The sequence below is a fragment of the Lytechinus variegatus genome, chromosome 5 (assembly GCF_018143015.1).
Source record: "Lytechinus variegatus isolate NC3 chromosome 5, Lvar_3.0, whole genome shotgun sequence".
Classification (NCBI taxonomy): domain Eukaryota; kingdom Metazoa; phylum Echinodermata; class Echinoidea; order Temnopleuroida; family Toxopneustidae; genus Lytechinus; species Lytechinus variegatus.
In genome coordinates this window covers 35,166,479-35,290,307 of record NC_054744.1, presented here as the reverse complement: position 1 = coordinate 35,290,307, position 123,829 = coordinate 35,166,479, and the positions used below count along the sequence as shown (strand labels likewise).

At 36.0% G+C, this 123,829-nt stretch overlaps 5 protein-coding genes and 1 long non-coding RNA gene across 11 annotated transcripts in view; 2 read left to right on the top strand and 4 right to left on the bottom strand.

The window, feature by feature from the left end:
* The first annotated feature begins 3,385 nt into the window (after positions 1 to 3,385).
* LOC121416014 (serine incorporator 5-like) lies at positions 3,386 to 38,582 on the top strand. 4 transcript variants are annotated; one of them, XM_041609444.1, is made up of 13 exons: positions 3,386 to 3,537; positions 5,186 to 5,344; positions 7,397 to 7,575; positions 9,371 to 9,547; positions 10,358 to 10,398; positions 11,288 to 11,464; positions 28,830 to 28,925; positions 29,330 to 29,504; positions 32,393 to 32,435; positions 34,846 to 34,909; positions 35,470 to 35,596; positions 37,162 to 37,308; positions 38,236 to 38,582. In XM_041609444.1, the coding sequence occupies exons 1-13, from the start codon at positions 3,499 to 3,501 to the stop codon at positions 38,285 to 38,287; spliced, it is 1,476 nt and encodes a 491-aa protein (XP_041465378.1). In that variant the 5' UTR covers positions 3,386 to 3,498; the 3' UTR covers positions 38,288 to 38,582. The 4 variants fall into 4 exon arrangements, with proteins under 4 accessions (XP_041465378.1, XP_041465381.1, XP_041465379.1 ...); XM_041609447.1 differs by having other exon boundaries at positions 37,162 to 37,358; XM_041609445.1 differs by lacking the exon at positions 32,393 to 32,435 and adding an exon at positions 31,633 to 31,672.
* Positions 38,583 to 43,984: 5,402 nt separating this feature from the next.
* LOC121416013 (ADAMTS-like protein 5) lies at positions 43,985 to 87,946 on the bottom strand. Of its 3 annotated transcripts, none has more exons than XM_041609443.1 (13): positions 87,398 to 87,946; positions 57,764 to 57,869; positions 56,637 to 56,803; positions 54,677 to 54,752; positions 53,638 to 53,743; positions 50,295 to 50,422; positions 49,761 to 49,884; positions 49,239 to 49,325; positions 48,131 to 48,294; positions 47,270 to 47,438; positions 46,367 to 46,510; positions 45,843 to 45,905; positions 43,985 to 45,162 (listed from the first exon to the last, which is right to left on the bottom strand). In XM_041609443.1, exons 2-13 carry the CDS (start codon positions 57,863 to 57,865, stop codon positions 44,843 to 44,845), a joined length of 1,650 nt encoding a protein of 549 aa, XP_041465377.1. In that variant the 5' UTR covers positions 57,866 to 57,869; positions 87,398 to 87,946; the 3' UTR covers positions 43,985 to 44,842. The 3 variants fall into 3 exon arrangements, with proteins under 3 accessions (XP_041465377.1, XP_041465376.1, XP_041465375.1); XM_041609442.1 differs by lacking the exon at positions 87,398 to 87,946 and adding an exon at positions 69,935 to 70,085; XM_041609441.1 differs by lacking the exon at positions 87,398 to 87,946 and adding an exon at positions 67,847 to 68,077.
* Positions 87,947 to 105,890: 17,944 nt separating this feature from the next.
* On the bottom strand, positions 105,891 to 110,111 carry LOC121415431 (mucin-6-like). Its single transcript, XM_041608634.1, has 4 exons — positions 110,072 to 110,111; positions 109,557 to 109,682; positions 108,542 to 108,760; positions 105,891 to 107,179 (listed from the first exon to the last, which is right to left on the bottom strand). The coding sequence occupies exons 1-4, from the start codon at positions 110,109 to 110,111 to the stop codon at positions 105,891 to 105,893; spliced, it is 1,674 nt and encodes a 557-aa protein (XP_041464568.1).
* Positions 110,112 to 117,490: 7,379 nt separating this feature from the next.
* LOC121415009 lies at positions 117,491 to 118,719 on the bottom strand. Its single transcript, XR_005969940.1, has 3 exons — positions 118,651 to 118,719; positions 117,998 to 118,225; positions 117,491 to 117,689 (listed from the first exon to the last, which is right to left on the bottom strand). It is a non-coding gene; the product is annotated as an uncharacterized LOC121415009 (long non-coding RNA).
* Positions 118,720 to 118,744: 25 nt separating this feature from the next.
* LOC121415428 (calcium-activated chloride channel regulator 4A-like) lies at positions 118,745 to 121,326 on the bottom strand. Its single transcript, XM_041608632.1, has 4 exons — positions 121,101 to 121,326; positions 119,550 to 119,829; positions 118,794 to 118,931; positions 118,745 to 118,752 (listed from the first exon to the last, which is right to left on the bottom strand). Exons 1-4 carry the CDS (start codon positions 121,299 to 121,301, stop codon positions 118,745 to 118,747), a joined length of 627 nt encoding a protein of 208 aa, XP_041464566.1. The 5' UTR covers positions 121,302 to 121,326.
* A 1,095-nt stretch (positions 121,327 to 122,421) lies between these two features.
* LOC121416012 (calcium-activated chloride channel regulator 1-like) overlaps positions 122,422 to 123,829 on the top strand; it is a 19,943-nt gene continuing 18,535 nt past the window's right edge. The window contains exon 1 of the mRNA XM_041609440.1: positions 122,422 to 122,774. Coding sequence (XP_041465374.1) covers positions 122,604 to 122,774 — 171 coding nt within the window. The 5' untranslated portion in view covers positions 122,422 to 122,603. The remainder of the gene's footprint in view (positions 122,775 to 123,829) is intronic.

Here is a 123,829-nt window from a genome sequence, read left to right as displayed (position 1 = left end):
ATTAATTTTTCTGTCATTGAAAGAATAAGAAAAGAAGAATGAAAAACATCAAGGGAATATGGCAAAGCAATGATGAAATGATGAAATGTTTTTAACGCCTCGTCAACAACACACAAATAGCTAGCAAGAGTTTAATGGGAAACGTAACCAGAAGCATGATATACGAACCAGCACTGGCTGATCCGGAGGGGGGGGGGCACAGCCGGTCCGTGCCTCCCCCCTTGAGAGGAACAATTAAAAAAAATAGCAGCCGATCGGGCAAGATGAGGTTGAAAATATTTTCCAACCCTCTCTTCCAAGAATTTACACCTATTATGTAGTTAATATAAACAATTTTCACAGGCGTTTAATACAGATATTATTTTCTAAGAGCTCAGTTTTTTTGCTATTGACTAATTATCAAGAAATGTATAAATTGCCTCCAAATTAAGAGAAACAGAAATAAAATATAAAGATTTCAGAAAAGTACAGGCCTATATAATAGAATCAAATAAAATAGTGAATTTTGCATAAGATATCGCTGAGACGTCGTCTCTCTCCATGTTTTATCAGCTGTGTTGTGTAGCAGGGCATACACTCTAAATAAAAAAAAAATATTGGGTAAAGTGGGAACATGAATGTTGGTTGGGAAAAAAAGATATACCAAACATTTTTATAATTCATGTAGGTAATGGAGTAAGAAGGGAACATCTAGTGGACAGACCTTGGCGGATTCAATTTTTGTGGGGCCGCGAAAAAAAAAATCATCCACATTTTCCCGATCTGCCGTTCACAGTGCGATAGCTGTTTGGTTGTTGTTGTCGTTTTCCGTGTTTCCCGTGCAAGATGGACCCCATCATGGGGGTAATGCAATATAGTATGCGACCAAGAAGCAGGAACTTACTTTTTATTCCTCTGTGTTTAGACCTAAATAAAAGTGACTGTAAGTGAGAGGCGTATATAGACAGCCTGGGTGGGGATGCATCCCCCAACCCCCCAGGTTTCAATATGGAAAATGTATATATAATTTTGAAAATGTAATGATATTTCATACAAACTTTATAGGCCTTATTAAGTGTCATCCTCATCAATATTAATATTGTTATCGTGATCATCATTATATTTTGTACATTAAACAGGGGCGGCACAGTGCAACCTCCCCATTTTCGAAGCGCTGAAAAGGTGTCCTTTTTACGCAGGAAAAATGCTCCCTCACGAACTTGTACTGTCATCCTTCACCTGAGGAGGTGCCCTTTCTCGTATAAGTGCCATTTTTTAAAACGAAAAATGCTCACTCTCGAACGTGTTCTGCGCCCCTTTTACCTAGGAAGGACCCGTTTTATGTGTTAGCAAGGGCCATTTCTGCTATCAATGCCAATTTTTATCCAAAAATGCCCCCTCACGAACATGTTCTGCGCCTGGCTTTCACTTGAAAACATGTGGAGAATGACCCATGTTATTATGTTAGCAGGTATCTTCTTATATGGGTGCCCTTACTCGTATCAGTGCTCCTTTTTACGCAAGAAAGGTGCCCCTTATACGTGTTCTGTGGCCCTTTCAACGGAGAAGGACCCGTTTTATGTGTTAACGAGTGCCCCCTTGGCTTTCTATAATAGTGCCTGTTCTATATCAGTTATCCTTAAAAACATTCGTATCGTGTCCGATGAGCACTTTATTTAACGTGCATAATTCTGCAAGTGCATCATTTTCATCGCATAATCCCTTTCAAAATATGATTTTTCTCTTTCGCTAAGTTCTTTTTCTTATGATAATGAAACTCATCCCCTTTTAACCTCTAATTAAATGCCGTATTTCAATATGCCTTTATTTCCTTTTGTTAAATGTCCCTTTTCTTGTCTAGTTTCGTTGTTCAAATGTTTACTCTGTTAATGATGTAATGGCGTCCCCTTTCCTTTGGAAATTGTTCATATCAGATAATTGTGACAAAACAAATTTTGAATTGATGAATTCCACGTAAGACACAGCCATTGCCGAAATTGTTGACAGGAAGAGCCAACGTTAAAATTACTTTGGCAAATTCCCTTAAAGAAACTGCATTATTGGTAAGAAACAAGAAAACATTATTCTTATGTTTATGTGTCAACTTCGCTCCGCCGCACCTGGCCAAAAAGTTGATTTTTTTTCTTTTATTTTAGTGTAGAGGTGTTGTGGCTCAGTGGATGAATCCCCGGACTTTGCACCACAATGTTCGGGGTTCAAATCCCACCACTCTCATCCTTTGACAAAATTCTAATTATGTGGTATATTCAGCAAATAACACATTTGCATTGCGCCATTAATTTCATTTGTCTCCTGTAATTTCTTTTATTTCCTCTTGAGTGTGGAACCCCTGCGCCTGAACACCAGAGATTGAGCGTAAAGCTTAATGTAGGAAGGGTCCCTACGGGGGGGGGGGGTTATATAACAATGAAGTTTATAGATGAACAGCCCCATGGGTTCTGGGGCAAATCCCCTGTAGCTTATTTGCATAAAATTTAGCAAGTTTATTATAGCACAATGTTGTATACTGTCCTTCTTTCTTCCCGCTCTTTTTTACGTTCAATCCTCGGCAGCTCGGTCGTGATATTAAGTTTTCTTTTTCTTGTCCCTTTTCTGTGTTTTCCAATTTAGCTTTTGACTAATTCCATTTTACCTTCGTTTCCTGCTATTGTTTGCCACTTTTTCATCTTTTGATTTATTTCCCATCATGCTAATCCTTTACATAGGCTTATTTCGGAATGATTTGTTCTTCAAGCACAATTGTTCTTCTATCGTTCCTTTCCCGCTTTCCTAATTACTTTTTTCATTAAAAAAACAAAAATTCTTCGTTTTCTTTTCACCTTTCCCGTTCATTTTCCTCCTTTCCTCTTCGCCTTTCCTTCCCCTTTCCTTCTCCCTCCCTTTCCTCTTTTTTTCCCCGGTGAAATCCGCCGGGGGCCGGGGGAGGGACGGGCTGCCCCCGCCTTTTACGCTATAATCTCATCTCAGGACTCTCATTTTTTAATTTGTATAAATGTAATTTTGAAGCAAATTTAGGTAAAACATTTCTGTGAAAATCAAACAATTTTTTTCAACTATGAAAATGCATTATTTTTTTCCTTCTGATTGATTATATCAATTTGGGGGCGCGACGCGGAGCTCAATTTTGTACTGTTTTGTTTTGTATTTTTTTGGGGGGGTCTTTCTTTAATCTAGGGTCCTTTTTCCGTTTGGTATTTTGCCCCCCCCCCCTTTCCAGTCTAACTTTTTTTTGCGTCGATCATTGTTCATGAAATTGACAGGGGCCTGCGAGTTCGAGACTAACACATTGTTTTCATTCTCCAGCTGATGATGATGCTCCATTGTCATTGATATACGGAAACAAGGCCATCGAGCGAGCTAGCTAGCGACATATCGATGGGCACAGTGCAGTGTGCATGCTAAGCTACATTGTAGATTGTCGGAGCCTGACTTTGCGTCGATCATCGTTCTAGCATTGTTACAAAAAACGTACACTAGGATTGAGAAATGTGAACGAAAATGGACAGAAATAATCATCGAAACTGTTGTAGTAGCCAGGTAATGCTGATCTGTAGATTATTGACATCGACTTCGGTACGGTACCGGTACGGTAATGTTATTGTTAACGTTGGGACTGGGTAACTTTTACTTTAACCCAGGCCAGGAGCTAGGAGCGCCGGCCCGCTTCGCGGGCCGGCGCCCAGGAGCTCACCGTGTATTTATTTACCCATACTTGTCATTACTTAGCCTGGCCCGGAGGCATCTGGCGTCAGGGGACTGAAGTTTAATACTACCTACGTAGGGCCTATGTCACTCCAGAGATGCCAAGTTCAAAGACCAGCTATGCCTATGCGTGAGATTTTCTGTGAATCTGAGTGAGATCACAGACATTGTGTACAATGTATATGGGGATAGGCTGTGAAACTAGTTGCGTGAGACAGAGAAGATTTGAGGGGATGAACAAGAGTCCAAAATGCTTGAGTCTCACGCATAATGCGTGAGACTTGGTAGCTCTGTCACTCCCCTAATTGGGGATAAATAAATTATTCACTTACCTCGATATACCTCAAGTGATGTTCGTGCAGGCTCCACTCCACTTCACTACCGCTACACTACGCTTCACCTACCCGAACATCAAGGTAGTGAAATCGCTTGGGTACTCCGAGTAGCAAACATGGCAAAGGTGGGAAAAAATGCAGCAAATGCATACAAATCATTGTAAAAAAATTGCGAAGAAAAGGCATTAAAAAAAAGAATAAAAGCTCAATTTCTTTCTTTACGCCCTGATTTCACTCCATATCCATCCTACGGTTACCCTAAAAATTGGTGATTTAGGGCCAACATGGAGTTCCTCACACGTATAAATAATTTGCTGCCGATTACAAAACATCACATGCGCGAGGGTCCGAACTCAGACCCTTGTGCATGCGCATGCGATGTTTTGAAATCGGCAGCGAATATGGAGGAACTAGTAGATTTATTAATTTCATGTATTAATATCTAATATTACAACATGTATTTGATCAAAAGCAGAAACCAAAATTCTTCACAATAGTTTGAAGTATGATGCATCTTGTAAATATTCTTTGGGGAGCTCCTGGGGCAATCTTGGAGTGGAAAGAGGGCGGGGGGGGGGGGGGGAGAAGAAGGAATAAAATGGAAGAAAAATAGCAGCATGGGTATACCGTATCTTTTTTGAAGGATTGCAAATTTGATGATATACTTTTTTGGGTGGGGGTGGGGGTCAAATTGATGTTAAGCATGGGGGCACCAAATTATTCTCAGTCTTAGGGGCACCATATTGATCTTTCATACCAAAAACTGATAAAATTTGACCAAGTATAGTATGATCTACATGTATAAACTTAATTAGTGCGTTATCTACTTTGATGAATATTTCCTTACATAAAATGTGAAGGAATGTTTTCTTTTCCTTTATTTTATGCTCATGTCACCTTTTAGAACAGTTAGATTATCGCTCATGTAGGGGGGGGGGGATTTCATGTACATGTAACGTTGCTTAGGGGTTCCAGAATTTGGTCAGGCATTATTATTGGTCATAATGATATGAAATAAATCATGTAGTGCAAACTTGTATATTATTAAAAATGTATGAAATTGAGAGAATTTTTGCCAAGTGCAAGTAAAGATTTTTGTAATTATAAATATAATTGTTAAAGTTTGTTGTGATCTTTTATTACAACAGGTAGCATGTTGCTGTGGGAACTCATCATGTTCATCGCCATGTCTGCCACCTATCAAAGAATCTACCAGCACAAGACTGATGTATATATTGTATTATCTCATTGGAGCTATTCTTTCAGCAGTCATGGTTACAGAAACCATTAGAGAATCATTACATCGGGTAATTAAGATACATACTTTTACTACCCTTGTCCCTTGTCCCTTATAGAACCCAAATTAAAACTGTCCATCAAACAAACTTCCTTTATATTTGAATTTTATTTTCATTTGATTTTTGCAATTAAAATCATTACAGACCATTCAGTAACCAATTTACATGTAAATAAAAAGGATTTCATCTTCTCTTGAAATTGTAAACTGATAATGATATTGTTAACTTAAAGGGGGTACTCCGGACTGGAAATATTAATATCTAAATAAATGAAGTAAAATTCACAGAGCAAAATGCTGGAAATATCAAAATCTAATATAACAAACTAATTGAATTTTAAAGTTTAGCAATATTTTGTGAAAACAGTTATATGCATGCCTTCATGAATATTCGTTAGTTGGGCTTATGATGGATGTCACATCCCCAGTTTCCTTTTTTTTATGTTATGACATGAACTCATAATTTTTTTTATTTTCATATAATGTGTGAATGATATATGTCTCCCTTGTTATGAAATAAGTTTTAGCAATGAATTATCTAATGCACTTAATCATCTGTCAATCCGTATTGGTAGAAAAAAATTGAATAAACCTAATTTCAAATAATAAATACATATGTAATAACAAGTGGGGATTTGGCATCATCAGTTTGCTCATTGAATATTCATGAATATACATGTATGCCTAGAAATGTATCACTGGAATAATGCAAATCTTTAAGATGACATATATTCCTTGTCCGAATTTGATCGAATTTTCTTTGTTTTGTTTGTCTGATTTTTCTTTATCTGCTCAAATCATATTATTTTCATCCTCTAGTCCCCTTTAATAAAGTCTAAAAACTGAGCCAATTTTGGCATGACATTTTCTCAAGAAAAGTCATGGGATATCTCTTTGCTTATCCCATACATTGCGAATAAGGTCTCAAAAGTTGGACCGGACTTCAAATAAAAATGTGAATTTTATGTGGTATTTATGTGTTTCGGAATAGTGACTTGATATGTCAAAGGGTGATCACAGACCCCCAGCTGAACTCCCAAAGCTACATGTACCTATGTAGGACTGCTTATATGCATTACAAATGAGAAAAATTGACAAGAAATGTGAAATGTAGTCTTTGGAGCAAACATTGTGTTATTTGTCTCTACCTCTCTCTCCCTCTATGTATCTGTTCCTCTCTATAATACATGTATGTGTCACTCTCTCTCTCTCTCTATGACTTTCTATTGTCTTTGAATAAACAAACTCTTTGATTTGAGTCAGGAAATGTGCATACAGACCACAAGTCATTTAAAGGTCTCTATACATGTATGTACTTTGGATATTATTATTAACAGGGGAGTGATTTTACTGAAAGAGATCAAAGGTGTTTGCATCACCATCCCATTGCATGTGAAATTGCAAGGAAACGCATGAATACACTTGCTTTGGAGTGTATATTATTGCTGAAGTGTTGAACAGTAGGCAACAGACAAAAAACATTGTTGAGAACATTATGAAATACTGGGAATATGTGCAAACAAATTTGCAGTCATCCCATCATTAGACTATATATTTGCTAATAGTCTGCAATCTAAAACCATCTTTTAACATACTTTGTATGTCATTGACCACCCAAAACGACCAATTAGGCCAAAATTTATCTGTCCTTGATGTTGGAAAAGGAAAATGCAATGTACCGTATCCCAATGAAAAAATCCACCAGAAATAACACTGAGACTGTAACAAAGTTTGTCTGTTTTTACTAAATAGTATTCACACACACAAAGACACACAAAAAAATGTTGTTTCAAATGATTTATAGATAGCAATATATATTCCAGGTTATTTACAAAGTCATGCATTAATTTGAATCATAATTTATGTTGGAAATACCTTCATGTAATCAATGGTCTGTTGACATTCTTTGTTTGTTTAAAGTGCATGTCTTTGAGTGAATGGGTGTAGTCACATTTAGTAATGAGCCAAGTTGCACACAATTCACCCATAGACATATAAGAATGAAATCTGAATCATCAATGGAATATTGATCACGAATGACATCCTTCCCCTTTCCTTCCAGGCTCCATGGCTGGTAGATTTCTGTGAGAATGTTGGCGCTGGGACAAACTGCAGCAGTTTCATGGGATATGTTGCAGTATACCGTATAAACTATTCCCTTGCAGCATTCTTCCTTGTCTTAGCTGTATTGACCATCTGTGTCGGAAGTAGTTCATCCATCAGAGGACAAATACACAATGGGTAAATAATGTGACTTTAACTGTTTGTGATAAATCAATTTTACCAAAATTGTTCTTTTTTTAGCAACAATCCAATTAATATCTGCCTTAAATTTTAAAAGTTATCAGAAAGGATGTTTTTTCAAATGTTTAAATTCATCAAATAAAAGAGTTATAAGTGTTCTCTCTTCAGATCAGCCATAGAATACAATTAGGAAATGGATGTTTTAGTGTGTTTCTAAATGATATAAGGAGACTTTTTCAATTTAAGTTCAAGGAAGATGTGTTTGTTTAACATGGCTTGCAAAAGTGTAAAATGTCTAGCTTTCCTGAATGTTTGCAATACTATGTCAACAACATGTGGGGGTGTATATTCACATCTTTTTTCAAGAACACCATTAATCTTGGGCCTGTTTCATAGTGAGTTACAACTATTTTAACTTTGCCATTAATATGCAAACTTACTCTCAGGGTTTAGCAACCAATCACAATCAAGGCTCCCATTAAAGCTACAATAATGGCAAATGTACTTATTTAATGTGAAAAAAACTGATTTCTTTTCTTTGCCAGAGGGGTTACTTCTTAAAAATTATTTACATTTTGGCCCTGGTTACTTGTTTCCCTGTCTCAAGTAAAATTTTGAAATCTTTGAGCTGCCAGTTTGTTTACCAGGATAGATCAATCGTACAGATTAGATTTATCAATAGAAGGGAAACATTTGATGTTTATTTGTGAGAAAATCATCTATTAATAATTATAAAACATGTTGCTTTTAAATTATACATGTATATGACTCATTAGCATTCCAAGGATACCCAAAGTACGTGAAGGGTTCATGGCCAAGCTTCACTAATCAGCATTGTTCTAAAATAAAAGAACTACAAAATACATGAAGCTAGTGGTTTACTTCCATTGCACATTGAATCGGCATATTATGAGTGGGCCTTTCAAGAATGAAAATGTGAATTTGCTCTTTCAACATCACTTCAATAAAAAGTGTTCGGTGTACATAAAAATTGAAATTGAAGCAGAGTGCTCTCTATGATAAAAACAGATCTATGTACATAAGATGTGAAGAAGTGTCAAGATTACAGAATGTGTACTTATATATGTACTTATTCTATTTATATTTCATTGTCTAATTTGCCCACTTTTCTGAGCATATACAGGGCTCCCAGCCCATCAGGGAATTCAGGGAAAATTATTTTACTTTCTTCCAGTCACGTTAAAATCAGGGAATTTGATTAAAAACCTCAAATGAGAGAAAAATCAGGGAATTTTGATCAGCCCAAAAGTAGGGTAGTCAATCAGACTGTTATATTTTGTTGCGTATCAAAACAAAATCCATTGAACGACTGGTTATGGTCCGTAGTACTAATTATGTAGTTTTACATCATTGTTTTTATACTGAAAATGCTTGTAATTCACTGCAACAACTTCAAAACTTGGGAAACTGGGAATGGGTTTAAATAATTATTAGGGAATTTTTAAACTTCATCAGGGAATTTGTTTTCTTGAAAAGCTGGGAACCCTGATTAAGTGAAGCAAGTGCATCCTTGCACAATGTTTTGAAAACAAATGTGAGATTTGCGGTCCTAGAAATGTAATCAATGTACCATTTGAATACTTATCAGAGGCACTGTAAGAATGTGATCTCTGATGCCACTGTCTTCATATTCCTTTATTAAAGTAAAATACATTGAAGTGTGGTTTCCTTAAATTCATATATGCCCAATTTATACAATTATGTAACATTTTTTCTCCTATAGTCTCAATTTTTATTGAAAAGATTTTTTTTGTTATCTCCTTTGAAACAGGTTCTGGTTCTTTAAGTTCATTTTCTTGATATTGCTGTGGGTTGGTGCATTTTTCGTGCCCACACCTCCTGAGGTTCTGACAGCAGGACTGGTGGTGGGCTTCACAGGGGCTTGTCTGTTCATCATCATGCAGCTATGGCTTCTCATAGACTTTGCTTCCTCCTGGAACCGCAGTTGGTGAGTCCAAAGGATCTTAATGACCTTGGTTTTAGTGCAGACTGTACGAACTCCAGATGGGGGCACTTAAAAGAATGTCAATTTTATGAGGTGTTAATCGGCTTTGAAGGCGATCCCACATACATTGCTATGATAAGATGATTTTAGTATTGCTTTTGACCCTGGAAATGTGGAACCATACTGATCTTGTCTGTAGGCTCTGGCAAAACTAATCGAGTGAGAGAAATTAATACCATATCAAAAAAATAAATATAAACATGTACTTATGCCAGTCATTATCATTAGCCAAATAAAAATCAGGGAATATTGCTGAAAGTTGACAACTTAATTCATAAAGTCAATTCTATTATGACTGGATACCTGAAAAATCCCTGTTACATGTACAGGTAGGTATGGGAAGGCATGGGTAACATGTTTGATTGTTTTTCACTCCCAGGAAGTGTGAATGGGTGTAGGATTGTATTCATGACATGTGGCTCTCAAAATGAATTGACAGTTATGTCCAGATATCGCACAGTAAACCCCAAAACACTGATGTATACTATTATTCAGTGAAATATGGATTATTTGCAATTTTGTATCATCACACTTATGCCTTATACCATTGGATGGCACAGTTTAGTGACTTGTTTGCAACACAGCCTTGATGCTCTGCCCTCTTTTTTGTTAGCATATTTACATCATTTCTTTTACCCACTTTGAAATGAATGTATGAATGAGGCTCTAGAGGGGAAGTGATATGCTAATAACAGGAGTGGAAGTATTTGACTTCCTTTGATTCACGATAATCTTACATTGTTTGTCTGACAGGTCAAGGAAGTATGAAGGGGGATCGGTGTGTTGGTATATAGGTAAGCCGTTGTTTACAAACTTTCTATTGAGGTAGTGCATTATAATGAAACCTGCAGACATCATGAGATAAAAAGCAGGCTATTGTTAGAAAATATAATAGAAATGAGATAAGCAGTAGTAACTACATGTATACTGGAACATGTTCGTGCAAAGCCAGTGTAAAATGTTTTGACTGCAGGTCTCCTGATGACAAACCACTGAACTATGATATGATCTTATTATGATGTAGGTATACATGTAGATTACATGTAGGTGTTCTGGTTATGTTCTAGAACAGTCTGGTTAACCCTTGTAGAGCAAAGTTCTTTGGATATTTTGATGCATCTCAGAGTTGAGGGGGGGGAGTGCTACCCCTACTCCCCCCCAGATTTTGGTTAATGACAGCACATTCGCGACAAAAATCCGCTGGCTTGATCTACAAAAATCTACTTTTTACTGGGACCACACAATAAAAACGGTTGAGCAATAAAAATTAGGAAAATAAAGCCCGCCAAAGTACTCTCAGGTATTAAAAAAGATTAATTTTGCCATTAATTTTATATACCTTGGACTTAAAAATGCAGTCTGACTTTTCAGCTAGTTATAATTGTATTAAGGGTGGCTAAATCAGTATATGTATATCAAAACTTCTTAAATCAAGAACTACATATATATTGACATACATGTAATAACATGTCACCTTTGATGAAATACTTTCCTAAGAAATCTTTGATCATTGTGACTATTTAACTTTTGACTTTGAACTTGATTCATTTTTAAATGAAGTAAGTCAGTGCCAGCAGATTTGATTTCTTCTTGTTGACATATATGAGGCTTTTTTTGTATCCGTCAAATCATACATTGTTATTGAAAAGTAATGATCATATTTTCCAAATGTTCTCCTTTCAGGATTGATATTCTTCATCTTGATCTTCTACGCTGTATCCATCCTGATAACTGTTTTTACCATTGAGTTGTATGGCAAGCCATTCATCTCATGTCTCAGGAATACACTCTATGTCAGTTTTAGTGCCACAGCCTGTGCCATCATTACCATTCTTACCATCCTGCCATGTGTACCACGAAGTAAGTATGATATTAGTACAAAACTTATGATTCAATTCTTTATTTCATTTCCATTCAACACTTTAAATTGATATAAATTTAAAAAATTCTTTATATAACAAAGTGTGCATTTATATGTAAATGAGGGTGGGGGTTCACTTAAAGCAATGTTTTTAAGGTGTGGATATATAATAATAAAGAATAAGAAGAATTGAAAAGGTTTGAGATCAGACTATGGTTAACAGTATTTTGAAAGGGGTCCACCCGCCAGTCATAAGGACCACTGGTCATAATACCCGCTAGTTATAAGGACCGCTAGTCATAATAGTCATAAGGGTCGCTATTCATAAGGGGCTTTGTTCATAGAGGTCGCTAGTCATAATCAACGATGGGGGTCGCCATTCATAATCAAACATGAGGGTCGCTAGTCATAATAAAGGAAGAGGGTCGCCAGTCATAAGGAGGAAAAAGGTTCGTTGATCATAAGGGTCGCCATTCATAATAGTGGATGAGGGTCGCCAGTCATAATAGTAGAAGGGGTTCGCCAGTCATAATAATGGATGAGGGTCGCCAGTCATAATAGTAGAAGGGGTTCGCCAGTCATAATAATCGATGAGGGTCGCCAGTCATAATAGTAGAAGGGGTTCGCCAGTCATAATAATGGATGAGGGTCGCCAGTCATAATAATGGATGAGGGTCGCCAGTCATAATAGTGGATGAGGGTCGCCAGTCATAATAATGGATGAGGGTCGCCAGTCATAATAGTGGATGAGGGTCGCCAGTCATAATAGTAGAAAGGGTTCGCCAGTCATAATAATGAATGAGGGTTGCTATTCATAACAATGAATGAGGGTTGCTATTCATAATAATGGATGAGGGTCGCTATTCATAATAATGGATAGGGATCGCCAGTCATAATAGTGGATGAGGGTCGCCAGTCATAATAGTAGAAGGGGTTCGCCAGTCATAATAGTGGATGAGGGTCGCCAGTCATAATAGTAGAAGGGGTTCGCCAGTCATAATAATGGATGAGGGTCGCCAGTCATAATAGTAGAAGGGGTTCGCCAGTCATAATAATGGATGAGGGTCGCCAGTCATAATAGTAGAAGGGGTTCGCCAGTCATAATAATGGATGAGGGTCGCTATTCATAGTAATGGATGAGGGTCGCCAGTCATAATAGTAGAAGGGGTTCGCCAGTCATAATAATGGATGAGGGTCGCAAGTCATAATAGTAGACGGGGTTCGCCAGTCATAATAATGGATGAGGGTCGCGATTCATAGTAATGGATGGGGATCGCCAGTCATAATAGTGGATGAGGGTCGCCAGTCATAATAGTAGAAGGGGTTCGCCAGTCATAATAATGGATGAGGGTCGCCAATCATAATAGTAGAAGGGGTTCGCCAGTCATAATAATGGATGAGGGTCGCCAGTCATAATAGTAGAAGGGGTTCGCCAGTCATAATAATGGATGAGGGTCGCCAGTCATAATAATGGATGAGGGTCGCCAGTCATAATAATGGATGAGGGTCGCTATTCATAATAATGGATGGGGATCGCCAGTCATAATAGTGGATGAGGGTCACCAGTCATAATAGTAGAAGGGGTTCGCCAGTCATAATAATGGATGAGGGTCGCCAGTCATAATAGTAGAAGGGGTTCGCCAGTCATAATAATAGATGAGGGTCGCTATTCATAATAATGGATAAGGGTCGCCAGTCATAATAACGGATGAGGGTCGCTATTCATAATAATGGATGGGGATCGCCAGTCATAATAGTGGATGAGGGTCGCCAGTCATAATAGTAGAAGGGGTTCGCCAGTCATAATAATGGATGAGGGTCGCTATTCATAATAATGGATGAGGGTCGCCAGTCATAATAATGGATGAGGGTCGCTATTCATAATAATGGATGGGGATCGCCAGTCATAATAGTGGATGAGGGTCGCCAGTCATAATAGTAGAAGGGGTTCGCCAGTCATAATAATGGATGAGGGTCGCTATTCATAATAATGGATGAGGGTCGCCAGTCATAATAATGGATGAGGGTCGCTATTCATAATAATGGATGGGGATCGCCAGTCATAATAGTGGATGAGGGTCGCCAGTCATAATAATAGAAGGGGTTCGCCAGTCATAATAATGGATGAGGGTCGCCAGTCATAATAGTAGAAGGGGTTCGCCAGTCATAATAATGGATGAGGGTCGCCAGTCATAATAGTAGAAGGGGTTCGCCAGTCATAATAATGGATGAGGGTCGCCAGTCATAATAGTAGAAGGGGTTCGCCAGTCATAATAATGGATGAGGGTCGCCAGTCATAATAGTAGAAGGGGTTCGCCAGTCATAATAATGGATGAGGGTCGCCAGTCATAATAGTAGAAGGGGTTCGCCAGTCATAATAATGGATGAGGGTCGCCAGTCATAAAAGTAGAAGGGGTTCGCCAGTCATAATAATGGATGAGGGTCACCAGTCATAATAGTGGATGAGGGTCGCCAGTCATAATAGTAGAAAGGGTTCGCCAGTCATAATAATGGATGAGGGTCGCTATTCATAATAATGGATGAGGGTCGCTATTCATAATAATGGATGAGGGTCGCCAGTAATAATAATGGATGAGGGTCGCTATTCATAATAATGGATGGGGATCGCCAGTCATAATAGTAGAAGGGGTTCGCCAGTCATAATAATGGATGAGGGTCGCCAGACATAATAATGGATGAGGGTCGCTATTCATAATAATGGATGAGGGTCGCCAGTCATAATAATGGATGAGGGTCGCTATTCATAATAATGGATGGGGATCGCCAGTCATAATAGTGGATGAGGGTCACCAGTCATAATAGTAGAAGGGGTTCGCCAGTCATAATAATGGATGAGGGTCGCCAGTCATAATAGTAGAAGGGGTTCGCCAGTCATAATAATAGATGAGGGTCGCTATTCATAATAATGGATAAGGGTCGCCAGTCATAATAACGGATGAGGGTCGCTATTCATAATAATGGATGGGGATCGCCAGTCATAATAGTGGATGAGGGTCGCCAGTCATGATAGTAGAAGGGGTTCGCCAGTCATAATAATGGATGAGGGTCGCTATTCATAATAATGGATGAGGGTCGCCAGTCATAATAATGGATGAGGGTCGCTATTCATAATAATGGATGGGGATCGCCAGTCATAATAGTGGATGAGGGTCGCCAGTCATAATAGTAGAAGGGGTTCGCCAGTCATAATAATGGATGAGGGTCGCCAGTCATAATAGTAGAAGGGGTTCGCCAGTCATAATAATGGATGAGGGTCGCCAGTCATAATAATGGATGAGGGTCGCCAGTCATAATAGTAGAAGGGGTTCGCCAGTCATAATAATGGATGAGGGTCGCCAGTCATAATAGTAGAAGGGGTTCGCCAGTCATAATAATGGATGAGGGTCGCCAGTCATAATAGTAGAAGGGGTTCGCCAGTCATAATAATGGATGAGGGTCGCCAGTCATAATAGTAGAAGGGGTTCGCCAGTCATAATAATGGATGAGGGTCGCCAGTCATAATAGTAGAAAGGGTTCGCCAGTCATAATAATGGATGAGGGTCGCTATTCATAATAATGGATGAGGTTCGCCAGTCATAATAATGGATGAGTGTCGCTATTCATAATAATGGATGGGGATCGCCAGTCATAATAGTAGAAGGGATTCGCCAGTCATAATAATGGATGAGGGTCGCCAGTCATAATAGTAGAAGGGGTTCGCCAGTCATAATAATGGATGAGGGTCGCCAGTCATAATAGTAGAAGGGGTTCGCCAGTCATAATAATGGATGAGGGTCGCCAGTCATAATAGTAGAAGGGGTTCGCCAGTCATAATAATGGATGAGGGTCGCTATTCATAGTAATGGATGAGGGTCGCCAGTCATAATAGTAGAAAGGGTTCGCCAGTCATAATAATGGATGAGGGTCGCCATTCATAATAATGGATGAGGGTCGCCAGTCATAATAGTAGAAGGGGTTCGCCAGTCATAATAATGGATGAGGGTCGCTATTCATAATAATGGATGGGGATCGCCAGTCATAATAATGGATGAGGGTCGCCAGTCATAATAGTAGAAGGGGTTCGCCAGTCATAATAATAGATGGGGATCGCCAGTCATAATAGTAGAAGGGGTTCGCCAGTCATAATAATGGATGAGGGTCGCTGTTCATAGTAATGGATGAGGGTCGCCAGTCATAATAGTAGAAAGGGTTCGCCAGTCATAATAATGGATGAGGGTCGCTATTCATAATAATGGATGAGGTTCGCCAGTCATAATAATGGATGAGTGTCGCTATTCATAATAATGGATGGGGATCGCCAGTCATAATAGTGGATGAGGGTCGCCAGTCATAATAGTAGAAGGGGTTCGCCAGTCATAATAATGGATGAGGGTCGCCAGTCATAATAGTAGAAGGGGTTCGCCAGTCATTATAATGGATGAGGGTCGCTATTCATAGTAATGGATGAGGGTCGCCAGTCATAATAGTAGAAGGGGTTCGCCAGTCATAATAATGGATGAGGGTCGCCAGTCATAATAGTAGAAGGGGTTCGCCAGTCATTATAATGGATGAGGGTCGCTATTCATAGTAATGGATGAGGGTCGCCAGTCATAATAGTAGAAGGGGTTCGCCAGTCATAATAATGGATGAGGGTCGCCAGTCATAATAGTAGAAAGGGTTCGCCAGTCATAATAATGGATGAGGGTCGCCAGTCATAATAGTGGATGAGGACAATGGTTTGATAACTTTCACAGTGGCGTACCGTGGGTCACGGCATGGGGGGGGGGCGCCAGCAAAATATTTGAATCACTGAGTGATTGCCAGTTATCATGGTTATACTGACCACAATTAGACCACAAACAGCGAGATTTTAAGAAATATATTTTAGGAATCCACTTAGAGTATGCATATCTCACCATAGTCATCTTATGCAAGTGCTAAGCGCTTTCTGATTTATTAGAATTACATCTGAACACATGAAACACTTTTTGCAGTCATTGCAATTTTGATTATCAAACGCATCTGACAAATATTGCGAGCGCGAAGCGCGAGCTGAAAATTTAAATAATATAGACCTATAGTGGGGCATTCTAAGGTTTCTTTGTAGGAATTAACTAGGACCATATACGTATTTCATTAACCAAATCATGCGAGCGAGAGCTGAATTTTTTTGTTATTCAGATTAGGAGAACGGATATTTTAAAGACAGATTTTAGAAATTCATGAAGAGCTGTCATATCTCACCAATCCACTAAAGCGAACGTAACAATGGAAGGAAATGTTTCATAGATACGAAGACCTTAACATGGGGCAATCACTTTTTGAGTCATGAAAAAGAAGCTATGTCACTAAATAAAACAGTGATAACTCAAGTGCTAGGAAACATATTTGGTTTATATTGACTTGAAAACGGGATGTTTTAGTACAACAGGATTATATATCTCGTGAAACAGACAATGCGAGCACCAGGAACAATGAAGACGTAGGCCCTGGGCAAATTATGTTTCATAAAGGTATGATTACAATGTTTCTTATGTAATGTAACAATTATCATATAATATAACATTATAATGAATAATATTTTCCTCTTCACCGCTACGTTTCTCTTCCATTCTCCCTCTTTTCTCATTTTCCCCGTTTGTTTTTTTGTTCAGCTGATTGGAGGGGGGGGGGCCTGCCCCCCATGCCCCCCTTAGTTACGCCACTGTGTGTCCATACGGCAACCCTTCCAATATTATCTTTTTTTATCCCATCATGATGATGGTTTAATGGATTTATTATATGTTTCAATTTTTTTGACATTCCATCTTAATCCCTTCCCAAAGACCCAACATTGATGAATTTGAAGAAACCGGGGTTTCTCTTCAATGACATAAGTATTTCGTTTGGAAATGGTGAACTGGCTCTTTATTTGCATTTTATGATTAAATAATATTGTTTTATTTGTTTAGCGGTATTTTAGGAAGAATTTTCACCAATAGAACAATTATCTCTTGTGATACTTTTTTCATTTCTTTCGTAGAAAGTGTGTGTATGTGTGTGTGTGTGTGGGGGTGTTTGTTCGGGCCATCTCCCCCTCCTTGAAGGGGGGGGGGTATATCCCCATCCCCCGGGATTTACGCCAGTGCTGCTGCATGTTTGTAATATTTTTGCTGATTATGTAATTGTGTACATTTCCGATTCTCTATCTGGATGAGCGTGGGTCTAGTATTCTTCTGTATTCTATTCTTCAATAATCAAGCAGTCTTATTTATATCATTAGTTTTGGGGTGTAACAATTCAAGGTGGGGGATGTTAACTTGTTCTGATTGGTCTATAGGTAACTGTCTATCAAACTTTCTCTGGTATAAGGGGTGTGGTGATGCTCTGTGCAAGTGACTCGGGCTGGAAGTGTGAGTCCTACTTCTTCCTTGAAGTTAGCTGACATCACTGGAGGTTGGTCATTAATGGTCAAGGTTTAGGATTTAAATGGCATTGGGGTTTTTGGATTCTTAGATGACATTGGGGGAGTTTGTAAACAAGTGAATGTGAATGACTGAAAGGATAACAGGAACTTAAATACATACTACATAAAATACTACATAACAATTCAATGCGATTTACAGGTATGTTTACATGAAATTGATAAGTGGTATATAAACAATTGTTTAAAGATCAATGTTACTAGAATAAGTATTATGCTTATTTCAACTCGTTATTAAAAAAACAAAGGAAAATTTTATATAAAGCTTAATGGCAACTCAAACAAGTTAATTCTGTAAGATATTTAGGTGTTGAAGTTAATAATAATCTCATATGAAATGTTCATGTCAAACATCTATGTAGATCAATAAGTTAAATGCTTTACGACATTTAAGTAAAACTCTTAAACCAGACTTACATAATACTTTATTGAAAAAAATAATCAGTCATGTATAGATCATGCTCGTTCCGTTTGGGGTAATTGTTCATTGAAAAACAGGGAACTTAATAGACTGCAAAGGCGAGCGGCACGTATTGTAATGAAAGAATATGATTTTCTATTAGTTGTACAGATTTAACTGAAATTGTGACAATCTTTTGATACAAGGAGGGATTTTTTTATGTATTTTAGCTTCTACCAATGTATATATGGACTTGCCCCTATTAGACTCTGTAATGATATTGAACTATTTACTGATAGACATGGATACACGTAATGCTGATTCACTGAATGCTGTATTACCTATAAGCCAAATATTGAAAGTTTCAAGCAATCCTTTAAATTTAGTGCAATAAAGACATGGAACTCCTTGTCAAATGAACTCCAGAATATTTCTAACCTCCTACATTTCAAGAGGTCGTACAAAAACAAGTATTTTTAAATTAACAGTAGACTGACCTTTTATCCATATTTTATTGTATACTTAACTGTCTAGTTAATTCTGTATTATGCTGTTGTACTCCTTTCTTTCCCCTCTCTCTCTCTCTTTCTCTCTCTCTCTCTACTTCTGCCATATACTAAACCACACTATTTCTCTTCCTGCTCTCTCTATTTTTTGCAACTTTTATTTTAAATTAAGCATATTCAGTATTTTAACTTAATTAAGTTTGTATGCATTTTTATTGTTATTTCATATTCTTGATGTAACAGGACCGTGTTGAAAAACAGTGTTTTATTTGAACATTTTATCCTGTATAAAGATGTTTTAATAAATGATTAAATAAATAAATCTATAAGAAATTTTTAACGTTAAGTCAACATTTTTCTTGCGACTTGACCTTCAATATCTTGAAATGTAATATTACTTTTCCTTGATATTCTGACTGACCCAGGAAACCGGGACCATGAGAGGCTCAATCCCTCCCCTTGCCGTCCTTTTCAATAAACCAGTACAATGTTAACCCCCCCCCCCCACAAACACACACAAACATTTCGAACTTACCTAACCCGAGTCCCCCATCCCAATTCGAAACCATACCGCAGTCAATTTCAAAACAGCAAGTCGCCAAAGGAGAATGCATAATCATTATGGCTGGATAGGCCTATCTCATCTTATCCCAAATAATTTGATATCATAATTAATTGAGATATATATATGTTAACGTTTGGATTTGAATAATCTGCAGGGAGTCTTTTCCTTGCAGTGATACATTTTGAGATTGCGCCAAAGTTATTAAGAAATGTTTCCAATAAATAAATCCTATTATATCTGGCGACCCTCATCCATTATTATGACTTGCGACCCTCATCTATTATTATGACTGGCGAACCCTTTCTACTATTATGAATAGCGACCCTTATCTACCATTATGACTGGCGAACCCCTTCTACTATTATGACTGGCGACCCTCATCCATTATTATGACTGGCGAACCCTTTGTTCTATTATGAATAGCGACCTTCATCCACTATTATGACTGGCGAACCCCTTCTACCATTATGACTGGCGACCCTCATCCATTGTTATGACTGGCGACCCTCATCCATTATTATGACTGACGACCCTCATCCATTATTATGACTGGCGAACCCCTTCTACTATTATGACTGGCGACCCTCATCTATCATTATGACTGGCGAACCCTTTCTACTATTATGAATAGGGACCCTCATCTACCATTATGACTGGCGAACCCCTTCTACTATTATGACTGGCGACCCTCATCTATCATTATGACTGGCGAACCCCTGCTACTATTATGAATAGCGACCCTCATCCACTATTATGACTGGCGAACCTCATCTATTATTATGACTAGCGACCCTCATCCATTGTTATGACTGGCGAACCCCTTCTACTATTATGAATAGCGACCCTCATCCACTATTATGACTGGCGACCCTCATCTATCATTATGACTGGCGAACCCCTTCTACTATTATGACTGGCGACCCTCTTCCACTATTATGACTGGCGACCCTCATCCATAATTATGAATAGCGACCCTCATCCATTATTATGGCTGGCGAACCCTATCTACTATTATGACTAGCGACCCTCTTCCACTATTATGACTGGCGACCCTCATCCATTATTATGAATAGCGACCCTCACCCATTATTATGACTGGCGAACCCCTTCTACTATTATGACTGGCGACCCTCATCCATTATTATGACTGGCGAACCCCTTCTACTATTATGACTGGCGACCCTCATCTATCATTATGACTGGCGAACCCTTTCTACTATTATGAATAGGGACCCTCATCTACCATTATGACTGGCGAACCCCTTCTACTATTATGACTGGCGATCCTCATTTTTTATTATGACTGGCGAACCCCTGCTACTATTATGAATAGCGACCCTCATCCACTATTATGACTGGCGAACCCCTTCTACTATTATGACTGGCGACCCTCTTCCACTATTATGACTGGCGACCCTCATCCATTATTATGAATAGCGACCCTCACCCATTATTATGACTGGCGAACCTCATCTATTATTATGACTAGCGACCCTCATCCACTATTATGACTGGCGACCCTCATCTATCATTATGACTGGCGAACCCTTTCTACTATTATGAATAGCGACCCTCATCTACCATTATGACTGGCGAACCCCTTCTGCTATTATGACTGGCGACCCTCATCTATCATTATGACTGGCGAACCCTTTCTACTATTATGAATAGCGACCCTTATCTACCATTATGACTGGCGAACCCCTTCTACTATTATGACTGGCGACCCTCATCTATTATTATGACTAGCGACCCTCATCCATTATTATGACTGGCGAACCCCTTCTACTATTATGAATAGCGACCCTCATCCACTATTATGACTGGCGACCCTCATCTATCATTATGACTGGCGAACCCTTTCTACTATTATGAATAGCGACCCTCATCTATCGTTATGACTGGCGAACCCTTTCTACTATTATGAATAGCGACCCTTATCTACCATTATGACTGGCGAACCCCTTCTACTATTATGAATAGCGACCCTCATCCACTATTATGACTGGCGACCCTCATCTATCATTATGACTGGCGAACCCTTTCTACTATTATGAATAGCGACCCTCATCTACCATTATGACTGGCGAACCCCTTCTGCTATTATGACTGGCGACCCTCATCTATCATTATGACTGGCGAACCCTTTCTACTATTATGAATAGCGACCCTTATCTACCATTATGACTGGTGAACCCCTTCTACTATTATGACTGGCGACCCTCATCTATTATTATGACTAGCGACCCTCATCCATTATTATGACTGGCGAACCCCTTCTACTATTATGAATAGCGACCCTCATCCACTATTATGACTGGCGACCCTCATCTATCATTATGACTGGCGAACCCTTTCTACTATTATGAATAGCGACCCTCATCCACTATTATGACTGGCGAACCTCATCTATTATTATGACTAGCGACCCTCATCCATTATTATGACTGGCGAACCCCTTCTACTATTATGAATAGCGACCCTCATCCACTATTATGACTGGCGACCCTCATCTATCATTATGACTGGCGAACCCTTTCTACTATTATGAATAGCGACCCTCATCTACCATTATGACTGGCGAACCCCTTCTGCTATTATGACTGGCGACCCTCATCTATCATTATGACTGGCGAACACTTTCTACTATTATGAATAGCGACCCTTATCTACCATTATGACTGGCGAACCCCTTCTACTATTATGACTGGCGACCCTCATCCATTATTATGACTGGCGAACCCTTTGTTCTATTATGAATAGCGACCTTCATCCACTATTATGACTGGCGAACCCCTTCTACCATTATGACTGGCGACCCTCATCCATTGTTATGACTGGCGACCCTCATCCATTATTATGACTGACGACCCTCATCCATTATTATGACTGGCGAACCCCTTCTACTATTATGACTGGCGACCCTCTTCCACTATTATGACTGGCGACCCTCATCCATTATTATGAATAGCGACCCTCACCCATTATTATGACTGGCGAACCCCTTCTACTATTATGACTGGCGACCCTCATCCAGTATTATGACTGGCGAACCCCATCTACTATTATGACTGGCGAACCCCTTCTACTATTATGACTGGAGACCCTCATCTATCATTATGACTGGCGAACCCTTTCTACTATTATGAATAGGGACCCTCATCTACCATTATGACTGGCGAACCCCTTCTACTATTATGACTGGCGACCCTCATCTATCATTATGACTGGCGAACCCCTGCTACTATTATGAATAGCGACCCTCATCCACTATTATGACTGGCGACCCTCATCTATCATTATGACTGGCGAACCCTTTCTACTATTATGAATAGCGACCCTCATCTATCATTATGACTGGCGAACCCTTTCTACTATTATGAATAGCGACCCTTATCTACCATTATGACTGGCGAACCCCTTCTACTATTATGAATAGCGACCCTCATCCACTATTATGACTGGCGACCCTCATCTATCATTATGACTGGCGAACCCTTTCTACTATTATGAATAGCGACCCTCATCTACCATTATGACTGGCGAACCCCTTCTGCTATTATGACTGGCGACCCTCATCTATCATTATGACTGGCGAACCCTTTCTACTATTATGAATAGCGACCCTTATCTACCATTATGACTGGTGAACCCCTTCTACTATTATGACTGGCGACCCTCATCTATTATTATGACTAGCGACCCTCATCCATTATTATGACTGGCGAACCCCTTCTACTATTATGAATAGCGACCCTCATCCACTATTATGACTGGCGACCCTCATCTATCATTATGACTGGCGAACCCTTTCTACTATTATGAATAGCGACCCTCATCCACTATTATGACTGGCGAACCTCATCTATTATTATGACTAGCGACCCTCATCCATTATTATGACTGGCGAACCCCTTCTACTATTATGAATAGCGACCCTCATCCACTATTATGACTGGCGAACCCTTTCTACTATTATGAATAGCGACCCTTATCTACCATTATGACTGGCGAACCCCTTCTACTATTATGACTGGCGACCCTCATCCATTATTATGACTGGCGAGCCCTTTGTTCTATTATGAATAGCGACCTTCATCCACTATTATGACTGGCGAACCCCTTCTACCATTATGACTGGCGACCCTCATCCATTGTTATGACTGGCGACCCTCATCCATTATTATGACTGACGACCCTCATCCATTATTATGACTGGCGAACCCCTTCTACTATTATGACTGGCGACCCTCTTCCACTATTATGACTGGCGACCCTCATCCATTATTATGAATAGCGACCCTCACCCATTATTATGACTGGCGAACCCCTTCTACTATTATGACTGGCGACCCTCATCCAGTATTATGACTGGCGAACCCCATCTACTATTATGACTGGCGAACCCCTTCTACTATTATGACTGGAGACCCTCATCTATCATTATGACTGGCGAACCCTTTCTACTATTATGAATAGGGACCCTCATCTACCATTATGACTGGCGAACCCCTTCTACTATTATGACTGGCGACCCTCATCTATCATTATGACTGGCGAACCCCTGCTACTATTATGAATAGCGACCCTCATCCACTATTATGACTGGCGAACCTCATCTATTATTATGACTAGCGACCCTCATCCATTATTATGACTGGCGAACCCCTTCTACTATTATGAATAGCGACCCTCATCCACTATTATGACTGGCGACCCTCATCTATCATTATGACTGGCGAACCCTTTCTACTATTATGAATAGCGACCCTTATCTACCATTATGACTAGCGAACCCCTTCTACTATTATGACTGGCGACCCTCATCTATCATTATGACTGGCGAACCCCTTCTCCTATTATGACTGGCGACCCTCATCCATTATTATGACTGGCGACCCTCATCCATTATTATGACTGGCGAACCCCTTCTACCATTATGACTGGCGACCCTCATCCCCTATTATGACTGGCGACCCTTATGATCAATGTAGCCTCTTCCTTTTTATGACTAGCGACCCTCATCTAGTATTATGAATTCCGACCCTCATTGTTGATTATGACTGGCGATCCTTATGATCAATTACCCTTATGGTCCATTATGAATAGCAACCCTTATCTTGCATTATGAAAATCGGACCTTATGACCCATGGTCCTTATGACCTTATGACTAGCGACCCCTTTTGCCTATTATGACTAGCGAGCTTTTGGGTATAGGATTTTACACGTTATGACCAGCGGTCCTTATGACCAGTTAGTATTATGACTTATGGTCCTTATGACTGACGGGCTTATCCCATTTTGAAATACAGACCTGGAGCGTGTTTCACAAAGGTTTAAGTGTGACTTACTGTAAAGTCGCACTTAAATTTCAGTTGCGTGCGGTATATAAAGGCATCACCACATTGGTCAGATGCACATGGGATACACACTACCATGTATCCATCAATCAGATTACACGTTATTACATGTTCTAGTTGTTTTTCAAGCATGACTCTATTAAAGTCACGCCACCCAGATGCAGGTTCAATCACACAAAGAGTCACATAACCTATGACCAGCAAGGAATTGATTCTATGTCCATTAATTAATTTGGCATTCATTCACAAGTTCGACATTTTTTCACATCAGAGTGAAACTGATTATTTCCTTGTACATAAGCAAGAAACAAACCTACATGTCTTGGCATGTACTTGAGATCATGCACTTTCTTGTGAAAACATGTGTCTTGACTATAGGATAGAAACGTGGCGTTATTATTATACAGTGCGTATCAAAAAAAAGTTTACACTTTGAAAAAGCTCTGGGAATTAAAAAAATATATAACATGTGGGTAATTTTTTCATATATAATTTTGGGTTAGGGTCTCATCTATCCAATGAAAGTAAAAGTTTTAACAGAATGTTACACTTGAGTGAGCACTGTCCATTTTTGTAAAGCTCGCAGAAATCTGTTTGCGCAGAAATGCTAGTTTTCACGCAGACATGGCAGAGTCAAGGGGAAAGGGCGAAATCAAACTTACCCTTCGATACATTTTTCCTACATTTCCCTTGCACTTTAAGCAGGGCTCCACACTAACCCATTTTTTCTACTGGTCCAACCTATTCATGTCGGACCAGTAGATACCCAGTTTTTCAAATTTTTACTGGTCCGAACCTAAAATCTACTGGTCCCAAAAAATAAAGAAAACATTAAGAAAAGGCACAAGTTTATTTTTCTAGCCTTTCGTTACCCCCCCCCCCCAAAAAAAAATGAAGGAAAATGAAGGACAAAAAGAAAGCAAGACAGAAACGAAGAAAGACAGAAAGAAAGAAAGAAAGAAAGGAAGGAAGGAAGGAAGGAGGGAAAAGAAAGAAAGAATAAAAGAAAGGAAGGAAGGAAGGAAGGAAGGAAGGAAAAGAAAGAAAGAATAAAAGAAAGGAAGGAAGAAAAAAAGGTAAAGAAAGGATAGATGTGAAGGAAGAAAAAAAGTAAGAACTAAAGAAGGAAAGGAAGGAATAAAGAAGGAACAAATATAAGAAAGAAAGAAAGAAAGAAAGAAAAGAAAAAAAGAAATTAAGGAAGGAAATGAAGCAAGCAATACAGAAAGAAAGAACAAATCCAGAAAGTAGTAAAGGAAAGAAAGAAGAAGCAATAAAAAAGAAAGGGTAAAAGGAGAGATGGAAAGACAGACAAAAGAAAGAAAGGAAGGAGTGAAAGAAGGAAGGAATTAAGGAAGAAATGAAGGAAAGGTAAAATGATAGATAGAAGGAATGAAATAAAGGAAGGAAGGGAAGAAGCAAGCAATTATAAAAAAAGAAAAGGTAAAAGAATAGATGAAAGGAAGAAAAAAAGAAAGACCGAGAGACAAAGAAAGGAAGGAATGAAAAAATAAAGGAGAGAAAGGAAGCAAGCAGTCAAAAAAAAGAAAGGAAAGGTAAAATGATATAATTAATAAAGGGGAAAAGGAAAGAACAAGACAGATAGAAGAAAGGAACGAATGTAAGAAAGGGCTGAGAAAAGAAATAAAAAAAGAAAGGGTAAATAAATGATGGATGGAAGAAACAAAGAATGAAGAAAGGGGTAAAAAGAAGGAAGGAAAGAAAGGAAGAAGAGAAGAGATGAATATAGGATGGATGGACTCAAAAACAAAAGAAAGAAAGAGAGAGAAAAAGGAAATATAGAGAAAATATTTTATAAAAGGATAGAAAGAAAAAATGAATTAAAGAAAACAAGGGAAATTAAAAAAGAAAGACAGTAACAAAAAAAATTGAGGGAAGAAACAAAGAAAGATTTATAAGAAGGAAAGAAAGATAGGAAGAAAGCTAAAACTATTATAAATAATTTATCAGTTTCTTTTCTCGCTATTTTAAATGAAAGAAAGTCAGATACCATTAGTGTATCAACACACACATAAATGCATATGTGGGGCTATTATGTATTCAGACGATATCACCCGAAACCCGATCTGTTTGAACCAAAACAGAAGTGAAAATTTCTCCTTTTACTGCTTACAAATGACAGAGTTGCTCCAATTTTTAGGAAATATGGACATTATAAGAGCCTTTCATGAGTATGAACCTTGGATTTTGACAGTTATGTGAGAGATTTCTGCCAGAGTTTAGCCAGGCTTCGTTCGTGCGGCCAATGGAGAATTTACCATGTGGTTTGTGTGGCAGACTACATGTACACTGTATGCATGCTGTATAGTACTCTAGTAACACTTACGTGTGATTCATTCTGTGTGTATTCTGTGTGTGAATGCCAGAATTTCACGGGGGGAAATGGTTTGCTGTGAATTTGACCATTTCTGGAAAAGTTATTGGCCCAACAATTGTTTTTATTACTGGTAATGTCGGACCCTTAAATCTTGCTATTTTTGGAAAAATTACTGGCCCGACAATGATATTTTTTACTGGTCATGTCGGACCAGTAAATCTTCCAATTTCTGAAAATCTACTGGCCCGACAGCGATTTTTACCGGTCTGGGACCGTCGGACCGCCGCTAGTGTCGAGCCCTGCTTTAAGTCAATTAAGATAAAACAGATACATTCAAACATTTTTAAACAAATTTTGCCACCCAAATTGAAATTTCAACACTTAGTAAGCACAACTTTTACCATTTTTGTGCCAGCTTGATCTGAGGACATAACTAAATCTGAACAAAAGTTTACATCAGACATCTCCAGCACTTTTTCACTAAGTTTTTACTATTAAAATGTAATTTTTCATATAATTCTTGTTTCTCCACACTTCTCCCAAGCTTGACAATGATTAACAACACAAAAATCAAGCCTTATTCATATTATGTAAATCACAGCTCAGTGTAAATAAAATATCGTCTTGATGGCCTTGGTGTGTGGGGGAGTTGGGCGGGGCGCAATGCACTTTTCGAAGTGTATTGGGCAAGGAAACAAGTTAAAAGAGGTCAAAGATATCTTCAAACCAATTTTGCTTGCTAAATTATACGTGTTCTTCATAATAAAGGTTTACTTTTATTCGCATAGCTATTTCAAAGTTCTGCGCAAATCATTTTTCACTAACTTTTCAAAAATAAGTGGTGCTCACTCAAGCGGAAATATTTTTCAATAGTTATATCGTCATTTGCTTAAATGGATCTGTACCAATGATAAAATGTGGAAAAATCTTCAGGATATTACAAATGTATAATTTTACAGGATTTCTTCAAAGTGTAAACTTTTTTTTGATACGCACTGTATAGAGTCGATTTTTTTTTATACATGTGTACAGGACAGAATATTTTAAAATAAAGTTTTGGCAATGATGGTCATAAGTCCTTGGAGCAGCAAATTGAATAATTGTAAATTGTAGGATTAAGTACAGAAGAAAAACTTACGAGATGACATCATGAGCTGACTCATTGCACAAGGAATCAGAAGGAAACACATAACAAAATTTCACTGAAACTGCAAACTTTAAATGCCATAGTATTATTTTCTATCTCACTGTAGCATTTCCAGTTTTTTGTTTATTAGATTTAACTCTGCATATTCACAACCTTATTTCCACTTTAGCCTTTTAAACTGACCCCTTTGGTTTCTGTAAAGGGGCTTTCACAATTTCTTGTACGATCGCAACAGTTGTAAGCGGTCGCAATACCAATTGTGAAAGGGGCTTAAGATACTCTATTGTTCACAATTGCATTTATGTACACATAAGAAAGTTTATTGGACCTTATTTGCCCTGTGAATGAATACCGCATAAGCTTAAGTACAGGAAGTGAAATGATAGCCTATTTTTAAAACTTGAAGTAGCCCAGATGAGGTTGATGACCTTTGGGTATTTCATTTTTTATTGTTTCTTTTTTTACAATCAACTAATAATTTCACTTACATGCATTCTTTATGTCAAGTTTATTCATCCATTCAACAAGTCAATTACTGTTTGATAATTTGTACATGTACTATATGTTTTTTTTATTATCACTAGATCATCCAAGGGCCAGCTTACTACAAGCGTCCATAGTCTCAGCTTATGTCATGTATCTAACATTCTCAGCAATTGTCATTGAACCACCAATGGAAAGTAAGTTATTCAGTGTTTTTTTATTATTATTTTTCATACCTAAAATTTTGTTTTGTTTTTCATTTAACCTTTTTATGGGTTAGCATGATCGTACATTATCCAGCATGATGATTTATTTGGTGTAGGAATAAACGATTGATCTTAACACATTTCAATTTTGTAATCATGCTAGCTTTATAACAATTTTCATCTTGAATTTCGTTGCATTTTTTTTATTAATGTCACTTACTCACTTTTCATCTACAAATGAAAAGGGGAATGAATCTACTGGTCTCAAGAAATTGTCAGTACTAATTTAGGTAAAAAATAGAAGATAGTGCTAACATAATATGACAAGATACGCTAAAAATCTAACTGCATATCCTCATTAAGATAAGTAATACAAACAATATCTTTCTTTTTAGATGTAACACAAATTGGCGTCAATGAGACAACCAATACACCGATCTACAATACAACGTTGGTCTTATGCTCTCCAAATAGCTTTGCATCGTCTATCTTTGTTGATACTTCGTATGGAGAGCTACTGAGTGGAGCTATAGCAACTATTCTTCTCCTCGGCATGGTGTTGTATGCCTGGTAAGCCAGAGATCTCTAATAGTAATATCTTAACATATGGAATATGTCATTGGAATACAGGAAGTAAGATATGATAATGATATGAAGTCATGAATAAAGATAGTTGGATGGGCATTTGGTTTCCACTGACATTATAATAAGATTTTAATGATGAAGAAACTTCTGAAGGTGTTCATGGTGAGGAAGTAGAGTATAGCGGTTTCACAGTACACCATGTCTTCTTTAGTGGGCATATTTTGGTCCTGAAAGGACCACCCAAAATTGATGTTTCAACAAGTGTGTACTTGTTGTCTTCTGAAGACTTTTCAAAACGTCGAGTTTGGGTGATCCTTTTCAGGACCAACATATGCCCACGAAAGATTACATGGTGTACCATGAAACCACTACACTCTATAAAGATGAAATTAACATGTGTGGGAAAGAAGAAGAAAAAGAGGAATAATGTAGCAGAAAGAGGACATATGGAAACAGGAAATGACGAGGGGTGGGGTTGATAGCAAAATCTTATTAAAAAAAAGTAATAGTAGTCTGTATTTGTACAGGTCTCTATTTTCGAAGAGAAATATGCACTTTCTAATATGTATAAATGAATCCTGTAAAAATACAGAAATATTGAGTTCTATTTATTTCACGGAGGGTATTGATTAATAATAGGACCTTTGAACTCTCAATGAACGTTGATGGTTACTGCAATGAGCTTTATCATCTGTTAAGATATTGTTCTACAGAAACCGCAAAGAATTTGTTTCTATTATCTCTATTACAGATCATCAAAGTGCCATTGAAACCTTGTAAAACCAGAAATTAATTCAAGGCATTGTACTTGCTTTATTTTCTTAAAGTGATTCTAATGCTCATTGATTCCTGGATAGATTTCTTCAAAGTCATTAATACCAATAGTAATAGTACATTTTCTGTTTGTTTACATCAAGTGTTTACGTACAATGTGTACATGCATATTGCATAGTGTACAAAACTATGATCTCATATTGACACCTTTGCTTTCAATAGCTGGATATCAGGAAGTACTTGTCATCTTTTAATCAGTATTGTAAACTGAGATATGATCCCTGCAACGTAAAGCAATGTGATTAATAGAACAGCTGATGGTATGATTAATTGCACACACACAGATTAGTGTAATCAATCTTAAAATTAGCTCCTTAATCGATTGCTTACTTTAGCATTACCATGGTCCCGTAACACAATGGTTAATGATTGATTGTATGCTTGAGTTTTGCGATCTATTGTATGTTTTAGGCAATGCAATAACTGCTTAAAAGAATGTTCTACGAGATTGTTAAGCTTTGTGTTACGGGCCCCGTGACCAAGATTATTTTCATACTACCCTGGGAAAATAGATGATACTAAGGTGGTGATTTGCATGATCATGTAGCTCATTTAAGTGTTATGTCAACTATGTTGACTATGAGAGTAAGTCTGTGTACATACATGTACATGTATATTCAACTTGAGATTTATTTAAAGGTGATCGAATCAAATGAAATTATAGTACATGTACATAAGTCTTCCTATAGGACTACATGTATATGTATTTACAAAAAAGAATTGGTAGATTATCTGTTTTAAAAGTTTAATAACACAGTGCTTTATCTCATGCTAACCCAACCCATCACTGATCAGTTGATTTCTCATGCCAATTGCAAAAGCACCCAAAATAAGAAACAAAAGCAACCCCCTCCCACAGCAAAAACAAAAATGCAGATAATCTTTAAGTGTATTACAAACATGAATTGCACAATTTTTATCTGCTACCTTTCAAGTTTTACCACAAGGGGCAGGGGGGGGGATTGGTCATTGCCTCTATCTCTACTCTGCTTCCCTAATTAATGTAAATGTACCTTCCACAGTTTCACCCCCCCCCCCTTCCAAGCTGTTGATAAACTTGATAAATTTCATGTACAGTTACTTTCTGTATCACTTCTTTAAAGCTATGCTTTTATTAGTTCTAGATCAATAGGGTAAATGTGTTTTTAGTATCGGGAACCCTTGTTTATTATTATTCATGGCTCATGAAGTGTATTGGTAAAGAAAAAATAGTTGACTATTTCATACAAGATTCAAAATATTTATTGAGAATGATTAATTGGATTGCATGTTCTTCCAGCTATATGATGACCAATACACCTAGACCTCTTCAAACACAGGTAAACATGAGGTCTCCTACATGTTTTATTCTCATCAACATAGAGATCTATTTACCATTGTGCACTCATCCTTCAATCTGCATGACAATGACTTATTATTTCTAGGATGACATAGTCTCCTGGTGCAGACTCCAATTGACACTTCAATTAACAATTTAGACTTAAAACAAGTTTAGCACAAGTTCCAATTTGCTGTTTCAATTAGGAGGAAAAATACAGCCCCTGGAATTTCAGACTGCTCTAATGTGTTTCAATAAACCAGGGATTTTTGCCTGGAAATTATTAAAGGTCTATCATTTTCATTAATTGGTGGAACATCAGACTGAGGTTCATGTACTTGAATTGGATTATAGACTAGTTTCTTTTTTATTCTATATTATGTGATTTATTTTTATTTCATTTTAATATGTAAGGATCAGTATAAAAAAAGTCCTTTCCGTATTACAAAATCAGTGCTTATTTATTCAATGTTCATGAAAGAGGTGGGACACACATTCCATTCTGAAAAAATATTATTTCTGACAAGCTGGAAATTAATTATGCACTGTGAGGATGAGTGTAATATATATGCCTCATGTATATACATGCAGTTCAGTTTGTTCATTCATGATTTGTTACTGGAAATGATAATTTTTTTCTTTTTTCTTTATTTTCTGCATGCTTTCTCCTATTCTTTGCTTTTGCTTACATGCATGTTTTGATCATCACTATGATTTGCAGCATAATGTCTTCAACATCTACTGCACCTAGTCCTGAGGAAGAAGTGAGTGTTGGGTTTATGAGTTGTGTGATTCTAAGTTCAGTATTACAGTGTATTCTTTCTGATGTTATTAGTGCGAGCACAGTAGGTCTATGTGTATTGCATGATCTATTTATTTTGTGATCATCTATTTATTTCAGAAGTTGTATTTAGAACTTAGAGATTTGATGTAAATGAAATGTACAAGGTCTACTCATAACCCTAGTACTCCCAGGCCAGGGGGGCCATATCGACCCTCTCATCATTTTTCGTGATAAATCTGCCATGCAATTTTTTTTTACCCGGTCGGTCGCTAACTTTTCACTTTCAAGTCTAGCGCAACTTTTGAGACTAAGTTTGCAAAGCCTGGGTAGGCAAGACATTATGTAAGTGCATGTCAGACCCAAAAGTGCTAAAAATATGATTTCATACAGGTACAAAGTTGATACAAAATGTGTTTTCAGCTAAATGATTATTTTTGCTTCTATTGACAACAGCCATTTAATTTGATGCCATGCCTTGCCCCCTCTATTTTTCATTTATTTTTTTTTCTTATTTAGACCTTAATACAATCAGGAATTCAAGGTCAAGTGTTGTTACATTTGATGAAAAAATTGAAACATGGAATGAACTTCCCTACAAATTTCTGACTAGTTATGTATACCTAATTGAAAGTGGCAATTTCATTCCTCTTGAAAGTTTTAATTAGTTAACGCAAGTTCAATTCGAAATTGTAATGAAGTCATAACAATCATGCGATTAGCTACAAATTTTAAGACATTACTGCCAATAAAAGGAAGATAATGTATGTTTGCATTATACGTAAATATGAAAAATGCTGTTTCTTCCAAAATTTCAGTCTTACAGTGTGTGATGCCCTACAGGTACCGTAGTTAGCTTGGGCTAGTTTTAATTTGTTTTAGCAAGGGGGGGGGGGCAGGGGCATGCGCATGCGCATGCGCATATTCAGGATCAAGTATTACATATGATAACATGGTAATTTTCAAGTTCACCTGTATTTACAACATCAAATGAACACATTTAGAATAGCATGTCTGTTTACACATAAATTGGGCATAATGAATTTATTACCTAATACATGAAATCAAATTATTCAAAATAAAGTTAAATATGGATTATAGGTAACATCTCAGGCAATGTTGTTGCCAATTGGGACTGAGGACTAGGTAGAGTGAGAATCCCCCCCCCCCCGCCCACTACCTGATTAAGGACAAATAAAGTCTTTTTTGACTCATTGTCTTTTGTCTTTTTGGTCATGTTGTATCAGTTTCATGAGCTTCACATCATGACAACACATGGATACAGTGCAGTGTGTTTGTTTGTGGTTGTATCTCATTAATATATGTGACTGCATCATTAGTTCTTTTATCTATCTCTCTTTCATATCTTGCAGTGCTTAATATTTCTAAATCTATATAGCTTTAAGGGAGGCATGATTTAAACACAAAATCAAAAGTGGTCATTTATACTATGCTCTCTGATATTATTTTTTTCAATATTCCTTTATTGACTTTCATATTGATTGGATTCTAATGTACACCTTTTTATTTAGTCGAACAGGAAACAATGATAAAGTCGCAACTCGCAAGTTGTATTTGACAATTGAATGGGTTTTCTACCTGTTAAGTTCATAAATGGGAACTGCTGTTATAGGAAGGTGGAAATACATATTGTGAATTTGCACATTCCTTTCATGTTAATAGGGAAAAAATTTAGTAAAGGAGTCAATTGCAAAGGATCTCTCTTTTGATTCAGCTGCATTAAAATCAGATTCAAAACGGTGCAAAACTTTGATGTATTATGTGTGTAGTGCTTTTAACACTCGTAAATTAAAGTGGATTTTCACACTTTAATAAATAAGAGTGGATTTCCAATCATTTTTTTGCAAGTCCTATATCTTATAGCACATACTAATTCTTATTTGCATTGTCATTATTTCCAGTGACCACATAAAGTCACCTAGTCTCACGATTGCTCATTCTTGTTTGAATAGTTACTATAGAGAAATTAGTTTAATATTTGTTTTAATTTTGCCTTTTCTATATTTAAACTTATTTTTTGTACCTGATGGGGACTATATTAATTTATAGGTTGTACATAGATAATTATAACACTAAGAATTAGATACCATAACAAAAGTCTGAGCCAGCTAGTGTTTTCTCCTTTCATATCATTCAATTTCTGAATATGCCTTCAAAGAAGATGATCAGAAAACAAATGAAATCCATAAGGTGTAGTGGATGTGACTTAGGACAAAGCTTTTTAGCTTGTCTAGTTTAGAAAAATATAATACTAAAATGCAGACAGTATAAAAAAACAAATCCAATCTTCTAAAGGAGGAATTGAAACAAAGATTTGTATGTACATGTACAAATATGTGTAATGAATATTTTCCATTTGTATTTCTTTGAAGGGCAATGCCAACAAAAACTTTTGGTGCTGCTGTCATAATGAAATCCATGAGGATGAAATTGATGGTAAGTGAAATTATGATATAACAGTCATTCTGATTGGTTTATTTTCAAAACATGAGATCATGTATTAACTGACTTTCAGATTGGCTATTTAGAGATACATGTACTCAAATCTAGTTGCTAAAGCATTGCAAAAGTTACCAAAACACTACATGTAGATCACATCTCACATCCCATACTCTTCTTTAGTTTTTAATTTGATCCAATGAGGTGATCAGTATGCAGCTTCTTGTGTATTAAAACAAATGAATTGACTGTGGATATACTTATGAACAACTGACAAATATGACAATAAAATCACTAATCTTCATGTATGGTAGAGAATAAGCCGAGAAATTTCTCTCTATTCTAATTCTGAAATGATCAAAGATGCTCATTATCTTCCATTAGTGTTTCTACCATGTTGAGCTGTTTGTTTGTAAGGAAATTAATTCAGGCTCTTTGCAATTTGCAAATACAATACCTTCATCTGACTAAAACATATTTACCATGAACTGTTCAATTGTATTACCTCTGCAACATAATTCAGTCGCTTAAAAACAATGTGGCGGTTTTTTTTTCAGGTCACCGTCGCGGATGGGGTGTAATTGCTAATGAAGAGGAGAAAACCATTTATAACTACTCATTCTTCCACATAACATTCCTGTTGGCATCACTCTATACTATGATGACATTCACTAACTGGTATAGGTGAGTTCATCAGTTTGAAAAGAATCAAATAATTGAGAGAATTATCTATCATTGTTATTTAATTTTGTACATTTTTCTTGTTCATATATATATATATATGGTTTCATAGATTGCTGTAAAAAAGTGGCAAGTTGTTTTTATAATATTTTTTTCAAAGATATTGAGAGTCTGTTTGTTGCAGGGTTCATTAATAAAACCTGTATTTTGTCACATAGTTGCTATCCAGTAGATCGCTGATTGTTTAACCCTATCTAGGCCGGGGGGGGGGGCCTCGGAGGCCCCCCCCTCAACAAATCGCACAATATTTTCGCCGTGCGAAATTTTTTGACCGCGCCACTCGCTGACTTTTTACTTTCAAGTCTTGCGCAACTTTTGAGACCAACTTTGCGTCACCCGGGTATGTGGTTCCGAAATTACGCAACATTATGTAAGTGCATGTCAGACCGAAAATTGCTCAAAAACGTGATTTCGTGTACAAAGTCAATGCAAATTGTGTTTTCAACCAAAATTCATAAATGTATGATTATTTTTAGTTTTGCTGGTCTAAATGTATTTATTTTCTGCTTTTTATGATCACAGAAGAGTCCCCAACAAATTTCATTGAAAAAAACAATGAAAAACAAAAGGTCAGAAAACATGGAAATACATAAGAAATTGCAAAAAAACAATAAAATACAGTATAAGAAAATAATTTGATATCGCATGAAATAAATTACTATACAATCTTGTAGATTATGTCCCAGGCAACCCGTGTGCCAATTTTCGGCGCAATCGCGTGGTCGACGGCCGAGATCTTAGGGGGGGCCTGGGAGGCCCCCCAGCCATATGAACTCCCAAAATACCCCGGCCTAGATAGGGTTAAAGCAAAAACTGAATTAAAGCTTGTTCTTAAACTTTGATGTTACCTTGATGCATTAAAGTTGAGATTGAAATTTGAGATTTTTCTTCACAAAATAACAAAATAATGTTAATATAACAGAATCAATTCTATCACAGAGATTGCAGTGTTGATCACAATGATACATTAAATAAAAGAAGGATACTTAGGGACTGAGATAAACAAAAGTGACTTTGGCTAAGTTAACTAAAAGAAAATAGAACAAATGTGTTTGCCTAGAAAAAAAAATGCTTGTTTGAGAGCCTGAGAGGCAGGACCATGTGACTTGGTTTCAATATGTAAGCATTCAAAACCAGGTAGATGTTCCATAAAGCTCTTTATAAATTATGAGCGACTTTACGAACGACTGCTGATCCTTTCTTGTGGTAAAAGATACACATCAGATTTCCAAAAGTGTTGATTAAGGGATTTATTCCTAAGAGTTGGTCACCAGTCACTCGTAAAGTCACTAGTAAGTTGCGAACAGCTTTGTGAAACATCCACCTTGTTCATAGAGTTAAATGTGTGTAAGCAGTGCGTAGGTATACACTTTCTTTCGACATGTACAAGTCAATCATTGAAGTTTATGTCAAACTTAATGTTCATTTGCTTGAATACCAATAACCTAATAGCAACCTACCCACTATCATTGTCACTTATATTTTGTGGTTTATTTGTTCTTTAATAGTCCTGAGAGTGCCACATTGGAGAACCTTCACCGAACATGGCCGCCGTTCTGGGTACGTCTTGTTTCGGCCTGGGTGTGTGCCCTCCTGTATGGCCTCAAGATCATCATCATCCTGTGTCGGACTGATCCTGATCAACGGTCTAATAGGTAGTTTAGAGTAATATGCATGCACTACATTGCTCATGTACTTCTCCCATGTGAGTAGATACACTAATCATTTCATTCATCCATTAATTTTACCCATCTTCTAAAATTCTTTAGTCTTGGTATGCAGTAAAGGTAGACAAAATCATACTGATCTGTTAAATGATATTATCTTTACATTCATTACATTGGTAATTGTTTCAACTAGCTTTTACCATCATTTTCTTTTTCTTCTATTTTTTTCATGTAGTTTGCCTTCATTTCTCATGTTCATCTTAATTCAAATCATATGCAAGCAAGAAAATCTATATTCTGTCATACAAATAAAATATTCAATGAATGCTATATATTTAGTATAAGTGATTCTTGTTTAAACCGTGGCTTTAAGTTGGCTTACATATAAATAACATTTACTTTTATTCTTTGGCAATAAAATTTACTTTTTATCTTTGTCAATAACATTTACCTTTTATTTTTCACTAGACCTTATCTAAGTATTGGTTAGAATGTTTTCTTTATTAAAGTAAAGGGATATTCATCTATTGCATATTTACAGTATCTATTGGTGGTTCTTGGTATTGCATGAGATTTTTACACAGACATGACTACATGTATGTTGGATCCGTAAGCCAACATGAGGGAATCGTTCTGTGTTCTTATTTCTTGCATTATATTGTGGGAATGTTTAAATGGCCAAATTTTAAGAGTGAGATAGAGATATTGCCAGAAAGAGTGAGAGAGAGGCAGAGACCTAGTGATGAAAATTTTTGAAAATCTTTTTTTTTTATATATTTCATTTTCATTTGTATTTCTTTTGGGAATCAAGTTCTGAGAAATCAAGAAAGATATTTGAACCTGGTTCTGCAGTTGAAATAACTCTTGTAAAAATATTTTCATAAAAACATTTAATTTTGTCGTTGATGTTTCTAGGAGATCAAGAAGACGAAGGAGAAGAGATCGTCAGAGGAGTACACCACTGTGATTTCTTTACAGCCTCTTACCAGAACTTAGGCAATGACCTCTGTATGGTACACCACTAGAGAAGCTTGTCACCAGAGTCCCCCCAAAATAAATGTTTGTTCTCGATAAATGTAGTTGAACTTTCATAAATACATGTAGGAAGTATTTCAGTAATGACAGAGAAAACAGATGTTTTTTGGATTTTTTATGATGAAAGTGTCTTCTTGTCTCAGTAACTTTGAGAGAAACACCAGTAGTTGCAGTAAACACTGATTTCATGAGAAAGTCTGTAAAACCAGGCTTAATTGTCAGTATATCATCGAAGGTCTAGATCTGGTACAGTTACATAAACTGAACTTTGTGAAATCTTGAAATCTATGCTGAAAAATGTTCACACTGAATATCACCAACACAGATAGGCACCCGTGGGACAGTGTAATATTATTGCTGGAATAAAGACCAGACGGAAGTGACCGAATCCGTGCTTATTTTGCTTATTTCTCAGTAATTACACAATTTCTTCCAGAATCCTTTGGCACATATTTTTTATTCATACAAACAGACACTTGGATGGTCATTATATTAGATTCTGTAAAAAGTCATTTTGAGATCGTTACCAATACTGGAAATTTATCTTTAAAAGGCTTGTGATGATCATCAATTTCAAATTTGAGTGGAAAAAATTATTTGAATCCGGTAGTGCTCTGTCTTGTGAAAAAAAAATACACACACAGCAATGGCTCTAATTGGCCATTATGCAATTGATTGCAAATATGTGATATCAGGTCCTGGGCCCCGCAAAACAAATCCTAGCAATCATTTAGGACAATTTGTTTTCGTTGATTGCTTTGACGAAAATGTACCATTATTTGTCAAAGTCAAGCGTATGATTAATCGCTAACCTTTGTGTTACAAGAAATTTCTGAATTTTGGGATGCGAGTATTTAATGATAAAATCCGTGATTGATCATGTGAGGTATTAAGGTAATTTCTCATACCGTTAACTTCATCATGTACAATCTAAGACATGTCAAATTAACGTCAAGATGATTTCATTGATTCTTGCATCACATTCATTTCTTAATATGATACTTGCAAATAAGTTTCCTACACTTAATTTTACTGGGAAATATATTTCATTATTAAGGATTGAGACAAGAATGGAAGTTGGTGTTTTTTTTCTTTCAGTGATCAGAATTTGTTATCAGTTTTGTTAATTCATTATTTTTAAAAATCAGATTATGTATTCTCCACCTTGTTTCAATATTTCTTGCTCCCTTTTGGTGGATTTTTACACATTTCAGAAAGGTGTTGTTATGTAGTAATGAAGGATGCAAATGCCAGTCCAAATGTTAAGGTTTCCAGATCCTTACGCTTAGAAATTATAAAACTTTTCAAAAGAAATATATCAGCTCAAACTCATATAATACATGACTCTGTGTAGACAATTTTCAAGATAGGGAAACAAAAAGAAAACAAGTGTTAAAAGTTTCAGGTTCTCTCGAGCATGAGAAATAAAAAAAATAAAAAGAAATAAAAAGGTCTCAACCTTGAAATGATGTGCATCTTACTTTTGACTTCATGTTTTAAATGGGGTCGAAGGAGAGTCTCTCTTTTTAAATGAGTCGAAATAGTAATTGAATTTTAAAGCCCAAATGTACAATTTGACCTGTTACAAAGAATCTTGCCTGCTTGGTTATGCTCTAGGTGAATTGAGAGCATAGTGGAACAATACAGATCTTCTCTATGAACAGTCCTTTTTTTTTACTTGTACTATGGGTGCTGTTGTACTTGAATATCAGAACTATTTAAAATGTGATTTATGATGTATTGGTTAATACTGTTACTCTGTTAATAAGTACTTGTACTTAAAAGTCTACCTACATCATACATGTATGCCATGTACTTAATTTTTCTAATGCCATTGAAGTCTTTTGTGAACAGATGCTGCCTTAATTACACACTTTGATCCTTTTTTATGGAATCAATGGTAATCATTTATTTTTGTTATGTTTTGTTCTTTTATCGATGTGAATATCTTCATTGAGATTGAGGGTACCAACCACCTGTATGAGGACTCAAAACTTGCCTTGGGTTTATGATTGAAATAGATTGATATTGAATGAGATCGAAATTTTAATTCTAATGAATCATGTGTGTGAATAATATCAACAGTTATATGCATGCAATTTTTCTGTATTTATTTCACTGTGATCTTAGCCTGTTAATGAGAATTGTATATAAATTAATTATCAGACATTGATATACTACCTTATTTGTTGATCACTATGTTCACAATGAAATTGAAAAGACAAGATGCTAATGTCATTGTCTACTACATGTATTTTAATACTTCATATTTTTGATAGGTTTCCCTTCACTTCCAACTCATTTTAGGGAAGATCTTGAGGATCGTATATCTTTTATTGACTCTGTGGTGTAACTTCATATTTTCTCCTCATATTTTCTATTTTAGAATCATGGTTCATACCTCAAATACAGTAGTCTTTCACTTGGGATTTTCCTTTGATTCCAGATCTAAATGATATAATTATATCAATGCTAACAGGACTAAAACACTGATGTATATATACTTGCTGGATGTTAATAATTTCCCTCAATACTTACATGTATTTTCTGCTCGTAAAGTAAATGTAAGGCTTGCTTTTTTTTATCCTAACACTAAATTGTCCTAACTGAAATGGAAGCAAGTTGCTTGGCTGAATAATAGTTTGGTTTTTATTTTATGCAGTGGATTAGAAATGGCCAACAATGTAAGAAAAATTGCAGTGACAGTGAAACATTGAGGAACTTGTGAAAGCAACTTAAAGTGATTTTAATAAAAAAAATAACATGTGGATGAACAGGAATGTAATTCAGTTTTTCACAGACCCCATCTTTCTTCATATTTCACGAAAGCTACTTTTGTTTAATAACATTGTCTTGTTTGTGTTGTGTATACCAAGTTATTTTGATATCACTAATTGTATAATTAACCTTGTATTCATGTAATAACATTATAATGGAAAAGTATTACACTAAAGAAAGTAGATGTTAGATTGTTGTCATACATGTATGTACCAAAGCTGAAGTTACATTTATTTACTTTGTGAAGCTGTTGTATTCCTATTTATCGCCAAGCGTATACTAGTATATAGTTACTCATTATATGGGTACGTGTAAATGTGTTTAGACATGGTTCTGCTTTACGTATGTGAACTATGTTTTGTATTATTTCCTCATGTATTGTGAAGCTGTGAAGTGCAGTTGTCTTTGAACTTCTAGACATTGTACATTCTGCAAAAGTGACACAGGTTTAATAATAGAGCTAGTTTTTGTTCAAAGACCTCTCTCTGCTGCATAAAGTGATGAATTTCTAAAATAAAATGGTATGGGATTCTGAAATTTCAAGATGTTTTGGAAGAGAAAGGGTAAAATGAAATGAGCAGGGTCTTTTCAAGGGCATTGTAAGGTTTTATTATCGCTTAGTAAAGATGTTGGTTTCCAAATAGGAGTTTTCCTTTTTTTTCCTTACTCTTTCTCAGTCTGTCATCACCTTCCTTCTCTCTCTCTCTTTCTTTCTTGCTTTCTCTTTTTTTTTTGGGGGGGTCTTTCTACCAGTATTTTCCTTACTATATCTTGGTCTCTTTCTCTCTTTTTATTTATTTTGTTTTAATTTCTTATACACTCCCAATATCTCTCTCATTAAGTTCTCCCTTTTTTTCTCTTAAATATTCCAAGTATGCATTATCTTCCCCCTCCATCTGGGGCTTCTCATAAATATGTTCTACATTTATTAGGACATTAGAAAATCAAAATGAATTGTGCAAATATTGTGTTACTACTGGTATAAAAAATTGAAATATGTACTCATTGTACTACACATTATTCTATTTTGTATTTTATTTGTATTATATGTTGTTATATGTCTCTGTGAAATTTCTTTTTATCCAATGCAGAGTGATTATTGTATGTAAAAAAAATCATGTATAATGCATCTTGTCTGAAAAAAAAGAATCTGTAGAAAAAGGTGGGGGGAATAAGAAAAACAGAATAGTGAAAGCTTGAAAGAAATTTAGTCACGTAGAATGTAAATCTCACAGTGGCAATTTTGGTTATAACAATGGATCAGACAACTCATTTGTCGGAACATTTTCCCTGTAACTTTGTATAGTAATCAAAACAACGCTTCGACATAAATGTCTTCAATTAAACCAAGATATTATTATAAGTATAACTAAGGTATGGTGATAACAGCATTTTACTACTGTTGGAACTCTCTAACCTGTCTGATGTCAATCTTGCACGTGAAATCAAATATTATTGAAGTCTTATGTCAGTAAATTCTGATATTTTATTGAAAACATATGTACAATTCACAAAACTGTAATACAAAATAACAAGTATAGAAATCTGTACACCTCTTATATACAAGTCAAAAGTTATAAACAATAGGCACATATCCTTATAACGTACAGGTATTATAATTGCTATAATTGTGTTTTACAGTGGAAGTCAATGGTTTTAGTTTGAAGTTTGGAAAAATTGTCCCTGTATTATCCATACTCGCCTATTTTAGTGACCTTTTGCATTTAGTGAAGGTGGTGATGTTTTTTTTAAAGATTCATGATGCTTGATATGTCACCATGAACTAATGAATTCAGGATTTATCCAATGTGTTGTATGTTAGGCTTTCAAGAACACAGCTCAAAATACTCAAAGTAGCAAGGTTATGAGTCATTTTGAACTCATCTGCCCCCCCCCCAAACCACAACAATTCCCAATTGATTACAAGGTGGTCAGTGACATGGCCAGTCAACATTAGTCTGCAGGCACAGACCTTAGGTTTTCTCTATTCGCTGAGTGTATAATGTAGAGTCTGAAATAGTGAGACTAGATTCACTTTGTGTTGTAGCTGCGTGTACCTCAGACAGGGAGTATTCATTATAAACATAGTGGCCCGAATTCACAAAGGTGGTTTTGAAAACCCACGGTTGAGTCCATGGTTAATGCAGAATTCTTGTATAAATTACGCTTAATTTAGCACGTATCTGGCTCGATCGTGTATGAAAAATGGTCAAACTTTGATGCACGCTTTTGTCACAATGTGCCAAATTGACGCCTGTTACCATGGTTATCTACGCTATTTCATTCATGAGTCCACTGTTTGAAGAGTGGACTCATGAATAAATACAGTGGATTCATTAATAAAAGAGCGTATCTAACCATGGTAACAGGCGTAAAATTTGCGCACTGACAAAAGCGCACATCAGAATTTGAATTTCTGATACACGCACCATATACGCGCTAAATTAAGTGTAATTTATACAGAACATCCGCATAAACCATGGACTCAACCGTGGGTTTTCAAAACAATGTTTGTGAATTCGGGCCGTTATATTTGGTTAAAGTGTCAAATTTTAGTCTGTATGCAGACTAATTCAAGATCATTATTGCATGGGCTTGTTGGTCAACATTACAACTAATATCCAATCAGAATTGCCATTTGAAACTTGCACCTGATTTGTGATCTTTGTGTTGAGCTCTGCAGTATATCCGAGTGCTCTCGTGTTGGCATTTTTGTGCACTGTACTTATTCATGATTATCAGATATTTTAATGAATTCATGATGTAAATTTATGATCTTTTAAAAGAGAAATCCCTTAATTTTTTATATATTTCTTTTTCAAACATTTTTTAAAACAAAGCTACAAATCCGTTATGTTGCATAATTTATATTTCATATTTTGGAGGTGAATTATGAAACAATTACATATTTGTCTGAGAATAATAGTACTTCACGCCAGTTGCACAAGTGTATGGTGATGGAAATTTTTATATTTTATGTATAGCAATTATTTATCTACGCATTATGATTACTATAATCAAGTGATTTATTAAATACAGAATTTAAACTTAAGGTAATTTGTTTAACTTCCATTCTTTATGTGTTTTCAATGAAACTAATAATTACATGTACTTGATTTATGTAAATTCATCAATTCAGAAGATTATCCATGGATTTTTTTTCCCAATATTGCTGACATTTCCTTATGTCTGTTTTCCTAATGAGAGTTTCCTGATTATTTTCATGTGAACATATGAGTTCAGCTTAGGTTTCTCAAATAGAAAAAAAAATCTATTATTTGAAACTCGCTACTATTTGAATATTTAAAAAAAATCAGCAAATTCTTTTCAAAGTAATGATTTGAAACCATCCTGGGATGTTAGCACCAATTTTCATCTGTTCAAGAAGCTTTTGGAATTTCATAACCTTGTGCATTTATGCTTTTAACACAGGTTGGTAATGAATTCAAAATATTACTTGTAGCAAATGCCTCTATTTTAAAAGGTATTTCCTACATTGGTAAGCCATATGTATTGATCTACCTCATGATATAAAGGCTATTGCATACCAGAAGATAGAAGAGAAAAAACAAAAAAGCCATTTTAATTGTTTGGAAGGGGCACATCAAATGGTAGTCTCTCCATGTTATGTTAAAGCACGTCAACAAGAAGTACAATTTTTTTTCAATCAAATCAAAGCAGCATGTAACAGTTTTATTCCCAATAATTTTCAGAGATATTTAGAGCAAATGGATTCTTCTTTCCTTTGCAATCGATTCCAAGATTCTCTCAATCCTGCTTTGTACTTGACAACCAAGTTTTCCCGCTCTAAAGTTAATCTGCTCTCGCCTGACTCTAAGTCCGTGACTCGATCACCGGTTGCGATATATCGACCACCTGTTCGTAGCTTAGGGCAGGGGCATGAGTTGGTAACCCATAAGTACTCCCGATGGTTAAGTTGCATCTGGTTTTTGAAGCTCTCCTCGATGGCGACGTCGTATCGTGTTTCGCCATCGATGGTTGCCTGGCCGACGACTTCAAATAAGATTGCTGGAATTCAGATGAAATATTAAATGTTTTGTTATAATAATGAAAACAGTATAGGCCATTCATATTGTGCACATACCCACCTTGGATGCAATGAAAAATGGCATCAATAACAAACATCAATCGATAAATTCATACAAATCATACAGTTTCTAAAGTCAACTTCTCCTCAACTGATATAACTTGTAGGAGGACTTGACTTTAACCAAAGTGAAACATGAATAAACGATCTCAGGATTGTACATGTAGATGATAAATATATATATGTGTGTGTTTATGTGAGAAATTATACATGTACAACAGTTATTGGCAACTCTTGTATTTAAATATGTAGTGAAAGAAATGAATAAAGAGAATGGTGGTGTCTAGAATCTGTTTATCTGATGGTCAATCAGAATGGGGTCACCCTAGTCACTAACCCGTCTCTGTGGTCTAGTGGTTAAGGCACCGGCGTTCAAAGCTGGGGGCCCAAGTTCTATTACCGGCAGAGATATTTTTTCAGCATCACCAATTTTTCCAAAGGGTAGATAGCTTTGGGGAACCTTGATTGAAGCTATGCCTACAATAGTTCTCTTCATTTTTTTTCACAATATACATGTATATAAGAGAATCTAAAATTGAAACAAAATGTTTAAAATTGTCACTTGCTTCTGATATTAGAAATTAAGAATGTATGTACTCACCATAGGACCCTTTACAAAAGTGCACCGATCGACCTTTCACCCTTTTGCATTTACTGCATTTCTCTGAAAAAATGGGTATTGATTATTGAAAATATACAGGCATATCATTGAAGAAAAAAATTAATCATCATGATATGAAAGATTTGTTTATAGTAAGTTGTAAACAGGGTGTCATTGTCAACATTTTTTTTTTTGGGGGGGGTTCCTGGTAATTGTATGGTTTTATTGAAGACTACATTGTCAAAGCACATTGCATACAACTTGATTTCCATAGAAATGTTTTGAATATCTGTTAATGTTTGCTCGGCAGTTACGGTATTACCATTTCTCTCCCCCTCTCTTTCTCTTTTTTATCTTCAGGTATGCTGTGAATTACCCCAGAGGATTAGCTTTCATTAATCTTATTTATTCCTTTTTGTTGCATTTGTTTTTGAATGACTAAAGGATGTATACAAATTTTTACCAAACTTACCTTGATAAAACAAAAATCTAGGCATTCATGACTGTATTGATAGATTTCTCACCTTTTCGAGTATTATTGTTTTTGTTCTTTCTTTTAGTCTTTTTATCAGAACTCTTTAATGCCGGCCTTTTCTCGTTGCCTGCTGGCGATGAGGCGGGCGGAATGGATTCTTCACGTTCAGGGAGTTGCTTCTTATTTGTTGATTCTGATCATATAGTTGTTGAAAGAAAGAATATGACAGTAAGAATATAATTAAAGTAAAATGGAAATAAGAATATGGTATGGATGATGAGATTTTGTAATCAAGGTTATTGAAAATGCTCAGAACATACATGGGATGTGTTAAAGTTCTGCATAACGTATGAACTATTTTGATATAATTGCAAGCCAAATTGCAAGCAAAATGTGTTTCTCCATCACACACAGAGGCTGAACAATTAATTGTAAAGATGTTAGTATTGCTAGTAAAACATAGTTTAGAACAAAGTTTTTCACCTTAATGTTGAAATTATTTGGCAAACAGTCATAGTTTAACGATGTATCATGAAAAACTTTAGGCTGTCATTTTAGCTTTTTGTAATAAAACTTCACAAAAGTTATCCGTAAATATATCAGCCCTTGAATGTGAATAGTTGGAATTTATTATGAAATTGTAAATTTGAAAAGTGACTAGAAAGACTGTTTCATTTTCCAAATGGGCTCTCTCATGAATAATTTGTGAACATGTTTAGGGATATGAAAGAAGTTTTGATTCTCCTTCACATGAATGAATGAAAAATAAAATAGTGGAACGAATAATCAAACAAATTAAAAAAACTATCTGAATGAATAACAAAGTTAATTTAAGTGAGTAGAGAGAAAGGATAAAAGCAACAATATTAGTAACTAATTGGAAAAAGGAAATTGATGAATAAATCACTTCCATCCTAACTTTACTTATGTACAGTCCTGAGATGAAACATACCAATTGTACCAAATTTCTTCTTTTCTGGTGTTCCTTTTAATACTTCTGGTAAGAATGGAAGCATCTGTATCTCATTGTTATAGTTGATACTATGTACTTCATTATCTTTAGTCTTGGGTGGGAGCCAATACTCATACTCCACACCTGGGTTGCGCTCACGAAATATGATCTGTAATGTAATAAAAATGAAATATAAAAGCCTACAGTGATTTAACTAGATTAAAAAACTAAAAATATTTATAATTTTACATATACATAATAAAAAAAGCCGAAAGCATTAAAAATGCCTTCTACTGATTGTAATTTACTCCTGAGTTAGTTTCTAACCATGAAATATTCAAAGAAAACATAAAATTAAAGAATCAAATAGGAGAGGCGTGTACCTTCACATCTCATATAAAAGAACAGAGTTGGCAACTTGTTTTGGTGTACAGAAAATAATAAAAAGATATGCAGGGTAATTTCTTTAAGTATAAGAAACTACCATTTCAATTTATACAAATCTGTGATGAAACTTAATCAATACATCATCATCAATAGTCTCAATCAAAGACATATATAATAAGGCAGAATCCTTCAAAATGTGAACAGATTGCAACATTGTTGAATTTATAGAAAAAATGTAAATTTATCACAATGACAATTTATATAATATTAATTACAAACATTGAATTGGTAGTATTAATCGTTTGTTTTATTATGAATGTGTACAATAATAATGATGATAATAATAATAATGTTTTATTTACCCAGGGTAGCTATATACTTCAGTTAGGAAACTGCTCCTTTAACCGGCCCTGCATAACATAATATGTTATTATTGCCCTTCTCCAATGAACAAAGTCTAAAGTAGTTACCTACCATAAGATTTAATGAACTATTAAGAGGTCCATCAGCTATCACATTTTCCAATCCATCATTCTTTCTATCATAGAATATAGATGTACCAGCTGCTTCATAGCTTCCAGGCCAGCTAATGGTCCAATCCCCATTCAAAATGAAATTATTGGACTCGTCCTTTATGGCTGTGAAGATAAAGAAAACAAACTTAATTTGAATGTTTTTAACTTTAAAATTTACATAATTATATTGATTATGGGAGTCCTTTTTTTTAAAATAATATCCATTTGAATATATTTTAATTTCAAGATTATGCAAACAATAGTGACTGATTAAATTCATACAAATATCATTTTAGAGAACATTATTATTAGTTTTTTGGATGGCATTTTTTGATATTTGTGTTGAAACAAAGGGTATTCTATTATTTGATAGTCAAATGTATAAATTTTTTCTTCTGATCGATTGTAACATACGATTCTCGATATGATGTTTCCAATTGCTAAAACTACAAGCCACGTAGAAATTCATTGAATAAGATTGTGCTTGTAAATCCAAAATTATATTATCAAATTTGTGACTGGTAACATGGTCATTATCTACTCGTATTGGAGTGATATTCTTCTCTTAATTCATTCTCATTGATTATACAATAAAAAGATAAAAGCAATATACATTCATGAAGCCCACCATATGATACTCTTCTGCAACATAATTTGAAGGGTTTATCTTGTTGGGTTAATTGTAAGCATTAGTCTGATTCAGTGGCGTACCTGGGATTTTCCACAGGGGGGGGGGCAAAACCGGTCGAAAAATTTGACAAGCAAAAAAAAAAAAAAAAAGATCTTCAGGCTTGACAGGGGGGGGGGGCAAAATAGGTATTCAACTCGTCAGGGGGGGCAGAGATATGTGTTTTGTATGGGTTGTGACTCGTCAGGGGGGCAGTCCCCCCCCCCCCCCCGTAGGTATGCTAGTGGTCTGATTAAGCTACAGTCATACCAAACAAACTGACTCTAAAGTGACCAATGATATATCATTGGTAATATTTGGTTGACATGGAGTCGCATTCACTGATGTGACTGGTATTATGGGTGGGATCATTCTTGTCCTATACTTCTTAAAATCTTACCTATATAATTGAGTCCACTTTTATCATTGATCCTGATGTTGGTAGCTCCAGCTGGTATTGACCCAATCTTACTATACCTGTAATAACCTGGTAAAATAGATTAAGAATACAGGAATTATAATCAATATTCAATCCTTTACAGTTTAAATCAATCTTGCATTTTTTTTTTACAAAAATCTTATGCTTCTTGTCTTCCGAGTAACATTTAGAGAGCATGACTCCACATTACACTTGAATTGTTGCTTGAGCTCCACTATAAGCTTTAGTAATATGAATTGCGGCCTAATAGATTTTATTATTGAATTCAAATACATATTTTCGAATTTGAGATTGACCTTGTTAGTTCATGAAACATCACTTTTCTTTAAATCAGTTCTGCATTTCATTTTATATTTTTCTGTTTGTCAGTTGACGGTAACAATCATCCAAAAGTGAATTATGATCAAAATCATCAAATCTTATTTGTACTACAATTTCGAATATTTTTTCTCCAATAAAATAAAACAAAGTTAACATACATACCTTTTACTGGATATTCATCTGTATATACATTTCTAACATATCCGCATGTCTCGTTGAGCCCTCCACAAACACCACATGAATCCTTGGTCAGATTGGAATATAATACTCCGTCACATCCAACTTTCTAAAAATATAGAGACAAAAATAAATCAAGAACAGATTCTCCAAAAAACATTATGTTGGGCCACAATAATTATACCTGTCATATTTTTCTTCATAGAATGCACTTTTTTTTTCTTTGAGGGGCATTATTTGTCCAAGTAGTCTGTTCTTGTTATCTGTTTTCTGTTTTTGACATTTATCCAATCACAAATTAATCTCTTTTTATATAACAGGTGAGTTCATGAGTTGGTTTGTAAATATAATTTGGGGCTATTTTAGAAGCTCTGGGTAAGACTCAAAGAACTCTCTCTGGTAACCATGAAATATTCATTTAGGCCCTATTTATATCTCGCTTATCTAGGTATGCAGACACCTTTTTTTTATAATTGTTCTTATGTGCTCTAATGCAATTCTATATTTTCATCAACTTACATTACATTTTCCATTGATACACATATCCCGATCCTCAAATCGGCAACGCGTTCCATCCAGTACTCTTCCAAATGTATACATGTAGGCTCCATCGGATGTATGACATACTAACTCACATTCCTCTTGAGCTGTAGCAAAATTAGATATGAAGATAAACATTGTCTAGTTGAGGTACACTTTCATAATGTTTGTAATCAACGTGCTTGGCAGGGTACAACAAAAAAGCATTTCATAAATTTTTACCATGTTTATGAACTGGTGGTTAAAAAAACATACGTTTTACATGCATTAACTTATCCAACAATATTGGTAGATTCATTTTTTACCAACCTATAATATGGTAAACAAAACTAAGATTGCAAAGAATGAGTCTACATATACTCTCATCATGCTCATTGCCTCTGATCCTGTAATCCTTTTTCAGTATATAGGTCTATATTTTTTAATAAATAGATGCATTCTTATTTTGTTTCATGCTGAGCGTGTTTACAAATATAGATTCATCACCACCATGTAAGTTAGTACTGGATAGGTTTTATCTCAGGTGAAAGCATCAAAGTTCTTTGAGCAGATAGGTCCTTGATGTACATGATATGTAATTAGTATTGAATGGGTTTTCCTGGAGTGTGAATCAGAGCACGTTAGGTGATTGTCGACAAATCCATGGAGAACTCCTGTTTGCGTCATCTTGCCATTTTTATCTTTTCTAATCACAATGATCAGGTCAAATTGGCAAACATCTCACCTGAATATAATATATCCAGTTGCCATGATTGTTTCTCGTGCTTCCTTATAGTCAGAATCAAGGGAAAGGGGAAGGTCACAAGACCAGATGATTAAGAATCTCGAATTCGTTCTTTCCCCCTTCTATTCCCTCTGATAAAGTGTACTCAAATAAGATTTCCAAAAGAGTATAGGAGCATGTTAAGTGGCTCATGATTTGGATTATTTGTTTAAGTGTGATATTTGTATCGTTTTGCATTGTTTTGTTTTTGGCCCAATTTCTCGAAGGAACGTTGTAATGAAACGTACATGAACGCAGATAGACCTGTCATTATCGGTCAGTATAACGGTCAAATGTTAGCGTGAGAGGGTCGAAAAGCACACATTAGTTAAAGAAAGGGTGACGAATGAGATGCAATGACTAAAATTATATGGAAATTGCAGATTTATCTCGTACTCTTTATCATTTTCCTTTGTGTCTTCTCTTCACAGAAAAATGTTGATTTGAATCAAAAGAGAAAAATCAGACAAGCACAATGCTGAACATTTCATCAAAATCGGATGTGAAATAAGAAAGTTATGACATTTCAAAGTTTCGCTTATTTTTAACAAAATAGTTACATGAAATAGCCAGTTTCATCCAAATCAGAGAGTCGATGATGTCACTCACTCACTATTTCTTTTGTTTTTTTATTGTTTGAATTATACAATATTTCAATTTTTACGAATTTGACGATTAGGACATCCTTGCCTGAAGCACAAAATGTTAAAATAATGGAATTCTACGTGTTCAGGGAGGAATGAAACTTCATTTCACATGACAATGACGAGAAAATAAAAATATTTCATATTTCATATAATAAAATACAAAAGAAATAGTGAGTGAGTGATGTCATCAGTTCCTCATTTGCGTACCGACCGAGATGTGCATATAACTGCATGTTTTGTGAAATGAAGCGAAACTTTAAAATGCCATAACTTTCTTATTTTACATCCGTTTTGATGAAATTTTCAGTGTTATGCTTGTTGAATTTTTCTCTTTTTATTCAAGTCAAGTTTTTGTTGGGGTAGACTTGTCCTTTAATATTTCGACATATTATAATACCCAATTACCCCTTTCCCCTCCGATCCACCGGTAGAGGTATTCACTTCATTTTGAAAGGTTTGTGTAGTCGCTTGTTTAATACGCACCGTCTAAAAACATTTTTACATTCTTGATGGATTGCCGCTGTGCACTCCTCTAAAATGAAATAAAATGCTCATGAGAATTTAACACAAAATGGATTAACCTACTTCCAAACATGGCCAAATTATTTCTTTCCCTTTTAACTTAGCTGCATTCTTATGTTTCTATTTTTCTGCAGGAGCGAGGACATGAAATCCAGGCCATACGAATGGTCTTTTCCATTACGTGACATTTTGCATTTTAATCATTCATTGCTTGAAAACAAATTTAAAGGCAAAAAAGCAACTGAAACGGAATTAGGTCTAATATCTTCTCCTGTCAAAGGCAATTCTGAAAACGAAAGACAGCCTCTTACTAGCAGTAGAAAGGCTAACATAAAATGTCACAATATTCATGAGATACTTTCAGTTTCAATTGTAAATTCTCGGCAGTCCTGTCATTTCTAGATTTGTTTACACAATGATCATTTGGATGTTTGAAATTAGATTTCTGATACAGAAAAACGGTGTTATTTTAAATGATAGCAGACATCCGTAGAAATCCGACACTTCATGTGATTGAAAGTGGGCTAATGCTTTGAGTCATATTACGGCGTTGCGTCTGTGGCCATGGAAACAGATAGGTTGCCGTTCCCCCAAAATAATAAAAAATAATATATTTCTTAAGCAAAAACCTAAATAAAAGTTGTTAACGTTGCTATTTCATATATTACGACTGGGTGTGTTGTTGCAGGGAATGTTTTCCATCTTTGTTGATGTTGTTTATGTTTGTTTAATTTGTTCATTTCTTGATTTGGGAATGTTTATTTCAACTTGCGGGGATGTCTTCTTCTTCCTCGTCTCCGACTCATGTATTTTGTGTTTAACAGGCAGTCGGTATACTCGTTTTGTAGATCACTGAAGTTTTGAAGGGTACGTAAGACGGCCTGGTGTGGGCCATGTACATGATGTATGGACCCTTTCGTGGCTTGAATCCCGATTATGCACATCATAGAGAAACGGTGGGCCTTAGATCTTAGAAGTAGACATCGTTTCACACGTCATAGTCAAGTTGTCAGTCATTGACAGTTACCGACGTATAAATGCATATCGAACCCGTTCGGTCATCTCACGATTTTTTTTCCTATATATGCTTTACAAAATTTGAAATTCGAGGCAGACATCCCCCCTACCGCCTCTCCTGAAACCAGCAAATGGAAATTTGTCAGTCTGCCAAATTGGATCACGGTCATGGGCGGGTCCAGAGGAGACTGATGACATTGGGTTTTTGTTAGGTATAGGAATATAGCACCCCCACCCAATACAAGTTATGACTATTGTTAGAAATTTTCCAGAGATGATGCCATTGATCAGTCTAGAACATATTTCATGACGTTTTGTATTTTGTTATCCTGTGAAATAATATATTTCATAAAGTATGAATTTGTACACTTACAATTGTATACTGGTAGCCATTCTCTGATTATATTCCCTTGAATATCACGTTGGTTGAAGACAGCACATTGAGCCGATCTGTAGTCAAGATGATGGTGGGGACAGTCCTAGAAAATTGAGGGTTTGATACACACACAAAAAAAAATCAATAAATACCGAATGTTGATCATTCTGTTTAAATGTCTCAGTTTTGATATCGAAGGTGATTCATTCTCATAAATTCTTTAATCCTTTAATTTGAAAAAAAAATTGTGATCGAGTTTTAATGATAAAATTTCTCTTGAAAGAAAAATAAAGAGTTCATTTTTAATTTAGAAGATATGGATTTCAAATCTGATTTTTAAATTAATATAGTCGCTTATTACAATCCATTGGAGTTATAACGATAATTGACAGAAAAAAATTAAGAATTTGAAACAAAGGATAATCAAATCCCTTCAGTAAATTATTTTTATAAAAATGTAAATACTGATCCTTACCCGAGATTCGTCTCTGTTTAAATGAAACATTTTGTTAGGGACTGTGGATATACATGTATAGGCCTAACACTATTGTGAGCTAGCAAAATATAAATATATTTTATCAATATTAATAATTGTGGCATGCAGAATGTAAAATAGTCCGGATATTAAAAAAAAAATTCATGGACATTTTGGACGAAGATGAATTTTACAATGATTCTATTTAAAAATATATTTTTGTGGGATGTTCCGACCCCCCCCCCCCCCCGAGAGAGAAAGGGCAGAAAATTACATTATATCCTTCCATTACCCAGCGAGCAATGTTGACAATTTTCAATGCTGAATTATTGAACTTAAAATTTGATTTTATAATGATACCAGATGCTGCAATTTGTGGTATCACATTAAAGCTTGCATGAATGTTGTATTCGTGACAGATGTTTGCAAGCTGAATGCAATATATCTAGCAGTCAAGGTCTGGAGCCGCAGTCAAGGGCAGACTAATAATGAATGAAGTATTGACAGAGTTTAGTACCTTGATATTACACGTTTGACAAGTATAGATGGGATATAGTATACCTTTATATTACACGTTCGATACTTTCTCCTGTCTCCTGGGCAGGTCAGAGCTCCTGTCATATACCTCATCGGAATCCTGATCAAGAAAATTAAGAGATGGAATTGTATCAAACATCAGAAACTTCACAACTTGCTTATCTGAAAGTATCTAGAAAGGCAGTGCTGCTGACTTTGACAATATACAGTTATACCCATTTTCTTTCCACTATTAAAAAAAGAAAATGCAGTAGATGACTAAAAATATATTGTTTAATCTTGTAACATCGTTCCGTGCAACATCTGCAAGCCTTGCTGTTTTGAACATGCTCAAAACTTTGTTGTTTGCACAGACCAATGCGACGGGGCCTATAACAGTTTATATACATGGATCGGGATATTAGTTAAATTCTTTTTTTTTTATTTGAGTTCTTCGTCACGGCAGGGAATTATCCCTGTTTGTATTAATAATTAGTTCTATAATTGTCTGGTAATTTTCTTGCAAGGAAGTGCCAGTGCAGGATCTGCTTGTTCTATGATGGCACTTTGGCGAAAGAAATAATCGGCGCGTAATAACCTCATAGTCAGATAGTCATAACGGTGAACATGATTACACCTTCTCGAGAAGTGGTGAGAGTTTCTAACCAAACCAAACCAGTGGCCCGTTTCATAAAGGACTTGCAACATTACTGTTGTACCTTTGCCATTATGGCAACTACCATGGAAATATTGATTCTGATTGGCTGCTGAGCCCTGTTACCATGGCAGTTGCCATTATTGCAAAGTCAGAACAGTTGCAAGTCCTTTATGAAATGGGCCCCCAGGTAATCTATTTTGGATCTTGGGGGTACCCTTCCTTTTCCTTTCATAAGGGAATGACATAAAACATACAATCGCTTGAAAGTTTCCTGATTTTTGCTCAAGATTTCTTTAAATAAACCCCCACTTTCGATTCCTGTTGATGATTGTCCCATCAGACAAGAGCAGAATACATGGGGAAGGGGGAAAGCCAAGACTTTTCAGTGACGATAGCCTTGATCATGTTGATGGAAGTATTTGAAATGTTTTCACTTCAGATAGGGGAGTGATTCGAAATCACTTCCTATTAATTTTAAGTCTGTATTACTCATTAATCCTTGAATCTCCTATGGTATCCGACAAAGTATGTTACCTAACCGGTTTGATTGATTGCTCTTGATATTGTGCGTGTATGTGAAAATGTCCTGTAGGGAGATCATGCAAATATTTGTTGGAATGTGAATTTAATATGGTCCCCCAGGTAAATAATTTTACTCTCTACATTCTAGGATGCACCTGTCGGCGCTCTATATTACGTTAGCAATTGAAAAAATGAAACTGATATACATTGAATTGAAAGCAGTAACATTGCATGGATGACTGAAATGTTGCAGTCAGTATGAGTGGAATAGCTGTGTGCCTGTTGTAAAAAAAATAACAAGAACGTGGGCATGATCACGTTACTCGATAAAGAAGTTCATGTGAACGATGATGATGATGACGATGATGATGATGATGACGATGATGATGATGATGATGATGATGATGATGATGATGATGATGATGATGATGATGACGATATTGATGATGATGATAATGACGATGTTGATGATGATGATAATGATGATGATGATGTTGACAATGATGAAGATGATGATGATGGTGGTGGTGTTGGTTGTGATGAAAATGAATAAATAAATAAATGAATAAACAAATAAATAAATAAATAAATAAATAAATAAATAAAAAACAATGAAAAATAAGTTTCATGACCAAGATGAAAAACACGAAACGAAAGAAAGTAAAGTGTGACATATAATATTTTCTGGATATTATGTCACAATATATCAGAAAATAATCTTTTTTTTTTTAATAAGAGAATTTGCTTTAATAATAACGTCATGTTTTGCCCCCACAAAATTTGTGGTCATTAGGGCCTAGTTCCAATATGCTGCAATGAACTTACCTACTCATACAATGTCTGGTCTTAAACTGTGCTCCACCGCCACACGTTCTCGAACACGCTGACCATCCACTCCATGATGACCACACGCTGGTCAATGATGCCCGTCGTACACGATGTCGCCAGTCAATAAGCGATCTCGATGCACTTCTTACGTCAATCTTATCCACCTGAAGAGAGCATCATAAAAAAATCAGTTTATCGTGATTGAAAAGTTTATTTGCTTTCCAACAAAAATACAATAACACACTTTGAAAAAAATAATGTTATCTACAGAAGTCCCCATAAAATTATGCGTTTAAAGGCCAAGTCCACCCGACAACAACTTGATTTTTTAGCTAACAGAGAAAATCAAACAATGGCACTGAAAAGTTTTGAAACATTCATTTTTGTTCAATTATAAGCTAAAAAAAATCCTGGTCGGTACGAAAAATGGGTGAACTGAAGAGGTTACACACTATTTATTTCATATTTACGTAAAATCTAACTGAATGTTAGTCTACATTATTTGATCCTAAAGAGGATCCCAACCAGCATAACAATACAATAAATCATGACCAAGGTGAGATTACTTGAACAAAACAGACGCGTCAAACCATTTTTTTACTTTGTATACTAAGAGGTCAAAATTAAATAGTTGATGTTCATGTACAAAAAAATGCAGAAAAATTATTGAGCGGGTGACGTCATTGGTACCCCATTTTGCTTACCGCCGATGATGTGCATATCGGTGTTTTGTTTTGTTTTTAACTTGAAATATATCTCTCGTGCTAAAATCCAATTTTGATGATATTTTCATTCAATATAATTCTTATCTCACCTTGTACCATTTTATTCAAATCAATTTTGTTGAAGTATGGACTTGACTTTTTGCCTTCTCGAATATGAATTAGAACACGAATTTAATTGGAATACTTTCCATCTCAACGCTTATATTGAGAGCTAACTGTTTGGATGTCAACCATGTACTTTATATAACAGCCCCACGTAACCACGGTAACTAAAACTAAACCAGATACACATTCCGATAATTCTAGTTAATGTTTCAAATCTTTTATACAAATCACATTGCTTGAATTTTATGCATAATGACAAACGCGCCAATAAAAGCTGATGTAGAAAGTACTTACCTGACGATGCTTAGCATCTTCACTGTTAACGGAACCACTCCAAAGAAGACAGATAATAGCGGGAATGAAACAGGCTCTGGTGTAACAAATCCCAACCATCATGTCCCTGAAAATATGAAGATAAGAAATAAAACAAAATATCCGTTTTAATAATAAATGATTGGGCTAAAGAAATATAGACAGGAATATTTTATGGCGATTAAGTCATTGCCACATACAACACGTCAATTTTAGAACAAATGTCAGTTTGTTCAGGATTGGGGATTAGAGGGTTATACTGGCTAAATTTCCTATTTCCTGAACATAAGGTAAACGTAATGTGACTTGGGATGAATACAGAGGGAGAGGGAGGGGTTGATCTGTTATATTCTTATATCCAATCAGATATTCTTTTATACCCCCCATTTATGGGATCCATTGCCCAAGATAACTGAGCAATAAGATGGTTATACTTTTTTTTTTTTACTAAAAATGATTCTTGCTAATAAAACATTTGGTAAAAAGAAGACAACTGAAAAAGGAGGGAAAGAAATTGAGGAATAAAAAAAAAGAATTAAGGGAAATCGGACAACGAAAAAAATGGAACATGATAAACAAAATATAGTTCCGAGGAGGAGAAAATGAATCGACGGGAAAAATAGTAATAAATGCTTTTTTGAAAATTGAATAAATGCTTATTGAAAACTGAATAAATGGGAGGGATGAGAAGAGATAGGAAGAATGAGGTCATATCGGCCAAAATAAAAACTAAAATCGGATTAACAGATGATCTCATAATTACTGTGATTATTACAATCTTGAAGGTAAATTCTATTAAAATCAAACAACTGATGTTCGTAATCGGCTTTAAAAATCTTAATTTATATGTAACTTTTTTTACGACGTTACAACATAATTATAGCTATAGTGTTTAATTTGCTACGCTTACCCTCAATGGGGATTATTCTTGTATATCATAATTGTTGTTGATCTGATATCCAAGGCCCCATGGCGAAAATTGTGCACTCTATTCGACCCATTGCAAACCAATAATAAGATAACAATTGAATTATGTAACATGTCTTCTGAATGTTAGAAATACGAATGTGAGTAGATTAGAATATTTCATGAAAGAAGGGTGGTAGCGACAGATCAATACACATCGAGAAACAGACAAACTTTATACTTGGATAGAGAGAATGTGAGAAAGACAGCGGAAGAGAATGGTAGAGAGAGAGGGGGGAGGGAGAGAGAGAGAGAGAGAAGGGAAACCTATTTATCTAATGAAAACTCAAAATCTCAACTTTGTCATGTTTGTTTAACGACACCGAGTCCGTTTTTCTATCTTTCATCCCGGTTCTCTCATTACCCCCACTCGCATGACTCGTTGCTTATTTGACGCATATATAGTGCCATTGCTTTTTCAAAGAACTGAAAATCAACGTATGTAATGAAGTGCGTATAAACTATGTACTCACATCACTGGAATAAAAATATTCGAAACTAAAATTAACGCAAGGGTACCCATTTCAGACACTGCTACATAAGAGTTATCATTACCCGGATTAACTGGGCTAATCCGCTCAAGCGTACCAGGAATTTATTTCTAAATATGGTACCCACTTACTATACACCTGGATAGAGTGTGGCAAATGTGGAAAAAATACTTGCCAAAGGACGCGCGTGCTGCGGTGGGATTCGAACCCCAGACCTCGTGGTTCATAGTTCGAAGACTCCACTGAGCCACAACACCTCAATTCAATATATTCTACCCCCCAAAAAAAAACAGTATTTAGGACTGTGACAGCCCCAGGATATTTTGATCGGGGGAGGGGAAGACAACCTAGTCATGTTTTTTTTTCCTTCTTAATTTTGATTATAGAGTGTCACAATCCAGAGTTTTCTTCCTCCCTTTTGTTGTTTTAGCCTCCTATTTACAAAAAACCGTAGGAACAGTTTCACCCCACCCTGGGCACAGGCCTTGGTCATAATCGAGAAAAGGCTATATTTTTTGTATCCCCATCGGCTTTCAAGCGAACAAATTTCGACATCACACAAGCTCTCGAAAAGACAGGTCAATAAACAGTAAAAAGCGTTAAGTATGATAATTATTGATAGACTAATTTATGACAGAATTCTTGTTTTTTACTATCACAGGGGTGAGTCTTTATTTCGTAAGATAATTATGTCGTCATCTCCACCGACTTCACCATTAAAGATCGCTCTAATCACCATCAATTTCATCGTCGACATCAAAAAAGTTTGTTTGTACCAAAGAGTGCTGGTAACTCCTTGTTTGTACCCTAAAAATACATTTTATATGCCACTTTTTTTCAAAATAATAGTAAACTTTGGAGATAAAAGTGTATTTGGCTGGGTTTGGACTTATCATCGCTGAAAGGCATGCTCCCGAATGATGTAAACAGCGGATCATCAAATATATCTACGAAATTTGTCCTGGCTCTTTTCACTCAGAGCATGGACAGAGCTTGTCAAATTCTTCCATGATAACGTTTGTCATTCCAGTTAGATGTTTGCTTTTGACACATACCGTGTTTTTTTTTCAGAATACTTGAGAGGTATCATGTCCATGAAGAGTGTCCACCCATCTTAATTCTTTTATTTACTCCAAACATAAACCTCAAACATACCACCAATTACTGGGATTAGACAGATTAAATCAAGTTGTTACTAATTTTCGTTCGTAATCGCATTTATTCTTCATCTTCGATATTTTCCTTGGCGGGTTTCTTTCTTTGCTCATCCGTGTCACACACGTTATTATTCTTCTTCCAAAATAAATCGTCCACGTGTGATTTCTACCCGGCCTTCGAGTCTGGATGGATTAGGGAATTATGCCATAAAGACTTTCTAATTATAAAAGTAATGTCGAAATAATTGTTGGTTGTAACAGACAAGCATTTACCTAATAAATTGTAACATGTCTTGAACAGTGTTGAATTGTTGTCAACTTTATTGGTGTTTACATTGTGTTTGGTTTATCAGACCATGGTTTAAGATCGGCGCCATCCTGCTCACAGACCAAATGATGGTCCATTGATGATGGCGAGACGAACGATGTTTACTTGATAAGATAATCACTACACAATGTTTGTGCAGTTTGCGATATCTTGTACATAATCCCGTGTGACTTGGAAAGTAAAGAGCGTGATACAAGTGAAATAAATACCGAGTACTTAATTGTATGCTCATCCAAGGTATGTCATTACTTTTCTGTAAAACGAAACAATAACTCCACAACAATTAGCCCGTCGATACAATATTCAATGTGAATTGGTTTTGTCGATGATCAAGACATGTCAAACAGGAAATACTGACGCAGTGGTTGTACAGCTCCCCTTGGAACGGGACGGTTGTGGATTCGAAACCCAGTCAAATCCCATTATACAACGAGAGTCCGCATTGTGAAATATACACTGAACATGCTGAGGGTAATCTTCAAAATTGAAAATGGAAAATGTAACAATAACATAAATATCTGCATCTTGCATGCAGTAGTTACTGCATGCTTTGATCAACATTATTATTATCAACATGATAAACATCAATAATTCCACAATTATTTCAACATCGTTTTCCCCAATAGTAGGCCTTTATAATTATTATCAATCGCAAGTGTTGCTTCATCCCCGAAACATGTCGGAATTACACCGAACATGTTTATGGAACCATGTTTGCTTTTTAAGTGCGATGTTCGTTACTTCTTATAGAATACCATTTTGGAGCACTCATTTAGTTTCTCAAAATGTTTTTTTCCACCCTTGCTCCTCACATTTTCTTTGGGCTTTTACCATCCCCCCCCCCCTCCTTCCACTTTAAAAACCTCGCTGAGGCGATTGAAGTAATGGATCATTTCTGCTATTAATAATCACGGGAAATAACAGCCTATATTGACCTTCAAATGCCTTATAATTGTCGCTGTGGTGAAGGAATATTGTTTAAGACAAGATGGAAGGGAGCTGTATCATTAATAGGCAGAATACAGAATAGGGAAAATGAAAACAACTAAAACTTCAACGAGAAAAAAACATACACGACAATAATTGAGTACAAGGTTAAACATAAAAAAACAACCATACCAAACCCCGGAGAAAAATAGAGATTACAAATAATACAAAATAATGGACGCTTGGATCATCTCCCTCAAGTCAAATAAAAATATCCTTTAGTTTAAGGTGAATCAGATTATCAGATTTGAAATGTGATTTGCGTTGTGTGTTATACCATAAATCATTTTCGAGCTCTTTCACAATGATTTTTTTTTTATAAACAGTCAAAAGTCATGGAGCCTTTGGACCGAGCCGTCGAGATTGCAAGCAACTTTGAGGAGTTAACAATTTCGAGACAATTCATTCCATCAATCGGGCTATCGACCATGTAAAATGTAATTTCATTATTAGTATAGTAGTTATTTATTATAAAGCGCGTTGATCATATTTTTGGTAAAGCGCTATTTAAGTACCTTTTATGTAAGTAGAAACTGATAGGTTTCCTATCTGAAAGAAATGAAAATAATATTTTTTAAAAAAAATTGTTAGAATCAAATTCAATTCATTATCACGGGACTGATCACGAATCTATCAATATATTTAATGCCTTCGTCAAGAAAGTAAATTGACGGCAACAGCCACTCGACAATCAAACGAAAAACCCTGACACGGATAAGACTTTATTAAATCTCTCTACATCCTTGTACTTTAATGTTTGTAGAAATTTGTAAAATAAAACTAATAAATCATTCATTGGATAATAAAAGTTGTCACAAGTTACTCAAACACCAGAACCGATTCGATAAACATTCAACAAAATAAAGAATAAGTACACAAGGTGTACACAAGGTGATTTATCATTTCATCGCACTCCAATAATACAATCTGACAAATTCTCAAAGAATTTATCAATTTATATGACTTCATGAAGCAAGAAAAGTAATGTAATTGCAACCTGCCAACAAAGAAAATGCTATTGATTAGTAATCTCCAGGTTAATCTTTTTTTCAATCTTTTTCTACCATTGTTTCTTTGATTTCTATGTATTCTAATCCGTTGCAGAAAGAAATCATATATTACTTTGGTGCTAATCATGCTAATCCTTTACGAAAATGGGAATGGTCTTTTAAAATAAACAACACATTCATAACAGTATAGGAAAATATTTTTTTTATAACTGCACCATCGGGTGTTTATTCACAATCAATTCGGTTCTTCAGATATCAATATTAGCCTGACCAATTCTCAGAGAAATTGTATATGTCTTCATGGAGCAAGAAAAGCAATGGATACTCAACAGTAGAACAAAGACCCTGACACGAATTATCTTGATTTTTATAGTTCTCAATATTTCAAGATTTTATCTTGATACATTAAGAAACTTTATGTGAAAATATAGCAACGATCCTTATACATTTATATCTATTTTCTGAAGTGAAAAAATATTAATTTTAGCGCCAGACAGATATATGTTTTCTTTTGGAACAAGAAAAATTAGAAATATTTTCACTTCAAATGGCACATGCATGATTAGGGGGGAAATGGCTACATCCAGTACATCTCGCACGCTCTCAATCTAAGTATATTTACTTATTACCCGCGAAAGTAGAAATATCCGACATGAATTAGTGGTAATTCAATGTGTCTTCGAAGTCATTTAAACAATCGTAATTTCTATGATTATCAAAAGCATCAATCATTCACCACGCCGCGGAGTGACATGGAGTATGTGGTGAGGAAAAAATCTCATGATTTATTCATTTGTAATAGGTCCATGTTCAAACCATATCAGCCTTCACAATCCCACGTGGTGCGTTCCTCGACTCCCCCAAAAGTCACTCTAATGTCTGAATTGACGATGTGCATGACACGTTAAAAAAAATAATGCAAGATGCCAAATCAGACCCCGTTGATTGTGTCCGTCTCTTTCAATGAGGAAGTTGTTAGATGAATTATTTTGAGCGAAATGAATTATTCCATACACTAATGTCCTTCAAATGGGGTAATTTGATGAAATTTAGCAGATATTTGAAATATATTAGCCCCAGATGAATTTAAGAATTCTTCCTATTCAGGGCCTGTTTTACAAAGACTTACAATATTGCGGTTACTTGCTTCCGTGGAAACTTTTATTTTGATTGGCTTTTATCATGTTTATTATGGTGATTGCCATAATAACAGAGTGACTATAATTTTAGGCCCTGTATGAAAAGTTCTAAAAATTACAAGATGTCGAATTGGACCCCATGGCATTTTTCAATGTCTGTCTCTTTCAATAAATGAATAATGAGGAAGTTGTAGGATTTCGACCGAAATGAATCATTCGATGTACTCACGCCCTCCAAGTAAGCTTGATGAAATTTAACAGATATAATGAAATATATTAGCCCCAGATGAATTAGGGAATGCATCTTGCTCATGGTCCGTTTCGTAATAAATACGGTTGCGGAAACTATGCATCCGTGGAAACCTTTATTTTGATTGGCTGTTATTATGGTAGCTGACCTAATGGCAGAGTGATTATAATTTTAAGCCCTTTATGGAATGTTTTTAAAATTACAAGATGCTGAATTGGACCCCATGGAACTGTTCCGTGTCCGTTTCTTTAAATAACTGAATGATTATGAAGTTGTCAGATGAATCATAAGTAAGTTATTTGATAAAATTTAACGGATATCTGATATTCATTAGCCCCATCAGAATAATTCGAGAATGCTCCCTCTCACTTTCATAAAGACTTTCAATTGTGATAACTTTACATCCGTTGGAATATTTATTTTGATTCGTTGTTATTATGGTATATAATTACCTAAATGTCAGAATTACTGTATTGCAGCCCTTTATGAAACATTTTTTTTAAAATCATGAGATGCTAAATTGAACCCCATCATGGAACTGTTCCATGTCCGTTTCTTTCGTAGGTAGGAAGTTGTGGGGTGAATAATTTCGACCGTATTGAATTATTCGATATAAAATACGTCCTTCAAGTATGAAATTTAGCAGGTTTCTGAAATTCATTAGCCAAATCAGATTAATACGAGAATTCTTCCTGTCCAGGGGCTCGTTTCACAATGACTTAGAAATAACTTTGCAGTTATTGTAACTACCGTATAGGAACCATTATTTTGATTGGCGGTTGAGCCATGTTTCCATGGAAGTTACAATAAATAATAGCAAGGTTACTAGAATCCTAAGTCATCATTGGTGTTTTATGAAGCTGTTCGTAACAAAGTTCCGAGCTACTTCAACATGTTCAAGGACGACTGATGATCCTTTCTTGTGGTAAATAATACACACCATATTTCTATTGGTAATGATCTATAGTTTAAGAATCACCAATCGCTTGTAAAGTCGTTCGTAACTTCTGAACAGCTTTATAAAACACCAATCAGGACCACACAACAAAAAAATCTTAGCTTTTAAATACGTTTACAAAGGAGCACGGCTGCATTAAAGGTGTGCTTTTAACGGAATGCCTATTCATTTTATATTTCAAAATCTGACTGAAATTCCGCAAATTACGAGCAAAAGCAATGACTTTGACACAGTATCTAGAAAACACATGGGGTAATTGCTGTCAAACACAGTTAATGTAAAATGTATGGATTGCGAAGTGCTTCATAATATTTTTAATTCTGAAAATAGCAAATTCGCTTCGTCACTACGCTAGCTCATAATATCTCCTTTCACTGGAGTAGTATCTACCGTTTTGAAAGTTTCATGGGCGAAAATAACAATTTTTGCTCGGTTGCTACGCTCGTCACAATCATGCAGAGCCCCGCTGTAATATTTTATTGAACACATATTTCGTAGGTTCAAGGTCCGTTTAATGTATAGTAAAAATAAATGACTAGGTTATATTTCACGGGCGATTTGTCAGAGTCAAAAGGCGGTTAAATATTATCAATAATACAAAAATGAAGAAGGTCCTTCAGATAGAGTCTTTCTTATATGAATCTATTTGGTTCCTTCTTGAGATCGTATTTTGACATTAGCACGAGCAGAAAAATATTCCAAGAGTCTCGGGTCAACATACTGGATGAGTGATTGCTCTATCTTTATTCTGAAAATCCAAGCGACAGATGCCATTTTTAAAAATATAATGCAATATTTCCTTATCGGCCTAGACCAACCTGAGACCCATCGATCAACATCTAGTTACTCCCATAATCGCATTTATTAAAAAAAATCAAATATGAAATATGCCAAACAACAAATGATCGCACTCTGTGAACTCTGCATCAATATCCTTACTTTGATTCTCGAACAGAGAGGAAAGAAAACCCAATTGAAAGATTTGGATGTTTGCACACTTCGAGGGCCGTAAGCATTAAGTGTTACATCTTCTTTCAACACCCACCGCTTCAATAAACCTGTTGAAAATGATTCAGAAAGCTTCAGGCAGTCCAAGAAGTACTTTGCACTGGAATGAACCTCCTTTATTACTGATCAGAAACTGCGTTTTAACTCTAAATGGTTAAACGGTTACGAAGAGATCACCTTGAATATTCGATAAATTAAATTACTCAGCTTAAACAGTTGAACTTGTAATGGTAATTTATTTCTATTTTTTCAAGATCATGCAGATTTTTTAAACTCTGCAAAAGACGAAAAGGAGCAGCAGATCCGGAAACAATTGCAGAAAAGAACTGACAAAACAATCGGAAACAGACTGTTTCTGTAATAGACGAGTGAAACAATAGGGGATAGTTTACAGCTATATAGAGCACCTATGCCACAAATTCTTAAAGGACAAGTCCACCCTAACAAAAAGTTGATTTGAACAAAAAGAGAAAAATCCAACAAGCATAACATTGAACTTTTTTTTTAAAAATCGGATGTAAAATGAGAAAGTTATGACATTTTACAGTTTCGCTTAATTTAACAAAACTGTTATATGCATCCCGGTCGGTATGCACATGAGGAAATTGATGATGACATTACTCACTCAATCACACTCACTACATAATTATAAGAAACTATTTTGTGTAAAATAAGCGAAAGTTTAAAATGTTCTAACTTTCATATTTACATCCGATTTTGATGATTTTTTCAGCATCATGCTTGTCTGATTTTTCTCTATTGATTCAAATCAACATTTTCCTGAGGTGGACTTGACCTTTAATTACCATCTGATTCCCTACACCTAATATAGTCTTATAATAATCAATATACCCACTAGAATGACACCCCATGACTGACTCTCTAAAACTGTTATCATGAATAAGAGAACTTTATTTCACCCGAACAACATAATCAAAATATGCTAATTTGGGAAAATAGGGGGAACACGGCTTTCCATTTAAGATACTAACGATTTTCAAAGTGGTAGAGCAATATTACAGATCAGTTATGAATTTCTCCTTTTTAATTAAAAACTCATAAATCTGTCCTTCATGGTTCTACAGCAGTGTGATTGTCCTCATTGAAGGGCAGTTGGTCTTAAAAATCAACTACCGTAATTGATCCTTTAGTCTGGAGGTAACTCGTTATACCTTCAACCTACCTACCGTATATTTTTTTTCGGATAACTTAGAAAGAAAATCAGGTAATAGGGTGAACGGAAAATGTCATTTCAGTTACCATGGTAACCATTCTATCAATCATGTGCCTGAGTTTCAATATCCGTTACTATTGTTCGACAAGACCATAATGATTTAAATTAATATGGGCTTCTTGGTGATGATACTAGAATAGATCCCCCACCACCCACTGAATCCCTGTAATCGTTAATCTCCATCTTTTTCGTAACCAAGTGGCTAATGACAAAATTTTAAGATATTTTCAAAGACATGGGTCAAGCTGCAATTCGTGATGTGATAAATGAGAAGGCATATAGAAAAGGTCTGAATACTGTCAGACTTTTACCAAACAACTAAGTAAGACCCAGGACAAAGCAGTTCGACTTGATATAGAAAGAGGAAACACTTTAAGAAAATGCAATAGCAAGACATCATTTTTTATTTCTTCATCTGTCTTTCAACTGTGAAACCTTTCTGATGATTCGAATGACAGTAGCCCTGTGATGCAATGAATAGATAGAGAGTCTATAATATGCCTCAGAAAATAGTAAAGTCGAGTAAGAACTCATTACCTTTAATTTGTTAATTCCAAAATCATCATCCAAGCTCTTAGAGTATATATATGGTATTGACCTCCTCGAGTTAACTCCCAGCTCTGATCACAAAGGGTTAATTGCAAAGGAGTTATCTTGACATAGTGCCGATAGAGAATGGAACAGTGCCCTGGATAGAGTGATACTGATACAGTAGCTGAATGGAACACTCGGCATCCAAGTGTGACCCGAGACTGGGACCTACTTCCGAACTTATTACACTGAAGTGAGAACTGTGACTGCGTTCGTCGCGCTACTAGCCACGCAACAATAGCTGAACGCACCCACGGATACCACTTCGGTGCGTCTTTTGAGCGTCAAGTAGAATATTGGAAGGGGTATTAAAAATCGTCCCACAAAGTTTAAATTGCTAAAACCTACCCCTTCTGAGGTAGAGTAAGTATCTATTACACTGTACATTATATTACCTAAAATTGCCTTTGTTTACATTCGTACTCTGATAAAGGTAATACAAACCGCGATAGGATAATGATAAAATGTTTCTGCTTTGTTAAACCTTGGCAGTATTACCGTTTTGATCGCTTTAAACATCATACCAAAGAAAATAGAAATTATACAACCGGTGTGTAGGTTTGTGTTTTTGGTGTACCTTGTATTCATTTTGCAAGTGAGTTCAATGATAGAGTAACTATACACGACCCCTCTTTTTATTATTTTATTACACTTTACCAAAATTGTTGTAACTCATCATTTGATTTAGCCGGGTGTATTTTTTTTCGAAATATAATGATCATAATGATTTACCCATTTTTCTTTTACAGCTGATTTTACATCTGATTTATTTTTCTTAAGTAGCCAATCTTGTTGATCATTCAAACTAAGGCAACAATGACTTGATTTTAACAGTTAAAGAAAGGGAAATGAACATTGACTTAACCGGGTGTTCTCAGTGGTTCCTGTTAGATGTATAAGATGCTATTAAAAAAAGCCATATCACAGCTGGTTTGGGAACAAGTGGCGTTTATAAGAAGTATACAAATTTGATCATTAAGTAAAATGGTATTGGAATTATTGATCTTAGACCAGGACCCGGGACCAGGAACTGATAGGTCGGACTAGAATCCATGTGAGTAAACTACCCAACAACAATAGTTCCTTGTGTCGTTATTATTGTCCGATATTGTTAGCATCTTGTAATCCTTCCTCGGTTCATTCTTCAACTCGGTTCATTCTTCAAACTCAGAACATCCACTTTCTCTCTTTTCTGAACAAAAAGAGAGAGAGAATCGTGGATAAAACGATGAAAAGAATGATTCTAGCTCGGTGGAATCCGTAAAAAGCTCGAATGTGCCGCTGATAAAAGGAAACCAGCGAACACACCGTGTCTTTTTAAAAGGGGTTTGGCAGAAATAAATTCATCTTTATTGCCTTTCTGCTGTTATAGTACGCTAGCCACTGGCGGTGAAATTAACTCTTTGTCCCTTACAGTACAACTTCGTTATTGGATAACAGGACCATCTTATATAATTAGCATCATGTCCTTTTATGCTTTTAGAAAGAATTCGTCTAAGGAACTCGATAAATGTATGCATAAAGTTCCCGATTTTTGTATACAAAAAATAATTGTCAGTATGACCTCGCACATAAATTTTTGAACGGTTTGTAACTGGCGACGAGCGTCCCGCTGAAACCTCATTATGTAACTTTTCTACGATTTCACTTAATGGATATGAAAATTATATCTGAATGCATGATATTCTACTATTGATTCGTTTTCTTCTAGATTTAACTTCGATGATGTCTTTATCAATTGAGGACCAATAGATCGCATAAACTATCTGTGAGTACTGGTATGCATGGGCAATGATCCGGGACGATTTGTCCTTCTACATGAGAGAGGGTCATTTTACCCACATCCCTTATAAATTTCTCGAGAAATCGTACCGTATGCTGATTTGATATAGGCAGCCTCGATTTCCACAGATAGGCCTGTATTGACACATACACGTAGGTAAAGAATTAATGAGATACCAGAAGAAAAATGTAATGTCTTTGTGAACAAAATGATGTAACGTACGAAATTTCAATCAAGTAGTCATTACTCACGGTGATAACACGAGCTAGGCCTCGAACCCAGAATTCACCTGAAAGTCACAGAGACAGACCTCTCATTCGCAGCTTAATTGGTTGAACGGAGCAATGTAAACTCCCTCCCCTTCATACTGTACATGTACAAGGAGGGGTGTGCACTTGAAAACAAAATCGATTTTTAGAAATTCACTGCGGTCTCACGAGTATTGATCAGTCATATATTCATCCATGTTCATAACAAAAAAATGGAGTACTCCTTCGGGCTACAAATCAATGAAAACCAGACTAGACACAGACCATACAACACAATCATCAAACCCCCTCTTCATGTAGTCACTTGAAAGTTTAATTTCACGTTGTACTTTTAGTTATTACGATTTATTTATATTATACATTATTTTGATACTATTATCATCATACAGTATCGTGTATTGATGTTAAGAAAGAACTGGTATAATACTAAATAGGTTCATTATTGCGGATTGACCATAGTAGATTGCGAGACAAATGAATTACCCTCTGGTATATTCGAAAGCCATCAGAAATCTGATTATTAATTATAACGTATTTATAGGGTGTTTGCAATATAGTGAACATAACGATGACTTTGAGTATATAGAATTCAAATTTTCAAAATGGAAAGGGAAAATCGCAATGTTGTCCATTACACCCAATACAAATCCATCACCAACTATTCTTGCATCGAGTTTATTTTGGGGTCTTGGGGTTGATATTCTACATGAAGTCCATGAGCATCACAATAACCAGGAAGATTTGGTTGAAATATGCTACTTGTAATATTAGGAAGGGTTGTAACCTTGGTGCCCCCCCCCTCCCCTCCTCCCCCATGCACACACACACACACTTAGGATGGGCCAGCTATAATGTCTCATGTTATTATATATTAATTCCATTAGAAAATTATAGCTTTCTCTCAGTTATCTGAACAAATATATTATAAAAAAAATTATCAACATTTTCAGCAAGAGGGGCAAAAATCAACTGCTGTATATTTTGCAACATGAGGGGAAAATCAACTACGAAGTGTGATGATAATTTTTCCCATCATTGATTCATCCGCGCCACGAATGTTTGATATTTAATGAATTGTATTTCTCTATACAAAGGCTTTCCATTTCTCACTCCAATTGTTTTGAAATTCAACAAATTAAACTTATCACTCTTTGTGATGGGACAACAGGAAAACTGCTCATATTTAAGGCAGCAATTTACATTGGCACCAGCATTTTTTTTTCTTGGTTGATGTTTGGTACAGGTTGATCCGACGTGGTCTGACCGTGAACTTGTCCTGACACTTTAACGACATTGTAGCAAATTCACTGGACCCGAAAATAACTTCTTTAGAATTGAAAATCAAAACCCATGAAAAGTGGAAAGAATTGAACCTGCTTATTTGATTTGCTCAACACCATTCATCGACACAGAAGTGTGTTAAAAACTGGAACCGAAATGGATTTAAGAAGAATAAAGATGATAGCCAGGGATGCTTTAGTTAAATCGATCGGTAATTCAGCAGATTGATTGATAGAGTAATTGGATGATAGATCTATAGAAATAGATAGATATATAGATAGATAGATATGTATGTATATAGAAAGATAGATAGGTAGATAGAAAGATAGATAGATAGATAGATAGATAGATAGACAGACAGACAGACAGGCAGACAGACAGACAGACAGACAGACAGACAGACAGACAGATAGATAGATAGATAGATAGGTAGGTAGGTAGGTAGATAGATAGATAGATAGATAGATAGATAGGTAGGTAGGTAGGTAGATAGATAGATAGATAGATAGATAGATAGGTAGGTAGATAGATAGATAGATAGATAGATAGATAGGGAGGGGTAGAAGAGAATAGGGAGGATAGAAAGAAAATTGACAAATTCACAATGATCTTACAGTACCCACTCGTACGCGGAGTGGCCGAGTGGGCCTACATAATTATAATCTGAAAATTAGAATGGAGAGAGGGCATTGGTGATAAAATGAGGGTAACAAACTCTTGAAAGAGACAACCCTTTTCACGAATGCAAATACGAGCATGATGAATGAATAGATCTATATACATGAAAAGCGTGAGATGGGGAAACAGAACAAAACCAATTGTGTGAATATGTGAACAAGACAAGAAAAGCAGAGACATTCTTACACTTTGACTTCCGTCAAGATTGTGTGACGAAGAAACATGTTATGTCACTAAACCCAATGAATGTGTGAAATGGCACACATAAATCCAAAGAAGTTCTCTTTTTCTGTCTTCACATTTTCCAATTTATCCATAACAATACAATAATCTATTCCATTTCATTACCCTGATAAGTTTCATTTGCCCACTGGGTTGTAAAATCCTCATGTCATCACACAATAAATATTGCCCTGGAATACAACTACTGAATTTAGTTTTTGAATTACCTATCCAGCTTGACAGAGTTCCGTCTTATGAAAAAATATAATGAGTTTGGAAGATATTTCACGGTGATCAACTAAAAGAACCAAAAACACATCGCGAGACGTAATGTCGCCTTGGTAATACTACCAACGAATAAAAAGAATGTAAATAATGGATGCAGTCATTATGGCATGACTTACGAGTAATCTCTCTGAAATCGATCTTTCTCATGATCATATGTGTGATATTGACAAAATGACAAATATAGATTCGAAGAAAATATAGATTGTCAGTTTTATCATAGTAAATAAACCTTTTTTATATATATAATAAATATTTGAATGCGTGTGTTTAAATTCTCTTATACCCCATGTCATATGGAAAATGATGATAAAAAACAATAATGATAATAATGATTATTATTATCAATGTTAATGATAATAATGGTAATTATGATAAGAATAAAACTACAACGCCCTATATACAGGGTACAAACAGGAGGAATTTGCAAAAGCATTAGGCCTTTGTAGAAAAAAATAGATATTATTTCTTCATAATATAGAAATGTTTTACACCTATATTTTCTTTCCTATTCTAGAATCTGCGAGTTAACTATAAATAAGAAGACTGCGGAAAAGCAAAGAACCACAACGAACAATATGTCACTAGACCGTCTGCAAGGAAACGCCAACCAAATTTATATACGAACATTGTTTGAGAATACTCATTTCACGTGACAATTCATTGAATTTAGACGTTAAGGGATTGATGTGTTTTATTTTTAAACAGAATATTTTTACATGCAGGTGTGTGTGTGTATTTGAGTTTTGTCAGACGTGTATCAATCAGATATGATTATTTACGTCTGGGACCGACCTTTAACGTCACCATCCGAAAGACGTGACCAGGGCTCGAACCTCGAACCTCTGCATCAATTTGTAACTTCCCCACAGCTTGGATTACAGGCGCACGCCACAACGCCCACAACGCATGTGAAAATGGGAATAGATTTTGAAACCATGTATGTACACTGTAAAGCCGGGTGAATGATGACTGAAAACCTTGAAAGTATTACTTTAGTACGATCTCCACAATTATTAAACTGATATAATAATAATAATGATAATAAGAATAATACGTGATATATGTGTACAGCGCATTTTCCATCTTGATTAGATGCTCAAGGCGCTTGAGAGCAGAACGACAAAAACTATTAACATATTATGATACATGTCTAAACAATAATGTTCAAATCATATCATGTAGGCTATACTTAGTAGACATAGAGGCCTAATATATAAGAAGTCTAGTATTACACGCAAATTATTACATCTCGTGAAGTTTTATAACATTGTACTTGTATTAAATGAGATGAATATATATTATCTCCGATATAATACAACCCCAACCCAATAAGCTAAATAATGGTATATTAGTACCATACGTAGATTATTATGTTTCACCTTTACCGTTACCTTTTAATGCTTGAAAATATTTATTCGTCTATTCTTTTATGTAGGCCTTCATAAATTCGCAGTGTGCGTTGTTTGGTCTTGAAGGTGTTATCAATGGTTTGGCAATGTGTTTTAAGGTCCCGCTCATAAAGAAGATAATGCATGTATTCTTAGATGACAACTGAGATTGGGTTCGTAAATTTATGAAAACTTTTTAAGAAAGGAAAAATCAATTAGACATGTTTATGGCGTCATAAATCAGAGTAATTGGCATCTCGCACCATTCTGAGGAACGATAATCTAAATATCACACTGATAAAACCCCAAGATGTTTAAACATAAATCAGTATTTTCAGCTATCTTTGTACGGGTTTATTTTTACATTTCCACAGTTTTATTATAAAATGCATTAAACTAAATCTTTATTGAAGAGGCAGCCCGGTACACTGATTTTGAACTCGGAAAGCTAATGTTGTAGTGTTGTAAGATGACGATTGTATTTTTTTCGTGGTTCGATATCCGATGATAAGTATGTAAGAGTCGTGGTGTAGCGATTCTGACTCCCGTATTGTAATCGGAGGGTCGTGTGTTCGAATCCCAGCGCGGTCGTGCTTGATTTCGTAAGGCATCAATACATAATTTTGCCACTCTCCACCCAGGTGTCAAATGGGTACCCGTTAGGATTGAGTTTGATTGCACGCTTTTTGGATGCTGCTTTTGTACCGATTTTGAACCTATATTTCTTTTTTTTTTGTTGTATCTCGTATGAATAATCAATAATATTTCTCGAGTACGAGATGTCATAATTATTATAAGGTGCTTTTCGCAATTATCTTCACCGTCATGATCATCCTATGCAGGTATTGGACTGTAAAGAGTTGTAAATTTTTGCGGTAAAGGTCATGAATACGCTATTTGTAGCACTTGTACTAGCCAGATCACTCAATACATGGACAGTTGGAGACGAACGAAGTTTGAAGTCACGAGATGATACTCGGTGTCTGCTCTTCTGATTGGGAAACCATCCCCAAAACGATCCGGAGAGGGGTCCATTTCAATTTTCGCTCTGCATATGCCGTTTCAAAAATAACCATCTGTGACGGCATGGGCATGTACCGAACAAACATCGACATCGGATAGAATGGATGTGATGGGTGTGGTGGTGTAGGGTGTCCTCCGTGTCAATGAACCTGAAATTTGATTTTCTATTAAAGCAAGGATCGGAAGTCAGACTTGATACGTGCGAAGTGTGGCCTTACCGTCTTTTTTCTCTATGTTGGTAAAGTTTATCTTTCCAGATGAAATTCAAGATGGAAATATTCATATTATGAGATGTAAGGTGGCTTGGCACAAGTAGTATACAACAATTTCTGCCAAGGAAACAAAAAAAATGGAGACCAAGGGACCAAGAACTCCTTTGGCTCCTATTCAAACCCTGGCGCTGGGATAAATCCCTCCCCCCCTCTTCACCATGCGCAATAACAGAAGTTGTCTGAAAATAATTTATGATTATGAAGAATAAAATGAAATTGCAACATGAAATGTGACTCTTAATTGGGAGATCTGCTCCTAGAATCTCAGCGACTCCGCAGGATCCTAGCTCTCAGACTGGTACCAGAAATGGCTTTCATCTGCATTGCCCAGGGACGCCCCTGCCGACACAATTTCTAATCCTCCACAATCCTTGACGGGCGTTTATCAAAGGGTTACGCCTTCTCTCTCATCATCCAATTACAAATGCAATCCATGGAAAATGTTTGTCTTTCCTATCACTCGAACCCTGCTTGAAGATCTTACCAAATGTTCCTCTGCCTCCAACTCGGTCACGGTGAGTTGATGGATAGGTATCGCTAGCTGGTTCATGTTGATTTAGCATCTCAATCACAAACATTAACCCTTCGGATTTAATGGGGTCAACGTCAAGTTGCGTATATGCAATAAGATATCAGTTCTAGGTTGTATCTTGCTTGCCTGTACAAGGGAACATATCCCAGAGGGGCAAAAGTAGTACCTTCGATATACCAGATAGAAGCAAGGAAGCGAAGGGATTGAGTTTATTCGATGAGGTACATTTTTTAGGTATAAACTGAAACTGAAGTATTTAATGCACATTATGAGGGTAGGGTGGGTAATTTTACATTTAAAAATAAACCATACCATCTTGCAGTAGTCACATAATCATATACGCCCGTATTCTGTAATCAGGTTTAATTTAAACTCTGGTCTAAATTTGTGCTTTAACTATGGATAGCCAATTGTGACATAAATCTCTAACAATATAGAGTTTAAATGAATCAGCTCATTTTGACTATCAAATCATTGTTTACTGTTTGGCAAGGATAACTAAGATAATTGTCTATACCATGAAGGAATTAGGAAAGAGTAAAGGAAACATAAGGAACATACCATGTGAAAACATTTTGACATGTTCGGCTTCCCATAATTTTAGCACAGAGTTAGACCATGGTCTAAGTTAAAGTTTGACTTCAGAATACGTGCCAAAGAGGCGTCATTGTCGAGAGTAGTAAACTTGAATTGAAAGATGGTTTTGACTAATTTGCTTGCTCGATTATTCATTTTGGCAAGGTACTTTTTTTCAATTTGCTGCTTTTGGGGGAAAATACTCGTCCTCTAGTCATTTTTTGGTGGCAGGTGAGTTTTTATAACTGAGAAGCCACGGTCCCTAGCTGCATCTAAAGCTTGGATGCATGTTTTATATTAGAATAAGGATGATTTGTGAGGAAATATTCAATAACCATAATAAAATAATGATATCTTATAAAGCACACAAGCCGCCCCAAGACGTCCATGGCGCTTTAGACAAACGCATAGATACAAATCTATGTTCATATAGATACAGATGAATTCAGAGAATAATGAAATTAGCACATATGAAATACAGAAATTGATAGTTTATGGCTCGGGATCAATTCTTCCACGTGGGGATACTTTGAATTTAGCGATCCCACCGGAATGATCAACATTGTAATTGACATCTAATGTACTGGATACTGCTTTATCAGAATCGATCACTATTTTCGAATTTCCATGGTTCGCATGTATAACTTTCCTTAAACCGTGTAAACTCTGACTGAACGGTATACACGGTAGGAAATGTATTTGTTTAGGGTACTCTTTCTCCCAATGTGCATTTTTTGTACACCAAAAGGAAGACTAAACTGTAAGTCCAAGGAAATTATACCCTCAAGAGGGAGGCCTACAGTTACTGACCAACATTACTCCTCCGGCATGTCCGGCACGGGCGATTCCTAGTTTAGATATTCGAAAGAAAATTATTAAAGCCGTGCTAGCAAAATTGGTATGGGGTGTGGGTGTGAGATGCTTACGTATGGGGAAGTGTGGGTTTGTATTCACCCGCAAACGTGGACCAAATCTGAAACAACACATTAGAATCGAGGACACCTTCGAACCGTGGACTGTCCACGGTAAGATAAGTAGTGCAAACTAATGCAAAAAGACTGGCAAAAAAACCATAAAACACCACAGAAGAGGTGTCCATATTTAGCACGTGGAATATAGGCCTACACGGCTCGGCATTTGGCGTCAGAATTTTTGAAGATATTTTTCAAGTCTACGGTAGACGGCATTTGCAGGTATGTGTGTGGGCGTCCTCGTTTCTTCCACACAAACACGCGCACACTTAACATATACATGATATAGAACGATAACACATCACACACGAAGACATCATCGTCACCCTACAGTGCGTATCAAAAAAAAGTTTACACTTAGAAAAAATCCTGTAAAATTAAATATTTGTAATATTCTGAAGATTTTTCCACATTTTAACATTGGTACAGATCCATTTAAGCAAATGACGATATAACTGTCGAAAAATATTTCCGCTTGAGTGAGCACCACTCACTTTTGAAAAGTTAGTGAAAAATGATTTGCGCAGAACTTTGAATAGTTATATGAATAAAGGTAGACCTTAATCATGAAGAAAAAGTGGAATTTAGCTCGTAACATTGATTTGAAGATATATTTTACCTTTTTTAACTTGTTTCCTTGCCCAAAACACTTCGAAGAGTGGATTGTGCCCCACCCCACTTCCCACACACTGAAGCCATCGTGACGATATTTGCTTAACACTGAACTGTGATTTACATGAAATGGCTTAGGCTCAATTTCCATTTTCTTAATCATTGCCAAGCTTCGGAAAAGTGTGGAGATACAATTACCAATTGAAAAATAAAATGTAAACATACTTTAAATGATAAAACTTTGGTGAAAAATGCTGGAGATGTCTGATATAAACTTTTGTTCAGATTCAGTTATGTCCTCAGATCCAGCTGGGACAAAAAGGGTAAAGTTTGTGCTTACTAAGTGTTGAAATTTCAATTTGGGTGGCAAAATTATTACTAAATGCTTGAATGTATCCGTTTTATTTCAATTGACTAAAAGAGCGAAGGAATAGTATGAGAAATGTTGTGCAGGATAAGTTTGATTTCACCCTTTCCCCTTGACACAGCATGAAACAATCATTTCTGCGCAAACAGATTTCTGCGAGCTTTACAAAAATGGACAGTGCTCACTCAAGTGTAACATTCTGTCCAAACTTTTAATTTCATTGGATAGATGAGACCCAAACCCAAGATTATATGTGAAAAAATTACCCACATGCTGTATATTTTTTAATTCCCAGGGCTTTTTCAAAGTGTAAACTTTTTTTTGATACGCACTGTATAATACCACGACTATTTACACGACGATTTTTTTTAATTCAAAGTAGTTTGTAAAGATGGGTAGTGTAATGTATGTATGATAATAATTTATGTGGCAACCTTTTATAGCTGCGTGTGCGCAGTGCGATAGTATAGTGAGAGTTAAATCAGCCATCTTTGTGTTCTCGTATTTGTTTCTTGCTATTAAAAAATCGAAATAAGTTAATGATACAGAGTAAAACGTGTCAGACAGGCCGTATATGGTGTTGATTGTAAATTATTTTGATGTACTGCTCATTCCAATTACCACCTTGCCGAACATTGTCCTCATATAAGACTCGATCTCTCACTCCATCCTCTTTTCTGAAATCCATTTGTCGATTCAACCTTCACATTTGGACTTTCCAACATGTCACTTCTTTGTCAAAGTATTCCCCTTATTTTTCACACAGTTTACTCATAGTTGCAATCTGTGCATAACTCCACCTCAGATCCACCTTTGATAATGTATTCGTCCAAGATTGTCCTGGATGTTCTATCAACCATGGTGGAATGGGTCTTCTTACCCAGAGGATGCCAGGGTGTGAACGTGTCAAGTTTAACGCCAGTAATCACGATAGCAAACAATTTTGCTCAAGTATATGTTCCAGAACTACAACTTTGGTTCTCTAAACCATGATTTTGAATTTGAAATCATGAATGGGTAACTTACAAAATGAAGTGAGTACGGCGACTATAAAGTGGTTGAAATATATTGTCTTAGAATGGGCAATGCATGGTGACCAATGTGACACCTACCAAGTAAGAATATTTGCGTCCCCGGAAATTTTGAAGAAGAAACTGTATAGTAAGTATTTTTGAAAATGTATATAAGTATAGAAAATGTATACTAAGTTTAGAAAATGTAAATAAATATATTTGTGTAAAGAAATGTGAAAAACGCTATTCAAGTCGTAAAATTGCTATTGCTATAAAATGCTTATTTTCACTTTTCAAATTTGACAATTTTTTTTTACTCTTTTAAAAGTAACCAGTAAGTTACTCTGAGGGGCGCATTGTGTAAATTTGTGTCGTCTTCTTCTTGGTATATAAATCAGGAGGCGAAGAATAAAAGTTAACCTGTTTATCATTGAATGTAAAACATTTGTTTAAATGTCTTTTGTCAAACCGTTGTTGAGAGATGAAAACATAAAAGTCAATTTATATATTCTAAACGAACCTCAAACCCCGACACACCAGCACGTAGGCCCCACAAACAAGTGACGACATTCTGACGCGTCACAACATTTCACATAAGTCAACATAATCGCATGCAGGATTTAACTCTACTACTGTTACAAATGTACTTTTCTATTCATCGCCGTGCTTTTGTGAGGGGAGGGTTTAAAGGTGTAATTGAACTAATCTGACGGAGAATTATTCTATGAAATCCGATTTTCCGAGCTCAATGGTGCTTTTATCATGGCGTTAACCCGGCCGTCCTCCAAACCCATTCATCATTGTGGCAAAATCAAATATAGATTTTGACAGCTTTTCTGCAAGAAACCCCCCTTTATGGATAGCTAAGTGAACAAGAATTGGCAATGTATTCACGCCTTATTTAGCTTTTGTACCGCTGTCGGTCTCATTCACAGTTTCTCTTCACAATTTTTTTTCCATGTCCCTTACCGTCTGGCCTATTTTAAACGAATCGTTTCCCTTCGGAGAGTTCTCAATTTGGTCATTTTATCCTATCTCTTTTCGCCATCATTCTTCCATTGCACCTTTAAGACTTACACTCTGTTTCGATAATTGATGGAGCATCCTATATGGATTTACAATACCCCCCTTCTTTCATTAGTTATTTCGCCACAATCGCTCGAGTGAATCGCACGAATACTAAAATCAAAACGGGAAATAAATGTAAATATTCATATGATTGAATAAGTTATTAAAAGTTAATGAAAGATAAAACAAAGAAAACAATAAAAAAGCAAAGTTTATATTGGTTTCATCATGACAGGTGTAAGAGAGCGTTAAATAAATCCAAGTATGGTTTTATTCTTTATACTTTAAAGTACTCGAACAACAAATGATACAGACAGAGAGTTATGATATTCCATGAGTGAAGATACATAAATCGAACAGAAGTGAATGAAAATATTTTTAACCTTTCCATCCATATTCTCTCTTCAAGTTTTGTACAGATCTCATATTCATGTATCCATACACTCCGGTTCATGCCACTCAGAAAAAAATGTCTTTTTACCCTCGAAGCTGGAAAGGATTTGTTAACATCAGAGCAGTCATAGAGACGGCAGAATCGTTCGATACTTAAAATAAGAATGTTACGAAACATTTGATATAAGATATTTTATCGCTATTAACCTTAGTACAGTCCAGGAGGGCGTTTCATGAAAGGACTTGTCGGACGTTTCATCCAACAAGTCCCATTTTATCCGACAGTTACCATAGTAACAGTACCTCTCAGCCAATCAACATCAGAGAAAGGTGTCAGATCTGACAACTTGTCGGATGAAAATGTTCCCCCGATAGCCATCATAACAGCTCCCTGCAATGCTTCGACGACGCTTTGGTAACGCTTTCAAGAAATAAGAATCATGAGATCATCAAATTAATATTAGATAACCGTTCATCATTTACGTATTTCATCAATTACGCTTTACGTATTCAAATAGTGTCCAAAATAAACCCCCTAAATATGTCTAACTCAGGTCGAATTTGAAATACTGAACACTAATTGGCTGTAAGGTCTGCGTTATATCTGGTTCGAACCCCCTAACCTCCCTTTCATAAAAGAGGTGCTCCCTAAAGTACTTGAGAAAGGTAAACTCTCTACGGAGACATTATGTCTATGCTCTGTGTCTTGAGCCACTAGCCCGGAGGTATACCCGATATCACTTATGTCATAGGTAACTTACATAGTAAACAAAGGGTCATGTGAATGAAACATTTACGTAAACCGTCTTATTTTCCCACGATCTATTGAGATGACACAAAGAATGACGTTTCGACTTTGGAAGGTGTTCATATCATGATAAGATGACAGTAGGCCCTGTAGTGCACTCAACCGTATACGATTGGATGAATATTGCACTACCAATTTCATAGCTTCGGCATTGTATTGCTTTCTCTAAAGGTTTTATCAAATAAGATCATGAAACTTAAAATGTGATTTCTTCGTTTGTTCTGTTTAATTTGATTATGGCTGTCTTGAAAACATTCAACTAGTGGATTTAAAGGCGAAATTGAATGGTTACGCAGTCCAAGCGAGAACATATCAGTATTCAGTGTAGCGGTAAAATTTTCCAAGAACCTTGAAATATAGTTTCACAGATGGTAAATGTAAACTGATTCACCTCACCTAGGACCTGGGGATAGGACCTACTCGCTCGTACAAGTTTAGTGTGAATATGACTCTGTCTCTAGTTAGTATATAAGCGTTTTGAAGTAACTTAAAATGCTCTGTCCTGTTTTAGTCGGTCTCAGTGATATAACAGTAGGATTGAAATAGACTAACACACTGTCATAGTATTCTGGCCACCTTCTGTTGGTGTTTAATGATCAGTTGTTTGTTTTTGCTGAAAATTTTCCCGTAGAATAACAAATCAATTAGATGTTCAAGTTTGAACGAGGCTGTCTATCACCAAGAAGAGTTTGAGGTTTCAATTCATGAACCATAGGGTCAAGAGCATGATGGGGATATAATGCTGTCAAAGTGGAACACGCTGTTTTCTTTCGGATTTTGTCTAGGTATGAGAGCTGAAGGGAGAGGTATTTTTCACCGACTGCCAATGTCACGAATGTATCCGAAAAGCAGGTCAGTTTACATGAGGTAAAGAGGGTCGTTGCAGAAAGAAGCGCGTTTAATGAAAGTGCTCAAAATTGTACGTAACCCAAGAATGCGTTCCTCTGGTTGAAAATGGAGTTGTGATGGATTTTTCGGGTTTTATTTGATCACAACTCCTTCTGAAACGGGGGCCCGGAGAAAAGGATGCAGGAAGTAGGCGAGGTGTAAGGAGAGAAGTACATGAGACATTTAATAATGTTTGAATAACATGGTTTATGAAGGTAGAAAATGAGAAATTGTGCAAGTATAGAGGGAGTGAAGTGTTTTAAAAGCTGGAGGCTGTACATCATTGTATGTAAAGGGAACAGTGAGATTATAGGAAACATAATATTGTACAAGAACGTGAAGAAACTTAATCCTAACAGATAGAAAAAGAGAAAATCATGTTCATGTACTATAACATCATAACGGTCATACAAATGAAACCTTTTTGTACACTGACATAAAAGTTTCATAAAGTGACACCATTATTATTTTTTTCAGATAAGGAGGGGCAATTATTAGATAAGACATCGGGTTTTTATGTTTGATTGTTTTTTGGTGTTTGGAAGGGGGTGTGTCTTATCATCCACAGCGATAAAGTTTGTTCATAATGAAGACGATTATAAATTCTTTTGAAATGTAACTTAATTTGGTGGCATAGATAAAACTTATCTTTAAGATGATTTAGTCATAAAGGGACACACAATTAGGACTTGGATAAAGCAAATTATCATGATTACAAAATTAATGTTAGTAATAATGTAGGTAAGAAGTGATCGATCAGTTCTATGACGAAAGTTTCTTTGAAAGATTGATAGAGAATGGGAAAGGGGGATAAAGTGGTGGGACCGGGTAGAAAGGTTTGGGCTCATTGGCGTACCTTAGGGGGAAGGGCCCCGGGCGCCCCCTCCATGCAGCCCTATTTAGTAATTATGATGGGAAATGAAATTTGATAGTAACTTGTGAGGAAGGGGGAGAGGGTGTGAAAAGGGGCATGTGATGGATTTAGGGTCTATGGGGGTATGTATGGGTGAATGAGAGAAAAGAAAGAGGAATGAAGAAAAATTGGAATTGAAAAGTGAGGGTAGGTAAAAGAAAATATACATGCTGGGGTAAAAATTGTTTTTAAAGATATTTTCATTGTGTGTAAGCTTTTATTGAATGAAATGATTTCCCTCACCATCCCAGATGGGAACACTACAACCCATCGAGACATTGCGATGACAGGTATGGCACGATCACGGCGGAAGACCGGGCGACGTGTCCGCTCGTACATCATGACGCACCCAGGGGGAACAAAAAAAAAAAGGAAATCGACGTCAAATGTGGTGTGGCGTGTGGGCAGTTACTTTTTCTTTCAGAAATTGTTTTTTCGCAATGTCCTTGCATCAAGACAAGCAGTCTGATTACCCCATGACTATACATCCTCTGAAATTTTCAGAACACAACATCCTAAATCAGTAGCGGACCGTGACCCCGACGAAATAAAGCATTGGGGGGCACTGCATTGTCTGTGAACAATGCTGTGCCCCCCCCCAATGCTTTGTCTCCTCCGAGTCACGGTCCGCCACTGTCCTAGATCACACGGGAAGCGATCCCGGGGTGGATAACATGCCGCTACCCCCCCCCCCACTGAATCTCGAATTTTGTATAGCGGTCTGTGGGAGAGCCCCCTCCCCTCATGAGGAACCTCAAATCAAACGAAAACGCCGCTCATGCTTCATACACTTGTCGTTGTCTGAAATTACATGACTTCTTGAAATTAATTTTAACATGTTTACAGTTACTGTAGTATTAAACTACAAATTAAAATACATCGCCCTCGCCAAATCTCGGGAGAAAATAAGGATATATTCCCAAACATCATTCAACATGTTCAAGCAATTGGCAAAATAACAAATCTCTGTGCACATACGAAAAAAAATGGTAATTTCAGTAATTCATTTCAAAAGCGTATCATGAACGAGGATCGATGAAAAGTTAGTAGAAGTACTGCAAAGTGCCACGCCCATCCGGCTGGTATAGGGAATCGTTAATTTATCTCCATGAATCATTATTTGGGTTGCATTTCAACATTAACTGTTTGTTACTTTGTTCTACCATGAACTTCGTTGAAAAACTTTCCGAGTGCAGCTAGCTTGTCATAAAGCTAAACTGGGATATCGGTGCAACATCATGCTATACATCGAGACGTTTTTCTTGAACTGAAATAACTGACACTATTTCAGTAACCAAACCTGTCTTCCAAGGAGGGTATATACAAAATCTGAGGGCAATCCGACGCCAAGGGGGTAAATTTGTTGATAGAACTGAACACGTGTGTTCGTTTAGATAGTAATACCACTGAAATCTGTTCATAAAAGCTATGCAACACCTAGCTTGCTCCCAAGTGCGTTCCATATACTCTGTCTGGACCTGACTTCAGGATGCATCAGGTTATATCCGTTGATAGAAAAGTCACTTAAGGGGTCCCACCAGACATGATCTTATTGCTTGAAGATTACTGAGGAAAGTTTATGGGTAAGATGTTGTTTTATCTTAAGCTTTCCCATTTTAGATCAACCATCCATGGATCAACGAATATTCGCCATTATTTCTTATTTTTACTATTTTCTTTATAATCGAGAATCCATTGCATTGTTCATTCGACCTATAAATAACCCTATGCTAAAAATCAACCCCCCCCCCCGCCCCTGAAAAGGAGGGAATCTAATTTGTCCTAACAACTTGCAGCAAAGATCTTTAAAAAGCCGTCCCTTTTTAATGATTTAATAAGCATGCCCCAAAATAATGTGAAAAGAAAACCAACATTCTCTTAAAGATTTACAGTGCTTTATCATTGGTATTATTACTTTTCTTGGACGGGGGGGATCTGCATTATCAGCATTCAAACCAAGTTTTGCATTGGTCCAGAATAGGTAATAGCTCTTAAACTAAATGCAGGTGTGATAATAATGCATTCAACTTTAATCCAAAGATAGTAATCCAGTTCATTGGTACCTTGCAATAGATTATATCTGTTAATAATTCGTAAAATATACATGTACTGGCGGTATCAATGACTAATCTGGGATGTAAAACCCATAATTAAACAATTACTTTGAGTAATCTTGAAATTATCTTCGAGACTTAATGACTCGATCCGCATGTCGCTTAATTCATTGTATAAACGATAGCCTTTGGACAAGTTGGAAGTACATTTATGGTTGGAGAAGTATGATAAATGATTTAAATCCTCTTGTAATGTCTCTGGTTCTTGATAATGAACATAAAGTTATACCTGGAAATACAAGTTTGTTATAATACTTTCCAGGGATGCTTTGTTATGACTGTCTTTTGTCCACAAATTCATTGTCGATGACGAGATGAAAAGTATCGTGTTTACTCCAGAGTAAAAAGGGGAGTTCCAGTTTAACCAGTTTTTAAGGTTTAACCCTTGTGCACTTGAATATAAAGCTAAACGATCTAAATTGATTTCTTGTTTAGAGTGAAGAGACAATCGAATAACAGTAAAAATATATAAAATTTTATTCTGGTCACTTCAGAGCCGATCTGGATTTATTTTTGAAAAAAAGGATTTAAAATTGAAAATCCTTGAAATTTAGGGTGCAGCGGTGTGTGTGGGGGGGGGGGCATGAGAAGGAGAGATGGATGAGCCTATACGAACAGAGAATGGAAGAAAAAGAAAATGTGATTCATTAAAAGAATGAAACAGATTTGTTTTTAACTATTTGTCCCTATTTCGGCTATATTATATTACCCAGTTAAGAAACTTAACGCCGGTCGACGATCAAAGTGTAAAGATGCAAGAAGTTATTTTCATCCCTTCGGCAGCTCAGAATGGAAGTAATTGAACCTTTTCAATGTCAGATGTAAGTGGGGTGCCAATTTCTCTAACAAATAAGTTTGAATCTTTCACTCTGCGTTGTATTTACTTCGTCATACTTGAGTATTTCATTCCGTGGATTAAGGTCGCTTTACAGTTGGAGAATACAGTTAAATTTCGAACAACAAACGGAAAGATCTACAAGCAGAAGCATCGAGTAGAAATTCCCCACGACCAACCCGCCACTAATATATATATATATATTCTCTAAATGGAAAGCAAAACGAGAAAATGACATCGGCATGACATCCTGACAAAAAAGTAAAGAAAAGAAAATAGAAGCAAAAGAAAGCTAGTTTAGAATAGCCACAACTGATCGCCTGTCCGAATTCTGTATTAGAATCGACATCCAATATTCGCCCGAGTAATCCCAACTTTATGGTATTTGACTGCCAGACGAAGACTTGAACATGTTGAAGCCGACTCATCGATTGGGCAAACCTATATCATCCTCTAATCTAATTTATTCTATTTCATTTAAACGTTACTCACACCCATTTGGGTTGTGAACCTGTTGACAATATAGCTAACTTGTAAAGTACATTTAACTTTTTTTTTAACTTAAAACAAAACAGATACTGGGTGAACAAAAATGCAGCCTCCAATAAAACATTTACATAATGAATTAGGAATGATACTTGCAGTGAACGGACATCGTATAGCGACTTGTGGAGTCAAGCTTTAGCATTCCAAAATTTCGAAACGAAGGAATAAATATAACAATATGTGGTGTAGAAAAAGTTTGTAACACCAATAAGTTATTCATTAATTGATAATTTGATACATAGACCTATATAATCTGTATCGGACAAATTAAAGCATTTATATATTAAAGATGACCAGCTAGCTCTGTTTCAGAGTGGGTCACACCTTCTCTTTTACCAGTTTACCTTTACAGAATGAAGTTTAGAGATCAGAACTTCTATGTTAGTTTAAAACTTGTTCGCATATAGACCACAAATCCAACCAACAATAGGAGTTCACAAAGGCTTCCCGAAAAGAGTAAGGGGCTATATAAATTGGCTTCCTTCTTACAACTAAGCACACCAAAATGCTATTTGTATGCTAATTAGTATCCAACCGTGAAAGAATGCCTTGGCTTGGCTCAACTGAAGATGTTCCCAAAATAAAGTGAGAAAGGAGGAAGAATTAAAATTCATGATGGCGTGCCACATAATTGTACAATGTATAATTTTCACTTACCTCTTTATTTTTAGATTCTTCTCGTTTGTATAAATCACTTTTATTCCTCAGCGGACCAGGTATCATCAACGGCTTATCCGTGCATTGTGAAGGTCAAAACGCTGCATCTGGCTATAATACACACTTGTCGTTCAAGAGCAATGTGGGTGGAATCCTTACTGAAGAAAATATATCTTTCTCAAAGTCACATACAGCGTGCGCATTGAAGAATATGAGGTAAAATCGCTCCACCTGAAATTATTTCTCACCTTTTCAGGAACAAATCTCAAATATCTAGTTTTCTTTTCTCGAAAAAAAAGTCTTAAAAAAAAACTCGTCCGTTAACAGTAATCATGGGAATTTACCAGATATGAAATGAGTAATTCATCACGCAGGTTTTGTAGAAAATCAAACAAAATCCAATGTCGTTACAGAGTGATTGTTCGAAATAAAAAATGGTTACGTGGCTAATAAAGATAAATCTTCCCCCAGATGATGATCTTGAGGTGATGATGACGACGTCGTATCGCAATGACTGACTGCAGTCAACTGAGTGCTTCTACGGTCTGAGTGTGTCAACCAATATCAAACACAGGCCGGGTCAGACACCAAGTAGGCTGACTGTCAACGGTCCCACAGAATCATTGGGTTTGGGTTTCATGACGAAAACTCCTTCTTATTCATGTCATTCTTTACTTCCCAATGAATCTAGATTATGTTGATAATTGATAATTTATTACATTTTGCCTGTGGAATGAATGGTGAACGATCTTCCATGTATTGGGGGTTTTCATGAAACTGAATTACTATAACTGCAAATTTTCTTGATTTATCTGGAATTCACTTTGTGTTGTATCATAAAAGAAAAAAATAAACACTTAAAAAAAAATCTAAGTGCAAAAAAAAATTAAACAAATTAGTTTGTTATTAATATAATTTTCCAAACTTTCCCTGAAGTGATTCTCCAACCTTATCGAAACGAGTTCAGTGTCTACAAGGGTTCAAATATAACCGCAATACGTCCGTCAATATTAACGAACTATTTGTCGTTAATTTCCACATTCGATCCATGCAGGTGTGTTATCAAAATGATTACCTGGTGGGAATTGACTTCATGAGTTATCAAATGAACGTTTCGGCTTCTGTGCATAGGCCGGTTTAATAATGTCCGAGGAATGTACGAAAATAAATCTCACTTATGCTTTCACATACCTGAGTCATGTAAGGGAGATCATCCCTTTAATGTGCACATACTTTCGAGGAGGCTAGAAATGTTGTATGGGGAAAAGTTTTCTCCAAAGCTACGAACGAGCAAAGCGAATTAGGGCTATTTTGTGACCTCTTTAATAAAAAAAAATATAGAGAGAAAAAGTATCATTCACATTTTTCCTTCCCTTTTATTTTTTCCCCTACTTGTGAAACTTTTTGGGGGCACAGCCCCTCGCACGCCCATCTTTACTTCAGAGTATACACATAACACCTTGTGTCTTCTATCACCTCCTGGACTGGTGGGAAAAATGACCACCTATGGACACGTTCGGCAAACGCTTTAACCTTTGTTCCTTGGGTCAGCTTCAAGGTAGGGATGATATCCATGATCCATCATGCACCCCCCCCCCCTCCCCCAATAATCTCAGGAGAGTTCAATCCTATTACCCTGACAAGACCCAAAGGCATTGGATGAATTTTGGGCATTGACTTAAATTTCTTGTGGAACAGCCATGGTGGTAGCGAGTTTTTTGCAATCGCGACTGGGACGAATTCTACAACAATGAAAATCTACTGAGCATGCCCGTTAAATCACAATGATCAGCTGTGATGTCTTGTCGAAAATTGGTGAACCGGGACAGCTGATCGACTGACAACAAAATAAAAATATGTCGCTTGTCAAGGACGAAAATGTTTGATTTGATTTTATTTTATTGTTTACTTCTGCAATTACATCATTCGTATATAATACATTTTCCATAACATAACAAACATAGTATATTGAGAACCTTTTTTGGCATTAATCATAACTAAATGTACTAAAATTATCATTACAAACAAAACTGATCTCATACCAAATTAGTTAACATTTACAATTTGCAGGAGAAGGATTGTCATCATAAGCAGATTGCTTGAAAAAATGACAACCCCAGGTTAAAACTCATTGATTAATATAATACATTAATACAGCAGAATCGATATACATTTCACGAAAAACAGCAGTAATGTAATTTGAGCAATGAAGATGGAGATGATAAGGATGAAGATGATGGTGAAATTGTGAAGATGAAGGCGATGGAGAGGATGATGATGGTGATGATGCTTTAATGATGACACATCGACACAGAAATTTTACTTCGAATTTTACAACGAAAATGTTTTTATTCACTGATTTTCGACAAAGACTGTCATGAAGGGCTTTTGACAATAGATTTGCTTTGTTGTAGAGTCTGTTCCTGTCGGGATTCCAAAAATTCCATTTACAGGGGAATAGCGTTCTTTGGTTAAGAGTCAAAGAACAGTTTGCTTCTCTTCAACCAGGTGTTAAATATATACCCGTAAGGATGCTATAAAGGTGCTGGGCATGCCAGGATCCGATGACCGGAGTAATACAATACCAAATGGAGAGTGAACTGTGTGGTCTCTCATTGACTGTGTGTTATAAATACATAGTCTTAAAATATACGTTTTCAGATATATACTAATACTACAGAGAATAAATATATGAATAAATACATGAAAGTAAGAGAATGACCTAAATTTGTATTTATATAGAGAAACTAGAGGAAAAGTAAATGTTTTTACTACTTGGTGACATAATTATTGCGGTATAATTGTATTGAGTAGTCAATTAGCATGTTACCATTCAAGTGGGTCAATATTACTAAACTACACTAGCATTATGGGTCAGGAAACTGGCCAGGTATGAGTAGATGAGGACTCGAGATGGCGCTATTGGTTCGTATCTGCTTTAATATTGTTTTATGATAATAATCTTCCTCTAATTAACCTTTGAAATAATCTTTTATCCCTTTTAAAATTTATTTCTTTTACAATTATTATGTGCAAAAGAGATTATTTCTATTCTATTCAGGGAAAAAAAGTCATCCTTTACAAAGTTTTTTTTTTCTTTGTTATTTTGTCGTTTGATATGGGTTTTTTTCTCTCTGCTTTCACATTGTTATAGAAGAGAAATTTGGCAGTTTAATTTCATTTGTAATCATTTAAAAAAAGATTTGTAATCTCATTGATATATTTATTTGTTTGATTGTTTATTGATTGTATACATGCAAAGAATCTTTATTTATATGAATTGTGATTGTAAACTTATTGATTTGAAAGAGGAAGAAAATAAAATATTATTCAAAACAAAAAAAATATTGCTTAGAGTCGTCGTTCAATTGTATAAAGAGAGATATATACTGTATAAGCGAATTATGTTATTCTCAGTTTTGAATTAGTTTGAAATGCAGCTGAAGCATGCATGAATGTTGCTGTCCCTTTTATTTCACATTGATTTTATATAGATGTTTATTGTGGTTCTATTCTGATTTATTTCAGGAATTTATTTCGAAAAATTATCTTTAATTTGTCTTCAATACAAATGATATTCATAACGATAGTTTAATTGATTTTATGATTTCAAAACTAAATAATAATGATGTCACAATAGGACAGGAAGAGAGAAGGAAGAATATTTTTTTCCTTAGTGCTATTTGGTATAGTTTTAGTATTTTTAAATCTATATAGAAGCTGTTATCAAAAAATCATGATGTTAAATGCGAAATTGAAATTGTAATTCTATTCGCCAGTTAGAAATTACGATTCAAATTTGATCAATATTGAAAAGAAGTAATTGCCATGTGGCTCTCTAAATCAAGCTATGAATATTAATATATTGAATGAAATTAAAAAAATCAGGTCAGCGGTAAATTGGTATGAAGGGACAGATGAACCTGTCACGATTAATCTCAGAATACTATTACACGAAAGAAAATTAGGCATAAAATGATGACGAAATGAGTAAACAAGCCGAGGAAATGACCTATTTCATATATACGCTCGAGGGTTTGTGAGTTTGGGATTAAACTTCCCCCTCATTAAAGGATCCAATTCGGAAGTAAATTGAATATCTGACTATTTGGATTTAAATTAAGGACTTAAAATGCCCGTTTAATGTCTTGTTTCGAAAACGCCGTGAATCGCTAAATATGTCTCATGAAAATATATCACCAACGATTTAGCTTGTTTAAATGTTAGTGTGAAGGAATAAGTATTGAATATCAATTATCGAGGATAAATTATTTTGGTCGCTTCAAGCTAGTCATCTAGTCATGGCAATCATTTAACTATAACGTGGACATGGTTTTCATATCCCGTTCACCCGTTTAATGTTGTTCCATTTAGGCTTTTGGCTCTTATTGTACATGCATGTAAGCCGTGGTGGATCCAGGATTTTCCAGGGGGACATTTTACTAAAAAATATGACAAGCCCCTCCCCCCCGCAAAAAAATAATAGTGATAAATAAACAAATATATATATATATAAATAGATAAATAAATACATATAAGTCTCTCAAAAGTGGACCAGATGTGTTTTAAAAAAGGGGTCTTTAATTGGAACGATCCTCTACCATCTTTAATAATTTTACCCACAATCCATTTCCTTATCACCCTCCAGTAAAGTAGAAATGAAAATTGTGGAGAAGTAGGTCGTGATCCAATTATTGAAACGTCAGAAGAAACTTATTTTTCAGTCATGATGAATTAAGTTCGATACACAGCATGAGAAACGTTAACAATATCCGAAATGGTGAAGAAATTGTTTCACACAATGTTCTGAACGATTAAGTGCCGAATAGACTAATAATAATAATAAAAATAATTTCAATTACATGAAGAATAATGATGAATGTCATGGACAAAGGTGCTGTCGTATTTTTATCATTGCGGTTTATCTTTATTTTTTCTTTATTTTCGTTGATCATGTTCTTCAATCCTCATCATTATAAATAAGCAATATGAATAAACATGAATTCTGCTTGGACCAACTCCGCTTTCATTTTATTTAAAGGCCTATATACACCAAAATATAAAAGTGTTTACCTGGTCCCCAGGGTCAACAAACCTGTACCCGAATGCACCTGAAAACATCAAACGAGACACTACTAATCCAACGACTTGTTTCTTGTGCGGACAAAGCATGGAGCTCCATGGTCAAAGTAAACACTTCGGGGACATCAAACAGACCATGTGAGACTCAAGCTAATGATGATAGAACAAAGACAAACATTACTTTGTAAGTATACACTCATCCATTGAGTCATAAGTAAGCAAGGTACGATGGTGCCTTGTGATAATTAACCATTCCGTAACTTAAGGCAACGTTAAGAAAATAATCAAGCTGTTTTGCTTTTCTTTTACATTTTGTTTCTATGGTAACGACTCACATTTTCAGCACTCTTTACGATGACGTGAGAGTGTTAGATCCGATGTTTAGATATATACATGCAAGAATTGAGAACATAACTACCTCTCTTTGTTCAAGGGGACAATCACCGGTAATAGTTAATAAACGTTGATTGAGTTGGATTAATTACTTCTCGACAGGCCATGCAGTGTGATAATCAGCAAACATTATTTCTATTGCCCCTCATTTGCGAAAGGTTCCAAAAGAGGGGTAAATAGAGTAGGCCTACCAAATAGTAAGGGCCATAGAATACCCCTTCCACACACACCCTCACGCGCGCACACCCTCACACACATACTATTTGGCCGACAATTTTTCTTACACAATATTATAACAACATTTTTTTTTTAAATAGAAATTTGATTAGTAAAATTGATCTACCATGTCTAGCAAGAGTGTATTCAAAGAACATACTACTTAGGATAATATACGGAAATCCTGCACCCATACATCAACACCCCCAACCCAACCCTAATCACCTGTCCACCCATATTCCCGGTTCCGGCAAAGTTATGAAGAGCTGATGTACCTGTTATAACGTAACATATTATCAGGACTTTAAATTTATTGATCTTGTTCATTCCCTACAATCCCCCCCCCCCCCCGTCATGGTCAGATGGCCCCTAACATCACCGTGACAGAGTATGAAAAGAAGTTTCGAATTCCTCGTAAAGGGCGCGATGACGGATGTCTTAATGTGAAATTTAGGGTTCAAGGTTGAAACCAAGATTGAATCATATCTGATATGATTCTTAATAACCACGAAACCTTTTGACTTGCCTAACGAGTGGTGATGTGAGCCGAACTGATTAGCATAATAACAAAACTCGGAGCAATGTCCTCGCTAAATAAAATTTTAACTTTTGTATATTAAATAAAAACACCAATATTTTCGAAAATCACATTAAAATACACCGATGACGAGACCGAAATAAAACGCTTTTGAAAGATATGCCATTATCGTCAATTCAAGGCTGGTTTTATGGAATCATAACAAGCTGCTTTATCCTTTATTGTTCCTTGCAATATAATGTATAGTTTATCTTCAATAGATCAGTAGTTTTAAATTATATGAATTGCTACAGCAATAAAGTTAAGCTAAAAACCTGACAAGGAAAGTTCCTGAATAATTTTGTACCATGATCTGAGTGCACATCCAGCCGACTTTCTATAAACGTGAAGAAACATCATCGACGTAAAACAACAAAAAAATAATTTGGATTCCAGATATTCAGACGAAAAAGTACGATTATAGGGTCAGTCAAGCCTAATTCTATTGTTTAAAAAAATAAGAAAAAGGTTGGGTTTTCTACCTTAAACCGAAGGCGTATGCAGAGGAAATAGAGTTGGTTTATCTCCCGGGTTTATAAAGCTAAAAACATGTCACAGAGGTGTTTATACATGATTGTATCAAAACAGATGGGCCATTATCGGAAACCCTATAAAACAAGATGAATAAATATTTATTTAAAAAAATCGTGAAACATAAAAAGTTCGTGAGGACCACGATGATGAATTTTCAACATGATTTAATCAGGCCAGGAAAATTGAAAATATTCACATTTATTTCATAAATTCCATTATTTTTTTTGTAGTTGTAATTAACTACTGTATGGGTGTGGGAATTGGGTAAGGAGTAGGGGCAGCCCCCCCCCCCCCCTCAAAGAAAAATAAAAGGGAAATGAAATCATTCACACACACTCATGCGTACGTAAACCCTACTAAATGTTGTAAAACAAGAAAACCCTAACAAACAGACTACATAATACAATAACACATGAGGGACACACATGCCAAGAAGATTATGTGTGCTTATGATACTTTCTCATTAACCAAGGACGTTAACAGATATCGTAATTTTTTTAATTAGTACTTTTAGACCATCTGTATTCAGTTTCCAGCCATTTAAGAGGTTGAAAACAAGGACCATCCAAGTTTTCAAATGTCCTCTGTTTAATAGTGTCACTCAGATATTCTCATTACGTTCACGGTTGCTGACATATACCTCCGCACACTCACAAGCATGCACAATTAGGCAAATTAAAGCACTTTTACCATGTTTACCGCATTGAAAGATATCAGCTGTTTGACGATAATATCGTTCTTGAAAAATAATGGTGAATTTGTATGACCATCCCCATCCCTTTTGAAAATGGGAATCCTATCCCCCATCGACCTTAATTTAAGCCAATGGAAGACAAATTATGGCGAAAATTATGACAAAAAAGTACGATACAACTACCTTTAATGCTAAGCCTTCCAATTTGACATTGTTACAAACTTTCCAGAACTTGAATTCAATTTAAGAACAAGGGATCAACGCAAGGTTGAAAATACAAAAAGTGATAAAAGCTTCAGCCGCTTTGAAGACGTCTCTCTGAAGTTCACTGAAATGGTGTCCGGATTTAAGAATGGTCTCCAGAGATCGAATAAAAACACGAACCAAGATCAATACAATTACAACCATATTGATAGGAAAATTTGATTTTGATTACCAAGGGAGCAAGTGGCGAAAGACGGCATGAGATTCATCCAGTTCACAAATATCTTCAGGATACAAAAATCATCTTCAAGAAATACGTGCAATCCTTTGATATTGGAGTTTGGGAGGCACGCTGAGCATGGGATTTTGGAGGGCTTTGGTAAAAATCAAACCAATACCGAATTTTATTGTCCATAATTTGAACATGACCCTGGCGTGTATGATGTGTATCCCGTGAAAATGAGCATCATAATATAGTCCCCATCAAAGGTCCCTATACGCTTTTAGAAAGGGATTGTCTGGATAAACACTCCACATTATTCATTTGTATTTCTTCATCTTACAAAACCCACAGAAGCTCTCTCGCTCGGTCTCTCCTCTCGATAGGATTTTATTCCGGACTCTACGCTCCATTTTTAGACGCATTTTCCTATTATAGTTTGGACCATCATGAAATAGTAACTGTGCCCTTATAGCACTTAACTGTCATGGTCTGACTGTCGGGAATATGGAGGGATAAACCCTTCCCGCTACTTTGGTGACGAAAAGATGATAGACATGCCACTTTTCAAGCAGAATGCATATGGTTTAATAAAATTCATCAAATTAATTTGATTGATACCTTACAAATTTTTGGGATAATAATATATCTTCCATGCATCGATCATCAAATCTTAACGTAATTTTAGTATAGTTTTATAGTACGTCAAATAATCGATCGAGAGATAAATTTCGTAATAGGACTTCAAAACCCATCACAAAGAGGGAAAATTAGTAAAAATTTACGTGTTTTAGATTAAGCCACAATTCTGGCAAATACCGCTTGATATTTTGGTCCCAACAAAATTGTCAAAATTTTGAAATTTCAGCTCAGTATATATAATCAGGCTGAGTACACACTTGACGTTATGAAGTCCATGCGTTTCCAAACTTTACCTCAAAATGATGAATATAAGCAGTTTAAATTGATCAAAAAACATTGTCGAGCTCTGACATTTACTGCAGCAAGAGGGTTTGAAATATGAACCATTCTTAATATCATACATTATAAAAGAATTTCCATTTTCACTCATCCGTTTCCTAGATTATAATTTTATGCACTGTTGCAAAATAGTCAAAAGCTTTAGTCACCAATTATACGTCGATGCCCTCTTAGAGTGCAGACAGCGACCCCTCCCATTTAACAGCATATTCGGAAATATGAGATGTGAAGATGGGCGGTTGCACGGAAATTCATAGGGATCATTCGGATCATTCTCATTTCCATCCAAGGGTGTTTTTTTCTTTTCAAAGATACACTTCACTTCTTAGATACCATTTTGTTTTGAACCTACTCCCACAATCCTCCGATTTCTCATGGACAGATGACATTCAATTCCAAAGTCATCAAATTGAATTTATTGCGATGTTCAACCATGATATTTTTTTCTTTGTACTGAGTTTGATCCCTGGGGTTCGATCTCGAAGAAAATCAGTTGAGAACTTGAAACAGTTCCTCTTTTTAAAGTATCTCGAGGACTTCAACCAATTATCATATTCTTATTTCAAATAATGTTGAGGGTTTGCTGCTCCTCTATCTTTCCATCTTTTTGTTTTATTTTCAGTTGATTTTTTTTTCAAACCACTAAAGGAAGATAAATTCACCCAAATCTATCAAGTCATCAATATTGGATGACAGAATAGAATAAAGTTTTTGCATTTCGAATTTTGTTTTGTTTCTGAGTTACTTGTTAAATGCAATTGAAACCATATTTTTATTTTAAAACAAAAGATGGTTCGGCTTCCGATTGCACTGTGTAAAGTCTTTGCTTTCTACTTTTATCAGAAGGGGAAACGGCTCCTTATGAAATGATTGAGAATTAATAAAGCGAAAGATTGGCTTAATAATCTGCGAATAGTCCCGGGTGTCCCGGTTACCCATATCATAATTTCTATTTGACAAAAAAACTGCAAAACTCTAAATATCGTATTAAGTATGAAACTCTATCACTAGGAATCCTGTTTTTATTCATTTTTATTTTTAAGTTCGACTATCGCTTCATTTCTTTAATCATAGAGTTTTCATGGAAGTAGATGGAGGATGAACCTTTAAGAACACCTCGTTCTCCTTCACATTTTTAGTTATCTATCTTGACCTTTAAATGACCTACACAAATTCTTTGTCAATTCTTGAAATTCTTTCCCTTAAGAGACGCTGGACATTATGGAGGAAGGCCCCCAGATGAGAAGAATTATGGTACCAACATAAACAATGCTCTATGTTTATCAGGCAAAGGTCAACTTGACACGACTCATCGCCATGTACGGGCGTAGCCTATTTTATGAAGTGGCGTCCACTTTAAGGTTGGCATTTATTATAAGGTAAATGAAAATTATTTTGTATCGTTACTTGTTTCAGCAATGTCGTTATTGCTCCTCTAAATTCTCAAAACTATATTATAGATAAACGGTATACACAGGCGTAAAAACTTCTTTACTCATGCATCATGCGTAATCAGTGTTGCCATTGTATCCATATACAGTTGTACGAATAATACTCAGCATATACTTACAGGGGCGGATCCAGGATTTTGAAATAGGGGGGGCGCCAGCGGCGAGGGAGCGAAGCGACCGAGCGGGGGGAGGGTGTGGGAGGGGGGATACCCCCCTCCCACGGCAAGGACTTTTTCAAAAAATCATGTCCAATAGTCGTATTTTGAGAGCACCTTTAGAAGAAAAACGCACACTTAAATCACTGTAACTTCATGAATAAAAGACACATACTGACTCAATTAGGAGCTGGTTTCCAGTCACACACCGTATAAGCGGTCATTCAAAACATACATTTGGCAAAGGCTCTTCACTTGCTTGCATCGTGTGATTGAAACGTCAAATTTAAATGATACGAAACTGAGACTTGTAATCGATAAGTTCCGAATAATCCATTCTGTTTATTGTCATTTGTGTATTTACATTGTGTGTTTCGAACGAGAATTGTTTAGTCGTATGGCAACATGCATAAAATTTGGTTCTTTTTTCCCCAAAATGCACAGTAAATTGTTACAAACTACAGAAAAAAAACGACATCATCTTCTGGTAATCAACCTTTTCCCAGAGGTCGTCCCCCCTAGATTTTTAAAACTATTTTTTTTTTCGATTTTGCTGGCAATTTTTTTTTAAAGATATATTGTAATCAGCAAACCTATAGATTATCAAACATTAAAAATGGGGTAAGGGGGGGTTAATGTCAAAATTTCTACTTTTTAACAATACACAATGTGTCCTCGGGACGTTTTTCCCCAGCACGAAAGTATTTTTCACATAAAATCTTCGCTCCTTACGCTGACATATAGCTGCCTATACACAGCAAACGCGGAGTGGGGTCGACTGGTGATTGAGAATATACAATTTTGCTCCTTGATCAGTGGCGTACCGTGGGTCACGGCATTGGGGGGGCACCAGTAAAAATTTCGGGTCACTTAGGGAGCGCGCGAAGCGCGCTCAGTTGTCAAGTAAACTGACCTAATAGAGATATTTTAAGGACATGCAGTGCCATCAAACGGATATGTATCTCACTGATTAAATAATGCGAGCGCGAAGCGCGAGCTGAAAATTTTTGATATTGAGGGCTAAAAATTGACATTATAAGCAAATTGTTTTGTAATCATGATACTTTACTGTCTCGCTAAACAAACAATGCGAGCGCGAAGCGCGAGGTAAAATTTTTGTATATACTGACCCTAAACAAGGAAATCTTAAGGATTATATTTTAGAATCCATTAAGAGTATAAATATCTCACCATAGTCATCTAATGCTATTGCCATCCTTTGCTGATTTTGTTAGAATTACATCTAAACACAGTCATGAAGCACCTTTTGTAGTCATGTAATCATGATTATCATACGCATCTTACTAATCAAATACTGCAAGCACAAAAGCGCGAGCTGAAAATTTAGGAAATATAGACCTGAAGAGGGGCATTTAAGGGTTGTTTGTAGAAATACTCTAAGACCCTACGTATTTGACTAACCAAATGATGCGAGCGCGAAGCGCGAGCTGAAATTTTTGTATATATTGACCACAAACATGGATATTTTAAGGACTATAGTTACGAATCCATTAAGTCAGAGTATACATATCTCACCATAGTCATCTAATGCGAGTGCCAAGCGCTTGCTGATTTTGTTAGAATTACATCTTAACACATGGATCACTTTTTGAAGTCATTGTAATCATGATTATTATACGCATCTCACTAATGAAATACTGCGAGCGCGAAGCGCGAGCTGAAAATATAGGAAATTCGGACATGAAGAGGGGCATTCCAAGGCTTGTTTGTAGGAATTCACTAAGACCTCACGTATTTCACTAACCAAATGATGCGAGCGCGAAGCGCGAGCTAAATTTTTTTATATTCAGATCAGAAAAATTGACATTTTAAGGACTGATTTTAGGAGTTCATGAAGAGCAGAAATCTCACCAATCCACTAATGCGAACGTTAGCACGGACAGGAAATGTTTTATATTAAGACCTTAAAATAACTTTCAGTAGTCATGAAAAAGAAGAATATATCCCTACTTATAACAATAATAGCTCTAATTGCGAGGAAATATATTATTTTGTTGTATGTTGATTTGAAAACGGGAGGCTTTAGTACAGCAGGTATCTCGTTAAAAAGTCTATGCGAGCGCCAGGAACAATGAAGACACAATTGAGCAAATAATGTTTCATGAAGTTGTGAAAAAATGCTTCTTATGTTATATAACATAATATAATATAACACTATGATCAACAACAATTTCTTCTTTCCCCCACTACGTTTCTCTTCCCTTTTCCCTCGTTTTCTTCTTTTCCCCGTTTTTTTTTTTGGCCAGCCGATTGGGGGGGCATGTGCCCCCCCATGCCCCCCCCCCGTAGTTACGCCACTGTCCTTGATAATTCGTTGGAATGATTGCTTCGGCGAAACTTAGTTGGAGCGCCTTGGATAATATGCCTCTGAATCTACCAGAAAGTGTAAAAGTTAGTTTACATTAAATACAAATATGTCTGACCTATACATTTCAGTGAAAACGTACATGACCAAGGCAGAATGATAATGCTGCGCACATGGCGCCCGATATAGGGCTTCATCTTTGAGTGAAGAATAATCTCGGGGATAGACATTATCATTCGTATCGTTGACACTTTCTCTCGCGATCTGTTACTTACAATTTAAATGTATTTGCCATAAAGACGGACAAACGCATGTTACAAAAAACACAAAATTTCGGGAAAAAATGATATCCAATCCAACATCTTCACACTGGTCACTGCACTGCATATCCCGATTACAAGTGGTGCAACTTTCCAACCAATAGACTTGCGCGCCCTGGAATTCCGGAATTTACATATTGCAATACAGTATGACAGAGGTGCATTTGTGCGAACACAAAGGCCATGAGCGTAAGTTAAAATATAGTTTTGACTAGATCTAGCCCTTGAAATTGACTACATTGTACCAATCCAGTAAATATAACCATCCAAAAAAAAAAAAAAAAATCCGGCGAAAATAGGGGGGGCGCGCGCCCGGGGCGCCCCCCTCTGGATCCGCCACTGACTTAAAATTACCACTTTTTATCGTCCAAACAATATCTGTTCGGAGATAATGGTAACCGTTATCTCACAAGTTATCTATATCAAGGGAGCATATTTTTCATTAAATCTCACTCACACATAAGATAATCTAGGAGTTCTTGTTCGGATGAGTTTTCGGATGTGGTGCAGATCTCAGCTGTCGTTATGATATTCGTATCCGTGGATTGAGTTGACATCCCGCAAGCCTGGACGGAAACCTTCTGTCTGAGACCCGGAGAGGTCAATCCTTATATTCAGGATATTACTTCTCACTCAAAATTTCCTTTAAGGATTTCCACTTTTCAGGCGGTTAGATGGTCAGAAACCAAAGGAAAAAAAGACATCAAGTTTAATCTGTGTTTGCTTATCCTTGATCATAGATCCTACATGTCCTACTAGAATCCATGTCCTGATGCACGAAAGCAACTTGATCGCATAATGGAAATAATAATTAACTGTTTTTTAACGGAGGAGTCAATTAGACGAATTTCGTTACCATATCGCCGCGCGAATTTTTTGACCGCGCCGCTCCCTGACTTTTTATTTTCAAGTCTTGCATATTAAGACCGCGAATTTGCGATGCCAGGGTACGCAGTTCAGAAATTACGCATAATTTTTGTATATGCATGTCAGACCAAAGATTGCTCAAAACGTGTACAAGGTCAAAATATATTGTATTTTCAACCAAAAAGTCACAAATGTATGTTTATTTCTACTTTTGCAGGCTTAAATTGATTAATTTCATGCTATTTATTATTGCAAAAGTGTCCCCATCAAAGTTCGTCGAAAAAACAATAAAAAAGAAAGGTTTCTGAAAAAGAAGAAAATACATAACAATCTAAAAATCAATAAATTACATAGGAAACTATTTTGGGTGGCATATTTTTGTAGATATATGTATGTGTATAGGTATTCTTCACTAAAGGTTAGCGCTCTTCTAGCTATTTATGCCTAAAGTGATTTGAAGGGGAAGTTCACCCTGACAAAAAGTTTAAAGGAGAATGAAACATTTGGAACAAGATAGCATGTGTGAAAACAGAAAAATCAAAGAAATCAACGAAAGTTTGAGAAAAATCAGACAAATAATGAATAAGTTATGAGCATTTGAATAATGCGATCACTAATGCTATGGAGATCCTCAAATTGGCAATGTGACAAAGATGTGTAATGTCACTTGTGAACAACTCTTCCCATTACTTTAGTATATATTTCACTTAAATTGCCTCTTTTATTACATCTACCAGTAGATCATGTGTTCTTTCTAATTGAGGGCGTGTAAAACAGATTTTTAAAGAATTCGTCATGGATAAAGAGTTTGTATCACCATAAAAAAAAAATAAAAAAGGGACACTTTGAGGGTATTTTATAGTCCATCTAATGGAAAGTTGTTCACATGTGACATCACACATCCTTGTCGCATTGCCAATAGGAGGATCTCCATAGCATTAGTGATTGCAATATTCAAATGCTCATAACTTTCTCATTATTTATCCGATTTTTCTCAAACTTTCTTTGTTCTTATTCTTTTATTATTATATTTAGACACAAGCCTACTTGTTCCAAAGCTTTCATTTCCCTTTAACTCTAAAGGGTCGGGGGCATGACCCTCCCCCTCAATTGACTACTTTTTTTTCTCGCACAACTTTTGAGCCAAAATCATGACATTCTATGTGTACAAAGGTAGATAAAATTTATAAAAGTGTGGTTATTTTCTGTTTTAATTGGTCTGCTTAATTAATCTATGGTTTAATTAAAGGTAGAGTCCACCCAAGAAAAATGTTGATTTGAATAAATAATGAAAAATCAAAGAAGCATTATACCGAAAATTTCATCAAAGTCGAAAGTAAAATAAGAAAGTTATGACCTTTTAAATTTCCGCTTATTTTTCACAAAACAGTGATATGCACAACTCAGTGACATGCAAATGGGACAGTCGATGATGCCCCTCACTCACTATTTCTTTTGTTTTTTATTGTTTGAATTATATCATAACTTTCTTATTTTACATCCGATTTTGATGAAATTTTCAATGTTATGCTTGTTGGATGTTTCTCTTTTTATTCGAATCAACCTTTTTGTTGGAGTGGACTTGTCCTTTAAATGGTCTGTGATAATTTCCATTGAAAAAACAATGAAAAACACCCAAAAAAAAGAAATAAGGAAAAAATTGGAGCTCGCATTTTTTCCTTGTGGAAAACTTTAAATTGGATTACAAAATTGGGCGTTAAATATCCAAATAATATCATTACATATTTTATTCAGGAAATATAAGAAAATTATTTTAAGATTTTTTTTTAATACTGGCTTGTAGTTTATGTGGTAAAGAATGTGCATGCCAAATTTCAGCGCGATCGCGCGAAGTGCGGACTAGAATCACAAGGGAGCCCCCCCCCCCCCCCACCCGTCCTCAATACATCTGAAATAGACAGGTCCTTTTCAGGTTAATGTAAAATAACATATCTTTTTTGATATCAGCAAAGGTTTGAGGAAAATCCATCAAAGAATAAAAAAGTTATTAGAATTGTAATTGTTCGATTCGTGACGTCAGATGCGAGCAGCTTTCCTACATACACTGACATATGGTATGGGGAAAAAAATCAACGATACGTCATTTTCTCAGAAAAAAATTAGAATGGTTTTTATTATACCTCCAGTGTATCAATACACACATTATTTCACACCTGTTTCTAAAAATGAAATAACAAGTCATCACGAGCCATTAAAGAATCAAATTTATTCTTTTTATAATACGTAATATAATTATGAGGCAGTTGCTCGTTTATGACGTCACAAATAAAAGAAATAATAACTGTATTAATCATTGATGGATTTTCCTTAATATATATATATCGACTAAGAACACTACTTATCTTTAAATTGTATCAGAAAGCTATATTCAAGGGATAGAATAGTATAGACCTAGTTCTAATGAAGAATAAATCCTGCTGAAAGTAGTAGAGAGATATCAAATTTTAGTCGAGATATTCTTTTCTCATTTCAACAATTTTTGGATAAAATTCACTAAAGACCTCAATTTCATTCCAGCACATTAAGAAGTCAAATGATCAAAGCGTCATCTCTCCCATATTATTAGCCTTCTTGTTTACAGGTTAAAAAATTGTATTCCGATGTTTTAGTCTCAGTTCATGCTTGAGAATTGGTTTTGTAAACCCCTCCCCGAAAAAAAAATCAGTATGATGGGGCAGCAGGTGACGGAGTGAGATTAGGGACCTGACTTATTGATTATGACATTCTAATTGTGAATTTACCTGTATCAGATTTTTTACATTTTTTACATAGTATAATAGATTTATATACTTCTTCTTTTTATAGCAATGACAATCACAACTTCAATAGAAAAATGATAGTAATGAGAGTAATAATAGGAGCATAGGTATTTATGACATCAATTACAGTTATGATAATTTTAATAAAGATAATGATAACAATAACGTCAACAATGATTATAATAAGGCGTGTAATCGACCCCTTTGTAAACAATCATTCAATATTCACACAGATGGATTTCCTAACATCCTCGAATTAAATAAAGGACAGAATGTCGTTTATATACTAAAAAAAGATATCATTATTGTTTATTCAAAATAAACATTTATCTATCCTGGTTGTTGAGTTGTTTTACAAATTAAATGTAGGATATACCTGTCTGTCTCAGTGAAATAAAAAAAAGGTTTTTTTTTCCCATTTTGGGGGTATTGTAAACAGGTGATACGATTTTTCTTTCAAATCTTAGTTGAAAGGACACCCATTTTTAAAACATCATGTTTTCTCCTGTGTTTACGATGTAACAGCAAGATATCTTGGAACAAATACTGACTATTGGCTTTTTTTACTCACTATTAAGATGGCGCTATACATTGTATTAATGCTGTTACAATTGATTATTCATTGCGTTGCATCAAATAGCTTTTGTCGGTTAGAGTATTGGAGAATGGGTAGTATCTTCACAATTTGAAAGGATGCTCATAATTTTGAATTTTATAAACGTATCTTTGGAGACAATTTATGATGGGTAATATATTGGTTGAATACTCAACAATTTATCCAAAATTATAATATCATTAGTTAAAATCCTTTTCATTTTTAAAGAAAAGCAAGCAAAAACTGTCTGTGTATAAAAATATTTCTGGGTAAAATAGCACAAAACAAGAAAGTCCAGTTCCGACCGCTGAACGACGCGCTAGCAGTAAGCCCTGTCACATCTTTAGGATTGTGAAATACAAAAAAAAATATTTCAATGTGTAAGTATCGCATTGTTGTAACATTGGGCATCGCTGCCACATTACCGGTTGTAACAGAGTCTTTGTTAGCGCTAACAAGGTTTCTGTGCGGTCAGTAGGCCTTCAGATTAAATTGCAACAACGGCGTGCCGGTGATATAATTTATTATTTTTATTATCTTTCTTAATCTATATTCTCATTGTCTTTCCTTTTTCCTTTCTCTCTTTATTAATGATTATTTGAATATAATATAGCCCATATAGGGCCTATATTATTTATTCCCTATCGGGAAATATACTAGTGGATATGGTTATACACATTGTTTTCAAAATTGTAATTTCTTTAGTTATAATTTTCCAATTTCTTCCTGTTTTTAAGTTACTTGCGAATATATATCTGTACATTAGCAAATAATCCGGCTAAAGCAAATAAAACGATATTAGTTAAAAACTTTATTGCTGTAATCATGGTCCATGCTGTAAACTCCACTTCTTTGTCACCCTTATTCTTACTCCCCTCCTGTTGTGTTTCTTACTTAATGCTACCTTTCCTTGACTTTTTCTTCTTTTTTATATATTTTTTTCTTATTGTTCGTTCTTCTTTTTTCTTTTTTTTCCTTCTTGTTCATTCGTTCTTCTTCTGCTGCTGATGTTGCTTCTTCTTCTCCTCCTTCTTCTTTTAGAAATACCATTATTTTTCGAAATATGAAAAGAGGTAAATGAATGCAATTACAAACATTTTATGCTTGGGAATGTTCGGACGAATTATCATTATTCAGGTATTCAAGAGAGTTGTTATTTTCAGATTGGTAGCTTTCTGCGGCATCATCTCTGGGTCTTATCCTGGCTTGTCTCTTCTTGTGATAGGCAACCCCAAATGCTGCACCAAGGATACCACCAAAAGCCACCAGGATAATGGTCATGCTAATGGCGAGGGCGGGGCCAAGGTCTGCCGGTTCTTTAGTTTCCTGACGTTCGGTTGTGTCTGATACTTCGTTTCCTTTCGTTGACGTGCTTTCTGTATCAACTACTGTCGGGTACGGTGTTTCTCTAACAACTGGATCTGTTGGGTACGACCCTTCACGTCCTTCTGTTGAAGATAGGGTGCTATCTGTTTTCACTCGTGGCTCCGTGTGACTAGGATTGGACGTACTTAAGAGGTAATTGGTCGAGGATACACCTGCAAGAGAAGTGCTGGCAGTTATGGGTTGCTTAGACATTGTTGACGCGGAATGAGACTGAGTACCACTTTCTAGCGATGTTTTTGGCTTCCTAGTTTCAACTTGAATTGTACCCGAAACGGACGAGTGTGCACTTCTGGTAGAAAGATCTGTAGAATTAGGTGTGGAAGTGGTCTTTTGTGTCGTGTTTAAGGAATCATTGTCGGTTGTGATCCTAGAGTTTGTAGTCCAGGATAAGGTACTCCGTTCAACTGATGTCTTTGGTTCCTGAGTTTCAACTTGAACTGTACCTGAAACGGAAGAGTATGTACCTGCATTTGCAGGATATGTAGAAACAGGAATGGAGGTTGTGTTATCAGTCGTGACTAAGGACTTGTCCCTGGTAACCGGGCTTGTCGCTGGCCCAGTCATTGCATCGGTTGTCCGAAGACCCTCGCTTGTGTAATCAGTGTTCCCAGGTAAGGACGTTGATAGCTCATCAGTTGAGATATCAGAAAACATTTGAGAAGGAGTCCTCTCTGTGGACGATTCTGTGACAGTGATACTGTCAGTATAATTCGTAACAGGGACTGATGGGTTAACAAGAAGTGGTTCTATGATCGGCACGGAAACAATGTTGGATATTGCTCCTTTATTGCCTGCTTCATCCAATGCTCGGATAGAAAAGTAATAATTGTGATTGCCTGTTAGGACAGGAAGGAGGATTGTCAATATCTCTGAGTGACCAGCGGGAGATATCCAAGACAGGTTTCCATCAAGGATCTGTTGTTCGACAACCAGTGGACTTTCAGTAAAGTTTGACTTCAGAAAATCGATGTCGTTGGAGTACCTCAGCTCATACTCAGATGCTGGAAATAAAAGTGAAATTCTCATAAGTCCATGTCATAAATTTAACAAACCCAACAAATTCCTCAAACAAATCTGATCTGCAGTATACATGAATGTTTGGCTGTGGATACATCTGGCTAATATTGCCCATACAAATTAGGTAAAAATCGCTGTAACTATTTTGATCACGCTGTCAATTTAATCGATTAGCAGAATAAATAACATTAAGAACTGCTACGAAGGCCGTACGATGTTTAGACACTCAACCCATTCCGTATGAACTTCTCAAGAAGGACGTACAAAATCAGCGTTCGCAGCTTGGTCGATGGTTTTGTCAAAGATTTTTACGAACGATGGTTCGTACGTCAAGTCTTACTGTTCGTACGAATTGTGGCTTTCGTAGAGATTCGTATTTAGGGCAGAGATTATTACGGCCGTCTTAAGAACGACATAAGACCTTGAGAAACAAAATTATTTTGGGTTTCATAATGTCCCTTGAAATCTTATTGGTTTTTTCGGAGGAATCATTTGAGTTATTCATTCGTCAACCGTACGGCCCTCTTACGATTTTTAGATGGTCGTACGTGCAAGAAGTAGTCATTTGTAAGAAGAGTTTACTATTTTGCCTGAATTGTGTGCCTACGTCTTACAAACGACAAAAAAAAAGAGTGCCGTACGAATTTCCAATCGTAAGGCGTTCTTACAAACATCGCAAGAGCTCTCAATGAAGATATTGAGGCGATTTTTCGTTGGTAAGAATAAAGGGCTTCAAGAATTCTTTCTCGACCCTACAAATCTTGCGTACTTCTTATGATGTTCTTGCGACGTCCATGGCCTTTACGAAGAAGGGGTTTCGAACAAACTTTTAAAAAAATCTTAGAAAAGACCATCGACCAAGCTACGAACTTACGAACGGTCAACGAATGATCTGCGCGGAACGCTTGTTTCGTATGTCTTTCGTAAAATATCTTCCAGAATCGTCTTTAAATCGTTCGTACGGCGTTCTTAGGCATGTTAGGGGTTTTTAATGGAATTTGTAACCAAGCCCTTACATGAATTTAGAAATATCCTGTATCAATTCTCTGTTCCTTTTTCACTAAATACTACTTTTTATTTTACTTGTTAACCGTCGAACACTGGATGAACCTGGTTCCATCAAACGGGTTATATGCATTATCATGTATCTGGGACGCTTATTTCAATAAACAGCTTGGTAATTTTCTGTTGTCCGCGGTGATGACCCTCTCGCCGACCCTAATGGTACACACATACCAAAGAAATCGAATCCAAATCGACCGATGGTATGCCATTTGAAGTAAAAGAGTAAGTTTGATCGGCCTGGAGCCGGTTTCATTGGTGTGACTGTGGCACCAGTTCCCTACCTGTTCCTTGGTCCAGATCATCTCCCACAGCCGTCCAAGTGAGAACGACCGATGCATTCTCATAGGAGAATGAAGAATATGCAAGATCCTGGATACGAGATGGAGATAAGATATCCGGAGCATTTGGGGTGAAGTTATCCACAACGAAGACCCCACCTGATGCTGATCGCATGAATGGATAGGAATCAGATCGTGGGGTTGGAGTAACGGCCCGTCGTTCTGTGAGGTTCAAATGAAATGATGGTGAAAACGAACGAAAATGTAGAATTTACAAGAGATAATATTAAGTCATGTGACATCTTAAACTGTGTAAAGTTCTAAATTATTGTGCAATTAATATGTTAAAATCTGTGTCTGTGCTATTATCCTTACCATGCTACCATCAGAATTAAAAAAAGGTGAATATGTGGTCGTAATGAAGTGGAAGCAATCTTACGATTGGCTACAAATTGAATCGAATTTGACTTTTACTCCAAAACATATGCGTGCAATCATCCATAATTTTTACATAATTATTCTTACAGCTAATTTGAACCCCCAAATAAAAAGGGTCTTTTCATTCACATTTTCAGAAAAAGAGCAAAATACGAGTTTTTTTTCCAATTTCGGATCGTGGACCAGTCGTAAAGTGTGCGGTTGCCTTTATAAATTATCGTCAACACACTCTAAATATGCATGAAAGGGTGCAAAAAAGGGTAAATTGCCCTTTGAAAGGGCCAGGGAGGGGCAGTGTTTTAAATAAGGGTTGCAGATGCTGTTTTCTATACCCTTTTCAAAACTTTTCGCCTTTTATGTTTTTAGAATACCGAAAGCTTCAAACTAAACCCCTTTTTTATATAAAACTTATCTTACTACGAATATTTTGCAGTGACAGTGCTTACAATTTCTGGATGCATATGAAATAAAATGGCTAAAAATCTCCTGTGGAATATTCTTCAAAATTTGACTGGGCTTCGATGGGCACTGATCAGGTATCATGAAAAGTCGGACTTTTCAATTCAACCCTTTTTCTTACTTCTGGTCGAGTAAGGCACTGTTGTGCTTGTACCAAGAACATTTACAGTAACGCTGTATCTGCCATTATCGTCAAAGTCTAGGAAGATTCCTGAATACACTCCGTCATCCTCCATGAAATCCGATCCTGGAAATTATATGTGACAAAATTTAATAATCATGTTTAAAATAATAGATACATTCTGATTGAAATTGACACGAACGGGACGGTCGGGACCACAATATTGTGTTTGGTTGATTATTTTGTTATTATAAAATAAACATATGTTATTGGTATATACAGACAGAACAACAGCACAATAGCAGAAACGCTAAATTTACCAAAGTAAAATATTTGTACAATCTCCCCCCCCCCCCTGTTGATAACGGAGTGTTGCGTTAACGCAACGCATCCTTTCGCGACAATCGGAGGGGGGGTTCTCGAAGGTTTCGTTAACTAAGTGAACTGTTATATTGTGTTTGTTAATTATTTTTTTTTCAGTCACTTTGTTTATTACTTTGATTCCCCCCCCCTACCCCAGTATCCCGGGATCGCTGCCAATGTTCCCTTGCACATGCCGACAATTGATGGTTCTACTATCGACAGTATTTTTAATATCAATCACAATTAGGGGCAGTAATTTATTTTCGGAGTACAAAATTTCGAAAATGGAAATCAGGATTTTTTTTACTTTTTGTCCTACTGTTATTTCAATTATTTTTTGTTGATTATTTTTTGTTTGTAAGAATTCTAGTATCCATTTATTTCCTGTCTAATAATTTATCTGATTCATTAATTACAAGAATTTTCATTTACCTGTTCCGTGATCCTTTAGGGCGATCGTTGTCGTGATAGAACCAATCGAATTTTCAACGACAGCTTCAACATCGGCTCCCTTAACGACACTGTGTCCCTTTCGAACGATTGCATATATTCCAAGCTTAGGATCCTTCATGAAATTTATACTCTATACACATCAAGATGAAAAAAAATAAGAAACGCCAGTAAAGAACGTGTTAAAAACAGTGGCAATCAATTAAGAAACAAAAAGTAACAAATGTTTGATAGGACAATCAAAAGTTTCATTGCACTCACAATTTTTTGTAATAAAATGGTGGGTATGGAAGTAGAATTATAAGACCGAGTACCATTCTAACAGAATTGTGACAAATTAAAAAGAAAACGGACTGTGGTTATTGCTAGATGAAGATATATAAGAACCCCTGAAATCATTCTACAATTTAAGTGAAGGCAGCTTCATAAGTCTCTCTTTGAGTATCTTTTTTTCGTTTGGACATTATCAAGTTGGTTCTCCAAGGTAAAAAAATCGATTTCATTTCCAACAGGCTTTCCTTAAACGTTTGTTTTCATATCAGTTTTTTCCTATCATACGTCAAAACTGAATGGCAGTTATGAATTAATCAGGTTATAATTGGTTTACAAACCCTTGTGCTTAAGACGACATGAGCGTCCACTCTCTCTGCGTCTTTCTGTCTTGGTTTCGTGGTTACAGTCAATCCGACAATTTCATTGTGCACTTGTTGATGGATCATTTGTATATTCCAGTTACCAGGCTACAAATCAAAAGCATAACATTCAAGAAATCCATAAGCACTTTTGGATATACCAAAGACGACAACATTCTTAAAGCAATCTAAACTTCAAAAAGTGAAGATGATTCTTCGATCAGACCTACGCCTAAGCAGGTATCTGTATGATATTGAAATGAGTTTTGTGAACTCAATCTAAAGCTTATCGAGAGAAAGTCTATAAACTAAATGTCAGGTGGAATTTCATCAATCTCAAATAGGCGATGAAAAGGTGAATAGGCCGATTAGTGTTCTTTGATGTACCCCAGCTGGCTACTCTACTACGCCTTGCCAATCAACTTCAGAAATCGGCCTGTTTCTTATTTTCAAAATTATTTGTTTAATTCTAAAGTAATTTTTCGACTATTAAATTAATTTTGCAGGTTCTGATCTTACCGAGGCTAAAGGTATTCGGATTGTGATTATTCCTGCAGTATGATCAACGGTGTACGAAGAATGTAAGCGGTCGATAAGTTCGCCGTTTGGTCCTTCAAGTATAACTTTCATATCCAAAAAATCAAGCCATGTTACAGCCACCATAGTGTCGTTGCCTTCCTCTGCATCGATAAACACTGTCGTTATTGGAGAATTGTGTTGGCTTGGTACCTCGACATCTCCAATCTTGACCTAATTTAGTATTTCATAATTATTATACAATGTCATTCATGTCATTTAAAAATATCTTCAAGCTCTTGATATATGAACGTAAGTGTACAAAATGGTATCCAAAAGATCAAAGCATTTATATAATATCTATAGCACAATTTCTCTACTATACCAGAGCAGAAATTACAAGTAAATACATCAGAAAAAAATAATACATATGAAAATAATCATTATGATAGCAATCACAATGGCCCGTATTCTGAAGTCGGGTTTAACTTAAACTCAGGTTTAAAGTTGTGGTTTAAGTATGGAAAGCCATAAGTAGCATAATTTGTATTAAGTTGTATGTTTCTTATGTTTACTGTGCTCTTTCCTGATTCATTGATGGTGAAGACAATCATCTATCTATACTTCCTACACAATTATGAATGATTTGAGAGCCGAATGAGCTGAAGTATAATATCTCTACTGTTACTGATTATGTAACAATTGGCTGTCCATACTTAGACCACAACTTTAAACCTGAGTTTAAGTTAAACCCGACTTCAGAATATGGGCCTTTGTGACTAAATGAATATCCAAATACGCTCGTTACAGCTAGTGCGTATCAAAAAAAAGTTTACACTTTGGAAACGCCCTGGGAATTAAAAAAATATACAACATGGGGGTATTTTTTTCACATATAATCTTGGGTTTGGGTCTCATCTATCCACTGAAAGTAATGGTTTTGACAGAATGTTACACTTAAGCCCCTTTCACAATTGACGTACGACCATTTGCGACCTTTTGATCGTGCGACAGGCTGCAACAGGCATCAATCGCTAGTCATCTCATAAGATCGCACAGAGGCTTTCACAGTTGCAACAGCTGTCGTACAACAAAAACAACTAGTAAACCCCGTTGCACGAGTAAGTCGCATGTGCTCTTATTGTGCTCGTGCGATCACATGCGAGTGTTGCACGAGGGATTGCGAGTGGAACGGTCGCATAAATGCAAATGAAACGGTAGTGCAATGTTGTAAGCCGTTGCGATCGGTCTTGCAACAGTCTTATGGCCCATATATTATCGCACCCAGTCGCAAGAGAGGTCTCGGTACTTTTAGGTCGCTAACACATGTGCAAGTGTTGTGCGACCTCCAGTCGAGTAAATCCGACTACTTAGTCGTGCCACCTCTCGCACCAAGTCGTACAACGTTGAACAACACTCGCACGATGATCGCCCGACCGATGGTACGACCCCGGGTACGGCCTGATGCGAGTGAATCGATCGTATTTGATCGCGTTCGGATTTTGAACATGTTCAAAGTTCAATTGTGACCAGTAACGACCACCTCGAGTTCGTGCGACCGTCTACAACGACTGCCAGTACTCGCAAGACAACACGAGATCTATCGTACAACAACAGGAAAAAAGCTGTTGCAGGCGGTCGTAAACTGGTCGGACGTCAATTGTGAAAGGGGCTGAACGGTCGCATACATGCGAATCCAACGGTAGTGCAATGTTGTAAACCGTAATTTCGATCGGTCTTGCAACAGTCTTATATAATCGCATCCAGTCGCAAGACTGGTCTCTATAGGTCTCTAGGACATGTGCAAGTGATGTACGACCTCCAGTCGACTAAATGCGACTATACTTAGTTGTGCCACCTCTCGCACCATGTCGTACAACTTTGAACAACACACACACGATGATCGCCCGACCGATGGTACGACCTGATGCGAGTGAATCAGTCGTATTTGATCGCGTTTGGATTTTGAACATGTTCAAAGTTCAGATGCGACCAGTCACGACCACCTCCGACCACTTAGGATTAGGCGATCGTCTACAACGACTGCGAGTGCTCGCAAGACACCACGAGATCGATCGTGCAACGACAAGAAAAAACTGTTGCAGGCGGTCGTAAACAGGTCGTACGCGGGTCGTACGTCAATTGTGAAAGGGGCTTAATGTGAGCTCTGTCCATATTTGTAAAGCTCGCAGAAATTCTCGTTTTCACGCTGTGTCAAGGGGAAAGGGCGATATCAAACTTATCCTGCGAAACATTTCTTATACATTTCCCTTGCTTTTTTAGTCAATTGAAATAAAACGGATGCATTCAAGCATTTTGTAACAATTTTGCCACCCACATTAAAATTTCAACACTTAGTGAGCACAACCTTTACCTATTTTTGTGCCAGCTGGATCTGAGGACATAACTGAATCTGAGCAAAAGTTTATATCAGACATCTCCAGCATTTTTTTATTACGTTTTTATCATTTAAATTGCGTTTACACTATATTTTTCAATTAATACTTGTTTCTCCACACTTTCCCCAAGCTTGACAATGATTAACAAAATGAAAATCAAGCCTACATGTAAGCCATTTCATGTAAATTACAGCAGCTAAGTGTAAAGCAAATGTCGTCACGATGGCCTCAGTGTGTGGGGGAGTGGGGTTGAGCGCCATGCACTCTTCGGAGTGTTTGGGGCAAGGAAACAAGTTAAAAAAGGTTAAAAGATATCTTCAAATCATTTTACTAGCTAAATTCCACGAGTTCCTCATGATTAAGGTCTACTTTTATTCGCATAACTATTTCAAAGTTCTGCGCAAAACATTTTTTCACTAACTTTTCAAAAGTCAGTGGTGCTCACTCAAGCGGAAATATTTTTCGACAGTTATATCGTCATTTGCTTAAATGGATCTGTATACCAATCTTAAAATGTAGACAAATATTCAGGATATTACAAATGTATAATTTTACATGATTTTTTCTAAGTGTAAACTTTTTTTTGATACGCACTGTAGAGTGCCCAGGAATCAATAATGAAAATACCTAACATTTTTTTCATATCTAAGTACATACGTGTATTGTGCATGCTATTCCACGAAATGGGGCATGCACGAGGTAAGGATCTTTCCTCAAGCTTTCGAAACTTTTGTAATTACAAGGGAACCAGTTATTGACGAGCGTCGATACATTTCTGATAGGTTATAATTGATAACAAGGGGATTGCATTGGTGTGCTAATTTATGAATGCATCGAAAACCGAGGAACAAATTCTTAAAGGTTATCGCAACCTTGATGGGAAGCCAGTGAATTCAAAATAGGAGCATCTTGAGAGAGTTGTTTAACAGTGCATCAGCAATTAGAGCTGCGGCGTAATTGAAGCTTCTGAAGCTACACTGTATGTTCTGGTTCTTGGTAAATTAAACTAAAGTGCTTTGTGAGGTATCGTTTCGATATCAGATCTTCTGTGATAATGCTCATCAATTTTAAAAATAGGGATAATATAATTTAATCTACTATCACAATTGGCTTCACCTACCATGTTTGGCGTTTGGGCGATGTTTAGATGAGGTCTTCCAACGATCGTCCACAGTAGGGCCTCGTTCACACATGCGCTGCTTCTGAGATCATGACAGAAGAATGACTGTCCACCAGTAATGTTAAGAGCTAAATGTTCCATCTGATCATCAGCTTGCTGAGTAATGGCAAGGGTATCAATCACTACACCAGCCGCTTTGATATCTTGGAGGATATCATCAATGTATGGATGAACGTTCTCTTCCCCGTCACTCAGTAAGAAAATATAGTTGCCAAATGAGCCTCCTCCGATGTTCTAAATTGTTGAAAGAATACGATTACTAGTTTCCGATCGTGGCTTCAATTTAATACCCCTTTCACAAACCCATCCTCCAATTAACTGCCTTGCGGATAATTCAATAAAAATTGCATTCACAAACTCCGAAAATAATCCGCATTTTTTTACGAGCGCCTGACCTGAAAAAGGCGGATAATTCTCATGGCAACTGCACACACCCCCTTCGATGGCGTTGTGTTGGAAAAGGGTGACCTTGTGACCATGGCAACTATCCGCCTTGCTTTGGAAATGCATTCATAAAGTCAAAATCTGGTCTCGATGCCGCTATTATGCGGATAATTGCAGCATCGAAATAATGCGGATAACTCTGGTCCCGCTCCGATTTTACGACCAAATTATGCGGATATTATCCGCATAATTGGGATTATGAAAGGGGTATTGCCCTAAGATGTAGGGGGGGCTGAATCCCCCTCAACATTTTTCGCAATAAATCCGCCGCGCAAATTCTTTTGACCGCATCACTCGCTGACTTTTTACTTTCAAGTCTCGCGCAACTTTTGAGACCAAAATTATGACCCCCGGGTACGCGGTTTCGAAAATATTCAACATTTCGTAAGTGCATGTAGACCCAAAATTACTCAAAAAACGTGAATTTGTGTACAAATCCAATGCAAATGGTGTTTTTAGCCAAAATTCATAAATGTATCATTATTTTTCCTTTTCCTGCTTAAAATCAATGAACTTCATCTTTCTTATGGCCAAAATAAAGTCCCTGACAATTTCCATTGCAAAAACAATAAAAAAGTCGAAAAACAAAGAAATACATAAGAAATTTAGAAAACAATAGAATACATAAGAAAATAAATGTGATGTTGAAATTCTTGAAAAATAAATTTGATCAGATGCCTATCTTGAGTATGTGAAACAAAAATTAGAATTTTAGGGGCATTATTTTATTAATTAGAGCAATCTTATGATTTTACGCATAAATTAGCATAATTAATGAGCAATAAGATTTTTCGCAGAACTTGATATTATAGTTTTGTATCCCATGGGGTATGCCATGGGTAACGCGCGTGCCAATTTTCGTCGCGATCGCGCGATCGACGGCCGAGATCATAAGGGGGGGGGGTGAATCAGCCCCCCCACCCCCCAGTCTTCTTAGGCGTCGAAATAGCCCAGTCTTTTTAGGGTTAATAACCTTGATTATAATGTTTGTACATAAAATTAGAAATAAGTTTTCTTGCTTTAATCTGAATATAAAAATGTACAAAAAAGGTAAATGTTGGAAAATTAAGGTAAATAAACGAAATGAATGTCACATACGTATTAACTTCTCTTTTCAAATATTAATCGGAAAATAATGTCCTTTTCAAAGACCAACATGTCCAAATACTGTTGCTATCACATGTTCCTTACGACTTTATATCATCATGAACATCGTGGCAGAAGATTGAAATAGACGCTTCAAGCATGGAGCTATCTGCAATAGCTCTATGCTCCAAGGCAGCAATAGTTGAATTAATTTAATAGCTGGGTGGTATTATTGAGTTCTATATAAGTTGCATATCGTTATCATTATTAGGTGGTAGTATTCCTATGGCAGTAGTTGTATGTGGTACTAGTAGTATTAAAACAATATATACAGGAAAAAAAATACAATAGTTCCATCTCTGACTTTGCCCAGTGTATTATGTATGGAGAGTTTACCCTGACATCAAAAACTCAAAATTCTAATTTCTTTCTTATTCTTTAATCGATTTTCCACAAACCTTCACCAATATCTTGTAATATTATTGTCTACTATTTTAAAAGCCATCTTTTTGTTAGGATTAACTTCCAATTTAATATATTTCAGCAATCGATACACCTATATGCTCAGCCAAAATGATCTGACAAGAATGTATGTTGGGCGCTGTAACAGCATGTCGCTTGTGTATCCCGCCACAAGCTATGTTTTGGGGGAAAAGCGCCTTCTTCTGTGAATAAATATGTATATATATTGTTCTATGACAAATGATTCTGGAGAATTTATGTTGATATAAATATATTTTTTAAAGGAAGATATTATTTTGAATCAATAAATCTGAATGAATGTTTCAATCATGATATTGAGACTGAAAACGTATGGCTTACTTACGAGCATGTCAATGGCTTTAATTATCCCACAACCAATGCAGGTGGACCCGCCAGTAGAAGAAGGAAGAAGTGTCACCAGGTCTTCTCTTGAACCATCATCGTCTCTTATCTCCCGAAGATTTGCATGTGATTCAACGTAAGAATGAAACGAAACCAGGCCTACTTCACTTCCAGCTGGTACAAGGTCCATGATAAAGATCGTTGCTGCCTGTATCAGCTTGTTGAAACGGTTTTCAGACTGAAGTGGACAAAATACATGTAACAATGCTCATTCTATTTTCAGCAAGAACACTGACTGCAAAGGAAATCAACAATTTTACGAAATTATTATTTCAATCCTACTTTACAAGAAGCTCATACACGTAAAGAATGGTGAACCCAGTATGATTATAGTGGGTGTATTATTTCTGTCACTTTATGACATTTAAAAGAAAGCCGTTTTACTATTCAATTGACTTTTCTCGCAGTAAAAAGCAAAATAACCTTTGGGATTGCCTAAATCATGAACATTATATTTTGTTGATGAAATTTTGATACCATGCTTACATTCATGCTTCCACTTATATCAAAAACCAGTACAACTCGTCTCGTGCTAGGAGGCTGGAGAATCCTGAAGGATGGTTCAGTATTGGTGCCGGGGGGCATGGGCGGATTTTTCTCGTATTTAAAATCTTCACTGTCGTACAACACCTCCCATGCACTTTTTCCACATTTTTTGTTCTGAAGGTTGGGGGCTTTAAGGTTGTGATCCTTTTTGTTGCAGAATTTTATTATCTGTCAGAGAAAAAGAATAGAGGGAATGAAAAAAGAGAGAATAATTTATCAGTATATAACATATGTATTTTACACTGGGTAGATTTTTAAAGAGAGAGATAGAAAATAGACAAATAGTACATCTTTGCGAGGTAATGCATTCAGTTCCAACAAAAGTTTATTTCCAAGTATTATCCGAATTTTCGGAGTAAAACTCACGTCTTCGTTGGGGACATTAGTAGGCCTATATTTAAATTAAATGCAATATGAATGATGTATATTTAAGTAAATATTTCAGGACGCTTCGTAAAATATTTTTATCATACTTTTTGTTGGTTTGTTCTTTTTTTTCCTTTCTTTCACACAATATACATGATATAATGATATTTTTAATGATATTTTTTCTTTCTTTTCCCCCAAAGAACATAATACGACAACTTCCTTACCGTTTCTTTACAATGTGAACCAAAAAGTAGCGATGAACATGAACCATCTGTACAACTGGCATCCTGAAAGATGCAGTCCTTGTCGCATCTGCCGTTAGGATCCTTCTGACATGGATGCTGTGTATGTCGGTCAACGAATTTACCAGAGATCTCTCGAGAGCATCTTGTCCCTTCGCATGTACCATTATGAAAGTAAGTTGGCTCAGACGAATCATCACCAGTATAGTGCTCAGGCATCAAACTCCATCTCAGTCTGGCCCAATTACGGACTATATCCATTTCTGAGGAGGAAAGATAATAAACGACACCGTGGCACGTCGGGAGCCTGATACGAGTAAGCAGGAAGAAGTTGTGTGCACTTTTTAAGAGGATAAACTGCTATTTTACATGCAACAGATAATTTTAAATAGGCATAAATAGATATACATATTTTTGTTTGTTATTGCAGCTTATAACTTATACATGATCAAATTGACACAAGAGACACAGGAGGTTATTTTCTGAGGAGCTTTCATAATCATTGTCATAGAATTTCGGTATTCCTAAAAGAAAAATCTATAATTACAATTATACTTGGTTATATAGCGCTTAATACTTACTTTGTCAGAAGTCTCTAAGCGCTCTACAGTATATGCAGCATATGCTACAGTATATGCAGCAATCTATGTGATCCAGTAAGCCTTTAAAAAATCCCACTCTCTCGTATCGGTCTCTTGATAAAATTAAAATAAACCCGGTTTGAAAATTCCTCTGTTCTTAAACAAGAACTCTCCAAGAGAATGTGAAACACATTTGGGTTATTCTTAACTGATTTAAGGCAGGTGTATAAAGATGTGGTTCGACGAACCATCTAATTTTCGACCACTCTCTCGCTCCATTCGCTCGCATTCAAGACTTACTGTGGCATGTGCCATGTTTACTGGTACTCTGTACATATCCCGTTGTCATTGCCAGATTATGCCCTTCCTTTCCGCAACTCAAGTGGTTCACAACCTTGGGATCAGTAGACTCGTCACCAAAGTGGATCCGAACATTGGCCCTATTGTAAGACTGGGACTGGGCTATCTCGTAAGACTGTTCTCTGGTCCAAGACCGTGGGACTAGGATGAGTATTTCCTTCCAAAAAACTCTGAACTCGGTTGCACTGAAGAGAACAGGCGAGCCACTTTTAAACATATTCTGTAACCAAAAAAAGTATACAGATACGATAGAAGTTTTCTCACTTTTTGTGTTTGTAATGCTTATTTACTTAACGTTTTTATTTTTTGGACATTAATTTTAATTCTTTATTTTTCCATTTACAAAAAAATTAATCATTATGCAAAATATCAAGGTTTAATCATCATAGGCGTGTTTGACATACACCGATATAATTCCAGGTAATTGATATATTTAGACCAATATCAGAGTGAAATTTTAAGCAAGTCTATATTTTACAGAAATATTGAATAATTAAAATCATTAATTAACTATGGTAAGAAAAAATGACTTCTATCGGTTATTGTGGGCCTATAGACTTATTTTTTTTCCTTTCAGAAAGCTATTTACATGTCTCTCCCGTCTTTACCAAATTTTAGGAGTTGTTTTTAACAAAAGAAGAAAAAAAAATCGTAATTCTGAAATATATCAGATTCACTTCGCATATTACACACAAGTGATGCTATGGTGAAATCTTCTCATTACATCTGATTTGATTTAACATGCGAAAATAAACAATCTTACCATTTAAATAAAGTTAGTGTTGATATCAACAACTATTAGAAGAATATTTCAGGTCAAGTGACACGTGTGAGTTATAAGTTGGCCCCAAGTAACCCTCCTAATGATTAATGCGAGTCAAATTACCAAAAAAATGCGAGTCAATTAAATATTTTGTTTGTCTTTTGTGTCCGATGACACATTTTTTATATGACATGACACAAATAATTTGTGACAAACTGAGGTGTGTCATTGTGATATTTTAAAGGTCAAGTCCACCCCAGAAATAATTTTTATTTGAATAAATACAGAAAAATCAAATTAGCATAACGCTGAAAATTAATCAAAATTGGATGCAAAATAAGAAAGTTATGACATTTTAAAGTTTTGCTTATTTTTCACGAAACAATTATATGCACAACTCAGTGACATGCAAATGAGACAGTCGATGATGTCCCTCACTCAATATTTCCTTTGTTTTTTTTAATTGTTTGAATCATACAATATTTCATTTTTTACAGATTTAAAAATAAGGACCAACTTGACTGAACCATATAGTAGAATAAAATGATATAAAATCAGTCGAAAAGCTTACTAGTAATCATAACAAAGTTTTCAACCAAAAGAATATATATTTGAAAAAGTAGCTGGTATAGGAAAGAGATATATAGTTACATACATTTCAGCAATGGAATTAAAGCAGCTCAAACATTATCTACCGCCAACGCTGGAACTGGATGCATTATACAAACCTTGATATTATCGATAATGGTAGGGTCTTCTTCAACTCCTTCGTGGATCGCTACAAGTATATTCTTAAACTGTCCATCTTCAAGGATAATTTGATTAACATCCTGACTGACTACTCTTGAATTAAGGATGACCAAAATACTTGAAAGAAAAAACAAAGCCCTACAAGAAATCATCGTGTTTTTAAAAAGTGTAGTAAACATCGGAAAGTATGCGTCTTTCGTCAATGTGCTTAAACTGTATAACTACCGAATTGTTCCAAATGATATCTACTAATTGATATCTGATTTTAAGATAATCATTAATCCAATTAATGTTTGTTACATTTTAAGGTATCCAAATATCTGGAGCAAAGTGCAATAAGAGAGCGATATAATATTGCAATTACTCAAAAGGGGAAATTGTTGATAAATCAAGAAAGCAATGTCTATATTAATTATTTCATATCACTCACTCTAGATAAACATGATAAACGTGTTGGAACTCCTCGTTTTTCCAAAAGCATAGTGGCACTATTTAACCCCGCAAACTAGGAGTAAAACAAAATGAAAAAGACGCTTTTTTTTACTAATGAAACAATTTCAACATAGCATGATACATAATACGTGGGATAAAGAAAGCCCTTTCTAGAAATATTTCACGTGTGAGTGTGTTTCACTTTCTGGAATAAAGCTATGGAAATGAATCCTCCACCATTATTTTTACCGCAGCCGCATCAATAACCACACCAATTGTAAATGGACTCGATCAATTTATCAATGACATTAATTCCTTAAGATTGAAAATTAACAGGATTGCCAATTTTGAAAGGCTAAAAAATAAGAAGAGGTTCAAATCTCTCCGTTATCCTGTCTTTCGTGAATCACAATCATCACATTTATCTTTAAAGAAACCAATCAACAAACGAATGTTTTATCCCTATAGATATCTGACACATTTAATATGTTACGCTTTGAAAATATTGGGCAGACATCTCATTCAACCAACCACCAGTATATCAGGAGTTGTCATCTTGTCCCATTAACATGATTGAATTCTTATAAAAGGGACATCATGCAGGGTATACGTGTCTTCGGAACAACTACCTGAACTATTATTATTACTTTTTTAACTGAAATTCTTTGTTTTGCAAACTCGTACTACGATTCAAGTTATCATATTCCACTTTATTTACATTCTCATTGGGGTTTTCCTTATTCTTTATCATGTTTATTCGTTATCTGAAATCTGTAAAAACGAAACGCGAATCAAGGTGGGCAATTTAATGCTACATCCTGGTCAATCAATCTGATAAAAGAACTTTGTTCCTTCTCTGTGAAAAAGATTTCAACTGGCTACACTGGCACGTCTTCATTTACAGTCCATTTTTTTGCGAATCAAATCGCATGTGCCTCTGATTTTAGATTAAGAACCATTCAGGCTTTATCAATCACAACATATTATAAGACATTATTTTTGTGGTGTATTAGAGAAAAAATTGCTCGGCGAAAGAAAACAAGAGAGAGATGAGCTACAAGATTTTGATTTCGGTAACGCTGCTTTCTGAAGTATTTCTTCTAGGAGTGGTAGCGGAGCAGAAAAATATCATCACTTTGAACGATGGGGCCTACTCAAACCTCCTCATCGCAATAGATACAAGCCTTCCTGAAGATCCTAACATCATCGAAAACATCAAAGTAATGTAAAATTTATTTATTTTCATAGACTACTACCTAAGTTTATGGAGGCTGGGTAGATTGAAATTTTAGATTTGTAGCTGGAAAGAGGTCGTTTTGAATTAATCAACTTTTCTATACAAAGAAGATTTAAATGCAAAAGCTTATTGATTCTTATTTGCAATGATTTGATTATTCGTGATGTAAAATATTGCCTGTACGTGTAAAGTGTATTTTTTTCTTAATCTTAATATTTGATTTTTCATGATAAACTCTTAAAGAAATAGAAAGTGCGAGACTTCACCAACTCTTTCATTCGCTTATTACCGATTTATTTAAATGTTGTATTCAGATATTAAGAGGAACTTTAAAGCCTCTGTTAAGTTTGGATGTATTACACCAAAGAAGCCTGTAACAATTAAAATCTAGAAATTTTATGCTGTGGATATGATATGAAATATAAATGTGTTTTATTGGAAATATTTTGCATTTCTTTTTGCATAATTCCACTTCACAAGCATTTAAAAACATGAAATTGATTTACATGTTTATCTTAATCTGATTTAATGTATTTTTTATGGATAAGCCAGTTTGGTCTGTTTCCATCCAAGACAGTTTATTGCCTGATTTGATATTAACTTTGAAAATTCAAAAACAATATTTCAGTTTGTATAAGCGGCATAAGGGCAAAATATATGTGTGTGTGTGTGTACAATGATCTTTTAGAAATCAGTGGGTGTGTGTTGATATCTATGTATATATAATGTTCAAAACGCAAAGTTTCCGTTGTTAAAATATTTTTCTCGCTTGGTCGCTCAATTTTCTCGCATACAACTAGTTAAAAGTCAATTGAAGGGTGTCGTCACAAGCCTACATTAAGGTCAATTCTCATGTACTAAGTTATAAGAAAAATCACCGCCCAGATGGTATGTGATTTATTCAAAACGCGACAAGAAAAGAGCAAAGCAAATAGGGATATTGATCAATTGATATCAAATCAATTACACACGTATCATTACGCTGAGCGAAAACAACGTGGCAATTGTAGACATGTTTATTCTACCACATTCATGTCT

Coding starts and splice junctions, on each gene's coding strand:
- LOC121416013 (XM_041609443.1), bottom strand. CDS start 57,865: ATGATGGTTGGGATTTGTTACACCAGAGCCTGTTTCATTCCCGCTATT. Junction 53,744..54,676: donor ATCGAACGTGTAATATAAAG/GTATACTATATC, acceptor TCAATTTTCTAG/GACTGTCCCCACCATCATCT. Junction 45,906..46,366: donor AAACAATAATACTCGAAAAG/GTGAGAAATCTA, acceptor CCATTTTTTCAG/AGAAATGCAGTAAATGCAAA.
- LOC121415428 (XM_041608632.1), bottom strand. CDS start 121,301: ATGTTTACTACACTTTTTAAAAACACGATGATTTCTTGTAGGGCTTTG. Junction 119,830..121,100: donor CCATTATCGATAATATCAAG/GTTTGTATAATG, acceptor TTTTGGTTACAG/AATATGTTTAAAAGTGGCTC. Junction 118,932..119,549: donor TAAACATGGCACATGCCACA/GTAAGTCTTGAA, acceptor TTTCCTCCTCAG/AAATGGATATAGTCCGTAAT.
- LOC121416014 (XM_041609444.1), top strand. CDS start 3,499: ATGGACAGAAATAATCATCGAAACTGTTGTAGTAGCCAG. Junction 10,399..11,287: donor ATCGGTGTGTTGGTATATAG/GTAAGCCGTTGT, acceptor TTCTCCTTTCAG/GATTGATATTCTTCATCTTG. Junction 35,597..37,161: donor ACATTCACTAACTGGTATAG/GTGAGTTCATCA, acceptor GTTCTTTAATAG/TCCTGAGAGTGCCACATTGG.
- LOC121415431 (XM_041608634.1), bottom strand. CDS start 110,111: ATGTGCAAGGGAACATTGGCAGCGATCCCGGGATACTGGG. Junction 109,683..110,071: donor AGCGATCCCGGGATACTGGG/GTAGGGGGGGGG, acceptor TATAATTTCCAG/GATCGGATTTCATGGAGGAT. Junction 108,761..109,556: donor AGTGCCTTACTCGACCAGAA/GTAAGAAAAAGG, acceptor TGAACCTCACAG/AACGACGGGCCGTTACTCCA.